Below are 123413 nucleotides of genomic sequence, written 5' to 3'. Positions count from 1 at the left end.
CACTGTACGGACGGTCATCAGCACAGCGGGGGCTCCACTTACCTGTAATATAGGGGCACTGTACGGACGGTCATCAGCACAGCGGGGGCTCCACTTACCTGTAATATAGGGGCACTGTACGGACGGTCATCAGCACAGCGGGGGCTCCACTTACCTGTAATATAGGGGCACTGTACGGACGGTCATCAGCACAGCGGGGGCTCCACTTACCTGTAATATAGGGGCACTGTACGGACGGTCATCAGCACAGCGGGGCTCCACTTACCTGTAATATAGGGGCACTGTACGGACGGTCATCAGCACAGCGGGGACTCCACTTACCTGTAATATAGGGGCACTGTACGGACGGTCATCAGCACAGCGGGGGCTCCACTTACCTGTAATATAGGGGCACTGTACGGACGGTCATCAGCACAGCGGGGGCTCCACTTACCTGTAATATAGGGGCACTGTACGGACGGTCATCAGCACAGCGGGGGCTCCACTTACCTGTAATATAGGGGCACTGTACGGACGGTCATCAGCACAGCGGGGGCTCCACTTACCTGTAATATAGGGGCACTGTACGGACGGTCATCAGCACAGCGGGGGCTCCACTTACCTGTAATATAGGGGCACTGTACGGACGGTCATCAGCACAGCGGGGGCTCCACTTACCTGTAATATAGGGGCACTGTACGGACGGTCATCAGCACAGCGGGGGCTCCACTTACCTGTAATATAGGGGCACTGTACGGACGGTCATCAGCACAGCGGGGGCTCCACTTACCTGTAATATAGGGGCACTGTACGGACGGTCATCAGCACAGCGGGGGCTCCACTTACCTGTAATATAGGGGCACTGTACGGACGGTCATCAGCACAGCGGGGGCTCCACTTACCTGTAATATAGGGGCACTGTACGGACGGTCATCAGCACAGCGGGGGCTCCACTTACCTGTAATATAGGGGCACTGTACGGACGGTCATCAGCACAGCGGGGGCTCCACTTACCTGTAATATAGGGGCACTGTACGGACGGTCATCAGCACAGCGGGGGCTCCACTTACCTGTAATATAGGGGCACTGTACGGACGGTCATCAGCACAGCGGGGGCTCCACTTACCTGTAATATAGGGGCACTGTACGGACGGTCATCAGCACAGCGGGGGCTCCACTTACCTGTAATATAGGGGCACTGTACGGACGGTCATCAGCACAGCGGGGGCTCCACTTACCTGTAATATAGGGGCACTGTACGGACGGTCATCAGCACAGCGGGGGCTCCACTTACCTGTAATATAGGGGCACTGTACGGACGGTCATCAGCACAGCGGGGGCTCCACTTACCTGTAATATAGGGGCACTGTACGGACGGTCATCAGCACAGCGGGGGCTCCACTTACCTGTAATATAGGGGCACTGTACGGACGGTCATCAGCACAGCGGGGGCTCCACTTACCTGTAATATAGGGGCACTGTACGGACGGTCATCAGCACAGCGGGGGCTCCACTTACCTGTAATATAGGGGCACTGTACGGACGGTCATCAGCACAGCGGGGGCTCCACTTACCTGTAATATAGGGGCACTGTACGGACGGTCATCAGCACAGCGGGGGCTCCACTTACCTGTAATATAGGGGCACTGTACGGACGGTCATCAGCACAGCGGGGGCTCCACTTACCTGTAATATAGGGAGCACTGTACGGACGGTCATCAGCACAGCGGGGGCTCCACTTACCTGTAATATAGGGGCACTGTACGGACGGTCATCAGCACAGCGGGGGCTCCACTTACCTGTAATATAGGGGCACTGTACGGACGGTCATCAGCACAGCGGGGGCTCCACTTACCTGTAATATAGGGGCACTGTACGGACGGTCATCAGCACAGCGGGGGCTCCACTTACCTGTAATATAGGGGCACTGTACGGACGGTCATCAGCACAGCGGGGGCTCCACTTACCTGTAATATAGGGGCACTGTACGGACGGTCATCAGCACAGCGGGGGCTCCACTTACCTGTAATATAGGGGCACTGTACGGACGGCCATCAGCACAGCGGGGGCTCCACTTACCTGTAATATAGGGGCACTGTACGGACGGTCATCAGCACAGCGGGGGCTCCACTTACCTGTAATATAGGGGCACTGTACGGACGGTCATCAGCACAGCGGGGGCTCCACTTACCTGTAATATAGGGGCACTGTACGGACGGTCATCAGCACAGCGGGGGCTCCACTTACCTGTAATATAGGGGCACTGTACGGACGGTCATCAGCACAGCGGGGGCTCCACTTACCTGTAATATAGGGGCACTGTACGGACGGTCATCAGCACAGCGGGGGCTCCACTTACCTGTAATATAGGGGCACTGTACGGACGGTCATCAGCACAGCGGGGGCTCCACTTACCTGTAATATAGGGGCACTGTACGGACGGTCATCAGCACAGCGGGGGCTCCACTTACCTGTAATATAGGGGCACTGTACGGACGGTCATCAGCACAGCGGGGGCTCCACTTACCTGTAATATAGGGGCACTGTACGGACGGTCATCAGCACAGCGGGGGCTCCACTTACCTGTAATATAGGGGCACTGTACGGACGGTCATCAGCACAGCGGGGGCTCCACTTACCTGTAATATAGGGGCACTGTACGGACGGTCATCAGCACAGCGGGGGCTCCACTTACCTGTAATATAGGGGCACTGTACGGACGGTCATCAGCACAGCGGGGGCTCCACTTACCTGTAATATAGGGGCACTGTACGGACGGTCATCAGCACAGCGGGGGCTCCACTTACCTGTAATATAGGGGCACTGTACGGACGGTCATCAGCACAGCGGGGGCTCCACTTACCTGTAATATAGGGGCACTGTACGGACGGTCATCAGCACAGCGGGGGCTCCACTTACCTGTAATATAGGGGCACTGTACGGACGGTCATCAGCACAGCGGGGGCTCCACTTACCTGTAATATAGGGGCACTGTACGGACGGTCATCAGCACAGCGGGGGCTCCACTTACCTGTAATACAGGAGCACTGTACGGACGGTCATCAGCACAGCGGGGGCTCCACTTACCTGTAATATAGGGGCACTGTACGGACGGTCATCAGCACAGCGGGGGCTCCACTTACCTGTAATATAGGAGCACTGTACGGACGGTCATCAGCACAGCGGGGGCTCCACTTACCTGTAATATAGGGGCACTGTACGGACGGTCATCAGCACAGCGGGGGCTCCACTTACCTGTAATATAGGGGCACTGTACGGACGGTCATCAGCACAGCGGGGGCTCCACTTACCTGTAATATAGGGGCACTGTACGGACGGTCATCAGCACAGCGGGGACTCCACTTACCTGTAATATAGGGGCACTGTACGGACGGTCATCAGCACAGCGGGGGCTCCACTTACCTGTAATATAGGGGCACTGTACGGACGGTCATCAGCACAGCGGGGGACTCCACTTACCTGTAATATAGGAGCACTGTACGGACGGTCATCAGCACAGCGGGGACTCCACTTACCTGTAATATAGGGGCACTGTACGGACGGCCATCAGCACAGCGGGGGCTCCACTTACCTGTAATATAGGGGCACTGTACGGACGGTCATCAGCACAGCGGGGGCTCCACTTACCTGTAATATAGGGGCACTGTACGGACGGCCATCAGCACAGCGGGGGCTCCACTTACCTGTAATATAGGGGCACTGTACGGACGGCCATCAGCACAGCGGGGACTCCACTTACCTGTAATATAGGGGCACTGTACGGACGGTCATCAGCACAGTGGGGGCTCCACTTACCTGTAATATAGGGGCACTGTACGGACGGTCATCAGCACAGCGGGGGCTCCACTTACCTGTAATATAGGGGCACTGTACGGACGGTCATCAGCACAGCGGGGGCTCCACTTACCTGTAATATAGGGGCACTGTACGGACGGTCATCAGCACAGCGGGGACTCCACTTACCTGTAATATAGGGGCACTGTACGGACGGCCATCAGCACAGCGGGGACTCCACTTACCTGTAATATAGGGGCACTGTACGGACGGCCATCAGCACAGCGGGGACTCCACTTACCTGTAATATAGGGGCACTGTACGGACGGCCATCAGCACAGCGGGGGCTCCACTTACCTGTAATATAGGGGCAGTGTACGGACGGTCATCAGCACAGCGGGGACTCCACTTACCTGTAATATAGGGGCACTGTACGGACGGCCATCAGCACAGCGGGGGCTCCACTTACCTGTAATATAGGGGCACTGTACGGACGGCCATCAGCACAGCGGGGGCTCCACTTACCTGTAATATAGGGGCACTGTACGGACGGCCATCAGCACAGCGGGGGCTCCACTTACCTGTAATATAGGGGCACTGTACGGACGGCATCAGCACAGCGGGGACTCCACTTACCTGTAATATAGGGGCACTGTACGGACGGCCATCAGCACAGCGGGGGCTCCACTTACCTGTAATATAGGGGCAGTGTACGGACGGTCATCAGCACAGCGGGGACTCCACTTACCTGTAATATAGGGGCACTGTACGGACGGTCATCAGCACAGTGGGGACTTCCACTTGCGTCTGATTCTGTCACATCTGCAAAACTGACATTTTTCCCAGCAAGTGGGGTGTGATCTTTGGGATCTTGTTGGGGTCAGGGATAAATGTTCTGTAATTCCTCTGAAGAGACAAGATCTCATGGAAAATGATCTCTAATAAACCTCATTCCCTATTCTAAAATATACTGTATATATAGTACATGTGCGGATGAAGCCCTTAGTTTCCCTGCGCTCTCTATAAAGACATCATAACCCCAGACATTACATATGTGACTGATATCAGCCCCTCTTATAACGCTCCAGTGCTGATATAACCTCCAGACATTACATATGTGACTGATATCAGCCCCTCTTACAACGCTCCAGTGCTGATATAACCTCCAGACATTACATATGTGACTGATATCAGCCCCTCTTATAATGCTCCAGTGCTGATATAACCTCCAGACATTACATATGTGACTGATATCAGCCCCTCTTATAACGCTCCAGTGCTGATATAACCCCAGACATTACACATGTGACTGATATCAGCTCCTCTTATAACGCTCCAGTGCTGATATAACCCCAGACATTACACATGTGACTGATATCAGCCCCTCTTATAACGCTCCAGTGCTGATATAACCCCAGACATTACATATGTGACTGATATCAGCCCCTCTTATAACGCTCCAGTGCTGATATAACCCCAGACATTACACATGTGACTGATATCAGCCCCTCTTATAACGCTCCAGTGCTGATATAACCCCAGACATTACATATGTGACTGATATCAGCCCCTCTTATAACGCTCCAGTGCTGATATAACCCCAGACATTACATATGTGACTGATATCAGCCCCTCTTATAACGCTCCAGTGCTGATATAACCCCAGACATTACACATGTGACTGATATCAGCCCCTCTTATAACGCTCCAGTGCTGATATAACCCCAGACATTACACATGTGACTGATATCAGCCCCTCTTATAACGCTTCAGTGCTGATATAACCCCAGACATTACACATGTGACTGATATCAGCCCCTCTTATAACGCTCCAGTGCTGATATAACCCCAGACATTACACATGTGACTGATATCAGCCCCTCTTATAACGCTCCAGTGCTGATATAACCCCAGACATTACATATGTGACTGATATCAGCTCCTCTTATAACGCTCCAGTGCTGATATAACCCCAGACATTACATATGTGACTGATATCAGCCCCTCTTATAACGCTCCAGTGCTGATATAACCCCAGACATTACATATGTGACTGATATCAGCTCCTCTTATAACGCTCCAGTGCTGATATAACCCCAGACATTACATATGTGACTGATATCAGCCCCTCTTATAACGCTCCAGTGCTGATATAACCCCAGACATTACATATGTGACTGATATCAGCCCCTCTTATAACGCTCCAGTGCTGATATAACCCCAGACATTACATATGTGACTGATATCAGCTCCTCTTATAACGCTCCAGTGCTGATATAACCCCAGACATTACATATGTGACTGATATCAGCCCCTCTTATAACGCTCCAGTGCTGATATAACCCCAGACATTACATATGTGACTGATATCAGCTCCTCTTATAACGCTCCAGTGCTGATATAACCCCAGACATTACATATGTGACTGATATCAGCCCCTCTTATAACGCTCCAGTGCTGATATAACCCCAGACATTACATATGTGACTGATATCAGCTCCTCTTATAACGCTCCAGTGCTGATATAACCCCAGACATTACATATGTGACTGATATCAGCCCCTCTTATAATGCTCCAGTGCTGATATAACCCCAGACATTACATATGTGACTGATATCAGCCCCTCTTATAACGCTCCAGTGCTGATATAACCCCAGACATTACATATGTGACTGATATCAGCTCCTCTTATAACGCTCCAGTGCTGATATAACCTCCAGATATTACATATGTGACTGATATCAGCCCCTCTTATAATGCTCCAGTGCTGATATAACCCCATACATTACATATGTGACTGATATCAGCCCCTCTTATAACGCTCCAGTGCTGATATAACCCCAGACATTACATATGTGACTGATATCAGCTCCTCTTATAACGCTCCAGTGCTGATATAACCCCAGACATTACATATGTGACTGATATCAGCCCCTCTTATAACGCTCCAGTGCCGATATAACCTCCAGACATTACATATGTGACTGATATCAGCCCTCTTATAATGCTCCAGTGCCGATATAACCCCAGACATTACACATGTGACTGATATCAGCCCCTCTTATAACGCTCCAGTGCTGATATAACCTCCAGACATTACATATGTGACTGATATCAGCCCCTCTTATAATGCTCCAGTGCTGATATAACCTCCAGACATTACATATGTGACTGATATCAGCCCCTCTTATAACGCTCCAGTGCTGATATAACCTCCAGACATTACACATGTGACTGATATCAGCCCCTCTTATAACGCTCCAGTGCTGATATAACCCCAGACATTACATATGTGACTGATATCAGCCCCTCTTATAACGCTCCAGTGCTGATATAACCCCAGACATTACATATGTGACTGATATCAACCTCTCTTACAATTCTTAGAGTCATTGTCTTGTTGGAAGGTGAACCTTCGGCCAAGTCTGAGGTCCAGAGCATCTGGAGGAGGTTTTCTTCCAGGATCTCTCTATACTTGGCCGCATTCATCTTTCCTTCAATTGCAGGAAGTCGTCCTGTCCCTGCCCCCATAGCATGATGCTGCCACCACCATGTCTCACTGTGGGGATTGTATTGGGCAGGTGATGAAGCAGGGCCTGGTTTTCTCCACACATACCGCTTAGAATTATCACCAGAAAGTTCTATCTTTGTCTAAATCAGAGCAGAGAATCTTATTTCTCATAGTCTGAGAGTTCTTCATGGTTTTTTTTTGCAAACTCTATGCGGCTCTCATTTGTCTTGCACTGAGGAGAGGCATCTGTTGGGCAACTCTGCCATAAAGGCCGGACTGCTGGAGGCTGCAGTGATAGGTGACCTTATGGAACTTTATCCCATCTCCCTACTGCATCTCTGGAGCTCAGCCGCAGTGATCTTGGGGATCTTCTTTACCTCTCTCACCAAGGCTCTTCTCCCACGATTGCTCAGTTTGGCTGGACGGCCGGCTCTAGGCAGAGTTCTGCTGGTCCCAAACTTCTTCCATTTAATTATGGAGGCCACTGTGCTCTTAGGAACCTTGAGTAGTGCAGAAATTCTTTTGTAACCTTGGCCAGATCTGTGCCTTGCCACAATTCTGCCTCTGAGCTCCTTGAGCAGTTCCTTTGACCTCATGATCCTCATTTGGTGTGACATGCAGTGTGAGCTGTGAGGTCTTATATACACAGGTGTGCGCCTTTCCAAATCACGTCCTATCAGTGTAATTACACACAGCCGGACCCCAATGAAGGAGGAGAACCATCTCAAGGAGGATCACAAGGAAATGGACAGCATGGGACTTACATATGAGTGTCTGAGCAAAGGGGCTGAATACTTATCACCATGTGTTATACTGAGCAAAGGGGCTGAATACTTATCACCATGTGATATACTGAGCAAAGGGGCTGAATACTTATCACCATGTGTTATACTGAGCAAAGGGGCTGAATACTTATGACCATGAGATATACTGAGCAAAGGGGCTGAATACTTATCACCATGTGTTATACTGAGCAAAGGGGCTGAATACTTATCACCATGTGTTATTCTGAGCAAAGGGGCTGAATACTTATCACCATGTGTTATACTGAGGAAAGGGGCTGAATACTTATCACCATGTGTTATACTGAGGAAAAGGGGCTGAATACTTATGACCATGTGAGATTTCAGTTTTTCTTGTTTAATAAATTTGCAAAAATGTCTACATTTCTGTTTTTTTCTGTCGGGATGGGGGATGGGGGATGGGGGAGAGTGTACATTACTGAAAATTTACCAAATGGTTGCAATGAAACAAAGAGTGAAAAACTGTAAAGGGGTGTGAATACTTTCCATATCCATTGTGTATGTGACTGATCTCAGCCCTCTTATAACGCTCCAGCGCTGCTATAACCTGGTATACACTGTGACTACACTAGGGTTGCTGTCCCTTTAAGAGATTGGCAGTTGGCTGCTGCTATCAGTTGGTGTGGCAGGTGAGTCCGGCGCTGCGCGTTCCTACCTGGGGCAGTCACAGACACAACAAGAGCAGAGAGCGCCATGAACGGAGGCGGCGGCGGCATGTGGAGACAAGTGCTGGAGAGCGGCAGGTGAGGCCCCCCAAACCCACCCACAGTCAGGGGAGGCCCCGGGGTGTCCACACAGGAGAGCAGGGAGGAGGCAGCAATGTCCTCCAGATCTGCAGAGATCAGTGGTGTAATAATCTGCAGGATATAGCACTATGTATCTGTCAGGAGGTGGAGGAGCGATGCTCTGCAGATCTGCAGAGATCAGTGGTGTAATAATCAGCAGGATATAGCACTGTGTATCTGTCAGGAGGTGGAGGAGCGATGCTCTGCAGATCTGTAGAGGGCAGTGGTGTAATAATCTGCAGGATATAGCACTATGTATCTGTCAGGAGGTGGAGGAGCGATGCTCTGCAGATCTGTAGAGGGCAGTGGTGTAATAATCAGCAGGATATAGCACTGTGTATCTGTCAGGAGGTGGAGGAGCGATGCTCTGCAGATCTGTAGAGGGCAGTGGTGTAATAATCTGCAGGATATAGCACTGTGTATCTGTCAGGAGGTGGAGGAGCGATGCTCTGCAGTACTGTAGAGGTCAGTGGTGTAATTATCTGCATGATATAGCACTATGTATCTGTCAGGAGGTGGAGGAGCGATGCTCTGCAGATCTGTAGAGGGCAGTGGTGTAATAATCTGCAGGATATAGCACTGTGTATCTGTCAGGAGGTGGAGGAGCGATGCTCTGCAGATCTGTAGAGGGCAGTGGTGTAATTATCTGCATGATATATCACTGTGTATCTGTCAGGAGGTGGAGGAGCGATGCTCTGCAGATCTGTAGAGGGCAGTGGTGTAATAATCTGCAGGATATAGCACTGTGTATCTGTCAGGAGGTGGAGGAGCGATGCTCTGCAGATCTGTAGAGGTCAGTGGTGTAATTATCTGCATGATATAGCACTATGTATCTGTCAGGAGGTGGAGGAGCGATGCTCTGCAGATCTGTAGAGGGCAGTGGTGTAATAATCTGCAGGATATAGCACTGTGTATCTGTCAGGAGGTGGAGGAGCGATGCTCTGCAGATCTGTAGAGGTCAGTGGTGTAATTATCTGCATGATATAGCACTATGTATCTGTCAGGAGGTGGAGGAGCGATGCTCTGCAGATCTGTAGAGGGCAGTGGTGTAATAATCTGCAGGATATAGCACTGTGTATCTGTCAGGAGGTGGAGGAGCGATGCTCTGCAGATCTGTAGAGGGCAGTGGTGTAATAATCTGCAGGATATATCACTATGTATCTGTCAGGAGGTGGAGGAGCGATGCTCTGCAGAGAGGTCAGTGGTGTAATAATCTGTAGGATATCACTATGTATCTGTCAGGAGGTGGAGGAGCGATGCTCTGCAGATCTGCAGAGATCAGTGGTGTAATAATCAGCAGGATATAGCACTGTGTATCTGTCAGGAGGTGGAGGAGCGATGCTCTGCAGATCTGTAGAGGGCAGTGGTGTAATAATCTGCAGGATATAGCACTGTGTATCTGTCAGGAGGTGGAGGAGCGATGCTCTGCAGTACTGTAGAGGTCAGTGGTGTAATTATCTGCATGATATAGCACTATGTATCTGTCAGGAGGTGGAGGAGCGATGCTCTGCAGATCTGTAGAGGGCAGTGGTGTAATAATCTGCAGGATATAGCACTGTGTATCTGTCAGGAGGTGGAGGAGCGATGCTCTGCAGATCTGTAGAGGTCAGTGGTGTAATTATCTGCATGATATAGCACTATGTATCTGTCAGGAGGTGGAGGAGCGATGCTCTGCAGATCTGTAGAGGGCAGTGGTGTAATAATCTGCAGGATATAGCACTGTGTATCTGTCAGGAGGTGGAGGAGCGATGCTCTGCAGATCTGCAGAGGTCAGTGGTGTAATAATCTGCAGGATATATCACTATGTATCTGTCAGGAGGTGGAGGAGCGATGCTCTGCAGATCTGTAGAGGTCAGTGGTGTAATTATCTGCAGGATATAGCACTGTGTATCTGTCAGGAGGTGGAGGAGCGATGCTCTGCAGATCTGTAGAGGGCAGTGGTGTAATAATCTGCAGGATATATCACTATGTATCTGTCAGGAGGTGGAGGAGCGATGCTCTGCAGATCTGTAGAGGGCAGTGGTGTAATAGTCTGCAGGATATATCACTATGTATCTGTCAGGAGGTGGAGGAGCGATGCTCTGCAGATCTGTAGAGGGCAGTGGTGTAATAATCTGCAGGATATAGCACTGTGTATCTGTCAGGAGGTGGAGGAGCGATGCTCTGCAGATCTGTAGAGGGCAGTGGTGTAATAGTCTGCAGGATATATCACTATGTATCTGTCAGGAGGTGGAGGAGCGATGCTCTGCAGATCTGTAGAGGTCAGTGGTGTAATAATCTGCAGGATATAGCACTATGTATCTGTCAGGAGGTGGAGGAGCGATGCTCTGCAGATCTGTAGAGGTCAGTGGTGTAATTATCTGCAGGATATAGCACTGTGTATCTGTCAGGAGGTGGAGGAGCGATGCTCTGCAGTACTGTAGAGGTCAGTGGTGTAATAATCTGCAGGATATAGCACTATGTATCTGTCAGGAGGTGGAGGAGTGATGGTCTGCAGATCTGTAGAGGTCAGTGGTGTAATATAATCTGCAGGATATATCACTATGTATCTGTCAGGAGGTGGAGGAGCGATGCTCTGCAGATCTGCAGAGGTCAGTGGTGTAATATAATCTGCAGGATATATCACTATGTATCTGTCAGGAGGTGGAGGAGTGATGGTCTGCAGATCTGCAGAGGTCAGTGGTGTAATATAATCTGCAGGATATAGCACTATGTATCTGTCAGGAGGTGGAGGAGCGATGCTCTGCAGATCTGTAGAGGTCAGTGGTGTAATAATCTGCAGGATATAGCACTATGTATCTGTCAGGAGGTGGAGGAGTGATGGTCTGCAGATCTGCAGAGGTCAGTGGTGTAATAATCAGCAGGATATATCACTATGTATCTGTCAGGAGGTGGAGGAGCGATGCTCTGCAGATCTGTAGAGGTCAGTGGTGTAATAATCTGCAGGATATAGCACTGTGTATCTGTCAGGAGGTGGAGGAGCGATGCTCTGCAGATCTGTAGAGGTCAGTGGTGTAATTATCTGCATGATATAGCACTATGTATCTGTCAGGAGGTGGAGGAGCGATGCTCTGCAGATCTGTAGAGGGCAGTGGTGTAATAATCTGCAGGATATAGCACTGTGTATCTGTCAGGAGGTGGAGGAGCGATGCTCTGCAGATCTGCAGAGGTCAGTGGTGTAATAATCTGCAGGATATATCACTATGTATCTGTCAGGAGGTGGAGGAGCGATGCTCTGCAGATCTGTAGAGGTCAGTGGTGTAATTATCTGCAGGATATAGCACTGTGTATCTGTCAGGAGGTGGAGGAGCGATGCTCTGCAGATCTGTAGAGGGCAGTGGTGTAATAATCTGCAGGATATATCACTATGTATCTGTCAGGAGGTGGAGGAGCGATGCTCTGCAGTACTGTAGAGGTCAGTGGTGTAATAATCTGCAGGATATAGCACTATGTATCTGTCAGGAGGTGGAGGAGCGATGCTCTGCAGATCTGTAGACGGCAGTGGTGTAATAGTCTGCAGGATATATCACTATGTATCTGTCAGGAGGTGGAGGAGCGATGCTCTGCAGATCTGTAGAGGGCAGTGGTGTAATAATCTGCAGGATATAGCACTATGTATCTGTCAGGAGGTGGAGGAGCGATGCTCTGCAGATCTGTAGAGGGCAGTGGTGTAATAGTCTGCAGGATATATCACTATGTATCTGTCAGGAGGTGGAGGAGCGATGCTCTGCAGATCTGTAGAGGGCAGTGGTGTAATAGTCTGCAGGATATAGCACTATGTATCTGTCAGGAGGTGGAGGAGCGATGCTCTGCAGATCTGTAGAGGGCAGTGGTGTAATAGTCTGCAGGATATATCACTATGTATCTGTCAGGAGGTGGAGGAGCGATGCTCTGCAGATCTGTAGAGGTCAGTGGTGTAATTATCTGCAGGATATAGCACTGTGTATCTGTCAGGAGGTGGAGGAGCGATGCTCTGCAGATCTGTAGACGGCAGTGGTGTAATAATCTGCAGGATATAGCACTATGTATCTGTCAGGAGGTGGAGGAGCGATGCTCTGCAGATCTGTAGAGGGCAGTGGTGTAATAGTCTGCAGGATATATCACTATGTATCTGTCAGGAGGTGGAGGAGCGATGCTCTGCAGATCTGTAGAGGGCAGTGGTGTAATAATCTGCAGGATATTGCAGGATATAGCACTATGTATCTGTCAGGAGGTGGAGGAGCGATGCTCTGCAGATCTGTAGAGGTCAGTGGTGTAATTATCTGCAGGATATAGCACTGTGTATCTGTCAGGAGGTGGAGGAGTGATGGTCTGCAGATCTGTAGAGGTCAGTGGTGTAATAATCTGCAGGATATATCACTATGTATCTGTCAGGAGGTGGAGGAGCGATGCTCTGCAGATCTGTAGAGGGCAGTGGTGTAATAATCTGCAGGATATATCACTGTATCTGTCAGGAGGTGGAGGAGCGATGCTCTGCAGAGAGGTCAGTGGTGTAATAATCTGTAGGATATCACTATGTATCTGTCAGGAGGTGGAGGAGCGATGCTCTGCAGATCTGTAGAGGGCAGTGGTGTAATAATCTGCAGGATATAGCACTGTGTATCTGTCAGGAGGTGGAGGAGCGATGCTCTGCAGATCTGTAGAGGTCAGTGGTGTAATAATCTGCAGGATATAGCACTGTGTATCTGTCAGGAGGTGGAGGAGCGATGCTCTGCAGATCTGTAGAGGGCAGTGGTGTAATATAATCTGCTGGATATAGCACTATGTATCTGTCAGGAGGTGGAGGAGCGATGCTCTGCAGATCTGTAGAGGGCAGTGGTGTAATAATCTGCAGGATATAGCACTGTGTATCTGTCAGGAGGTGGAGGAGCGATGCTCTGCAGATCTGCAGAGGTCAGTGGTGTAATAATCTGCAGGATATATCACTATGTATCTGTCAGGAGGTGGAGGAGCGATGCTCTGCAGATCTGTAGAGGTCAGTGGTGTAATTATCTGCAGGATATAGCACTGTGTATGTGTCAGGAGGTGGAGGAGCGATGCTCTGCAGATCTGTAGAGGGCAGTGGTGTAATAATCTGCAGGATATATCACTATGTATCTGTCAGGAGGTGGAGGAGCGATGCTCTGCAGTACTGTAGAGGTCAGTGGTGTAATAATCTGCAGGATATAGCACTATGTATCTGTCAGGAGGTGGAGGAGCGATGCTCTGCAGATCTGTAGACGGCAGTGGTGTAATAGTCTGCAGGATATATCACTATGTATCTGTCAGGAGGTGGAGGAGCGATGCTCTGCAGATCTGTAGAGGGCAGTGGTGTAATAATCTGCAGGATATAGCACTATGTATCTGTCAGGAGGTGGAGGAGCGATGCTCTGCAGATCTGTAGAGGGCAGTGGTGTAATAGTCTGCAGGATATAGCACTATGTATCTGTCAGGAGGTGGAGGAGCGATGCTCTGCAGATCTGTAGAGGGCAGTGGTGTAATAATCTGCAGGATATAGCACTATGTATCTGTCAGGAGGTGGAGGAGCGATGCTCTGCAGATCTGTAGAGGGCAGTGGTGTAATAGTCTGCAGGATATATCACTATGTATCTGTCAGGAGGTGGAGGAGCGATGCTCTGCAGATCTGTAGAGGTCAGTGGTGTAATTATCTGCAGGATATATCACTGTGTATCTGTCAGGAGGTGGAGGAGGCGATGCTCTGCAGATCTGTAGAGGGCAGTGGTGTAATAATCTGCAGGATATATCACTGTGTATCTGTCAGGAGGTGGAGGAGCGATGCTCTGCAGATCTGTAGAGGGCAGTGGTGTAATTATCTGCAGGATATAGCACTGTGTATCTGTCAGGAGGTGGAGGAGCGATGCTCTGCAGATCTGTAGAGGGCAGTGGTGTAATAATCTGCAGGATATAGCACTATGTATCTGTCAGGAGGTGGAGGAGCGATGCTCTGCAGATCTGTAGAGGGCAGTGGTGTAATTATCTGCAGGATATAGCACTATGTATCTGTCAGGAGGTGGAGGAGCGATGCTCTGCAGATCTGTAGAGGGCAGTGGTGTAATTATCTGCAGGATATAGCACTGTGTATCTGTCAGGAGGTGGAGGAGCGATGCTCTGCAGATCTGTAGAGGGCAGTGGTGTAATAATCTGCAGGATATATCACTATGTATCTGTCAGGAGGTGGAGGAGCGATGCTCTGCAGATCTGTAGAGGTCAGAGGTGTAATTATCTGCAGGATATATCACTGTGTATCTGTCTGGGGGTGGAGGAGCGATGCTCTGCAGACTCTGTATGATCCGTATCTTCTCTCTTGCCCCGAGGTCGGTGTTGCGGGACCACTGGCCACACAGTGCGCTGCTTCCAGTCGGGGTCGGCGGCGCCATACTTTGCTGGATGTTATGTGGGCGCAGAAAAAAGACCATAGAGATGGGGGACGGGTGGTGGGGAGCGGGGGTGAGACCCCAGAAGAACGAGGACTCCAGTGTGAGACCCTTCCGCATCGAAGGGGGGCCGGCATGCTCTGTATATACCCAACACTGCACACAGCTGGAGGCTTGTTACACTGTATCAGTCTGATAATCCTCTGTGGTATAAATATCCACAACCCCAGATTGTAAGAAGGGGAGACGGCTACATTGTAACAAACCCTCAGCTGTGTTTGTGGGGTGAAGTAAGGACAGGGTTTCATTAGATGCCCTTTTGCTCCGCCCCTTCTCCTTTGCCCCTACCCTTTTTCCCTACTCTCTTTGGCCCCCCCCCGCCTCCTGCTCTTTGGCCCCCCCCGCCTCCTGCTCTTTGGCCCCCCCCCGCCTCCTGCTCTTTGGCCCCCCCCCTCGCCTCCTGCTCTTTGGCCCCCCCCCCCTCGCCTCCTGCTCTTTGGCCCCCCCCCCTCGCCTCCTGCTCTTTGGCCCCCCCCCTCGCCTCCTGCTCTTTGGCCCCCCCCCCCTCGCCTCCTGCTCTTTGGCCCCCCCCCCTCGCCTCCTGCTCTTTGGCCCCCCCCCCTCGCCTCCTGCTCTTTGGCCCCCCCCCCCCTCGCCTCCTGCTCTTTGGCCCCTCCCCCCTCGCCTCCTGCTCTTTGGCCCCTCCCCCCTCGCCTCCTGCTCTTTGGCCCCTCCCCCCTCGCCTCCTGCTCTTTGGCCCCTCCCCCCTCGCCTCCTGCTCTTTGGCCCCTCCCCCCTCGCCTCCTGCTCTTTGGCCCCTCCCCCCTCGCCTCCTGCTCTTTGGCCCCTCCCCCCTCGCCTCCTGCTCTTTGGCCCCTCCCCCCTCGCCTCCTGCTCTTTGGCCCCTCCCCCCTCGCCTCCTGCTCTTTGGCCCCTCCCCCCTCGCCTCCTGCTCTTTGGCCCCTCCCCCCTCGCCTCCTGCTCTTTGGCCCCTCCCCCCTCGCCTCCTGCTCTTTGGCCCCTCCCCCCTCGCCTCCTGCTCTTTGGCCCCTCCCCCCTCGCCTCCTGCTCTTTGGCCCCTCCCCCCTCGCCTCCTGCTCTTTGGCCCCTCCCCCCTCGCCTCCTGCTCTTTGGCCCCTCCCCCCTCGCCTCCTGCTCTTTGGCCCCTCCCCCCTCGCCTCCTGCTCTTTGGCCCCTCCCCCCTCGCCTCCTGCTCTTTGGCCCCTCCCCCCTCGCCTCCTGCTCTTTGGCCCCTCCCCCCTCGCCTCCTGCTCTTTGGCCCCTCCCCCCCTCGCCTCCTGCTCTTTGGCCCCTCCCCCCTCGCCTCCTGCTCTTTGCCCCTCCCCCCTCGCCTCCTGCTCTTTGGCCCCTCCCCCCTCGCCTCCTGCTCTTTGGCCCCTCCCCCCTCGCCTCCTGCTCTTTGGCCCCTCCCCCCTCGCCTCCTGCTCTTTGGCCCCTCCCCCCTCGCCTCCTGCTCTTTGGCCCCTCCCCCTCGCCTCCTGCTCTTTGGCCCCTCCCCCCTCGCCTCCTGCTCTTTGGCCCCTCCCCCCTCGCCTCCTGCTCTTTGGCCCCTCCCCCCTCGCCTCCTGCTCTTTGGCCCCTCCCCCCTCGCCTCCTGCTCTTTGGCCCCTCCCCCCTCGCCTCCTGCTCTTTGGCCCCTCCCCCCTCGCCTCCTGCTCTTTGGCCCCCCCCCGCCTCCTGCTCTTTGGCCCCCCCCCCCCCCGCCTCCTGCTCTTTGGCCCCCCCCCCCCCCGCCTCCTGCTCTTTTGCCCCCCCCCCCCCGCCTCCTGCTCTTTTGCCCCCCCCGCCTCCTGCTCTTTTGCCCCCCCCCCGCCTCCTGCTCTTTTGCCCCCCCCCGCCTCCTGCTCTTTTGCCCCCCCCCGCCTCCTGCTCTTTTGCCCCCCCCCGCCTCCTGCTCTTTTGCCCCCCCCCGCCTCCTGCTCTTTTGCCCCCCCGCCTCCTGCTCTTTTGCCCCCCCCGCCTCCTGCTCTTTTGCCCCCCCGCCTCCTGCTCTTTTGCCCCCCCGCCTCCTGCTCTTTTGCCCCCCCCCGCCTCCTGCTCTTTTGCCCCCCCTCCGCCTCCTGCTCTTTTGCTCCCCCCCGCCTCCTGCTCTTTTGCCCCCCCACCGCCTCCTGCTCTTTTGCCCCCCCACCGCCTCCTGCTCTTTTGCCCCCCCCACCGCCTCCTGCTCTTTTGCCCCCCCCACCGCCTCCTGCTCTTTTGCCCCCCCCCACCGCCTCCTGCTCTTTTGCCCCCCCCCACCGCCTCCTGCTCTTTGCTTCACCCCCCCATCCCCTCCTGCTCTTTGCTTCACCCCCCCATCCCCCGCTGTTGTGAGTACGTTTTCCAGTTTGGGGCTCCCTCTTGTGGTCAGTGCTGGCGGTGCAGTTGACTTGTGGAATGAGAGCCACACCTGTAGAGGACTGGCAATCGGGGTCAGATTGGGACTATATAACTGAGCAGTTTTCTCCTGTTACTTGCCGGTGGTCAATGTCTCCTGTGTATTAAGGACATTCTGTAACCAGCCCTGCTCTCTACCAGAACTCCTCTCATATAAGTGGTACTCTTTGTACCTCTGTTTATTGTTTCCACTTTATTGTACTTTTTCTGTTTTGATACTAATGCTTGTTTCCTATTTTGCCTGTGTGGAGTTCCTGGTGGACTTGGATCATTCCCTGTTGGGAGTGTCTGTATACTTAGCTCCATCATTCTGCAATGTATTGTGTTTTGTCATGCTTGGTATTAAATTCATTCCCTCATCTATATTAGTGTTTTTGGATCCCAGTAACATCAGAGTGCTGATATAGTGGGGGAGAGGCCTTGTGGTCTCAGGGTTTTTCCCATGTCAGGCGTGCTGAGATTTATTAGGGTTTTTACGGCTGCAGACAGTTGCTCTTTCCTATAAAGATAGTTTGGGCCTCCTCTTTGCTGAATCTGTTTTCTAGCTTTGTATTGTGTTTTCCTATATCACCGTAGTCTTTACATGTGGGGGGCTACCTATATCTTTGGGGATTGCTCCGAGGCAGATTAGCTTTTCTTATATTTCTCTCTGTGAGAATATTTACTTCTCCGGCTTTGTCGAGACAACCAGGTCATCGTAGGCTCGTCTCACGGCTACTTCTAATTCTGTGTCAGGATTAGGTCTGCAGTCCATTAAGGTTCCAGCCACTCTGGTTACTTTTTGGGTTTCCGCATTTTTTGATCCTCCTCGGTCACTGAATCATAACACCCCTCCTCTTGCTCTTTGCCCCCCTCCTCCTCTTGCTCTTTGCCCCCACCCTCCTCCTCTTGCTCTTTTCCCCCACCCTCCTCCTCTTGCTCTTTTCCCCCACCCTCCTCCTCTTGCTCTTTGCCCCCACCCTCCTCCTCTTGCTCTTTGCCCCCACCCTCCTCCTCTTGCTCTTTGCCCCCACCCTCCTCCTCTTGCTCTTTGCCCCCACCCTCCTCCTCTTGCTCTTTTCCCCCACCCTCCTCCTCTTGCTCTTTGCCCCCACCCTCCTCCTCTTGCTCTTTGCCCCCACCCTCCTCCTCTTGCTCTTTGCCCCCACCCTCCTCCTCTTGCTCTTTGCCCCCACCCTCCTCCTCTTGCTCTTTGCCCCCACCCTCCTCCTCTTGCTCTTTGCCCCCACCCTCCTCCTCTTGCTCTTTGCCCCCACCCTCCTCCTCTTGCTCTTTGCCCCCACCCTCCTCCTCTTGCTCTTTGCCCCCACCCTCCTCCTCTTGCTCTTTGCCCCCACCCTCCTCCTCTTGCTCTTTGCCCCCCCCTCCTCCTCTTGCTCTTTGCCCCCCCTCCTCCTCTTGCTCTTTGCCCCCCCTCCTCCTCTTGCTCTTTGCCCCCCCTCCTCTTCTTGCTCTTTGCCCCCCCTCCTCCTCTTGCTCTTTGCCCCCCTCCTCCTCTTGCTCTTTGCCCCCCTCCTCCTCTTGCTCTTTGCCCCCCTCCTCCTCTTGCTCTTTGCCCCCCCTCCTCCTCTTGCTCTTTGCACCCCCCTCCTCCTCTTGGTCTTTGCCCCCCCCTCCTCCTCTTGGTCTTTGCCCCCCCCTCCTCCTCTTGGTCTTTGCCCCCCCCTCCTCCTCTTGCTCTTTGCCCCCCCCTCCTCCTCTTGCTCTTTGCCCCCCCCTCCTCCTCTTGCTCTTTGCCCCCCCTCCTCCTCTTGCTCTTTGCCCCCCCCCCCCTCCTCCTCTTGCTCTTTGCCCCCCTCCTCCTCTTGCTCTTTGCCCCCCCCTCCTCCTCTTGCTCTTTGCCCCCCCCTCCTCCTCCTCTTGCTCTTTGCCCCCCCTCCTCCTCCTCTTGCTCTTTGCCCCCCCTCCTCCTCCTCTTGCTCTTTGCCCCCCCCTCCTCCTCCTCTTGCTCTTTGCCCCCCCCTCCTCCTCCTCTTGCTCTTTGCCCCCCCCTCCTCCTCCTCTTGCTCTTTGCCCCCCCCCTCCTCCTCCTCTTGCTCTTTGCCCCCCCTCCTCCTCCTCTTGCTCTTTGCCCCCCCTCCTCCTCCTCTTGCTCTTTGCCCCCCCCTCCTCCTCTTGCTCTTTGCCCCCTCCTCCTCCTCTTGCTCTTTGCCCCCCTCCTCCTCCTCTTGCTCTTTGCCCCCCTCCTCCTCCTCTTGCTCTTTGCCCCCCTCCTCCTCCTCTTGCTCTTTGCCCCCTCCTCCTCCTCTTGCTCTTTGCCCCCCTCCTCCTCCTCTTGCTCTTTGCCCCCCCCCTCCTCCTCTTGCTCTTTGCCCCCCTCCTCCTCCTCTTGCTCTTTGCCCCCCCCCTCCTCCTCTTGCTCTTTGCCCCCCCCCCTCCTCCTCTTGCTCTTTGCCCCCCCCCCCTCCTCCTCTTGCTCTTTGCCCCCCCCTCCTCCTCTTGCTCTTTGCCCCCCCCTCCTCCTCTTGCTCTTTGCCCCCCCCCCTCCTCCTCTTGCTCTTTGCCCCCTCCTCCTCCTCTTGCTCTTTGCCCCCCCTCCTCCTCTTGCTCTTTGCCCCCCTCCTCCTCCTCTTGCTCTTTGCCCCCCTCCTCCTCCTCTTGCTCTTTGCCCCCCTCCTCCTCCTCTTGCTCTTTGCCCCCCTCCTCCTCTTCTTGCTCTTTGCCCCCCTCCTCCTCTTCTTGCTCTTTGCCCCCCTCCTCCTCCTCTTGCTCTTTGCCCCCCTCCTCCTCCTCTTGCTCTTTGCCCCCCCCCCCTCCTCCTCTTGCTCTTTGCCCCCCCCCCTCCTCCTCTTGCTCTTTGCCCCCCCCCCCCCTCCTCCTCTTGCTCTTTGCCCCCCCCCCCCCTCCTCCTCTTGCTCTTTGCCCCCCCCTCCTCCTCTTGCTCTTTGCCCCCCCCTCCTCCTCTTGCTCTTTGCCCCCCCCCTCCTCCTCTTGCTCTTTGGCCCCCCGCCTCCTGCTCTTCTCTCGTACTGATTTGACTCTCGTGTGGCCTCCAGGATCTCCATCACCGTCTGGATCAGACCCGCTACGTCTTCCCACTGGAGGATTCCCAGTTCCATTATGGGTTTAAAGGGACAGAGCTCCAGTTTGTCGTTTCTTACTGGAGGAACACGTTCAATTGGGCCAAGCAGGTGGAGATCATCAACAAATACCCGCACTACAAGACCAGGATCGAGGGTGAGCGAGGACCAGGAATGGTGACTGTGACGACATGGACTCTCATGGGTTAAAGTTTCTTAAAATTCAGCCAGACAGGATGATAGATTGTTTATAGATGGGGGATAAGTCCCTCATTGTTTTTACAAGACTTTTGTTGACTCATGTAATTGTGTTGGCCACTGAAAGCCAGACGTATTGTTTCTCCAGACTCTTCCAGTAATCATTGTATTGTAGTTGTGTATTGCTAATGTGATTACCTTAGTAGCCATTGTTCAGTCTGTGCATTCCAGACTACATGTATATCCTCAGTATTTCTGTAGACATCATTTGGATGAACATTGTCCATGCAGCTTGAGATTCATCCAATGGGAGAGGCGATCTTGTCCAACCAATCGATGAGGACGCAGTGTAACCAAGTGGAAGGCTGTGGCTATAAAAGGGATTTCTTTAAGCCACCAGGTTGTTGAAGGTTGATGGATGCTGATGGATCCAGTCTAAGCTCTTAGGAGCTGACTAGAGGATCAGGATATCTTATGGCTTCAATCTAGGGACTCCGGTTCCGGTTGGAGACCATATCCACAGCCTAGGGATTTCGACTCCGGCTGCCAGGATTGTATCATCATACCAGGACTACCTAAGGAGGACACTCAGGTTGGGACAATAGTCACCTGTTACAGACTTTGCAGACCTCCTCACACACCTTCCTAAATCTGGCGCTATTCCAGTCACGGTGGGTGCCCGCCGAAAGCGGGGTGCTGCTGGATTAGAGTAAGCGGCCCTGGAAGCTAGGAGGCCCGGACATTCTAATCCCTGGTGAGCCAGCGGAAGGGGGAGACTCTGTTGCCTGTTACATTTGTGTGTTTTGCTGGTTGTGTTATGTTCCGTTAATTGTTTGGGGATCCAATAAAGTCTAATTATTGTGGTTCCCTCACCCTGTGTTGTCTGAGTAGTGTTACGCCCACGGTTAGGGAGGCCGGCGTTCAGTTGGGATGAGCCCTGAGCCACGCTGTCTTTCTAAAGGCGGCGGGTTTTAGTGGACGAGAGCACCCACTGAGCCCCGTGTCTCCACAATTGGTGGCAGCGGTGGGATACTACTCAGCCTGGTTTACCCAGGGGAGCTGCAGCGGACTGGTGTTCGTGGACACCGTCCAGGGCTCAACAACCAGGGAGGCACATAAGCATACCTAGCAGGCCATAGGGGAGGCATTCAGGTTTTGGACGCTGCCATGTCCAACCCCACCAGCTCAGCCATGGGACAAGGACAAGAGAGGAGTTACGACCGCTGCAGTAAATGGATGCTACAGGATCTGTGCCAGAGGCGAAAGATTATCTACTGGAATGCTGAAACTCGGTCAGACTTGATCCAGAAATTAGTCCGTTGGGATGCCCAGAATGATGCAGAGGCGATGAGGATCCCGCCGATATTGACCCAGAGGATTTAAGCTATGTGCCACATCATGGATCTAGTGACAATCGGGAATCAACTTTGTCCAAAATGCCCCAAGCCACAGCGTTGTTGGATGCATTGGGGCCTAGATCCTCAAGAGAAGAGAGTTCTTGGGTTCTGGAATATGTTTATGGGATTCCAGCTGCCGTACTGCTAACACTAGCCGGTCGAGAAGGATGGTCCCGCTACCCAGCAGAAGCTGCAACAAAACAAAGAGGCTGCATGCTTGGAGTCCGTCTGCCAGTCCAACCAGTCAACATATGCCGAGATGAACCAACGAGACCTGAGGAATGCTACTCCCAAGAAACACCAATAGTTGAGGAAGTGGTTTATCCAGTCCACACCCTACGGCAGGCCGGACACCGTACACCAGCCAACCTCCATCCCCACATCCAGACAGTCAAGGTCGGTGATATACAGGCTCAGGGACTTCGAGACATTGGATCTTCCATCACTCTGGTAAGCCCAGTTATTGTTTCTCCAGAAGACCCTGTACCAGATTCCCAATTATCCATCTCCCTGGCTGAGGGCCAGCGCTCAGACGTCCCTCTGGCATGTGTGCAGTTGGACCTAAGGACCGACCAGGGAGAGGTCGAGGTGGAGCTTGTGGACAGCCTCCCCACACCTGGTATTTTGGGGACCAACCAGGAAGTGATTGATGTGGGGATTGTGACCAGCCTCCCCATACCTGACATTGTGGAGACTGACCAGAGCAAGGCTGATGTGTTGCTTATGGACACCGTCCCCACACCAGTTATTTCGGGAAAGGACCAGGGAGAGGTTGATGTGGGACTTGTGAACAATCTCCCTATACCTGTCATTGTGGAGACTGACCAGAGCAAGGCTGGTGTGGAGCTTATGGACACCGTCCCCACACCAGTTACTTTGGGGTCTGACCAGGAAGAGGTCCATATGGAGTTTATGGACAGCCTCCCCACACCTGTTGTTTCGGGGACTAGCCAGGAGGAAGTTGAAGTGGGGTTCATAGATGGCCCCACCAAGCCTGTTGTTTCGGATACCACTCAAAGGGAAGTGAAAGTGGGGCTTGTGAATTACCTGCTCACACCAGTCATTTTGGAGAATGACCTAGGACAAGGACTATCCAGTCAGTTTGAAGAAGCCATCACCCACCTCCGAGCCAAGCAGGACCCTGATGTGGATCTTTCTAACATCTTTTCCAGGGATGGTTTGCATTCCCGGTCTCCAACATCCACTTCTGAGCCAAGAACCGTGAGTAAGCCTAACCACACTGTGGCTATTGACTGGGGGAAGATTGATAGTAAGAAATGTATGCAAGCCCAACTCATGGACCCCACCTTAGTGCTTGTCCACAATATGGCTGCTCAACTTGGGGGAGGTAATCAGGGCGAGCCTCTGTTGCTGACCTCACCATTAAAAAGGACAGTGCCGTCAAGAGGAGAAGGATGATCGGAAGCCTATCATGTCTGGCTAATATTAAGAAGGGGGAGGAATGTGACGACATGGACTCTCATGGGATAAAGTTTCTTAAAATTCAGCCAGACAGCATGATAGATTGTCTTTAGATGGGGGATAAGTCCCTCATTGTTTTTACAAGACTCTTGTTGACTCATGTAATTGTGTTGGCCACTGAAAGCTAGACGTATTGTTCTCCAGACTCTTCCAGTAATCAATGTAATGTAGTTGTGTATTGCTAATGTGATTACCTTTAGTAGCCATTATCTAGTCGGTGACTTCCAGACTACATGTATACCCCCAGTCTTTCTGTAGACATCATTTGGATGAACATTGTCCATGCAGCTTGAGATTCATCCAATGGGAGAGGCGATCTTGTCCAACCAATCGATGAGGACGCAGTGTATCCAAGTGGAAGGCTGTGGCTATAAAAGGGATTTCTTTAAGCCACCAGGTTGTTGAAGGTTGATGGATGCTGATGGATCCAGTCTAAGCTCTTAGGAGCTGACTAGAGGATCAGGATATCTTATGGCTTCAATCTAGGGACTCCGGTTCCGGTTGGAGACCATATCCACAGTCTAGGGATTTCGACTCCGGCTGCCAGAATTGTATCATCATACCAGGACTACCTAAGGTGGACACTCAGGTTGGGACAGTTCAGTCACCTGTTACAGACTTTGCAGACCTCAGCCAGCTTCCTAAATCTGGAGTTATTCCAGTCACTGTGGGTGCCCGCCGAAAGCGGGGTGCTGCTGGATTGGAGTAAGTGGCCCTGGCATGGACATTCTAAATCCCTGGTGAGCAGCGGAAGGGTGAGACTCTGTTGCCTGTTACATTCTGTGGTTTTGCTGGTTATGTGTTATGTGCCGTTAATTGTTTGTGGATCCAATAAAGTCTAATTATTGTGGTTCCCTCACCCTGTGTTGTCTGAGCAGTGTTACGCCCACGGTTAAGGAGGCCGGCGTTCAGTTGGGATGAGCCCTGAGCCATGCTGTCTTTCTAAAGGCGGCGGGTTTTAGCGGACGAGAGCACCCACTGAGCCCCGTGTCTCCACAGGAGAGCACCCACTGAGCCCCTGTGTCTCCACAGGAGAGCACCCACTGACCCCCGTGACTCCACAGTGACATTACACTATATTATCACCAGTATATCCTGTAACGCCGGATCTCATCTATACTCGCTAACACTGAGCTCACAGCACCAAGAATGACGAGGAGGAGGAAGGAGATCACCGGGCGGCGGAGACGTCACTGATCTGCAAACGGGGAAACATGGAATCACTATCACAACCTCTGGAGTCTGAGCCTCGTGCAGAAATCCCGGCACCTCTGGCCTCAGCTGCCGTCACTGAGGTCTGAGGAACATTCTGCTTCTGAATGTACAAATCATTGGGGTCCGCTGCTGGCACTGCCTGTGTAATCACTGACCAATGATGTCTTCGGAGACGCTGCGGCGGACAGGACCGGAGACGCTGCGGCTGCGGCGGACCGGACCGGAGACGCTGCGGCGGACCGGACCGGAGACGCTGCGGCTGACCGGACCGGAGACGCTGCGGCGGACCGGACCGGAGACGCTGTGGCTACATTCCCATTGCACTGACAGCTCAACATGACATTGATTTGTGGTGGATCCAGCGCTGCGTCCATTTCTCCAAGTGTCACAGGAGCCTTTTTTTTCCACATTATAACCCCAGATTGCATGTTCCTTGCACTACTGTGAGCCGCCTTCGTAGCTTATATGTGCCCCTGTGGCTGCAGCATCTCCGGTCTTGTCTCCCCTGGCTGCAGCATCTCCGGTCTTGTCTCCCCTGGCTGCAGCGTCTCTGGCCTTGTCTCCCCTGGCTGCAGCATCTCCGGTCTTGTCTCCCCTGGCTGCAGCATCTCCGGTCTTGTCTCCCCTGGCTGCAGCGTCTCCGATCTTGTCTCCCCTGGCTGCAGCGTCTCCGGTCTTGTCTCCCCTGGCTGCAGCGTCTCCGGTCTTGTCTCCCCTGGCTGCAGAGTCTCCGGTCTTGTCTCCCCTGGCTGCAGCGTCTCCGGTCTTGTCTCCCCTGGCTGCAGCGTCTCCGGTCTTGTCTCCCCTGGCTGCAGGGTCTCCGGTCTTGTCTCCCCTGGCTGCAGCGTCTCCGGTCTTGTCTCCCCTGGCTGCAGCGTCTCCGGTCTTGTCTCTCCTGGCTGCAGCATCTCCGGTCTTGTCTCTCCTGGCTGCAGCGTCTCCGGTCTTGTCTCCACTGGCTGCAGCGTCTCCGGTCTTGTCTCTCCTGGCTGCAGCGTCTCCGGTCTTGTCTCTCCTGGCTGCAGCGTCTCCGGTCTTGTCTCTCCTGGCTGCAGCGTCTCCGGTCTTGTCTCTCCTGGCTGCAGCGTCTCCGGTCTTGTCTCTCCTGGCTGCAGCGTCTCTGGACTTGTCTCCATCCAGCACATAGGGGACATCATTAGTCGGTGATTACAGCGGTTGTTCCTGATGATTTGTGCATTTCGGGCAGAACCTTCCTCAGACGACCAGTAATAACCTCAGTGATGGCGGCTGAGGCCGGAGGTGATTTCTACAGGTCAGTGATGTCTCCATCGCTCTCCTTTTGTGGTCTTCCGTTACAATGGTGAGGAGGGTATTACATCGCAGTGTATTATATCACACTGGCTCCATATATCACACTGTACATTATATCACACTGGCTCCATATATCACACTGTACATTATATCACACTGGCTCCATATATCACACTGTACATTATATCACACCGGCTCCGTATATCACACTGTACATTATATCACACCGGCTCCGTATATCACACTGGCTCCATATATCACACTGTACATTATATCACACCGGCTCCGTATATCACACTGTACATTATATCACACCGGCTCCGTATATCACACTGGCTCCGTATATCACACTGTACATTATATCACACTGGCTCCATATATCACACTGTACATTATATCACACTGGCTCCATATATCACACTGTACATTATATCACACCGGCTCCGTATATCACACTGTACATTATATCACACCGGCTCCGTATATCACACTGGCTCCATATATCACACTGTACATTATATCACACCGGCTCCGTATATCACACTGTACATTATATCACACCGGCTCCGTATATCACACTGGCTCCGTATATCACACTGTACATTATATCACACTGGCTCCATATATCACACTGTACATGATATCACACTGGCTCCATATATCACACTGGCTCCATATATCACACTGGCTCCATATATCACACTGTACATTATATCACACTGGCTCCATATATCACACTGGCTCCATATATCACACTGTACATTATATCACACTGGCTCCATATATCACACTGTACATTATATCACACTGGCTCCGTATATCACACTGTACATTATATCACACTGGCTCCATATATCACACTGTACATTATATCACACTGGCTCCATATATCACACTGGCTCTGTATATCACACTGTACAATATATCACACTGTACATTATATCACACTGTACATTATATCACACTGTACATTATATCACACTGGCTCCATATATCACACTGTACATTATATCACACTGGCTCCATATATCACACTGTACATTATATCACACTGGCTCCATATATCACACTGTACATTATATCACACTGGCTCCATATATCACACTGTACATTATATCACACCGGCTCCGTATATCACACTGTACATTATATCACACCGGCTCCGTATATCACACTGGCTCCATATATCACACTGTACATTATATCACACCGGCTCCGTATATCACACTGTACATTATATCACACTGGCTCCATATATCACACTGTACATTATATCACACTGGCTCCATATATCACACTGGCTCTGTATATCACACTGTACAATATATCACACTGTACATTATATCACACTGTACATTATATCACACTGTACATTATATCACACTGGCTCCATATATCACACTGTACATTATATCACACTGGCTCCATATATCACACTGTACATTATATCACACCGGCTCCATATATCACACTGGCTCCGTATATCACACTGTACATTATATCACACCGGCTCCGTATATCACACTGTACATTATATCACACTGGCTCCGTATATCACACTGTACATTATATCACACCGGCTCCATATATCACACTGTACATTATATCACACCGGCTCCATATATCACACTGTACAATATATCACACTGTACAATATATCACACTGTACAATATATCACACTGTACAATATATCACACCGGCTCCGTATATCACACTGTACAATATATCACACCGGCTCCGTATATCACACTGTACAATATATCACACCGGCTCTGTATATCACACTGTACATGATATCACACTGGCTCTGTATATCACACTGGCTCTGTATATCACACTGGCTCTGTATATCACACTGGCTCCGTATATCACACCGGCTCCGTATATCACACTGTACATTATATCACACTGGCTCCGTATATCACACTGGCTCCGTATATCACACCGGCTCCGTATATCACACTGTACATTATATCACACTGGCTCCGTATATCACACTGGCTCCATATATCACACTGTACATTATATCACACTGGCTCCGTATATCACACTGGCTCTGTATATCACACCGGCTCCGTATATCACACTGTACATTATATCACACTGGCTCCGTATATCACACTGGCTCGGTATATCACACTGTACAGTATATTTGGACCCCCGATGATTACAGGGGTCCTCAATCTTAGGGCGTCTTGCTGACCTTCCCTCATCGTGGCTTTGCAGCTTCCCCCATATGAGGATGCGTTGTTAACCCTTCGTGCACTCGTTCCTTTAGGTCTGGACGTCCACTTTATCCATGTGAAGCCCCCAAACCTTAAACCAGGACAGAAGGCCATCCCCCTGCTCATGGTGCATGGCTGGCCCGGCTCCTTCTATGAATTCTACCGTATCCTCCCTCTGCTGACAGACCCCGGGAAGCACGGACTGGACCCCAATATCACATTCGAGGTCATCTGTCCCTCCATCCCTGGGTACGGCTTCTCTGAAGCTCCACACAAGAAAGGTAAGCGGGGGAGGGGAAAGGGGCGGAGTAATGCCAGTGACCACTCCCCCCACCTGCCAGGATCTGGAGAGGTCTGGTCAGCAGATACGTCGCCCTGCCATATTGTACCATACTACAGGGTATATCACACAGGTATATCACCCCATATCTGACCCTCTGATGATCAGCGTCATGTGGGCGGGGCTTCATTTCCCACAACCCCCCTCTTCTCCTCAGGCTCCTGGTGGTCACCCTCGGCTGCCCTCTGCAGTGTGCGGGGGTTTCTGATCCTTCCATTCTGCCTCTTTTTTTACATAAATCCCCCTGTGTCCTCTATAGTCTTTTTATTGCCTTTAGCAACCAATCACCGCACAGCTTTCATTTTACCACAGCTGTTTTAGAAATGAAAGCTGCGCTGTGATTGGTTGCTATGGGAGACAGGCAGTTTCTCTTTCAGATATCGGCAGGAGGCGGCCATTGTTGTGACTACGGCCAGAAATATTCATACTTCTGATAGGAAAGCCACGAGTTCTGCAGCGTCCATCACACAGAGCTGCGTGGTCCTCCAGTGACACGTGGCCATGTCCTCCCTGTGCATGAGGATGTGTGTGACGTGGCCATGTCCTCCCTGTGTGTGAGGAGGTGTGTGACGTGGCCATGTCCTCCCTGTGTGTGAGGAGGTGTGTGACGTGGCCATGTCCTCCCTGTGTGTGAGGAGGTGTGTGACGTGGCCATGTCCTCCCTGTGTGTGAGGAGGTGTGTGACGTGGCCATGTCCTCCCTGTGTGTGAGGAGGTGTGTGACGTGGCCATGTCCTCCCTGTGTGTGAGGAGGTGTGTGACGTGGCCATGTCCTCCCTGTGTGTGAGGAGGTGTGTGACGTGGCCATGTCCTCCCTGTGTGTGAGGAGGTGTGTGACGTGGCCATGGCCTCCCTGTGTGTGAGGATGTGTGTGACGTGGCCATGGCCTCCCTGTGTGTGAGGATGTGTGTGACGTGGCCATGTCCTCCCTGTGTGTGAGGATGTGTGTGACGTGGCCATGTCCTCCGTGTGTGAGGATGTGTGTGACGTGGCCATGGCGGTCACATGTGCGCTGTATCCCCACTCTTCGAGGATAACTGTTATGTATTGAGCATGTGCAGCCTGATGAGGTAATGGAGCAGTGTATGATACGGTTCTATGATATTTACGCTGTGTTTTCTCCGCAGGCTTTGACTTTGTGGCGGCCGCCCGCGTCTTCTATAAGCTGGGTATAGGTGGTGGGGGGTGCACATACTTTTCTCGGTGCAGTGTGTTATATGCTGTGTTTTCTCCCCAGGATTTGACTTTGTGGCGGCCGCCCGCGTCTTCTATAAGCTGGGTATAGGTGGGGGTGGGGGGGTGCACATACTTTTTCTCGGTGCAGTGTGTTATATGCTGTGGTTTCTCCCCAGGCTTTGACTTTGTGGCGGCCGCCCGCGTCTTCTATAAGCTGGGTATAGGTGGTGGGGGGTGCACATACTTTTCTCGGTGCAGTGTGTTATACGCTGTGTTTTCTCCCCAGGCTTTGACTTTTGTGGCGGCCGCCCGCGTCTTCTATAAGCTGGGTATAGGTGGTGGGGGGTGCACATACTTTTTCTCGGTGTAGTGTGTTATACGCTGTGTTTTCTCCCCAGGCTTTGACTTTTGTGGCGGCCGCCCGCGTCTTCTATAAGCTGGGTATAGGTGGTGGGGGGGTGCACATACTTTTCTCGGTGCAGTGTGTTATACGCTGTGTTTTCTCCCCAGGCTTTGACTTTTGTGGCGGCCGCCCGCGTCTTCTATAAGCTGGGTATAGGTGGTGGGGGGTGCACATACTTTTTCTCGGTGCAGTGTGTTATACGCTGTGTTTTCTCCGCAGGCTTTGACTTTGTGGCGGCCGCCCGCGTCTTCTATAAGCTGGGTATAGGTGGTGGGGGGTGCACATACTTTTTCTCGGTGCAGTGTGTTATACGCTGTGTTTTCTCCCCAGGCTTTGACTTTTGTGGCGGCCACCCGCGTCTTCTATAAGCTGGGTATAGGTGGGGGTGGGGGGGTGCACATACTTTTTCTCGGTGCAGTGTGTTATATGCTGTGGTTTCTCCCCAGGCTTTGACTTTGTGGCGGCCGCCCGCGTCTTCTATAAGCTGGGTATAGGTGGTGGGGGGTGCACATACTTTTCTCGGTGCAGTGTGTTATACGCTGTGTTTTCTCCCCAGGCTTTGACTTTTGTGGCGGCCGCCCGCGTCTTCTATAAGCTGGGTATAGGTGGTGGGGGGTGCACATACTTTTCTCGGTGCAGTGTGTTATACGCTGTGTTTTCTCCCCAGGCTTTGACTTTTGTGGCGGCCGCCCGCGTCTTCTATAAGCTGGGTATAGGTGGTGGGGGGTGCACATACTTTTTCTCGGTGCAGTGTGTTATACGCTGTGTTTTCTCCGCAGGCTTTGACTTTTTGGCGGCCGCCCGCGTCTTCTATAAGCTGGGTATAGGTGGTGGGGGGTGCACATACTTTTTCTCGGTGCAGTGTGTTATACGCTGTGTTTTCTCCCCAGGCTTTGACTTTTGTGGCGGCCACCCGCGTCTTCTATAAGCTGGGTATAGGTGGGGGTGGGGGGGTGCACATACTTTTTCTCGGTGCAGTGTGTTATATGCTGTGGTTTCTCCCCAGGCTTTGACTTTTGTGGCGGCCGCCCGCGTCTTCTATAAGCTGGGTATAGGTGGGGGTGGGGGGGTGCACATACTTTTTCTCGGTGCAGTGTGTTATATGCTGTGGTTTCTCCCCAGGCTTTGACTTTGTGGCGGCCGCCCGCGTCTTCTATAAGCTGGGTATAGGTGGGGGTGGGGGGGTGCACATACTTTTTCTCGGTGCAGTGTGTTATATGCTGTGGTTTCTCCCCAGGCTTTGACTTTGTGGCGGTCGCCCGCGTCTTCTATAAGCTGGGTATAGGTGGTGGGGGGGGTGCACATACTTTTCTCGGTGCAGTGTGTTATACGCTGTGTTTTCTCCGCAGGCTTTGACTTTGTGGCGGCCGCCCGTGTCTTCTATAAGCTGGGTATAGGTGGTGGGGGGGTGCACATACTTTTCTCGGTGCAGTGTGTTATATGCTGTGTTTTCTCCCCAGGCTTTGACTTTGTGGCGGCCGCCCGCGTCTTCTATAAGCTGGATATAGCTGGTGGGGGGTGCACATACTTTTCTCGGTGCAGTGTGTTATATGCTGTGGTTTCTCCCCAGGCTTTGACTTTGTGGCGGCCGCCCGCGTCTTCTATAAGCTGGGTATAGGTGGGGGTGGGGGGGTGCACATACTTTTCTCGGTGCAGTGTGTTATACGCTGTGTTTTCTCCCCAGGCTTTGACTTTGTGGCGGCCGCCCGCGTCTTCTATAAGCTGGATATAGGTGGTGGGGGGTGCACATACTTTTCTCGGTGCAGTGTGTTATACGCTGTGTTTTCTCCCCAGGATTTGACTTTGTGGCGGCCGCCCGCGTCTTCTATAAGCTGGATATAGGTGGTGGGGGGTGCACATACTTTTCTCGGTGCAGTGTGTTATACGCTGTGTTTTCTCCCCAGGCTTTGACTTTGTGGCGGCCGCCCGCGTCTTCTATAAGCTGGGTATAGGTGGTGGGGGGTGCACATACTTTTCTCGGTGCAGTGTGTTATACGCTGTGTTTTCTCCCCAGGCTTTGACTTTGTGGCGGCCGCCCGCGTCTTCTATAAGCTGGGTATAGGTGGTGGGGGGTGCACATACTTTTCTCGGTGCAGTGTGTTATATGCTGTGTTTTCTCCCCAGGATTTGACTTTGTGGCGGCCGCCTGCGTCTTCTATAAGCTGGATATAGCTGGTGGGGGGTGCACATACTTTTCTCGGTGCAGTGTGTTATATGCTGTGTTTTCTCCCCAGGCTTTGACTTTGTGGCGGCCGCCTGCGTCTTCTATAAGCTGGATATAGCTGGTGGGGGGTGCACATACTTTTCTCGGTGCAGTGTGTTATACGCTGTGTTTTCTCCCCAGGCTTTGACTTTGTGGCGGCCGCCCGCGTCTTCTATAAGCTGGGTATAGGTGGTGGGGGGGTGCACATACTTTTCTCGGTGCAGTGTGTTATATGCTGTGTTTTCTCCCCAGGCTTTGACTTTGTGGCGGTCGCCTGCGTCTTCTATAAGCTGGGTATAGGTGGTGGGGGGGTGCACATACTTTTCTCGGTGCAGTGTGTTATATGCTGTGTTTTCTCCCCAGGCTTTGACTTTGTGGCGGCCGCCCGCGTCTTCTGTAAGCTGGATATAGCTGGTGGGGGGTGCACATACTTTTCTCGGTGCAGTGTGTTATATGCTGTGTTTTCTCCCCAGGATGTGACTTTGTGGCGGCCGCCCGCGTCTTCTGTAAGCTGGATATAGCTGGTGGGGGGTGCACATACTTTTCTCAGTGCAGTGTGTTATACGCTGTGTTTTCTCCCCAGGCTTTGACTTTGTGGCGGCCGCCCGCGTCTTCTGTAAGCTGGATATAGGTGGTGGGGGGGTGCACATACTTTTCTCGGTGCAGTGTGTTATATGCTGTGTTTTCTCCCCAGGCTTTGACTTTGTGGCGGCCGCCCGCGTCTTCTATAAGCTGGGTATAGGTGGTGGGGGGGTGCACATACTTTTCTCGGTGCAGTGTGTTATATGCTGTGTTTTCTCCGCAGGCTTTGACTTTGTGGCGGCCGCCCGCGTCTTCTATAAGCTGATGCTCAGACTGGGGTTCACAGACTTTTACCTGCAGGGCGGAGACTGGGGCAGCCTGATCACCACCGCGCTGGCACAGATGAAGCCCGAGTAAGTCTCCAGCAGATGGCGGCCATAGCTCTACTGTTTGGTGTCACGGGGGGTGGCTGGGAGTTGTAGTACCTCACAGTCCAGGAAAGCTCGCTGTATGGCGGTGTATGGCGGTGGGCTCTCCTGTTGCCCCTCGGTTCTTGTTCTTGAGGGTCTTACTCCATCTCTCGGTTCCTCAGGTCGGTGAAGGGTCTCCATTTGAATATGTATATTATAACTAAGGGGGGACTGAAGATGCTCCTGTGCCTGCTCCTCGGCCGCCATCTTCCCTGGCTGGTGGGCTTCACAGCAGAGGACGTCCGGCGAGTCTACCCGTACATCGAGAAGTCGGGGTACGATATCATGCGGGAGTCGGGATACCTCCATATCCAATCTACTAAACCGGACACAGTGGGTAAGTGTAACGCCGCCGGATACAGCTGAGGACAATGGCTGCACACATGGCTGATAGCATGGCACATTGTAACAAACCTTCAGCTGTGTCTGCAGCACCGGCATGTAGGATTACGTAGAGACTAGAGGGTCCTTTTACATCAGGGGTCTCCCAACCTGCGGCTCTCCAACTGCTACAAAACTGCAGCTCCTTGGTGTTTTTGGCTTGCTGGGAGTTGTAGTTCTGCAGGCTGGACACCACTGTAGACCTCCTGAGCACCATGTATGAGCGGCTGACGTTCTCCTCCATCCCCCCCAGGCTCTGCTCTGCACGACTCCCCTGCGGGGCTGGCCGCCTACATCCTGGAGAAGTTCTCTACTTGGACCAATCCGGAGTTCAGAAAACTGGAGGACGGAGGCCTGCAGAGGTCAGTCATTAAAGGGGCCACGTCCAACACGTCCGGGCTGGGGCGGACACACCATAGATGCAACCTGTGCAGCCGCACACAGGGGCCCGAAGGGGACACATCCAACATGTCCGGGGTCACTCAGGGCCGGGGCGGTCACACCATAGATGCAACCTGCACAGCCGCACACAGGGGCCCAAAGGGGACACATCCAACATGTCTGGGGTCACTCAGGGCCGGGGCGGTCACACAATAGTGCAACCTGTGCAGCCGCACACAGGGGCCCAAAGGGGACACATCCAACATGTCCGGGGTCACTCACGGCTGGGGCGGACACACCATAGATGCAACCTGTGCAGCCGCACACAGGGGCCCGAAGGGGACACATCCAACATGTCCGGGGTCACTCAGGGCCGGGGCGGTCACACAATAGTGCAACCTGTGCAGCCGCACCCACACACAGGGGCCCAAAGGGGACACATCCACCACGTCCGGGCTCACTCACGGCTGGGGTGGACACACCATAGCTGCAACCTGTGCAGCCGCACCCACACACAGGGGCCCGTAGAGGCCACATCCACCTTCAAAGCAGGCGGGATTGTGCATAAGGCGGCACTCACAGACTGCAGCGAGCCCGTATACACCACACACACGGGGGTCTCGCCTGTCTGTGTCTGCTTCCGCAGTTAGATATGCATTCTCCATATTGGCCACTAGATGTCAGCACAGCCCGCCCAGGAAGCAGTCTTCATTTACAGCCTGCTGAAAACTAAGATGTATTATCAGTGGTAGGAGGAAAGATGGCGGCCCGTGATATTCCTCCTGAGACCGCGCCAATGTATATAAGAACAGGCGAATAACCGCATTGTCCCGCTTGTATGACAGGAAATACTCCATGGACAATCTTCTCACCAATGTGATGATCTACTGGGTCACCGGATCCATTACATCCTCCATGAGGTTCTACAAGGAGAACTTCACCCGAGACTTCCAAACATCTCCGTCAGCGAGGTAAATTACCGAAGAACATATAACTGTGTGTCAGAAATTACCCAGGTTATACCGGCTGTACATATATAATTATATACAGGAGATGCCCGGGTTATACCGGCTGTACATATATAATTATATACAGGAGATGCCCGGGTTATACCAGCTGTACATATATCATTATATACAGGAGATGCCCAGGTTATACCGGCTGTACATATATAATTATATACAGGAGATGCCCAGGTTATACCAGCTGTACATATATAATTATATACAGGAGATGCCCAGGTTATACGAGCTGTACATATATAATTATATACAGGAGATGCCCAGGTTATACCGGCTGTACATATATGATTATATACAGGAGATGCCCAGGTTATACCGGCTGTACATGTATAATTATATACAGGAGGGGCCCAGGTTATACCGGCTGTACATATATAATTATATACAGGAGATGTCCAGGTTATACCGGCTGTACATATATAATTATATACAGGAGATGCCCAGGTTATACCAGCTGTACATATATAATTATATACAGGAGATGCCCAGGTTATACCGGCTGTACATGTATAATTATATACAGGAGGGGCCCAGGTTATACCGGCTGTACATATATAATTATATACAGGAGATGTCCAGGTTATACCGGCTGTACATATATAATTATATACAGGAGATGCCCAGGTTATAGCGGCTGTACATATATAATTATATACAGGAGGGGCCCGGGTTATACCGGCTGTACATATATAATTATATACAGGAGATGCCCAGGTTATACCGGCTGTACATATATAATTATATACAGGAGATGTCCAGGTTATACCAGCTGTACATATATAATTATATACAGGAGATGCCCAGGTTATACCGGCTGTACATATATAATTATATACAGGAGGGGCCCGGGTTATACCGGCTGTACATATATAATTATATACAGGAGGGGCCCAGGTTATACCGGCTGTACATATATAATTATATACAGGAGATGCCCAGGTTATACCAGCTGTACATATATAATTATATACAGGAGATGCCCGGGTTATACCGGCTGTACATATATAATTATATACAGGAGATGCCCAGGTTATACCGGCTGTACATATATAATTATATACAGGAGATGCCCAGGTTATACCGGCTGTACATATATAATTATATACAGGAGATGTCCAGGTTATACCGGCTGTACATATATAATTATATACAGGAGATGCCCAGGTTATACCGGCTGTACATATATAATTATATACAGGAGATGCCCAGGTTATACCAGCTGTACATATATAATTATATACAGGAGGTGCCAAGGTTATACCGGCTGTACATATATAATTATATACAGGAGATGCCCGGGTTATAGCGGCTTTACAAGTAATCTCTGTCTGTATTTCAGGACCCCCGTGTACGTGCCCACCGGTCTTGCGGCTTTCCCCTGTGAGGTGTCTCACGCCCCCCGTGTTCTGGCTACGGATAAGTATAGGAACCTTGTGACTTACACCTTCATGCCGCGTGGAGGACATTTTGCCGCCTTCGAGGAGCCTGAACTTCTCGCCCGGGACATCCAGAAGTTTGTATCCGCGGTGGAGAAGAAGTAGCCCCCCGCGCTCCACTCTCGGGGGGCTTCGCACATTCCAGGCGTCTGTTAATAAAGTTTCATCACCGGTGATTGCTCTGAGTTCTGTGCCGCGCGCAGTGCGTTATCCTGCAGCTCCGGGGCCCCAAGCTACAATATGTCATTTATACGGGGGTCTGCTCAGGGGGGGCTCACGCTCTTCAGCTCCTCAGGTGTCACTTTTTCTAAGCTGTTGATAATAATACCGCCACATAAAGCTGAAATACTATGATATACTAGGCTTATAATAATAAAATAAAACTGCCATACAGTGTCCAACTAATATTTGACAAACAGCCAACATAATATCGCCAAGAAGTGTCCCATAATGTACATTATTATATCTTATGTATCTCTGTATACAGGGAGCTCCCCCTAGTGGTGGCTGCAGACAGGATCTTATCATGTATCTATGTATACAGGGAGCTCCCCCTAGTGGTGGCTGCAGACAGGACCTTATCATGTATCTCTGTATACAGGGAGCTCCCCCTAGTGGTGGCTGCAGACAGGATCTTATCATGTATCTCTGTATACAGGGAGCTCCCCCTAGTGGTGGCTGCAGACAGGACCTTATCATGTATCTCTGTATACAGGGAGCTCCCCCTAGTGGTGGCTGCAGACAGGATCTTATCATGTATCTCTGTATACAGGGAGCTCCCCCTAGTGGTGACTGCAGACAGGATCTTATCATGTATCTCTGTATACAGGGAGCTCCCCCTAGTGGTGGCTGCAGACAGGACCTTATCATGTATCTCTGTATACAGGGAGCTCCCCCTAGTGGTGGCTGCAGACAGGATCTTATCATGTATCTCTGTATACAGGGAGCTCCCCCTAGTGGTGGCTGCAGACAGGACCTTATCATGTATCTCTGTATACAGGGAGCTCCCCCTAGTGGTGGCTGCAGACAGGATCTTATCATGTATCTCTGTATACAGGGAGCTCCCCCTAGTGGTGGCTGCAGACAGGACCTTATCATGTATCTCTGTATACAGGGAGCTCCCCCTAGTGGTGGCTGCAGACAGGATCTTATCATGTATCTCTGTATACAGGAAGCTCCCTCTAGTGGTGGCTGCAGACAGGATCTTATCATGTATCTCTGTATACAGGGAGCTCCCCCTAGTGGTGACTGCAGACAGGATCTTATCATGTATCTCTGTATACAGGGAGCTCCCCCTAGTGGTGGCTGCAGACAGGATCTTATCATGTATCTCTGTATACAGGGAGCTCCCCCTAGTGGTGGCTGCAGACAGGATCTTATCATGTATCTCTGTATACAGGAAGCTCCCTCTAGTGGTGGCTGCAGACAGGATCTTATCATGTATCTCTGTATACAGGGAGCTCCCCCTAGTGGTGACTGCAGACAGGATCTTATCATGTATCTCTGTATACAGGGAGCTCCCCCTAGTGGTGGCTGCAGACAGGATCTTATCATGTATCTCTGTATACAGGGAGCTCCCCCTAGTGGTGGCTGCAGACAGGATCTTATCATGTATCTCTGTATACAGGGAGCTCCCCCTAGTGGTGGCTGCAGACAGGATCTTATCATGTATCTCTGTATACAGGGAGCTCCCCCTAGTGGTGGCTGCAGACAGGATCTTATCATGTATCTCTGTATACAGGGAGCTCCCCCTAGTGGTGGCTGCAGACAGGACCTTATCATGTATCTCTGTATACAGGGAGCTCCCCCTAGTGGTGGCTGCAGACAGGATCTTATCATGTATCTCTGTATACAGGGAGCTCCCCCTAGTGGTGGCTGCAGACAGGACCTTATCATGTATCTCTGTGTACAGGGAGCTCCCCCTAGTGGTGGCTGCAGACAGGATCTTATCATGTATCTCTGTATACAGGAAGCTCCCCCTAGTGGTGGCTGCAGACAGGATCTTATCATGTATCTCTGTATACAGGGAGCTCCCCCTAGTGGTGACTGCAGACAGGATCTTATCATGTATCTCTGTATACAGGGAGCTCCCCCTAGTGGTGGCTGCAGACAGGATCTTATCATGTATCTCTGTATACAGGGAGCTCCCCCTAGTGGTGGCTGCAGACAGGATCTTATCATGTATCTCTGTATACAGGGAGCTCCCCCTAGTGGTGACTGCAGACAGGATCTTATCATGTATCTCTGTATACAGGGAGCTCCCCCTAGTGGTGACTGCAGACAGGATCTTATCATGTATCTCTGTATACAGGGCGCTCCCCCTAGTGGTGGCTGCAGACAGGATCTTATCATGTATCTCTGTATACAGGGGGCTCCCCCTAGTGGTGACTGCAGACAGGATCTTATCATGTATCTCTGTATACAGGGAGCTCCCCCTAGTGGTGACTGCAGACAGGATCTTATCATGTATCTCTGTATACAGGGAGCTCCCCCTAGTGGTGGCTGCAGACAGGATCTTATCATGTATCTCTGTATACAGGGAGCTCCCCCTGGTGGTGGCTGCAGACAGGATCTTATCATGTATCTCTGTATACAGGGAGCTCCCCCTAGTGGTGTCTGCAGACAGGATCTTATCATGTATCTCTGTATACAGGGAGCTCCCCCTAGTGGTGGCTGCAGACAGGATCTTATCATGTATCTCTGTATACAGGGAGCTCCCCCTAGTGGTGACTGCAGACAGGATCTTATCATGTATCTCTGTGTACAGGGAGCTCCCCCTAGTGGTGGCTGCAGACAGGATCTTATCATGTATCTCTGTATACAGGGAGCTCCCCCTAGTGGTGACTGCAGACAGGATCTTATCATGTATCTCTGTATACAGGGAGATCCCCCTAGTGGTGGCTGCAGACAGGATCTTATCATGTATCTCTGTATACAGGGAGCTCCCCCTAGTGGTGACTGCAGACAGGATCTTATCATATATCTCTGTGTACAGGGAGCTCCCCCTAGTGGTGGCTGCAGACAGGATCTTATCATGTATCTCTGTATACAGGGAACTCCCCCTAGTGGTGACTGCAGACTGGATCTTATGTATCTCTATATATAGGGAGCTCCCCCTAGTGGTGACTGCAGACAGGATCTTATCATGTATCTCTGTATACAGGGAGCTCCCCCTAGTGGTGACTGCAGACTGGATCTTATGTATCTCTATATATAGGGAGCTCCCCCTAGTGGTGGCTGCAGACAGGATCTTATCATGTATCTCTGTGTACAGGGAGCTCCCCCTAGTGGTGGCTGCAGACAGGATCTTATCATGTATCTCTGTATACAGGGAGCTCCCCCTAGTGGTGGCTGCAGACAGGATCTTATCATGTATCTCTGTATACAGGGAGCTCCCCCTAGTGGTGGCTGCAGACAGGAGCTTATCATGTATCTCTGTATACAGGGAACTCCCCCTAGTGGTGACTGCAGACTGGATCTTATGTATCTCTATATATAGGGAGCTCCCCCTAGTGGTGACTGCAGACAGGATCTTATCATGTATCTCTGTATACAGGGAGCTCCCCCTAGTGGTGACTGCAGACAGGATCTTATCATGGTTCTCTGTATACAGGGAGCTCCCCCTAGTGGTGACTGCAGACAGGATCTTATCATGTATCTCTGTATACAGGGAGCTCCCCCTAGTGGTGGCTGCAGACAGGATCTTATCATGTATCTCTGTATACAGGGAGCTCCCCCTAGTGGTGACTGCAGACAGGATCTTATCATGTATCTCTGTATACAGGGAGCTCCCCCTAGTGGTGACTGCAGACAGGATCTTATCATGTATCTCTGTATACAGGGAGCTCTCCCTAGTGGTGGCTGCAGACAGGATCTTATCATGTATCTCTTTATACAGGGAGCTCCCTCTAGTGGTGACTGCAGACAGGATCTTATCATGTATCTCTGTATACAGGGGGCTCCCTCTAGTGGTGACTGCAGACAGGATCTTATCATGTATCTCTGTATACAGGGAGCTCCCCCTAGTGGTGGCTGCAGACAGGATCTTATCATGTATCTCTGTATACAGGGAGCCCGCGGGGAGCTGGAAGAAGGCCAGGGTGCAGGGCGCAGGGTTGCGGTGCGGTGCCTGACTGCACTGGTGTACTCACTCTGACACAAGATAACGGAGTCTCTGGTAAACCAAACGGCAGGATGGACGGGGCCCAAAGCCGGCTGCGGTGTTCTCCCTGGACAGGTTGGTGATGGCTGTCGTTTCCCTGCACCTGTGTTGTGTTGTGAATGACTCCAATGCCTGGGCACCGGTAGTCCACTCCCCGGCGTGTAAAGTGCCGTAGGAGCCCGTTTGCCCGCAGGTGCTGGCCCTTTGGATCTCTTGGCTTTGGCGGTGGTACTTAGTCGAATTTACTGATTGCGAATTTACTATCAGGGCGTCTTCTAGCCAAGTCGGGGTCTGAGTACCCTGCCTGGTGCTTGGCTCCAATCGGCTCCCCAGTTCGGTACCGGCGGGCCACCACTCGACCCCGGTCCTACAGCTCCACCGACCGTGCGCCAACTCCTGCAGACGGCCACCACCGTCTGCTGACCTTTCTGGAGGGGCCTGGGCTCCTACCCAGTCACCTAGACAGTCCATGGCAGGCCTGGTGTGTGGTGTTATGTCTGTGTCTACCTGCCTAGTCCAGGGTGTCATATTCCCCCTTGGTTTAACGCAGACCGTCCGCGGGCTGCCCGTCCATCACCGGTTTTATTTTTTTTTCTGAAAAGATATAACAATTGAAAAACAAACATTCAAACAAGTACTTTTTCATTTCATCCCTTACGGGAGGCACATTACTTGAACTGTTACAAACGGGAACATCTTTATTTATAACTGGGTACGGGTCCATGTCCTTCCGCTTTCCCACCCAAGCAACCTAGCCCTGATGCTGCCCTTAAGAAGTGGGCAGCACCCCTTTTCCCCAGTCCGGAAACAGGAACCTGGCCAGGCTACCCAAGCGGGAACGGATACGGTGCTTCGCACCCGGCAGTCACTCAGAGGCCCCGCGTCCAGGGGACCTCTGACCCGAAGGATGGTCACCGGTTCTGCCGGTGACTGGACCCCAGCCTGCTCTGCCGCTGGTCCCTCCTCCAACCAGCCTCTCCGGAGACTGGCAGTTGCTGGAAGGGCAATTGAGGGCATTATTTACAAGCCCAATAGTTATTGGGTGGCTTGCTAGTTCTCAGCCTTGTCTTTGGGGGGGGATAGGGACAACATCAGTCCCAACGGGGACGGGCGCTTCAGCAGCTGGTTCCGCTGCCATGAAACAAAACAACTGTAGGGTCCCAACGGGGACTAAATCTTTCTTGTGAAGCTTCGCTGCCGGCACAGCCTCCTCCTGCAACTTTCCCACAGTCCACCACCGGGCAGCACAAGCCCCCAATGCCACCCGCACTCACGGGCGACACTGTACCACAGGACTCCATTTTCAGCCGCCGGCGGTGCGGGTACGACTGCTCCTCCGACCGGATTCCTTAACTTTGGGGGTTAACAGGGACATCAACAGGGTCCCAACGGGGACTTGAACATGGAAGCCGGGAACCGCTACCTTTCAACACTCTTCTCTTTAAACAGCGATTTCGTGGCGCAGCTGCCGTAGCTGCCGCTCCCAGTATGGAGCATCTTCAATCTGCTCTGGGTCAGCTTGTATGGGGGATGGCCCAGCTGGAACCCCTCCGTGCTGGATACGACCGGCACCTTCGGTAACATGAGGGACCCCGCTGTGACGTGGCCTGTTCTGCCGCTTGGCAGCTACATCCCCGTCGTGCCTCAGCCGAGGCTAGGTGTCTGGGAGCGGTCATCGAGACTTGCGGTGCTGGCTTCGGGTGGAAGGTCGCCTCCGTTGCGGCCGGGCGGACTGCCGGGGCCGTCGTCATCTCCGTCGCAGCCGGGATGGAAGCCGGGACGGGTGCCAGGGCGGTGACAAAGGTAAGGCCCGGGGGCCCCAGGTCTGGGCCCTCTCCCTCAGACGCTGCGGGCTCGGCTACCAGTGACAGGGGTAACGGGTCGGTTGGGGTGGTGGCCACGGGCATGGGTAGTGAGGAAGGTGGCGTGGTGGACGGCAGCAGGCCGGGCCCCTCAGCCGTATCGGCCGTTCCCTTGGGGACATAGGGGCGTGGGTCGCTTATCCGCTCCTCTGGAACCACCTCCACTTCGTATGCCCGAATGGTTGCGACCAGGCCCTTCTTCTCCGACGTCCACTCCGCCATCACGGAGTGGACCATGGCCTGGAGCTCCTGGCACATCTTGCTGCTGGATCCAGGAACATGTTGCGGCAGAGTCCTGGCGTCCCTGCACGCTGCAGCGCTAGTTACATGCCACCATTCTTCACCCGCTTCTTCCCGCTTCTCCCCTCTTGGTCTTTCTACAGCACTTCTCTCTTTGGGGGCGGGGCTTCGCTTTCGCGCCTTCACTGCTCGGGGAAGACGACTCGAGCGGGAAACTTTCGCGCCCAAGATGGCGGATATTCAAATTTTTCAGCGAGACGCCGCTGACGGGAACCACAAGGCACACTTCTACCGGTAAGTAGACTGGTTCTATCCTGTTCGTGACACCAGCAGAGTCGATGTGTACCGCCCCGCGGCCTCGGCTGCGGCTGCCGAGCCGCTCGGGTCTGGGCTCGTGTGTCAGTGGCTTGAGCGCCTCCGGACCCGGGGGTCATGTCTCTCTGGAAGGATGTAGTGGCGGTGCACGCAGGGGTTTGGGGTGGTTGTTTGGTAAAGTTCGTGACACCACCCACGGGTTGTGGTGATCGCAGGATGGACACCACCGCTGCCGTTGACTAGGCCTCCCGGTGACGGTGTTATGCAGCTTGGTGTTAACCCCTCAGTGGGCAGGGGTGATGGTCCCGGGGGCCCGTGGGGAGGAAGAAGGCCGGGGTGCAGGGTTGCGGTGTAGTGCGGTGCGGTGCCTGACGGCACTGGTGTACTCACTCTGACACAAGATAACGGAGTCTCTGGTAAACCAAACGGCAGGATGGACGGGGCCCACAGCCGGCTGCGGTGTTCTCCCTGGACAGGTTGGTGGCGGCTGTCGTTTCCCTGCACCTGAGTTGTGTTGTGAATGACTCCAATGCGTGGGCACCGGTAGTCCACTCCCCGGCGTGTAAAGGGCCGTAGGAGCCCGTTTGCCCGCAGGCGCTGGCCCTTTGGTTCTCTTGTCTTTGGCGGTGGCACTTATCCGGGATGGTTGGGCTGTTGCCGTCAATTGGGACTTGGGTGGGAATGAACCCCTGAGGTCCAGACCGCAATCAGTAAATTCGACTATCAGGGCAGCTTCTAGCCAAGTCGGGGTCTGAGTAGCCTGCCCGGTGCTTGGCTCCAATCGGCTCCCCGGTTCGGTACCGGCGGGCCACCGCCCGACCCTGGTCCTACGGCTCCACCGACCGTGCGCTAACTCCTGCAGATGGCCACCACCGTCTGCTGACTTTGCTGGAGGTGCCTGGGCTGCGACCCAGACACCTAAACAGTCCGTGGCAGGCCTGGTCCCAGGTCTGCCCCTGACTTCTCTCCTCTGCACTCACTGACTCCTGACTGACTGCTCGTTTTTCCTGCCTCCAGGCCTGTGAACTCCTTGGTGGGTGGAGTCAACCGCCTGGCTCCGCCCCACCTGGTGTGGACATCAGCCCCTGGAGGGTGGCAACAAGGGTTTGTGTTTGACTGTTGTCACCTGTCCGGGGAAGCGGTGTGTGTGGTGTTGTGTCTGTGACTACCTGGCTAGTCCAGGGCGCCACATATCTACCTACTTCTTGAATATAATGGAGGAATGACAATGCATAATTTGGGAGAGGAGATTATTTGTGTAAATCCAGATTATTGCAGCACTTGGCGTCTGTTGCATGATGTGGTTGCGGTCCCTGTTCTTACAGGAGCAGACTCGGTGGTCTCTTTGCACGTGGATGACTCCTGCTCTCTGATGTTTGCGGAGAGGAGGGGCAGAGGCGGTGTGTTCTGCTATTACCTTACATGTGACAGGACAAAGGGCATCCACAGACGGACGGCAGCGCGGAGGCCACAATGTGGAGGCAGCTCCTGGAGGACGGCAGGTGAGGGTGGGGGGCAGCAGGTGCACCCTTCTTCTGTCCTCTGTCTGACCCCAGCGTATATAGACATGCAATAGTTTACTAACATGATCACACACGCACGGATGAGGTTGGTGTCGCCCGCTCGAAGATTTCTGCTGGTACCAGTTCCGCCCTTGTACACAGCGGGGCCAGCGCCAGGGTCTCCAGTGACTGATACAATGAAAGCAAATGGAAAGCAACAGCCACAAAAAGGGTAGACGCCGCAAACAGTCACCAAGGCAAAGGGCGAAAAAAGACCCCGCTCCATGAAGCCCCTCCAGACGCAGCCCCTCCAGACGAAGTCCCTCCAGACGAAGCCCCTCCAGACGCAGCCCTTCCAGACGAAGCCCCTCCAGACGAAGTCCCTCCAGACGAAGCCCCTCCAGACGCAGCCCTTCCAGACGAAGCCCCTCCAGACGAAGCCCCTCCAGACGAAGCCCATCCAGACGAAGCCCCTCCAGACGAAGCCCCTCCAGACGCAGACCCTCCAGACGCAGCCCCTATAGACGAAGCCCACCCAGACGCAGCCCCTCCAGACGCAGCCCCTCCAGACGCAGCCCCTCCAGACGAAGCCCCTCCAGACGCAGCCCCTCCAGACGAAGCCCCTCCAGACGAAGCCCATCCAGACGAAGCCCCTCCAGACGAAGCCCCTCCAGACGAAGCCCCTCCAGACGCAGCCCACCCAGACGAAGCCCCTCCAGACGAAGCGCACCCAGACGAAGCCCCTCCAGACGAAGCCCCTCCAGACGAAGCCCATCCATTCAGCTTTTATTAATTTGTATTGATACAAAATGTAATTGGGCGAAATTAAAAAACGGTTAAAAAAGTGATAGAATTTTAGACTAAATGGCAACAATGAAACAAGTAATATAACTCTGCCCAGCAGGGGGCGATGCAACAATGAACATGGAATTACCGACCAATAAAGTACAAAAACAATTAACTGTCTGCTTTATTGGTGGTGCAGCCCCTGCCCCGTACAACGTCCGGCCCCTGCCCCGTACAACGTGCGGCCCCTGCCCCGTACAACGTGCGGCCCCTGACCCGTACAACGTGCGGCCCCTGACCCGTACAACGTGCGGCCCCTGCCCCGTACAACGTGCGGCCCCTGACCCGTACAACGTGCGGCCCCTGCCCCGTACAACGTCCGGCCCCTGCCCCGTACAACGTCCGGCCCCTGCCCCGTACAACGTGCGGCCCCTGACCCGTACAACGTGCGGCCCCTGACCCGGTACAACGTCCGGCCCCTGCCCCGGTACAACGTCCGGCCCCTGCCCCGGTACAACGTCCGGCCCCTGCCCCGGTACAACGTCCGGCCCCTGCCCCGGTACAACGTCCGGCCCCTGCCCGGTACAATGTCCGGCCCCTGCCCGGTACAATGTCCCAGCTTGATGGGTGGTCTGTTCTGGTTTTATACATTAAGTCAATATTTGTTTTTGTACTTTATATGTCTGCATTCTGTAATTCATTATTGTATCGCCACCTGCTGGTCATAACCTTGTGTTGCAATTTAGTCTAATTTATTTATATGTACGGTGTTTTGGGGTTTTTTTTTCAAGATTTTTCTCCTTTTTGTCATTAATACACAAACTGGACCAAAAATGTGATGTTTGTCCAGAGGATAAAAAGATAAATATGAGCCGTGAAGAGGTTCAGGGCTTATCCACAAGACGGCACCGCGAGCGCCTTGTATAGTCCGTGTTACAGCTGTATACCTCATCTGAGTGCCATCTCCTGAGACAAATTAACAGTGTCTGGGAATCCGGTAATGAGGCTGTGATCTCAGGAGCGAAGAGCCGTGGTCAGGAGCGAAGAGCCGTGGTCAGGAGCGAAGAGCCGTGGTCAGGAGCGAAGAGCCGTGGTCAGGAGCGAAGAGCCGTGGTCAGGAGCGAAGAATCAACGTCATGAGTGAAGACGACCTATAGTCAGGAAGTAATGGCCATCGTCAGGAACAAACAGCCATGGTCAGGAAGGAAGAGCCATCATCGAGGAGGAAGAGCCATCGTCATCAGGAAGGAAGAACCATTGCTAGGAAGAATTGGCCTTCGTCGGAAAGAAAACGCTATCGTTGGAAAGGAAGAGATATTGTCGGGGAGCAAGAGTCATCGTCAGGAAGGAAGAACCATCTTCAAAAAGGAAGATGCATCGTCAGGAACATAGAGCCATCGTGAGGAAGGAAGAGTCATCGTGAGGAAGGAAGAGTCATCATCAGGAAGGAAGAGTCATCGTCAGGAAGGAAGAGTCATCGTCAGGAAGGAAGAACCATCTTCGGAAAGGAAGATGCATCGTCAGGAAGGAAGAGTCATCGTCAGGAAGGAAGAGTCATCGTCAGGAAGGAAGAACCATCTTCAAAAAGGAAGATGCATCGTCAGGAACATAGAGCCATCGTGAGGAAGGAAGAGTCATCGTGAGGAAGGAAGAGTCATCGTCAGGAAGGAAGAGTCATCGTCAGGAAGGAAGAGTCATCGTCAGGAAGGAAGAGTCATCATCAGGAAGGAAGAGTCATCATCAGGAAGGAACAACCATCTTCGGAAAGGAAGATGCATCGTCAGGAAGGAAGAGTCATCGTCAGGAAGGAAGAGTCATCGTCAGGAAGGAAGAACCATCTTCGGAAAGGAAGATGCATCGTCAGGAAGGAAGAGTCATCGTCAGGAAGGAAGAGTCATCGTCAGGAAGGAAGAGTCATCGTCAGGAAGGAAGAGTCATCGTCAGGAAGGAAGAGTCATCGTCATCAGGAAGGAAGAACCATTGCTAGGAAGAATTGGCCTTCGTCGGAAAGAAAACGCTATCGTTGGAAAGGAAGAGATATTGTCGGGGAGCAAGAGTCACCGTCAGGAAGGAAGAACCATCTTCAAAAAGGAAGATGCATCGTCAGGAACATAGAGCCATCGTGAGGAAGGAAGAGTCATCGTGAGGAAGGAAGAGTCATCGTCAGGAAGGAAGAGTCATCGTCAGGAAGGAAGAGTCATCGTCAGGAAGGAAGAGTCATCATCAGGAAGGAAGAGTCATCGTCAGGAAGGAAGAGTCATCGTCAGGAAGGAAGAACCATCTTCGGAAAGGAAGATGCATCGTCAGGAAGGAAGAGTCATCGTCAGGAAGGAAGAGTCATCGTCAGGAAGGAAGAACCATCTTCAAAAAGGAAGATGCATCGTCAGGAACATAGAGCCATCGTGAGGAAGGAAGAGTCATCGTGAGGAAGGAAGAGTCATCGTCAGGAAGGAAGAGTCATCGTCAGGAAGGAAGAGTCATCGTCAGGAAGGAAGAGTCATCATCAGGAAGGAAGAGTCATCGTCAGGAAGGAAGAGTCATCGTCAGGAAGGAAGAACCATCTTCGGAAAGGAAGATGCATCGTCAGGAAGGAAGAGTCATCGTCAGGAAGGAAGAGTCATCGTCAGGAAGGAAGAGTCATCATCAGGAAGGAAGAGTCATCGTCAGGAAGGAAGAGTCATCGTCAGGAAGGAAGAGTCATCGTCAGGAAGGAAGAGTCATCGTCAGGAAGGAACAACCATCTTCGGAAAGGAAAAGTCATCGTCAGGAACATAGAGCCATCATCAGGAAGGAAGAGTCACCGTCAGGAAGGAAGAGTCACCGTCAGGGAGGAAGAGTCATCGTCAGGAAGGAAGAGTCATCGTCAGGAACATAGAGCCATCATCAGGAAGGAAGAGCCATCGTCAGGAAGGAAGAGCCATCGTCAGGAAGGAATAGTCATCGTCAGGAAGGAAGAGTCATCGTCAGGAAGGAAGAGTCATCGTCAGGAAGGAAGAGTCATCGTCAGGAACATAGAGCCATCATCAGGAAGGAAGAGTCATCGTCAGGAAGGAAGAGTCATCGTCAGGAAGGAAGAGTCATCATCAGGAAGGAAGAGCCATCGTCAGGAACATAGAGCCATCATCAGCAAGGAAGAGTTATCATCAGGAAGGAAGAGTCATCATCAGGAAGGAAGAGTCATCGTCAGGAAGGAAGAGTCATCGTCAGGAACATAGAGCCATCATCAGGAAGGAAGAGTCATCGTCAGGAAGGAAGAGTCATCGTCAGGAACATAGAGCCATCATCAGGAAGGAAGAGTCATCGTCAGGAAGGAAGAGTCATCGTCAGGAAGGAAGAGCCATCGTCAGGAAGGAAGAGCCATCATCAGGAACATAGAGCCATCATCAGGAAGGAAGAGCCATCATCAGGAACATAGAGCCATCGTCAGGAAGGAAGAGTCATCATCAGGAAGGAAGAGTCATCGTCAGGAAGGAAGAGTCATCGTCAGGAACATAGAGCCATCATCAGGAAGGAAGAGTCATCGTCAGGAAGGAAGAGCCGTCGTCGGGAAGGAAGAGCCGTCGTCGGGAAGGAAGAGCCGTCGTCGGGAACATAGAGCCATCGTCGGGAACATAGAGCCATCATCAGGAAGGAAGAGTCATCGTCGGGAAGGAAGAGCCGTCGTCGGGAAGGAAGAGCCGTCGTCGGGAAGGAAGAGCCGTCGTCGGGAAGGAAGAGCCGTCGTCGGGAAGGAAGTTGTAACACGACGCGCACTCAGCGGAGAGACCGCAGCTTGCTGACTGTTTCCAAGAAATAAGTCACTGTTTTCTAGACTAAACAAACCCAGCAGAGAATAGTGCTGAATTCATCCCCCGGAGAGTATGAGGAGGAGCGGACACAACCCGGAGCCTACGTCTGATAGAAGCATTAATATTTAACAGCTGGAAGAAATATTCCCAAAGTCTCGTTACCCGTCATTACCTGAGAAAGGCGCAGAGTATGAAGAATTCTGCAAGATCTACAGATAATGTTCAGTACTTGAATCACATAATATCTTATACTCCAGTCACCTCCAGAGCTGCAGTCACTATTCTGCTGTTACATCATGTCTTTTCCTCCAGTCACCTCCAGAGCTGCACTCACTATTCTGCTGTCACATCATGTCTTTTCCTCCAGTCACCTCCAGAGCTGCACTCACTATTCTGCTGTCACATCATGTCTTTTCCTCCAGTCACCTCCAGAGCTGCACTCACTATTCTGCTGTTACATCATGTCTTTTCCTCCAGTCACCTCCAGAGCTGCACTCACTATTCTGCTGTTACATCATGTCTTTTCCTCCAGTCACCTCCAGAGCTGCACTCACTATTCTGCTGTTACATCATGTCTTTTCCTCCAGTCACCTCCAGAGCTGCACTCACTATTCTGCTGTTACATCATGTCTTTTCCTCCAGTCACCTCCAGAGCTGCACTCACTATTCTGCTGTTACATCATGTCTTTTCCTCCAGTCACCTCCAGAGCTGCACTCACTATTCTGCTGTCACATCATGTCTTTTCCTCCAGTCACCTCCAGAGCTGCACTCACTATTCTGCTGTTACATCATGTCTTTTCCTCCAGTCACCTCAAGAGATGCACTCACTATTCTGCTGTTACATCATGTCTTATCCTCCAGTCTCCTCCAGAGCTGCACTCACTATTCTGCTGTTACATCATGTCTTTTCCTCCAGTCACCTCCAGAACTGCACTCACTATTCTGCTGTTACATCATGTCTTTTCCTCCAGTCACCTCCAGAGCTGCACTCACTATTCTGCTGTTACATCATGTCTTTTCCTTCAGTCACCTCCAGAGCTGCACTCACTATTCTGCTGTTACATCATGTCTTTTCCTCCAGTCACCTCCAGAGCTGCACTCACTATTCTGCTGTTACATCATGTCTTATCCTCCAGTCATCTCCAGAGCTGCACTCACTATTCTGCTGTTACATCATGTCTTTTCCGCCAGTCACCTCCAGAGCTGCACTCACTATTCTGCTGTTACATCATGTCTTTTCCTCCAGTCACCTCAAGAGCTGCAGTCACTATTTTGGTGTTACATCATATCTTATCTTCCAGTCAACTCCAGAGCTGCAGTCACTATTCTGTTGTTACATTGTGTGTTATCCTCCAGTCACCTCCAGAGCTGCAGTCACTATTCTGTTGTTACATTGTGTGTTATCCTCCAGTCACCTCCAGAGCTGCAGTCACTATTCTGTTGTTACATTGTGTGTTATCCTCCAGTCACCTCCAGAGCTGCGGTCACCATTCTGCTGTTACATCATATCTTATCCTTCAGTCCCCTCCAGAGCTGCACTCATTATTCTGCTGTTAAATCGTCTTATCCTCCAGTCACCTCCAGAGCTGCAGTTACTATTCTGCTGTTGCATCATGTGTTTTCCTCCAATCACCTCCAGAGTTGCACTCACTATTCTGCTGTTACATCATATCTTATCCTCCAGTCCCCTCCAGAGCTGCACTCATTATTCTGCTGTTACATCATGTCTTTTCCTCCAGTCACCTCCAGAGCTGCGGTCACTATTCTGTTGATACATTGTGTATTATCCTCCAGTCACCTCCAGAGCTGCAGTCACTATTCCGCTGTTATATTGTGTCTTATCCTTCAGTCACCTTCAGAGCTGTATTCCCTTAGTCCATCTTGCTCAATATGCTGGTCCTCTGCAGGTCCGCTTTCCATGACCACTGGCCCCGAAGCCTCCTGGTCCCCATTGCTGTCGGTTTGGGGGGAGCTCTTATATGTTGGAAGCTGCATGGGCGGAAGATAAAGACCCTTGAGCTGGGAGAAGGCTGGTGGGGTCCGGGAGAGAAGCCGCTCACCCACGGGGAGGACACCCGCCTTCGCCCCTTCGTCATCGACGCCTCCGATGCTGATATTGAGGTATTGCATTAAGTAGGGATCGACTCCCCCATAAGTCCCTAATTTTCCCCACAAAACATTCACATTGATGTAACATTAATATATAGCTGAGATCTGAGAGATAAATATAGGGGTCCCGAACCCCGAAAAATAATATCCGCCACATGTGAGGGGCCACAGCTATGTACTGTACAGATCATCAGGGGCTGGACGCTGCAACTCCCACCAATGAGGAGACTACGAGACAAGGCGGGAAGAGGGAGGGGGATGGAGCTGCAACTCCCACCAATGAGGAGACTACGAGACAAGGCGGGAAGAGGGAGGGAGAAGGAGCTGTAACTCCCACCAATGAGGAGACTACGAGACAGGGCGGGAAGAGGGAGGGGGAGAGAGCTGCAACTCCCACCAATGAGGAGACTACGAGACGGGGCGGGAAGAGGGAGGGGGATGGAGCTGCAACTCCCACCAATGAGGAGACTACGAGACAAGGCGGGAAGAGGGAGGGGGAAGGAGCTGCACTCCCACCAATGAGGCGACTACGAGACGGGGCGGGAAGAGGGAGGGGGATGGAGCTGCAACTCCCACCAATGAGGAGACTACTGGGCGGGAAGAGGGAGGGGGATGGAGCTGCAACTCCCACCAATGAGGAGACTATGAGACAAGGCGGGAAGAGGAAGGGGGATGGAGCTGCAACTCCCACCAATGAGGAGACTACTGGGCAGGAAGAGTGAGGGGGAAGGAGCTGCAACTCCCACCAATGAGGAGACTACGAGACAAGGCGGGAAGAGGGAGGGGGAAGGAGCTGCAACTCCCACCAATGAGGAGACTACGAGACAAGGCGGGAAGAGGGAGGGGGATGGAGCTGCAACTCCCACCAATGAGGAGACTACGAGATGGGGCAGGGAGGGGGATGGACCTGCAACTCTCACCAATGAGGAGACTACGGGGCGGGAAGAGGGAGGGGGATGGAGCTGCAACTCCCACCAATGAGGAGACTACGAGATGGGGCAGAAAGAGGGAGGGGGATGGAGCTGCAACTCACGCCTACGAGGAGACTACAAGACTGGGCAGGAAGAGGAAGGGGGATAGAGCTGTAACTCCCGCCAATGTCGAGACTACGAGACGGGGCGGGAAGAGGGAGGGGGATGGAGCTGCAACTCCCGCCAATGAGGAGACTACGAAATGGGGCAGAAAGAGGGAGGGGGATAGAGCTGCAACTCCCACCAATGAGGAGACTACTGGGCAGGAAGAGGGAGGGGGATGGAGCTGCAACTCCCACCAATGAGGAGACTACGAGACAAGGCGGGAAGAGGGAGGGGGATGGAGCTGTAACTCCCACCAATGAGGAGACTACGAGACAAGGCGGGAAGAGGGAGGGGGATGGAGCTGCAACTCCCACCAATGAGGAGACTACGAGACAAGGCGGGAAGAGGGAGGGGGATGGAGCTGTAACTCCCACCAATGAGGAGACTACGAGACAAGGCGGGAAGAGGGAGGGGGATGGAGCTGCAACTCCCACCAATGAGGAGACTACTGGGCGGGAAGAGGGAGGGGGATGGAGCTGCAACTCCCACCAATGAGGAGACTACGAGACAAGGCGGGAAGAGGAAGGGGGATAGAGCTGTAACTACCGCCAATGTTGAGACTACGAGACGGGGCGGGAAGAGGGAGGGGGATGGAGCTGCAACTCCCGCCAATGAGGAGACTACGAGATGGGGCAGAAAGACGGAGGGGGATGGAGCTGCAACTCCCACCAATGAGGAGACTACGAGACGGGGCAGGAAGAGGGAGGGGGATGGAGCTGCAACGCCCGACTATGAGGAGACTACGAGACGGGGCGGGAAGAGGAAGGGGGATGGAGCTGCAACCCCCGCCAATTAGGAGACTACGAGATGGGGCAGAAAGAGGGAGGGGGATGGAGCTGCAACTCCCACCAATGAGGAGACTACGAGACGGGGCAGAAAGAGGGAGGGGGATGGATCTGCAATGCCCGACTATGAGGAGACTACAAGACGGGGCGGGAAGAGGGAGGGGGATGGAGCTGCATGCAGATGATGAGACCGATGTAGGGATCATATGTGTGAAAGAATGTGAGGGATGCAGGTAAAGATCTCATGTAGAGATCTGTTGGAATCATACGAATGGATGAATTTAGCAACCTGTAAGGATCAGACAAATGAGAACGATCTAGGGATCTATAGTGATCAGATCATTGAGAAGCATGTAGATCCCTAGTGCAGCAATATGTAGGGATCAGATGAATAAGGCGGGTGTGGAGATGGACAGGGAGGAGATGGATGTAGAGAAATCGTGTTTCAGTAGGATCAGATGACCGAGATGGATGAATGGCCGTAGGGATCACATAAATGGGATGGATGTGAAGATCTACAGATGAGTGAGATGGATGTAGGGATCAAATTCATAAATAAAAGTCAAGAATCTTCATTCTGATTGACCCATGATCTCACTGGGGTGTCTCTCCAGGATCTTCACAGACGTTTGGACGGCACCCGCTTCTTCTCTCCTCTAGAAGACTCCAGATTCTACTACGGGTTCAATGCTTCACATCTGAGGACGGTGATCTCTTACTGGAGGAACAAATATGACTGGAGCAAGCAAGTGCAGATCCTCAATAAATTCCCTCACTACAAGACGACCATAGAAGGTAGAGGAGATGTCAGGTGGTGGTCTCTCAGGCTGGTACCTCAGAGTGGGATCTCCTGATAGGACCTCATGGTGGAACCTCAGCATGAGACATCAGGATGCGACATCAATGAGGATCCTCAGGCTGGAAACTCAGGGTTGGACCTCATTGTGGGACCTCAGTTGGGGAACTCAGGGTTAGACCTCGGTGGGATCTCTGGCTACAAATTACAGGGAGGGATCTCAGGCTGGGATCTCAGGAAGAGACTTCAGGATGGGATCTCTCGTTGGTAACATAAACATAGACATAAGTCTGAGACCTCAAGTTGGGATCTCAGTCTAGGGTCTCATCCTTAGATCTCAGGGTGGGACCTCAGCCTTGGATATAGTAGTACCTCAGAATGGGACCAAATAAAAATTGAGACACTTAGCACATAAAAAATGCATCAGTTTAAGGAAATCTTCTATTAGCAGGCTATAAAATTGTAGGCTGTTTAGCCCAAGTAGAGGTATTTAGGCAGGGACCCAGCATAAGAGATACACCTTGACGCTGGCTGCTGGGCTCACATAAAACTGGCCCATTTTATGCGCTGTCTCAATTTTTACATTTATTTCCATAGCAATAATGCACGTCCAACCTTCTATATTCAATATTTGGATGCCCTAGCATTTAAGAGTGCAACTGTATATTTGTTAGAGTATTTTTCATGCTCAGTTTGGACCTGTTCACATTTGTCTCTTAGGAAGAGCCATCAGTTTTTTCATTTTAGATTATTGGATCTCCGGGTAGACCTCAGAGTGAGACCTTAGGCTGGTATCTCAGGGTGGGACCTCAGGCTGGCACCTCAGTATGAGAAATCAGAATGGGACCTATAAGTGGTGTTTTATGCTGGGACCTCAGGGTGGAAACTCAGGCTGGGACTTCGGAGTAGGACGTCAAACTGGGACCTCAGGATGGAATCTTAGGCTTGGATCTAGGGATGAAACTTCAAAGTGGGACCTCAAGGTGGAACCTCAGGGTAATACCTGAGGATTTGATCATAGAACTAGAACGGGGCCTCAGGCTGGGACTACAGGGTGAGACCTCAGGGTGGTATTTCAGGGTGGTATTTCAGGCTGCGACGTCAATGTGGGATCTCAGGCTTGGATCTCAGGGTGAGACTTCAGAGTGAGACCTCAGGCTAATATCTCAGAGTGGGATCTCAGGTGGGACCACAGGCTGGGATCTCGGTGTGAGAAATGAGGATGGAATTTCGGGATGGGACCTCAGGCTGGGACCTCAGTGTAAGACTTCAGGGTGTGACCTGAGGCTGGGACTTCAGGCTAGGACTTGAGAATGGTACCTTAGGCTGCGATCTCAGGGTGGGACCTCAGGATAAGACCTCAGGTTGGCATCCCAAGGCCTTAGGGCGGGGCCATAGGCTGGGACTTCACGGTGGGTCAGGGTGGGATCTCGGGCTGGGTCCTCAGAATAAGACTTCAGGGTGGGACCTCAGGATGAGGGTCAGGGTGGGATCTCAGGATGTAATCTCAAGATGAGACCTCAGGGTGGGACTTCAGTGATGTACAAACATATGTGGTGTCAACTGCTCCTTACCCCATAGGTTTGGATATACATTTCATCCATGTGAAGCCATCACATCTGAGCCCCGGACAGAAAGTCTATCCTCTCCTCATGGTCCATGGTTGGCCAGGCTCCTTTTACGAGTTCTATCACATTCTCCCACTGTTGACGGATCCCGGGAATCACGGTTTAGATCAAAACATTGCCTTTGAGGTCATCTGTCCATCCATCCCGGGATACGGCTTCTCTGAGGCCCCATCTAAGCAGGGTGAGGACTGGACATCAAGGCTGAAGTCCTGACCATCTAAGAATAGAAGAACAGCTTGAAATGTAACCCTGTCTTCTCTTATCTAGGATTCAGTGCCTTTGCTGCTGCTCGAATCTTCTACAAGTTGATGCTGAGACTTGGATTCAGTGAGTTTTACCTCCAGGGTGGAGACTGGGGCAGTAGAATCACCACCCTTCTATCTCAGATGAAGCCGCAGTAAGTGTCCGGTGGGATGAGGATGTCCCCATACGTTATATGAGTCTGCCCTATTGTACTCCATCAATGTCCAATGTCTTGCTCTCCCCGCAGGTCAGTAAAAGGTCTCCACCTAAACTTTGTGATGCTTCCGACCGGAGGACTTGGGAGACTGAAATCTCTGGTGATTGGTCGATATGCGCCATGGTTGGTGGGGCTGACGAGAGAAGATGCCAGGCGTGTGTATCCGTACATGGAGAAGAACGTGTTCAGGATCATGCGAGAGACCGGATACCTGCACATCCAGGCCACCAAACCGGACACCATCGGTGAGGAGCAGCCAGTATGGCCATTATTAATCATGGTGGACCATTGTCCATGACCTCCGCTACAGAGGTGGTCACACACTCAGGAGCACCGCTCCCCGGATCACCGTTCTCTGCTTGATTACAGCCAGCAGATAGGTCCACGCCGTCCCCCATATCTATCTCTGCTCTGTGCAATGGGTAAATGGGAAAGTTCTGCCTGCTTTTATCATTTCCGTGTCTTTTCAGTGAGTGCAGGGCTCAGGAGCGGTAACAGGCCGTGTAATAGCCGGGAATAAGGAGAAGTGGCGCCTGATAAGCGGCATCGGATTCATGGTTGTGTAAAATCATGTATCACACACTTCACTACGTGTCGATGCATGACTGATTTATGGGAAACCGAGCGATCCCCTCCAGTGTCACTAACCTCACTAACCCCTTGTCTCACAGGCTCCGCTCTGAATGACTCCCCTGCTGGACTCGCTGCCTACATCCTGGAGAAGTTCTCTACATGGACGGACTACTCTCATAGGGACCTGGAGGATGGCGGACTGGACAGGTAACACATTACATGTGGTGACGGTCCTGGGGCTGTATTCATTACTGGAACCATCATTAGTACACGAATACGAAACCAAAATCATCATCAGTACCTGAATACATCACCAGAACCATCATTCCTGTCTGGAAATGCCGATATAGAAGTTACAACCAGGGCCGGGAATAAGAATTCTCGTGTATCAGGAATGGCACCCGCCCCCACATAATCTCTCAACCCCATGTAAAGGAATGGGACAGAGACTAAGGTAACAGGAACCCAAATGCCCCCCCATGCAGTGGGTCAGGTAACAAGCTCTGATGACCACTTCCACTAGAATAGTTACCTGTTTCACCAAAAAGAACCAACAGAAGTAAAAACAGTGATGTACATTAGGGGGTGAGGATCAACAGGGAGAGTGTTTTCATAGTTATATATAGAATCATTCATTGCTTACAGACCATTTACATGATACCAGGGAATAATAGCGATATTCATCCCTGCCATCCTATATTTCAAGTCTCAAACCCAAGGACACTTATGGAAACTAATATTATTTGTCTATAGTGGGGGTCGATCGGTTTCAATTAAGGTGTGCAGATACCCAAACTGAAGCTAAACAGACTCCCTTATAAAGGGATACGTACAATGGTTTTTATATTCGTCATGCAACAAATACAGTTTGCAACAAAATGATGGTGGTTCTGGAGCCATATTCCTGTTTGGATATTGGTTCTACTGATGTATTCATGTACTGATGGTGTGTCTGGTAACGTATTCATGTACTGATTGTGATTCTGGTCTCATATCCCTGTACTGATGGTGGTTCTGGTCTCATATGCCTGTACTGATGGTGGTTCTGGTCTCATATCCCTGTACTGATGGTGTTTCTGGTCTCATATCCCTGTACTGGTGGTGGTTGTGGTCTCATATCCCTGTACTGATGGTGAATGTGGTGACATCGTCATGTGGTGATGGTTGTTCAGGTGCTATATTCATGTACAATTTATTGATGGCTCTGGTGATGTATTCACATAGTGATGATGGTTCTGGTGCTGTATTCATTACCGGAACCATAAACAGTACATGAATACTCTAACGCTCACCACTGAGGATGGCGGCGAGTGGGAGTGGACCCACTGGACCACAGGTGGAACCCAGGCTTACCCTTTCGTGGGAGAGGCTTAACTAAGCACCCGGCCATGAGGCGGAATGCCAGGTGCCACTCCCAGAGCAGTAACCGGGATTGTGGCAGCTGAGCGAACCAGTGTGGCAGCAGGACCGAGGTCAGGTAACAGACAGAACCAGCAGGATTGGCACAGGCAGGATGAGCACAAGCAGGATGGGCACAGGCAGGATAGGCAGGATAGCCACAGGCAGAATAAACGGGGCTGGCAGGACACAGTCTGGATGGGGAACAGGCAGGATGGGTTCAGGCAGGTGCAGAACTTCTTGCACAGGTCATCAGGCTCAGGTCACCAAGCAAGGGACATCAGGCACAGGACATCGGGTCCGGGGGCAGCCAGGACAGAACATCCGGGAGAACTCCGGTCATCAGGGTCCATAAATATGTGTTATTAAAATGCCTTCTGCATTAAAATATTTGTCCATATTATGACCTAAATAAGCCTCCTATGGTATATGACCTCCACACTGTCTGCACTTATGAGCTACACCCATCACACTGTCTGCCCCTATGAACCACAGCCTATACGATGGATATCCTCCAGAGCTGCAGTCACTATTCTTCTGTTACATCACATTTTATCTTCCAGTCGCCTCCAGAGCTGCAGTCACTATTCTTCTGTTACATCACATTTTATCTTCCAGTCGCCTCCAGAGCTGGTCACTATCCTGCTGTTACATCGTGTCTTATCCTCCAGCCACCTCCAGAGCTGCAGTCACTATTCTGCTGTCACATCGTGTCTTATCCACCAGTCACCTCCAGAGCTGCACTCACTATTCTGCTGTCACATAGTGTCTTATCCACCACACCAGTCACCTCCAGAGCTGCACTCACTATTCTGCTGTCACATCGTGTCTTATCCACCACACCAGTCACCTCCAGAGCTGCAGTCACTATTCTGCTGTCACATAGTGTCTTATCCACCAGTCACCTCCAGAGCTGCACTCACTATTCTGCTGTCACATAGTGTCTTATCCACCAGTCACCTCCAGAGATGCAGTCACTATCCTGCTGTCACATCGTGTCTTGTCCACCAGTCACCTCCAGAGCTGCAGTCACTATCCTGCTGTCACATCGTGTCTTGTCCACCAGTCACCTCCAGAGCTGTGGTCACTATTCTGCTGTTACATCATGTCTTATCCACCAGTCACCTCCAGAACTGCAGTCACTATCCTGCTGTCACATCGTGTCTTATCCACCAGTCACCTCCAGAGCTGCAGTCACTATTCTGCTGTTACATCATGTCTTATCCTCCAGTCACCTCCAGAGCTGCAGTCACTATTCTGCTGTTACATCATGTCTTATCCACCAGTCACCTCCAGAGCTGCAGTCACTATTCTGCTGTCACATCGTGTCTTATCCACCACACCAGTCACCTCCAGAGCTGCAGTCACTATTCTGCTGTCACATAGTGTCTTATCCACCAGTCACCTCCAGAGCTGCGGTCACTATTCTGCTGTTACATCATGTCTTATCCTGCAGTCACCTCCAGAGCTGCACTCACTATTCTGCTGTTACATCGTGTCTTATCCACCAGTCCCCTCCAGAGCTGTGGTCACTATTTTGCAGTCTGGACTGGTTGCTGTTGACTGATCCATGTTTTCTCTTTCTCTCAGGAAATTCTCCCTGGATGATCTCCTCACTAACGTCATGATCTACTGGATTACTGGATCGATCACGTCCTCCATGAGATTCTACAAGGAGAACTTCACCAGAGACTATAACCGCACCCCGGACACTCGGTAAGGCGGGATGGGACAAAGCACAGTGCTTGGAGGATGACGGGGGTGCGAGCGCCGCTGATCAGGGAGGATGGGGTCACTGCATATTGATAGACTCCACTATAGACATTCACTTTCTGCGGGGCCCGGGGGGCTGAACCCTCTACTCCACTGGGTCCAGGCCACTGCAGTAGGGGGAGACTGTGGAGGGCACTGAGAGGGCACTGCGGGGGAGACTGTGGAGGGCACTGAGAGGGCACTGCGGGGGAGACTGTGGAGGGCACTGAGAGAGCACTGCGGGGGAGACTGTGGAGGGCACTGAGAGGGCACTGTGGGGGAGACTGTGGAGGACACTGAGAGGGCACTGCGGAGGAGACTGTGGAGGGCACTGAGAGGGCACTGCGGGGGAGACTGTGGAGGGCACTGAGAGGGCACTGCGGGGGAGACTGTGGAGGGCACTGAGAGGGCACTGTGGGGGAGACTGTGGAGGACACTGAGAGGGCACTGCGGGGGAGACTGTGGAGGGCACTGAGAGGGCACTGCGGGGGAGACTGTGGAGGGCACTGAGAGGGCACTGCGGGGGAGACTGTGGAGGGCACTGAGAGGGCACTGTGGGGGAGACTGTGGAGGACACTGAGAGGGCACTGCGGGGGAGACTGTGGAGGGCACTGAGGGAACTGCTAGGGAGACTGTGGAGGGCACTGAGAGGGCACTGCGGGGGAGACTGTGGAGGGCACTGAGGGCACTGATGGGGAGACTGTGGAGGGCACTGAGAGGGCACTGCGAGGGAGACTGTGGAGGGCACTGAGAGGGCACTGCGGGGGAGACTGTGGAGGGCACTGAGAGGGCACTGCGGGGGAGACTGTGGAGGGCACTGAGAGGGCACTGCGGGGGAGACTGTGGAGGGCATTGAGAGGGCACTGCGGGGGAGACTGTGGAGGGCACTGAGAGGGCACTGCGGGGGAGACTGTGGAGGGCACTGAGAGGGCACTGCTGGGGAGACTGTGGAGGGCACTGAAAGGGCACTGCGGGGGAGACTGTGGAGGGCACTGAGAGGGCACTGCGGGGGAGACTGTGGAGGGCACTGAGAGGGCACTGCGGGGGAGACTGTGGAGGGCACTGAGAGGGCACTGCTGGGGAGACTGTGGAGGGCACTGCGGGGGAGACTGTGGAGGGCAATGAGAGGGCACTGTGGGGGAGACTGTGGTGGGCACTGAGAGGGCACTGCTGGGGAGACTGTGGAGGGCACTGAGAGGGCACTGCTGGGGAGACTGTGGAGGGCACTGAGAGGGCACTGCGGGGGAGACTGTGGAGGGCACTGAGAGGGAACTGCGGGGGAGACTGTGGAAAGCACTGAGAGGGCACTGCGGGGGAGACTGTGGAGGGCACTGAGACGGCACTGCGGGGGAGACTGTGGAATGCACTGAGAGGGCACCGCAGGGGAGACTGTGGAGGGCACTGAAACAGTACTGTGTGGGAGACTGTGGAGGGCAGTGCAGGGGAGACTGTGGAGGGCACTGCAGGAGAGACTGTGGAGGGCACTGAGAGGGCACTGCAGGGGAGACTGTGGAGGGCACTGAAACAGCACTGTGGGAAGACTGTGGAGGGCAGTGCAGGGGAGACTGTGGAGGGCAGTGCAGGGAAGACTGTGGAGGGCACTGCGGGGGAGACTGGAGGGCACTGAGAGGGCACTGCAGGGGAGACTGTGGAGGGCACTGCAGGGGAGACTGTGGAGGGCACTGAGAGGGCACTGCAGGGGAGACTGTGGAGGGCACTGAGAGGGCACTGCGGGGGGAGACTGTGGAGGGCACTGAGAGGGCACTGCGGGGGAGACTGTGGAGGCCACTGAGGGCATTGCAGGGGAGACTGTGGAGGGCACTGAGAGGGCACTGCGGGGGAGACTGTGGAGGGCACTGAGAGGGCATTGCAGGGGAGACTGTGGAGGGCACTGAGAGGGCACTGCGAGGGAGACTGTGGAGGGCACTGAGAGGGCACTGCGGTGGAGACTGTGGAGGGCACTGAGAGGGCACTGCAAGGGAGACTGTAGAGGGCACTGCAGGGGAGACTGTGGAGGGCACGGAGAGGGCACTGCGGGGGAGACTGTGGAGGGCACTTAGAGGGCACTGCAGAGGAGACTGTGGAGGGCACTGAGAGGGCATTGCAGGGGAGACTGTGGAGGGCACTGTAGGGGAGACTGTGGAGGGCACCACAGGGGAGACTGTGGAGGGCACTGAAACAGTACTGTGGGGGAGACTGTGGAGGGCAGTGCAGGGGAGACTGTGGAGGGCACTAAAACAGCATTGTGGGGGAGATTGTGGAGGGCAGTGCAGGGGGGACTGTGAAGGGCACTGAGAGGGCATTGCAGGGGAGACTGTGGAGGACACTGCAGGGGAGACTGTGGAGGGCACTGAAACAGCACTGTGGGGAGACTGTGGAGGGCAGTGCAGGGGAGACTGTGGAGGGCACTGCGGGGGAGACTGTGGAGGGCACTGAGAGGGCACTGCGGGGGAGACTGTGGAGGGCACTGAGAGGGCACTGCGGGGGAGACTGTGGAGGGCACTGAGAGGGCACTGCAGGGGAGACTGTGGAGGGCACTGAGAGGGAGCTGCAGGGGAGACTGTGTCGGGCACTGCGGGGGAGACTGTGGAGGGCACTGAGAGGGCACTGCGGGGGAGACTGTGGAGGGCACTGAGAGGGCACTGCGGGGGAGACTGTGGAGGGCACTGAGAGGGCACTGCGGGGGAGACTGTGGAGGGAACTGAGAGGGCACTGCAGGGGAGACTGTGGAGGGCACTGAGAGAGAACTGCAGGGGAGACTGTGGCGGGCACTGCAGGTGAGACTGTGGAGGGCACTGAGAGGGCACTGCAGGGGAGACTGTGGAGGGCACTGAGATGGCACTGTAGGGGAGCCTGTGGAGGGCACTGAAGGGGAGACAGTGGAGGGCACTGCAAGGGAGACTGTGGAGGGCACTGCAGGGGAGACTGTGGAGGGCACTGAGAGGGCACTGCAGGGGAGACTGTGGAGGGCACTGAGAGGGCACTGCAGGGGAGACTATGGAGGGCACTGAGAGGGCACTGCAGGGGAGACTGTGGAGGGCACTGAGAGGGCACTGCGGGGGAGACTGTGGAGGGCACTGAGAGGGCACTGCGGGGGAGACTGTGGAGGGCACTGAGAGGGCATTGCAGGGGAGACTGTGGAGGGCACTGAGAGGGGACTGCGGGGGAGACTGTGGAGGGCACTGAGAGGGCATTGCAGGGGAGACTGTGGAGGGCACTGAGAGGGCACTGCGAGGGAGACTGTGGAGGGCACTGAGAGGGCACTGCGGGGGAGACTGTGGAGGGCACTGAGAGGGCACTGCAGGGGAGACTGTGGAGGGCACTGAGAGGGCACTGCAGGGGAGACTGTGGAGGGCACTGAGAGGGCACTGCGGGGGAGACTGTGGAGGGCACTGAGAGGGCACTGCAGAGGAGACTGTGGAGGGCACTGAGAGGGCATTGCAGGGGAGACTGTGGAGGGCACTGCAGGGGAGACTGTGGAGGGCACTGAGAGGGCACTGCAGGGGAGACTGTGGAGGGCACTGAGAGGGCACTGCGGGGGAGACTGTGGAGGGCACTGAGAGGGCACTGCAGAGGAGACTGTGGAGGGCACTGAGAGGGCATTGCAGGGGAGACTGTGGAGGGCACTGTAGGGGAGACTGTGGAGGGCAACGCAGGGGAGACTGTAAAGGGCACTGAAACAGTACTGTGGGGGAGACTGTGGAGGGCACTGAAACAGCACTGTGGGGAGACTGTGGAGGGCAGTGCAGGGGAGACTGTGGAGGGCACTGCGGGGGAGACTGTGGAGGGCACTGAGGGGGCACTGCAGGGGAGACTGTGGAGGGCACTGAGAGAGAACTGCAGGGGAGACTGTGTAGGGCACTGCGGGGGAGACTGTGGAGGGCACTGAGAGGGCACTGCGGGGGAGACTGTGGAGGGCACTGAGAGGGCACTGCAGGGGAGACTGTGGAGGGCACTGAGAGGGAACTGCAGGGGAGACTGTGGCGGGCACTGCGGGGGAGACTGTGGAGGGCACTGAGAGGGAACTGCGGGGGAGACTGTGGAGGGCACTGAGAGGGCACTGCGGGGGAGACTGTGGAGGGCACTGAGAGGGCACTGCGGGGGAGACTGTGGAGGGCACTGAGAGGGCATTGCAGGGGAGACTGTGGATGGCACTGAGAGGGCACTGCAGGGGAGACTGTGGAGGGCACTGAGAGAGAACTGCAGGGGAGACTGTGGCGGGCACTGAGAGGGCACTGCAGGGGAGACTGTGGAGGGCACTGAGAGGGCACTGCAGGGGAGACTGTGGATGGCACTGAGAGGGCACTGCAGGGGAGACTGTGGAGGGCACTGAGATGGCAATGCAGGGGAGCCTGTGGAGGGCACCGCAGGGGAGACAGTGGAGGGCACTGCAAGGGAGACTGTGGAGGGCACTGCAGGGGAGACTGTGGAGGGCACTGCAGGGGAGACTGTGGAGGGCACTGCAGGGGAGACTGTGGAGGGCACAGAGATGGCACTGCAGGGGAGCCTGTGGAGGGCACTGCAGGGGAGACAGTGGAGGGCACTGCAAGGGAGACTGTGGAGGGCACTGCAGGGGAGACTGTGGAGGGCACTGAAACGGCACTGTGGGGGAGACTGTGGAGGTCACTGTAGGGGAGACTGTAAAGGGCACTGAGAGTGCACTGAGGGGGACACTGTGGAGGGCACTGAGAGGGCACTGCGGGGGAAGACTGTGGAGGGCACTCACAGGACACTGCAGGCGAGACTGTGGAGGGCACTGAGATGGCAATGCAGGGGAGACTGTGGAGGGCACTGCAGGGGAGACAGTGGAGGGCACTGCACGGGCGACTGTGGAGGGCACTGAGAGGGCACTGCAGGGGAGACTGTGGAGGGCACAGAGAGGGCACTGCGGGGGAGACTGTGGAGGACACTGCAGGGGAGACTGTAGAGGGCACTGAAACATCACTGTGGGGAGACTGTGGAGGGCAGTGCAGGGGAGACTGTGGAGGGCACTAAGAGGGCACTGCGGGGGAGACTGTGGAGGGCACTGAGAGGGCACTGCTGGGGAGACTGTGGAGGGCACTGAGATGGCACTGCAGGGGAGCCTGTGGAGGGCACTGCAGGGGAGACAGTGGAGGGCACTGCAAGGGAGACTGTGGAGTGTACTGCAGGGGAGACTGTGGAGGGCACTGAGAGGGCACTGCAGGGGAGACTGTGGAGGGCACAGAGATGTCACTGCAGGGGAGCCTGTGGAGGGCACTGCAGGGGAGACAGTGGAGGGCACTGCAAGGGAGACTGTGGGGGGCACTGCAGGGGAGACTGTGGAGGGCACTGAAACGGCACTGTGGGGGAGACTGTGGAGGTCACTGTAGGGGAGACTGTAAAGGGCACTGAGAGTGCACTGAGGGGGACACTGTGGAGGGCACTGAGAGGGCACTGCGAGGGAGACTGTGGAGGGCACTGAGAGGGCACTGCAGGGGAGACTGTGGAGGGCACTGAGAGGGCACTGCAGGGGAGACTGTGGAGGGCACTGAGATGGCACTGTAGGGGAGCCTGTGGAGGGCACTGAAGGGGAGACAGTGGAGGGCACTGCAGGGGAGACTGTGGAGGGCACTGAAACAGTACTGTGGGGGAGACTGTGGAGGGCACTGAAACAGTACTGTGGGGGAGATTGTGGAGGGCAGTGCAGGGGAGACTGTGAAGGGCACTGAGAGGGCATTGCAGGGGAGAGTGTGGAGGGCACTGAGAGGGCACTGCGGGGGAGACTGTGGAGGGCACTGAGAGGGAGACTGTGGAGGGCACTGAGAGGGCACTGTGGGGGAGACTGTGGAGGGCACTGAGAGGGCACTGCGGGGGAGACTGGAGGGAACTGAGAGGGCACTGCAGGGGAGACTGTGGAGGGCACTGAGAGGGAACTGCAGGGGAGACTGTGGCGGGCACTGCAGGGGAGACTGTGGAGTGCACTGAGAGGGCACTGCAGGGGAGACTGTGGAGGGCACTGCAGGGGAGACTGTGGAGGGCACTGAGAGGGCACTGCAGGGGAGACTGTGGAGGGCACTGAGATGGCACTGCAGGGGGAGACTGTGGAGGGCACTCACAGGACACTGCAGGCGAGACTGTGGAGGGCATTGCAGGGGAGACTGTGGAGGGCACTGCAGGAGAGACTGTGGAGGGCACTGAGAGGTCATTGCAGGGGAGACTGTGGAGGGCAGTGCAGGGGAGACTGTGGAGGGCACTGCGGGGGAGACTGTGGAGGGCAGTACAGGGGAGACTGTGAAGGGCACTGAGAGGGTATTGCAGGGGATACTGTGGAGGACACTGCAGGGGAGACTGTGGAGGGCACTGAAACAGCACTGTGGGGAGACTGTGGAGGGCAGTGCAGGGGAGAATGTGGAGGGCACTGCGGGGGAGACTGTGGAGGGCACTGAGAGGGCACTGCAGGGTAGACTGTGGAGGCCACTGAGAGGGCACTGCAGGGGAGACTGTGGAGGGCACTGAGAGGGCACTGCGGGGGAGACTGTGGAGGGCACTGAGAGGGCACTGCTGGGGGACTGTGGAGGGCACTGAGAGGGCACTGCGCGGGAGACTGTGGAGGGCACTGAGAGGGCACTGCGGGGGAGACTGTGGAGGGCACTGAGAGGGCACTGCAGGGGAGACTGTGGAGGGCACTGAGAGGGCACTGCGGGGGAGACTGTGGAGGGCACTGAGAGGGCATTGCAGGGGAGACTGTGGAGGGCACTGAGAGGGCACTGCGAGGGAGACTGTGGAGGGCACTGAGAGGGCACTGCGGTGGAGACTGTGGAGGGCACTGAGAGGGCACTGCAAGGGAGACTGTAGAGGGCACTGCAGGGGAGACTGTGGAGGGCACGGAGAGGGCACTGCGGGGGAGACTGTGGAGGGCACTTAGAGGGCACTGCAGAGGAGACTGTGGAGGGCACTGAGAGGGCATTGCAGGGGAGACTGTGGAGGGCACTGTAGGGGAGACTGTGGAGGGCACCACAGGGGAGACTGTGGAGGGCACTGAAACAGTACTGTGGGGGAGACTGTGGAGGGCAGTGCAGGGGAGACTGTGGAGGGCACTAAAACAGCATTGTGGGGGAGATTGTGGAGGGCAGTGCAGGGGGGACTGTGAAGGGCACTGAGAGGGCATTGCAGGGGAGACTGTGGAGGACACTGCAGGGGAGACTGTGGAGGGCACTGAAACAGCACTGTGGGGAGACTGTGGAGGGCAGTGCAGGGGAGACTGAGGAGGGCACTGCGGGGGAGACTGTGGAGGGCACTGAGAGGGCACTGCGGGGGAGACTGTGGAGGGCACTGAGAGGGCACTGCGGGGGAGACTGTGGAGGGCACTGAGAGGGCACTGCAGGGGAGACTGTGGAGGGCACTGAGAGGGAGCTGCAGGGGAGACTGTGTCGGGCACTGCGGGGGAGACTGTGGAGGGCACTGAGAGGGCACTGCGGGGGAGACTGTGGAGGGCACTGAGAGGGCACTGCGGGGGAGACTGTGGAGGGCACTGAGAGGGCACTGCGGGGGAGACTGTGGAGGGAACTGAGAGGGCACTGCAGGGGAGACTGTGGAGGGCACTGAGAGAGAACTGCAGGGGAGACTGTGGCGGGCACTGCAGGTGAGACTGTGGAGGGCACTGAGAGGGCACTGCAGGGGAGACTGTGGAGGGCACTGAGATGGCACTGTAGGGGAGCCTGTGGAGGGCACTGAAGGGGAGACAGTGGAGGGCACTGCAAGGGAGACTGTGGAGGGCACTGCAGGGGAGACTGTGGAGGGCACTGAGAGGGCACTGCAGGGGAGACTGTGGAGGGCACTGCAGGGGAGACTATGGAGGGCACTGAGAGGGCACTGCAGGGGAGACTGTGGAGGGCACTGAGAGGGCACTGCGGGGGAGACTGTGGAGGGCACTGAGAGGGCACTGCGGGGGAGACTGTGGAGGGCACTGAGAGGGCATTGCAGGGGAGACTGTGGAGGGCACTGAGAGGGGACTGCGGGGGAGACTGTGGAGGGCACTGAGAGGGCATTGCAGGGGAGACTGTGGAGGGCACTGAGAGGGCACTGCGAGGGAGACTGTGGAGGGCACTGAGAGGGCACTGCAGGGGAGACTGTGGAGGGCACTGAGAGGGCACTGCAGGGGAGACTGTGGAGGGCACTGAGAGGGCACTGCGGGGGAGACTGTGGAGGGCACTGAGAGGGCACTGCAGAGGAGACTGTGGAGGGCACTGAGAGGGCATTGCAGGGGAGACTGTGGAGGGCACTGCAGGGGAGACTGTGGAGGGCACTGAGAGGGCACTGCAGGGGACACTGTGGAGGGCACTGAGAGAGCACTGCGGGGGAGACTGTGGAGGGCACTGAGAGGGCACTGCAGAGGAGACTGTGGAGGGCACTGAGAGGGCATTGCAGGGGAGACTGTGGAGGGCACTGTAGGGGAGACTGTGGAGGGCACCGCAGGGGAGACTGTAAAGGGCACTGAAACAGTACTGTGGGGGAGACTGTGGAGGGCACTGAAACAGCACTGTGGGGAGACTGTGGAGGGCAGTGCAGGGGAGACTGTGGAAGGCACTGCGGGGGAGACTGTGGAGGGCACTGAGGGGGCACTGCGGGGGAGACTGTGGAGGGCACTGAGAGGGCACTGCAGGGGAGACTGTGGAGAGCACTGAGAGGGCACTGCGGGAAAGACTGTGGAGGGCACTGAGAGGGCACTGCGGGGGAGACTGTGGAGAGCACTGAGAGGGCACTGCAGGGGAGACTGTGGAGGGCACTGAGAGAGAACTGCAGGGGAGACTGTGTAGGGCACTGCGGGGGAGACTGTGGAGGGCACTGAGAGGGCACTGCGGGGGAGACTGTGGAGGGCACTGAGAGGGCACTGCAGGGGAGACTGTGGAGGGCACTGAGAGGGAACTGCAGGGGAGACTGTGGCGGGCACTGCGGGGGAGACTGTGGAGGGCACTGAGAGGGAACTGCGGGGGAGACTGTGGAGGGCACTGAGAGGGCACTGCGGGGGAGACTGTGGAGGGCACTGAGAGGGCACTGCGGGGGAGACTGTGGAGGGCACTGAGAGGGCATTGCAGGGGAGACTGTGGATGGCACTGAGAGGGCACTGCAGGGGAGACTGTGGAGGGCACTGAGAGAGAACTGCAGGGGAGACTGTGGCGGGCACTGAGAGGGCACTGCAGGGGAGACTGTGGAGGGCACTGAGAGGGCACTGCAGGGGAGACTGTGGATGGCACTGAGAGGGCACTGCAGGGAAGACTGTGGAGGGCACTGAGATGGCAATGCAGGGGAGCCTGTGGAGGGCACCGCAGGGGAGACAGTGGAGGGCACTGCAAGGGAGACTGTGGAGGGCACTGCAGGGGAGACTGTGGAGGGCACTGCAGGGGAGACTGTGGAGGGCACTGCAGGGGAGACTGTGGAGGGCACAGAGATGGCACTGCAGGGGAGCCTGTGGAGGGCACTGCAGGGGAGACAGTGGAGGGCACTGCAAGGGAGACTGTGGAGGGCACTGCAGGGGAGACTGTGGAGGGCACTGAAACGGCACTGTGGGGGAGACTGTGGAGGTCACTGTAGGGGAGACTGTAAAGGGCACTGAGAGTGCACTGAGGGGGACACTGTGGAGGGCACTGAGAGGGCACTGCGGGGGAAGACTGTGGAGGGCACTCACAGGACACTGCAGGCGAGACTGTGGAGGGCACTGAGATGGCAATGCAGGGGAGACTGTGGAGGGCACTGCAGGGGAGACAGTGGAGGGCACTGCACGGGCGACTGTGGAGGGCACTGAGAGGGCACTGCAGGGGAGACTGTGGAGGGCACAGAGAGGGCACTGCGGGGGAGACTGTGGAGGACACTGCAGGGGAGACTGTGGAGGGCACTGAAACAGCACTGTGGGGAGACTGTGGAGGGCAGTGCAGGGGAGACTGTGGAGGGCACTGCAGGGGCGACTGTGGAGGGCACTGAGAGGGCACTGCGGGGGAGACTGTGGAGGGCACTAAGAGGGCACTGCGGGGGAGACTGTGGAGGGCACTGAGAGGGCACTGCTGGGGAGACTGTGGAGGGCACTGAGATGGCACTGCAGGGGAGCCTGTGGAGGGCACTGCAGGGGAGACAGTGGAGGGCACTGCAAGGGAGACTGTGGAGTGTACTGCAGGGGAGACTGTGGAGGGCACTGAGAGGGCACTGCAGGGGAGACTGTGGAGGGCACAGAGATGTCACTGCAGGGGAGCCTGTGGAGGGCACTGCAGGGGAGACAGTGGAGGGCACTGCAAGGGAGACTGTGGGGGGCACTGCAGGGGAGACTGTGGAGGGCACTGAAACGGCACTGTGGGGGAGACTGTGGAGGTCACTGTAGGGGAGACTGTAAAGGGCACTGAGAGTGCACTGAGGGGGACACTGTGGAGGGCACTGAGAGGGCACTGCGAGGGAGACTGTGGAGGGCACTGAGAGGGCACTGCAGGGGAGACTGTGGAGGGCACTGAGAGGGCACTGCAGGGGAGACTGTGGAGGGCACTGAGATGGCACTATAGGGGAGCCTGTGGAGGACACTGAAGGGGAGACAGTGGAGGGCACTGCAGGGGAGACTGTGGAGGGCACTGAAACAGTACTGTGGGGGAGACTGTGGAGGGCACTGAAACAGTACTGTGGGGGAGATTGTGGAGGGCAGTGCAGGGGAGACTGTGAAGGGCACTGAGAGGGCATTGCAGGGGAGAGTGTGGAGGGCACTGAGAGGGCACTGCGGGGGAGACTGTGGAGGGCACTGAGAGGGAGACTGTGGAGGGCACTGAGAGGGCACTGTGGGGGAGACTGTGGAGGGCACTGAGAGGGCACTGCGGGGGAGACTGGAGGGAACTGAGAGGGCACTGCAGGGGAGACTGTGGAGGGCACTGAGAGGGAACTGCAGGGGAGACTGTGGCGGGCACTGCAGGGGAGACTGTGGAGTGCACTGAGAGGGCACTGCAGGGGAGACTGTGGAGGGCACTGCAGGGGAGACTGTGGAGGGCACTGAGAGGGCACTGCAGGGGAGACTGTGGAGGGCACTGAGATGGCACTGCAGGGGGAGACTGTGGAGGGCACTCATAGGACACTGCAGGCGAGACTGTGGAGGGCATTGCAGGGGAGACTGTGGAGGGCACTGCAGGAGAGACTGTGGAGGGCACTGAGAGGGCATTGCAGGGGAGACTGTGGAGGACACTGCAGGGGAGACTGTGGAGGGCACTGAAACAGCACTGTGGGGAGACTGTGGAGGGCAGTGCAGGGGAGACTGTGGAGGGCAGTGCAGGGGAGACTGTGGAGGGCACTGCGGGGGAGACTGTGGAGGGCAGTGCAGGGGAGACTGTGAAGGGCACTGAGAGGGTATTGCAGGGGAGACTGTGGAGGACACTGCAGGGGAGACTGTGGAGGGCACTGCAAGGGAGACTGTGGAGGGCACTGCAGGGGAGACTGTGAAGGGCACTGAAACGGCACTGTGGGGGAGACTGTGGAGGTCACTGCAGGGGAGACAGTGGAGGGCACTGCAAGGGAGACTGTGGAGGGCACTGCAGGGGAGACTGTGAAGGGCACTGAAACGGCACTGTGGGGGGAGACTGTGGAGGTCACTGCAGGGGAGACTGTGGAGGGTACTGTAGGGGAGACTGTAAAGGGCACTGAGAGGGCACTGCAGGGGAGACTGTGGAGGGCACTGAGAGGGCACTGCGGGGGGAGACTGTGGAGGGCACTCACAGGACACTGCAGGCGAGACTGTGGAGGGCATTGCAGGGGAGACTGTGGAGGGCACTGCAGGGGAGACTGTGGAGGGCACTGCAGGAGAGACTGTGGAGGGCACTGAGAGGGCATTGCAGGGGAGACTGTGGAGGACACTGCAGGGGAGACTGTGGAGGGCACTGAAACAGCACTGTGGGGAGACTGTGGAGGGCAGTGCAGGGGAGACTGTGGAGGGCACTGCGGGGGAGACTGTGGAGGGCAGTACAGGGGAGACTGTGAAGGGCACTGAGAGGGTATTGCAGGGGATACTGTGGAGGACACTGCAGGGGAGACTGTGGAGGGCACTGAAACAGCACTGTGGGGAGACTGTGGAGGGCAGTGCAGGGGAGAATGTGGAGGGCACTGCGGGGGAGACTGTGGAGGGCACTGAGAGGGCACTGCAGGGTAGACTGTGGAGGCCACTGAGAGGGCACTGCAGGGGAGACTGTGGAGGGCACTGAGAGGGCACTGCGGGGGAGACTGTGGAGGGCACTGAGAGGGCACTGCTGGGGGACTGTGGAGGGCACTGAGAGGGCACTGCGCGGGAGACTGTGGAGGGCACTGAGAGGGCACTGCGGGGGAGACTGTGGAGGGCGCTGAGAGGGCACTGCAGGGGAGACTGTGGAGGGCACTGAGAGGGCACTGCAGGGGAGACTGTGGAGGGCACTGAAACAGTACTGTGGGGGAGACTGTGGAGGGCAGTGCAGGGGAGACTGTGGAGGGCACTGCAGGAGAGACTGTGGAGGGCACTGAGAGGGCACTGCAGGGGAGACTGTGAAGGGCACTGAGAGGGCATTGCAGGGGAGACTGTGGAGGGCACTGCAGGGTAGACTGTGGAGGGCACTGAGAGGGCACTGCAGGGGAGACTGTGGAGGGCACTGAGAGGGCACTGCGAGGGAGACTGTGGAGGGCACTGAGAGGGCACTGCGGGGGAGACTGTGGAGGACACTGCAGGGGAGACTGGAGGGCACTGAAACAGCACTGTGGGGAGACTGTGGAGGGCACTGAGAGGGCACTGCGGGGGAGAATGTGGAGGGCACTGAGAGGGCACTGCGGGGGAGACTGTGGAGGGCACTGAGAGGGCACTGCAGGGGAGACTGTGGAGGGCACTGAGAGGGAACTGCAGGGGAGACTGTGGAGGGCACTGAGAGGGCACTGCGGGGGAGACTTTGGATGGCACTGAGAGGGCACTGCAGGGGAGACTGTGGAGGGCTCTGCAGGGGAGACAGTGGAGGGCACTGCAAGGGAGACTGTAGAGGTCAATGCAGGGGAGACTGTGGAGGGCACTGAGAGGGCACTGCGGGGGAGACTGTGGAGGGCACTGAGAGGGCTCTGCAGGGGAGACTGTGGAGGGCACTGAGAGGGAACTGCAGGGGAGACTGTGGAGGGCACTGAGAGGGCACTGCGGGGGAGACTGTGGATGGCACTGAGAGGGCACTGCGGGGGAGACTGTGGAGGGCACTGCAGGGGAGACTGTGGAGGGCACTGCAGGGGAGACAGTGGAGGGCACTGCAAGGGAGACTGTGGAGGGCAATGCAGGGGAGACTGTGGAGGGCACTGAGAGGGCACTGCGGGGGAGACTGTGGAGGGCACTGAGAGGGCACTGCGGGGGAGACTGTGGAGGGCACTGAGAGGGCACTGCGGGGGAGACTGTGGAGGGCACTGAGAGGGCACTGCGGGAGAGACTGTGGAGGGCACTGAGAGGGAACTGCAGGGGAGACTGTGGAGGGCACTGAGAGGGCACTGCAGGGGAGACTGTTGAGGGCACTGCAGGGGAGACTGTGGAGGGCACTGAGAGGGCACTGCAGGGGAGACTGTGGAGGGCACTGAGATGGCACTGCAAGGGAGACTGTGGAGGTCACTGCAGGGAAGACTGTGGAGGGCACTGCAGGGAAGACTGTGGAGGGCACTGCAGGGAAAATTGTGGAGGGCACAGCAGGGAAGACTGTGGAGGGCACTGCAGGGAAGACTGTGGAGGGCACTGTAGAGGAGACTGTGGAGGGCCCTGAGAGGGCACTGCGGGGGAGACTGTGGAGGGCACTGTAGGGGAGACTGTGAAGGTCGCAGAGAGGGCACTGCGGGGGAGACTGTGGAGGGCACTGCAGGGGAGACTGTAAAGGGCACTGCAGGGGAGACTGTGGAGGGCACTGCAGGGGAGACTGTGGAGGGTACTGCAGGGGAGACTGTGGAGGGCACTGCATTGAAGACTGTGGAGGGCACTGCAGGTGAGACTGTGGAGGGCACTGCAGGGGAGACAGTGGAGGGCACTACATGGGAGACTGTGGAGGACACTGCAGGGAGGGCATTGCAGAGGAGACTGTGGAGAGCACTGCATTGATGTCAAAGCAGGAGAGACTGTGGAGGGCACTGCAGGGGAGACTGTGGAGGGCACTGCATGGGAGACTGTGGAGGACACTGCAGGGAGCGCATTGCAGGGGAGACTGTGGAGAGCACTGCATAGATGGCAATGCAGGAAAGACTGTGGAGGGCACTGCGGGGGAGACTGTGGAGAGCTCTGCAGGGGAGATTGTGGAGGGCACTGCGGGGGAGACTGTGGAGGGTACTGTAGGGGAGACTGTGGAGGGTACTGTAGGGGAGACTGTGGAGGGCACTACAGGGGAGACTGTGGAGGGCACTGCAGGAGAGACTGTGGGGGGCACTGAGAGGGCATTGCAGGGGAGACTGTGAAGGGCACTGAGAGGGCACTGCGGGGGAGACTGTGGAGGGCACTGAGAGGGCACTGCGGGGGAGACTGTGGAGGGCACTGAGAGGGCACTGCGGGGGAGACTGTGGAGGCCACTGAGAGGGCATTGCAGGGGAGACTGTGGAGGGCACTGAGAGGGCACTGCGGGGGAGACTGTGGAGGGCACTGCAGGGGAGACAGTGGAGGGCACTACATGGGAGACTGTGGAGGGCACTGCAGGGGAGACAGTGGAGGGCACTACATGGGAGACTGTTGTGGACACTGCAGGGAGGGCATTGCAGGGGAGACTGTGGAGAGCATTGCAGGGGAGACTGTGGAGGACACTGCAGGGTGCGCATTGCAGGGGAGACTGTGGAGAGCACTGCATGGATGGCAATGCAGGAAAGACTGTGGAGAGCACTGCAGGGGAGATTGTGGAGAGTACTGTAGGGGAGACTGTGGACGGCACTGCAGGGAAGACTGTGGAGGGCACTGCAGGGGAGACTGTTGAGGGCACTGAGAGGACACTGCAGGGGAGACTGTGGAGGGCACTGCAGGGGAGACTGTGGAGGGCACTGCAGGGGAGACTGTGGATGGCACTGCAGGGAAGACTGTGGAGGGCACTGAGAGGGCACTGCGGGGGAGACTGTGTAGGGCACTGAGAGGGCACTGCGGGGGAGACTGTGGAGGGCACTGTAGGGGAGACTGTAAAGGACACTGCAGGGTAGACTGTGGAGGGCACTGCAGGGGAGACTGTAAAGGGCACTGCAGGGGAGACTGTGGAGGGCACTGCAGGGGAGACTGTGGAGGGCACTGTAGGGGAGACTGTGGAGGGCACTGCAGGGGGGAGACTGTGGAGGGCACTGCAGCCAAGATTGTGGAGGGCACTGCATGGAAGATTGTGGAGGACACTGCAGGGAGGGCATTGCAGGGGAGACTGTGGAGAGCACTGCATGGATGGCAATGCAGGAGAGACTGTGGAGGGCACTGCGGGGGACACTGTGGGGAGCACTGCACGGGAGACTGTGGAGGGTACTGTAAGGGAGACTGTGGAGGGCACTGAGAGGGCACTGCGGGGGAGACTGTAAAGGGCACTGATAGGGCACTGCGGGGGAGACTGTAAAGGGCACTGCAGGGGAGACTGTGGAGGTCACTGCAGGGGAGACTGTGGAGGGCACTGCAGGGAAGACTGTGGAGGGCACTGCATGGGAGACTGTGGAGGGCACTGTAGAGGAGCCTTTTGAGGGCACTGTAGGGGAGCCTGTGGAGGGCCCTGAGAGGGCACTGCGGGGGAGACTGTGGAGGGCACTGCAGGGGAGACTGTGGAGGACACTGCAGGGAGGGCATTGCAGGGGAGACTGTGGAGAGCACTGCATGGATGGCAATGCAGGAAAGACTGGAGGGCACTGCAGGGGAGACCGTGGAGAGCACTGCAGGGGAGATTGTGGAGGGCACTGCGGGGGAGACTGTGGAGGGTACTGTAGGGGAGACTGTGGAGGGTACTGTAGGGGAGACTGTGGAGAGCACTGCAGGGGAGATTGTGGAGGGCACTGCGGGGGAGACTGTGGAGGGTACTGTAGGGGAGACTGTGGAGGGCACTGCAGGGGAGACTGTGGAGGGCACTGCAGGGGACACTGTGGAGGGCACTGAGAGGGCACTGCGGGGGAGACTGTGGAGGGCACTGCAGGGAAGACTGTGGAGGGCACTGTAGGGGAGACTGTGGAGGGCACAGAGAGGGCACTGCGGGGGAGACTGTGGAGGGCACTGTAGGGGAGACTGTAAAGGACACTTCAGGGGAGACTGTGGAGGGCACTGCAGGGGAGACAGTGGAGGGCACTGAGAGGGCACTGCGGGGGAGACTGTGGAGGACACTGCAGGGGAGGCTCTAAAGGGCACTGCAGGGGAGACTGTGGAGGGCACTGAGAGGGCACTGCAGGGGAGACAGTGGAGGGCACTGAGAGGGCACTGCGGGGGAGACTGTGGAGGGCACTGAGAGGGCACTGCGGGGGAGACTGTGGAGGGCACTGAGAGGGCACTGCGGTGGAGACTGTGGAGGGCACTGCGGGGGAGACTGTGGAGGGCACTGAGAGGGCACTGCAGGGGAGACTGTGGAGGGAACTGAGAGGGAACTGCAGGGGAGACTGTGGCGGGCACTGAAGGGGAGACTGTGGAGGGCACTGAGAGGGCACTGCAGGGGAGACTGTGGAAGGCACTGCAGGGGAGACTGTGGAGGGTACTGAGAGGGCACTGCGGGGAGACTGTGGAGGGCACTGAGATGGCACTGCAGGGGAGACTGTGGAGGTCACTGCAGGGTAGACTGTGGAGGGCACTGCAGGGAAGACTGTGGAGGGCACTGCATGGGAGACTGTGGAGGGCACTGTAGGGGAGACTGTGGAGGGCCCTGAGAGGGCACTGCGGGGGAGACTGTGGAGGGCACTGCAGGGGAGACTGTAAAGGGCACTGCAGGGGAGACTGTGGAGGGCACTGCAGGGGAGACTGTGGAGGGTACTGCAGGGGAGACTGTGGAGGGCACTGCAGGGAAGACTGTGGAGGCCACTGCAGGGGAGACTGTGGAGGGCACTGAGAGAGCACTGCAGGAGAGACAGTGGAGGGCACTACATGGGAGACTGTGGAGGACACTGCAGGGAGGGCATTGCAGGGGAGACTGTGGAGAGCACTGCAGGGGAGACTGTGGAGGACACTGCAGGGAGCGCATTGCAGGGGAGACTGTGGAGAGCACTGCATAGATGGCAATGCAGGAAAGACTGTGGAGAGCACTGCAGGGGAGATTGTGGAGGGCACTGCGGGGGAGACTGTGGAGAGTACTGTAGGGGAGACTGTGGACGGCACTGCAGGGAAGACTGTGGAGGGCACTGCAGGGGAGACTGTGGATGGCACTGAGAGGGCACTGCAGGGGAGACTGTGGAGGGCACTGCAGGGGAGACTGTGGAGGGCACTGCAGGGGAGACTGTGGACGGCACTGCAGGGAAGACTGTGGAGGGCACTGCAGTGGAGACTGTGGAGGGCACTGAGAGGGCACTGCGGGGGAGACTGTGGAGGGCACTGTAGGGGAGACTGTAAAGGACACTGCAGGGTAGACTGTGGAGGGCACTGCAGGGGAGACAGTGGAAGCCACTTCAGGGGAGACTGTGGAGGGCTCTGCAGGGTAGACTATGGAGGGCACTGAGAGGGCACTGCGGGGGAGACTGTGGAGGACACTGCAGGGGAGACTGTAAAGGGCATTGCAGGGAAGACTGTGGAGGGCACTGCAGGGGAGACTGTGGAGGGCACTGCAGGGGAGACTGTGGAGGGCACTGTAGGGGAGACTGTGGAGGGCACTGCAGGGGGGAGACTGTGGAGGGCACTGCAGCCAAGATTGTGGAGGGCACTGCATGGAAGAATGTGGAGGACACTGCAGGGAGGGCATTGCAGGGGAGACTGTGGAGAGCACTGCATGGATGGCAATGCAGGAGAGACTGTGGAGGGCACTGCGGGGGACACTGTGGGGAGCACTGCAGGGGAGACTGTGGAGGGTAGTGTAAGGGAGACTGTGGAGGGCACTGAGAGGGCACTGCGGGGGAGACTGTAAAGGGCACTGATAGGGCACTGCGGGGGTGACTGTAAAGGGCACTGCAGGGGAGACTGTGGAGGTCACTGCAGGGGAGACTGTGGAGGTCACTGCAGGGGAGACTGTGGAGGGCACTGCAGGGAAGACTGTGGAGGGCACTGCATGGGAGACTGTGGAGGGCACTGTAGAGGAGCCTTTTGAGGGCACTGTAAAGGAGCCTGTGGAGGGCCCTGAGAGGGCACTGCGGGGGAGACTGTGGAGGGCACTGCAGGGGAGACTGTGGAGGACACTGCAGGGAGGGCATTGCAGGGGAGACTGTGGAGAGCACTGCATGGATGGCAATGCAGGAAAGACTGGAGGCCACTGCGGGGGAGACTGTGGAGAGCACTGCAGGGGAGATTGTGGAGGGCACTGCGGGGGAGACTGTGGAGGGTACTGTAGGGGAGACTGTGGAGGGTACTCTAGGGGAGACTGTGGAGAGCACTGCAGGGGAGATTGTGGAGGGCACTGCGGGGGAGACTGTGGAGGGCACTGCAGGGGAGACTGTGGAGGGTACTGTAGGGGAGACTGGAGGGCACTGCAGGGGAGACTGTGGAGGGTACTGCAGGGAGACTGTGGAAGGCACTGCAGGGGAGACTGTGGAGGGCACTGCAGGGGACACTGTGGAGGGCACTGAGAGGGCACTGCGGGGGAGACTGTGGAGGGCACTGCAGGGAAGACTGTGGAGGGCACTGTAGGGGAGAATGTGGAGGGCACTGTAGGGGAGACTGTGGAGGGCACTGTAGGGGAGACTGTGGAGGGCACAGAGAGGGCACTGCGGGGGAGACTGTGGAGGGCACTGTAGGGGAGACTGTAAAGGACACTGCAGGGGAGACTGTGGAGGGCACTGCAGGGGAGACAGTGGAGGGCACTGAGAGGGCACTGCGGGGGAGACTGTGGAGGACACTGCAGGGGAGGCTCTAAAGGGCACTGCAGGGGAGACTGGAGGGCACTGAGAGGGCACTGCAGGGGAGACAGTGGAGGGCACTGCAGGGGAGACAGTGGAGGGCACTGCAGGGGAGACAGTGGAGGGCACTGCAGGGGAGACTGTGGAGGGCACTGCAGGGGAGACTGTGGAGGGCACTGCAGGGGAGACTGTGGAGGGCACTGTAGAGGAGACTGTGGAGGGCACAGAGAGGGCACTGCGGAGGAGACTGTGGAGGGCACTGTAGGGGAGACTGTAAAGGACACTGCAGGGGAGACTGTGGAGGGCACTGCAGGGGAGACAGTGGAGGGCACTGAGAGGGCACTGCGGGGGAGACTGTGGAGGACACTGCAGGGGAGGCTCTAAAGGGCACTGCAGGGGAGACTGTGGAGGGCACTGAGAGGGCACTGCAGGGGAGACAGTGGAGGGCACTGCAGGGGAGACAGTGGAGGGCACTGCAGGGGAGACTGTGGAGGGCACTGCAGGGGAGACTGTGGAGGGCACTGCAGGGGAGACTGTGGAGGGCACTGCAGGGGAGACTGTGGAGGGCACTGCAGGGAAGACTGTGGAGGGCACTGCATGGGAGACTGTGGAGGGCACTGTAGAGGAGCCTTTTACGGGCACTGTAAAGGAGCCTGTGGAGGGCCCTGAGAGGGCACTGCGGGGGAGACTGTGGAGGGCACTGCAGGGGAGACTGTGGAGGACACTGCAGGGAGGGCGTTGCAGGGGAGACTGTGGAGAGCACTGCATGGATGGCAATGCAGGAAAGACTGGAGGCCACTGCGGGGGAGACTGTGGAGAGCACTGCAGGGGAGATTGTGGAGGGCACTGCGGGGGAGACTGTGGAGGGTACTGTAGGGGAGACTGTGGAGGGTACTCTAGGGGAGACTGTGGAGAGCACTGCAGGGGAGATTGTGGAGGGCACTGCGGGGGAGACTGTGGAGGGCACTGCAGGGGAGACTGTGGAGGGTACTGTAGGGGAGACTGTGGAGGGCACTGCAGGGGAGACTGTGGAGGGTACTGCAGGGAGACTGTGGAAGGCACTGCAGGGGAGACTGTGGAGGGCACTGCAGGGGACACTGTGGAGGGCACTGAGAGGGCACTGCGGGGGAGACTGTGGAGGGCACTGTAGGGAAGACTGTGGAGGGCACTGTAGGGGAGACTGTGGAGGGCACTGTAGGGGAGACTGTGGAGGGCACTGTAGGGGAGACTGTGGAGGGCACAGAGAGGGCACTGCGGGGGAGACTGTGGAGGGCACTGTAGGGGAGACTGTAAAGGACACTGCAGGGGAGACTGTGGAGGGCACTGCAGGGGAGACAGTGGAGGGCACTGAGAGGGCACTGCGGGGGAGACTGTGGAGGACACTGCAGGGGAGGCTCTAAAGGGCACTGCAGGGGAGACTGTGGAGGGCACTGAGAGGGCACTGCAGGGGAGACAGTGGAGGGCACTGCAGGGGAGACAGTGGAGGGCACTGCAGGGGAGACTGTGGAGGGCACAGAGAGGGCACTGCGGAGGAGACTGTGGAGGGCACTGTAGGGGAGACTGTAAAGGACACTGCAGGGGAGACTGTGGAGGGCACTGCAGGGGAGACAGTGGAGGGCACTGAGAGGGCACTGCGGGGGAGACTGTGGAGGACACTGCAGGGGAGGCTCTAAAGGGCACTGCAGGGGAGACTGTGGAGGGCACTGAGAGGGCACTGCAGGGGAGACAGTGGAGAGCACTGCAGGGGAGACAGTGGAGGGCACTGCAGGGGAGACTGTGGAGGGCACTGCAGGGGAGACTGTGGAGGGCACTGCAGGGGAGACTGTGGAGGGCACTGCAGTGGAGACTGTGGAGGGCACTGAAGGGGAGACTGTGGAAGGCACTGCAGGGGAGACTGTGGAGGGCACTGCAGGGGAGACTGTGGAGGGCACTGAAGGGGAGACTGTGGAGGGCACTGCAGTCAAGATTGTGGAGGGCACTGCATGGGAGATTGTGGAGGACACTGTGGGGGAGACTGTGGAGGGCACTGCGGGGGAGACTTTGGGGAGCACTGCAGGGGAGACTCTGGAGGGTACTGTAAGGGAGACTGTGGAGGGCACTGAGAGGGCACTGCGGGGGAGACTGTAAAGGGCACTGAGAGGGCACTGCGGGGGAGACTGTAAAGGGCACTACAAGGGAGACTGTGGAGGTCACTGCAGGGGAGACTGTGGAGGTCACTACAGGGGAGACAGTGGAGGGCACTGCATGGGAGACTGGAGGGCACTGCAGGGGAGACAGTGGAGGGCACTGCATGGGAGACTGTGGAGGGCACTGCAGGGGAGACAGTGGAGGGCACTGCAGGGGAGACTGTGGAGGGCACTGCGGGGGAGACTGTAAAGGGCACTGCAGGGGAGACTGTGGAGGTCACTGCAGGGGAGACAGTGGAGGGCACTGCAGGGGAGACTGTGGAGGGCACTGCAGGGGAGACTGTGGAGGGCACTGCAGGGGAGACTGTGGAGGGCACTGCAGGGGAGACTGTGGAGGGCACTGCAGGGAAGACTGTGGAGGGCACTGCATGGGAGACTGTGGAGGGCACAGTAGAGGAGCCTTTTGAGGGCACTGTAAAGGAGCCTGTGGAGGGCCCTGAGAGGGCACTGCGGGGGAGACTGTGGAGGGCACTGCAGGGGAGACTGTGGAGGACACTGCAGGGAGGGCATTGCAGGGGAGACTGTGGAGAAGAGCACTGCATGGATGGCAATGCAGGAAAGACTGGAGGCCACTGCGGGGGAGACTGTGGAGAGCACTGAAGGGGAGATTGTGGAGGGCACTGCGGGGGAGACTGTGGAGGGTACTGTAGGGGAGACTGTGGAGGGTACTCTAGGGGAGACTGTGGAGAGCACTGCAGGGGAGATTGTGGAGGGCACTGCGGGGGAGACTGTGGAGGGCACTGCAGGGGAGACTGTGGAGGGTACTGTAGGGGAGACTGTGGAGGGCACTGCAGGGGAGACTGTGGAGGGTACTGCAGGGAGACTGTGGAAGGCACTGCAGGGGAGACTGGAGGGCACTGCAGGGGACACTGTGGAGGGCACTGAGAGGGCACTGCGGGGGAGACTGTGAAGGGCACTGTAGGGAAGACTGTGGAGGGCACTGTAGGGGAGACTGTGGAGGGCACTGTAGGGGAGACTGTGGAGGGCACTGTAGGGGAGACTGTGGAGGGCACAGAGAGGGCACTGCGGGGGAGACTGTGGAGGGCACTGTAGGGGAGACTGTAAAGGACACTGCAGGGGAGACTGTGGAGGGCACTGCAGGGGAGACAGTGGAGGGCACTGAGAGGGCACTGCGGGGGAGACTGTGGAGGACACTGCAGGGGAGGCTCTAAAGGGCACTGCAGGGGAGACTGTGGAGGGCACTGAGAGGGCACTGCAGGGGAGACAGTGGAGGGCACTGCAGGGGAGACAGTGGAGGGCACTGCAGGGGAGACAGTGGAGGGCACTGCAGGGGAGACTGTGGAGGGCACTGCAGGGGAGACTGTGGAGGGCACTGCAGGGGAGACTGTGGAGGGCACTGTAGAGGAGACTGTGGAGGGCACAGAGAGGGCACTGCGGAGGAGACTGTGGAGGGCACTGTAGGGGAGACTGTAAAGGACACTGCAGGGGAGACTGTGGAGGGCACTGCAGGGGAGACAGTGGAGGGCACTGAGAGGGCACTGCGGGGGAGACTGTGGAGGACACTGCAGGGGAGGCTCTAAAGGGCACTGCAGGGGAGACTGTGGAGGGCACTGAGAGGGCACTGCAGGGGAGACAGTGGAGGGCACTGCAGGGGAGACAGTGGAGGGCACTGTAGGGGAGACTGTGGAGGGCACTGCAGGGGAGACTGTGGAGGGCACTGCAGGGGAGACTGTGGAGGGCACTGCAGGGGAGACTGTGGAGGGCACTGCAGGGGAGACTGTGGAGGGCACTGCAGGGGAGACTGTGGAGGGCACTGAAGGGGAGACTGTGGAAGGCACTGCAGGGGAGACTGTGGAGGGCACTGCAGGGGAGACTGTGGAGGGCACTGAAGGGGAGACTGTGGAGGGCACTGCAGTCAAGATTGTGGAGGGCACTGCATGGGAGATTGTGGAGGACACTGCGGGGGAGACTGTGGAGGGCACTGCGGGGGAGACTTTGGGGAGCACTGCAGGGGAGACTCTGGAGGGTACTGTAAGGGAGACTGTGGAGGGCACTGAGAGGGCACTGCGGGGGAGACTGTAAAGGGCACTGAGAGGGCACTGCGGGGGGGACTGTAAAGGGCACTACAAGGGAGACTGTGGAGGTCACTGCAGGGGAGACTGTGGAGGTCACTACAGGGGAGACAGTGGAGGGCACTGCATGGGAGACTGGAGGGCACTGCAGGGGAGACAGTGGAGGGCACTGCATGGGAGACTGTGGAGGGCACTGCAGGGGAGACAGTGGAGGGCACTGCAGGGGAGACTGTGGAGGGCACTGCGGGGGAGACTGTAAAGGGCACTGCAGGGGAGACTGTGGAGGTCACTGCAGGGGAGACAGTGGAGGGCACTGCATGGGAGACTGGAGGGCACTGCAGGGGAGACAGTGGAGGGCACTGCATGGGAGACTGTGGAGGGCACTGCAGGGGAGACAGTGGAGGGCACTGCAGGGGAGACTGTGGAGGGCACTGCGGGGGAGACTGTAAAGGGCACTGCAGGGGAGACTGTGGAGGTCACTGCAGGGGAGACTGTGGAGGTCACTGCAGGGGAGACTGTGGAGGTCACTGCAGGGGAGACTGTGGAGGTCACTGCAGGGGAGACTGTGGAGGGCACTGAAGGGGAGACTGTGGAGGGCACTGAAGGGGAGACTGTGGAGGGCACTGCAGGGGAGACTGTGGAGGGCACTGCAGGGGAGACTGTGGAGGGCACTGCAGTCAAGATTGTGGAGGGCACTAAATGGGAGATTGTGGAGGACACTGCAGGGAGGGCATTGCAGGGGAGACTGTGGAGGGCACTGCGGGGGAGACTGTGGGGAGCACTGCAGGGGAGACTGTGGAGGGTACTGTAAGGGAGACTGTGGAGGGCACTGAGAGGGCACTGCGGGGGAGACTGTAAAGGGCACTGAGAGGGCACTGCGGGGGAGACTGTGGAGGGCTCTGCAGGGGAGAATGTTGAGGGCACTGCAGGGGAGACTGTGGAGGGCACTGAAGGGGAGACTGTGGAGGGCACTGCAGGGGAGACTGTGGAGGGCACTGCAAGGGAGACTGTGGAGGGCACTGCAAGGGAGACTGTGGAGGGCACTGCAGGGGAGACTGTGGAGGGCACTGCAGGGGAGACTGTGGAGGGCACTGAAGGGGAGACTGTGGAGGGCACTGCAGTCAAGATTGTGGAGGGCACTGCATGGGAGATTGTGGAGGACACTGCAGGGAGGGCATTGCAGGGGAGACTGTGGAGGGCACTGCGGGGGAGACTGTGGAGGGCACTGCGGGGGAGACTGTGGAGGGCACTGTAGGGGAGACTGTAAAGGACACTGCAGGGGAGACTGTGGAGGGCACTGCAGGGGAGACAGTGGAGGGCACTGAGAGGGCACTGCGGGGGAGACTGTGGAGGGCACTGCAGGGGAGACTGTGGAGGGCACTGCAGGGGAGACTGTGGAGGGCACTGCAGTGGAGACTGTGGAGGGCACTGCAGGGGAGACTGTGGAGGACACTGCAGGGGAGACTGTGGAGGGCACTGCAGGGGAGACTGTGGAGGGCACTGAAGGAGAGACTGTGGAGGGCACTGAAGGGGAGACTGTGGAGGGCACTGCAGGGGAGACTGTGGAGGGCACAGCAGGGGAGACTGTGGAGGGCACTGCAGGGGAGATTGTGGAGGGCACTGCAGGGGAGATTGTGGAGGGCACTGCAGGGGAGACTGTGGAGGGCACTGCAGGGGAGACTGTGGAGGGCACTGCAGGGGAGACTGTGGAGGGCACTGCAGGGGAGACTGTGGAGGGCACTGCAGGGGAGCCTGTGGAGGGCACTGCAGGGGAGACAGTGGAGGGCACAGCAGGGGAGACTGTGGAGGGCACAGCGGGGGAGACTGTGGAGGGCACAGCGGGGGAGACTGTGGAGGGCACTGCGGGGGAGACAGTGGAGGGCACTGCGGGGGAGACTGTGGAGGGCACTGCGGGGGAGACTGTGGAGGGCACTGCGGGGGAGACTGTGGAGGGCACTGCGGGGGAGACTGTGGAGGGCACTGCGGGGGAGACTGTGGAGGGCACTGCGGGGGAGACTGTGGAGGGCACTGCGGGGGAGACAGTGGAGGGCACTGCGGGGGAGACTGTGGAGGACACTGCGGGGGAGACTGTGGAGGGCACTGCGGGGGAGACTGTGGAGGGCACTGCGGGGGAGACAGTGGAGGGCATTGCGGGGGAGACTGTGGAGGACACTGCGGGGGAGACTGTGGAGGGCACTGCGGGGGAGACTGTGGAGGGCACTGCGGGGGAGACAGTGGAGGGCATTGCGGGGGAGACTGTGGAGGACACTGCGGGGGAGACTGTGGAGGGCACTGCGGGGGAGACTGTGGAGGGCACTGCGGGGGAGACTGTGGAGGGCACTGCGGGGGAGACAGTGGAGGGCATTGCGGGGGAGACTGTGGAGGGCACTGCAGGGGAGACAGGGGAGGGCACTGCAGGGGAGACTGTGGAGGGCACTATGACGCAGATCCTGGGGTCTCCCTGTGCGGACACATGGGACGCTATGTAACGTGCTGACTCCTATTTCAGGATCGGGGTGTATGTACCCACCGGCATTGCGGCGTTCCCCTGTGAGATGGCGCACGCGCCCCGGGTCTGGGCCAAGCAGAAGTTCTACAACATCGTGTCCTACAGCTACATGCCGCGTGGGGGGCACTTTCCCGCCTTCGAGGAACCAGAACTTCTCGCTCGCGACATCCAGAACTTTGTCTGTAAGGTGGAGAAGTTGTAAAGGAAGAAAGAAAGTGATCAGTTGCCGAAAAGTGAAGAGCGAGCGGTGACCGCATCCCCCCGTACGCAATGACCGGACCCCCATGCACTCTGGGACCTTCTGCATCCAGAGCCTCCTGGTTCCTGAATAGATAAATCACAATGAGGAATAAAGTGAGCGCTCCAATCTTGCACAGCAGTTTGTTCAGTGGTGTCATCTGTAGTGTCATGTGTAGTGTCATGTGTGGTGTCATGTGTAGTGTCATGTGTGGTGTCATGTGTGGTGTCATGTGTGCTGTCTTTTCATGTGTGGTGTCATGTGTGGTGTCATGTGTGGTGTCATGTGTGCTGTCATGTGTGCTGTCATTTCATGTGTGCTGTCATGTGTGGTGTCATGTGTAGTGTCATGTGTAGTGTCATGTGTGGTGTCATGTGTGGTGTCATGTGTGCTGTCATGTGTGCTGTCATGTGTGCTGTCATGTGTGCTGTCATGTGTGCTGTCATTTCATGTGTGGTGTCATGTGTGGTGTCATGTGTGGTGTCATGTGTGGTGTCATGTGTGCTGTCATTTCATGTGTGCTGTCATGTGTGGTGTCATGTGTAGTGTCATGTGTAGTGTCATGTGTGGTGTCATGTGTGGTGTCATGTGTGGTGTCATGTGTGCTGTCATGTGTGCTGTCATGTGTGCCGTCATGTGTAGTGTCATGTGTAGTGTCATGTGTAGTGTCATGTGTGGTGTCATGTGTGGTGTCATGTGTGGTGTCATGTGTGCTGTCATGTGTGCTGTCATGTGTGCTGTCATGTGTGGTGTCATGTGTAGTGTCATGTGTGGTGTCATGTGTAGTGTCATGTGTGGTGTCATGTGTGGTGTCATGTGTGCTGTCATGTGTGGTGTCATGTGTGGTGTCATGTGTGCTGTCATGTGTGCTGTCATGTGTGGTGTCATGTGTGCTGTCATGTGTGGTGTCATGTGTAGTGTCATGTGTGGTGTCATGTGTGCTGTCATGTGTGGTGTCATGTGTAGTGTCATGTGTGGTGTCATGTGTGCTGTCATGTGTGCTGTCATGTGTGGTGTCATGTGTGCTGTCATGTGTGGTGTCATGTGTAGTGTCATGTGTGGTGTCATGTGTGCCGTCATGTGTAGTGTCATGTGTGCTGTCATGTGTAGTGTCATGTGTGGTGTCATGTGTAGTGTCATGTGTGGTGTCATGTGTGGTGTCATGTGTGCTGTCATGTGTGCTGTCATGTGTGCTGTCATGTGTGGTGTCATGTGTAGTGTCATGTGTAGTGTCATGTGTGCTGTCATGTGTGCTGTCATGTGTGGTGTCATGTGTGGTGTCATGTGTGCTGTCATGTGTGGTGTCATGTGTGGTGTCGTGTGTAGTGTCATGTGTGGTGTCATGTGTAGTGTCATGTGTAGTGTCATGTGTGCTGTCATGTGTAGTGTCATGTGTGCCGTCATGTGTAGTGTCATGTGTGGTGTCATGTGTGGTGTCATGTGTGCTGTCATGTGTGGTGTCATGTGTGCTGTCATGTGTGCTGTCATGTGTAGTGTCATGTGTGGTGTCATGTGTGCTGTCATGTGTGGTGTCATGTGTGCTGTCATGTGTGGTGTCATGTGTAGTGTCATGTGTGCTGTCATTTCATGTGTGGTGTCATGTGTAGTGTCATGTGTAGTGTCATGTGTGCTGTCATTTCATGTGTGGTGTCATGTGTGGTGTCATGTGTAGTGTCATGTGTGCTGTCATGTGTAGTGTCATGTGTGCTGTCATTTCATGTGTGGTGTCATGTGTGGTGTCATGTGTGGTGTCATGTGTGGTGTCATGTGTAGTGTCATGTGTGGTGTCATGTGTGCTGTCATTTCATGTGTGGTGTCATTTGTAGTGTCATGTGTAGTGTCATGTGTGGTGTCATGTGTGCTGTCATTTCATGTGTGGTGTCATTTGTAGTGTCATGTGTGGTGTCATGTGTGGTGTCATGTGTGATGTCATGTGTGGTGTCATGTGTGGTGTCATGTGTAATGTCATGTGTGGTGTCATGTGTGCCGTCATGTGTGGTGTCATGTGTGGTGTCATGCGTGCCATCATGTGTAGTGTCATGTGTGCTGTCATTTCATGTGTGGTGTCATGTGTAATGTCACGTGTGGTGTCACGTGTGGTGTCACGTGTGGTGTCACGTGTGATGTCACGTGTGGTGTCACGTGTGGTGTCATGTGTAATGTCATGTGTGGTGTCACGTGTGGTGTCATGTGTGGTGTCATGTGTGGTATCATGTGTGGTATCATGTGTGGTGTCGTGTGTGGTGTCGTGTGTGGTGTCGTGTGTGGTGTCGTGTGTGCCGTCATGTGTGCCGTCATGTGTGTTGTCATGTGTGGTGTCATGTGTGTTGTCATGTGTGGTGTCATGTGTGTTGTCATGTGTGGTGTCGTGTGTGGTGTCGTGTGTGCCGTCGTGTGTGCCATCGTGTGTGCCGTCATGTGTGGTGTCGTGTGTGGTGTCGTGTGTGGTGTTATGTGTGCTGTCATTTCATGTGTGTTGTCATGTGTGTTGTCATGTGTGGTGTCGTGTGTGGTGTCGTGTGTGGTGTCGTGTGTGGTGTCATGTGTGGTGTCATGTGTGGTGTCATGTGTGATGTCATGTGTGGTGTCATGTGTGGTGTCATGTGTGGTGTCGTGTGTGGTGTCGTGTGTGGTGTCGTGTGTGCCGTCATGTGTGCCGTCATGTGTGTTGTCGTGTGGTGTCATGTGTGTTGTCATGTGTGGTGTCATGTGTGTTGTCATGTGTGGTGTCGTGTGTGGTGTCGTGTGTGCCGTCATGTGTGGTGTCGTGTGTGGTGTCGTGTGTGTTGTCGTGTGTGGTGTCGTGTGTGGTGTCGTGTGTGCCGTCATGTGTGCCGTCATGTGTGTTGTCATGTGTGGTGTCATGTGTGTTGTCATGTGTGGTGTCATGTGTGTTGTCATGTGTGGTGTCGTGTGTGGTGTCGTGTGTGCCGTCATGTGTGGTGTCGTGTGTGGTGTCGTGTGTGGTGTCGTGTGTGGTGTCATGTGTGCTGTCATTTCATGTGTGGTGTCATGTGTGTTGTCATGTGTGGTGTCGTGTGTGGTGTCGTGTGTGGTGTCATGTGTGGTGTCATGTGTGGTGTCATGTGTGGTGTCATGTGTGGTGTCATGTGTGTTGTCATGTGTGGTGTCGTGTGTGGTGTCGTGTGTGGTGTCATGTGTGGTGTCATGTGTGTTGTCGTGTGTGGTGTCGTGTGTGGTGTCGTGTGTGGTGTCGTGTGTGGTGTCATGTGTGCTGTCATTTCATGTGTGGTGTCATGTGTGGTGTCATGTGTGTTGTCGTGTGTGGTGTCGTGTGTGGTGTCGTGTGTGGTGTCATGTGTGGTGTCATGTGTGGTGTCATGTGTGGTGTCATGTGTGCTGTCATGTGTGGTGTCATGTGTGGTGTCATGTGTGGTGTCGTGTGTGGTGTCGTGTGTGTTGTCGTGTGTGGTGTCGTGTGTGGTGTCGTGTGTGGTGTCATGTGTGGTGTCATGTGTGTTGTCGTGTGTGGTGTCGTGTGTGGTGTCGTGTGTGGTGTCGTGTGTGGTGTCATGTGTGCTGTCATTTCATGTGTGGTGTCATGTGTGGTGTCATGTGTGTTGTCATGTGTGGTGTCATGTGTGGTGTCGTGTGTGGTGTCATGTGTGTTGTCATGTGTGGTGTCGTGTGTGGTGTCGTGTGTGGTGTCATGTGTGGTGTCATGTGTGCTGTCATGTGTGGTGTCATGTGTGGTGTCATGTGTGGTGTCATGTGTGTTGTCATGTGTGGTGTCGTGTGTGGTGTCGTGTGTGGTGTCATGTGTGGTGTCATGTGTGGTGTCATGTGTGTTGTCGTGTGTGGTGTCGTGTGTGGTGTCGTGTGTGGTGTCGTGTGTGGTGTCATGTGTGCTGTCATTTCATGTGTGTTGTCATGTGTGGTGTCATGTGTGGTGTCGTGTGTGGTGTCATGTGTGGTGTCATGTGTGGTGTCATGTGTGATGTCATGTGTGGTGTCATGTGTGCCGTCATGTATGCCGTCATGTGTGATGTCATGCGTGGTGTCATGCGTGATGTCATGTGTGCCGTCGTGTGTGGTGTCGTGTGTGGTGTCGTGTGTGCCGTCGTGCGTGGTGTCATGTGTGGTATCTGTGGAGACACAGGGGTCAGTGGGTGCTCTCCTGTGGAGACGCGGGGCTCAGTGGGTGCTCTCCTGTGGAGACACGGGCGTCAGTGGGTGCTCTCCTGTGGAGACACGGGGGTCAGTGGGTGCTCTCCTGTGGAGACACGGGGGTCAGTGGGTGCTCTCCTGTGGAGACACGGGGGTCAGTGGGTGCTCTCGTCCGCTAAAACCCGCCGCCTTTAGAAAGACAGCGTGGCTCAGGGCTCATCCCACCTGAACGCCGGCCTCCCTAACCGTGGGCGTAACACTACTCAGACAATACAGGGTGAGGGAACCACAATAATTAGACTTTATTGGATCCCAAACAATTAACAGCACATAACACATAACCAGCAAAACACACAAATGTAACAGGCAACAGAGTCTCCCCCTTCCGCTGCTCACCAGGGATTTAGAATGTCCATGCCTCAGAGCTTCCAGGGCCACTTACTCCAATCCAGCAGCACCTCGCTTTTGGCGAGCACCCACCGAGAAAGGAATAGCGCCAGATTTAGAAAGCTGTTTGAGGTCTGCAAAGTCTGTTCCAGGTGACTGAACTGTCCCAACCTGAGTGTCCTCCTTAGGTAGTCCTGGTATGATGATACAATCCTGGCAGCCGGAGTCGAAATCCCTAGGCTGTGGATATGGTTTCCAACCGGAACCGGAATCCCTAGATTGAAGCCATAAGATATCCTGATCCTCTAGTCAGCTCCTGAGAGCTTAGACTAGATCCATCAGCATCCATCAACAACCTGGTGGCTTAAAGAAATCCCTTTTATAGCCACAGCCTTCCACTTGGATACACTGCATCCTCATCGGATTGGTTTGACAAGATCGCCTCTCCCATTGGATGAATCTCAAGCTGCATGGATAATGTTCATCCAAATGATGTCTACAGAAAGACTGAGGGTATACATGTAGTCTGGAATGCATAGACTAGACAATGGCTACTAAGGTAATTACATTAGCAATACACAACTACAATACAATGGTTACTGGAAAAGTCTGGAGAACAATACGTCTGGCTTTCAGTGGCCAACACAATTACATGAGTCAACAAGAGTCTTGTAGAAACAATGAGGGACTTATCCCCCATCTATAAACAATCTATCATCCTGTCTGGCTGAATTTTAAGAAACTTTAACCCATGAGAGTCCATGTCGTTACATTCCTCCCCCTTCTTAATATTAGCCAGACATGATAGGCTTCCGATCATCCTTCTCCTCTTGACGGCATTGTCCTTTTTAATGGTGAGGTCAGCAGCAGAGGCTCGCATCTATACACCTCCCCCTGATTACCTCCCCCAAGTTGAGCAGCCATATTGCGGACAAGCACTAAGGTGGGGTCCATGAGTTGGGCCTGCAGAAATCTCCCACTATCAATCCTCCCCCAGTCAATAGCCACAGTGTGGTTAGGCTATGTGCGCACGTTGCGCAAATACATGCAGTTACGCTGCGCTTTGTAGCACAGCGTAACTGCATGCGTCCTGCGTCCCCTGCACAGTCTATGGAGATTGTGCAGGGGCCGTGCGCACGTGGCGTTTTAGAGCGCAGCGCTTCGGCTACTGCCGAAGCGCTGCGTAAAAAGAAGTGACATGTCACTTCTTTCCTGCGCTTTGCCGGCAGCTCCTGCTCTGTCTATGGCAGGAGCTGCAGGCAGAGCGCATGGAATCGGCTTTCACTACGGACATTTCTGCAGCGATTAAAAGCGCACATAGCCTAAGGCTTACTCACGGTTCTTGGCTCAGAAGTGGATGCTGGAGACCGGGAATGTAAACCATCCCTGGAAAAGATGTTAGAAAGATCCACATCAGGGTCCTGCTTGGCTCGGAGGTGGGTGATGGCTGCTTCAAACTGACTGGATAGTCCTTGTCCTAGGTCATTCTCCAAAATGACTGGTGTGAGCAGGTAATTCACAAGCCCCACTTTCACTTCCCTTTGCGTAGTATCCGAAACAACAGGCTTGGTGGGGCCATCTATGAACCCCACTTCAACTTCCTCCTGGCTAGTCCCCGAAACAACAGGTGTGGGGAGGCTGTCCATAAACTCCATATGGACCTCTTCCTGGTCAGACCCCAAACTAACTGGTGTGGGGACGGTGACCATAAGCTCCACATCAGCCTTGCTCTGATCAGTCTCCACAAACTCCACCTCGACCTCTCCCTGGTCGGTCCTTAGGTCCAGCTGCACACATACTAGAGGGATGTCTGAGCGCTGGGCCTCAGCCAGGGAGATGGATAATTGGGAATCTGGTACAGGGTCTTCTGGGGAAACAATAACTGGGCTTACCAGGGTAATGGAGGAACCAGTGTCTCATAGTCCCTGGCTCTTGACCGGCTGAGCTGGCAGATGGGCTCCAAGCATGCGGCCTCGGTTTTGGAGACAATCTTTATCTATATGTTCATGGCGCCCACATGTATAACAGCGCCATAGATTGGGCGAGTCACAGGCCCTGTTGTAGTCCTTTGTTTTGGTGCAGCTTCTGCTGGGTAGCGGGACCAGCGGGACCATCCTTCTCGAGCGGCTGGTGTTAGCAGTGCGGCAGCTGGAATCCCATAAACATATTCCAGAACCCAAGCCCTCTCTTCTCTTGAGGATCTAGGCCCCAATGCATCCAACAACGCTGTGGCTTGGGCCATTTTGGACAAAGTTGATTCCCGATTGTCACTAGATCCATGATGTGGCACATAGTTTAAATCCTCTGGGTCAATATCAGCGGGATCCTCATCGTCCTCTGCATCATTCTGGGCATCCCAACGGACTAATTTCTGGATCAAGTCTGACCGAGTCTCAGCGTTCCAGTAGATAATCTTTCGCCTCTGGCACAGATCCTGTAGCATCCATTTACTGCAGCGGTCGTAACTCCTCTCTTGTCCTTGTCCCATGGCTGAGCTGGTGGGGTTGGACATGGCAGCGTCCGAAACCTGAATGCCTCCCCTATGGCCTGCTGGGTATGCTTATGTGCCTCCCTGGTTGTTGAGCCCTGGACGGTGTCCACGAACACCAGTCCTCTGCAGCTCCCCTGGGTAAACCAGGCTGAGTAGTATCCCACCGCTGCCACCAATTGTGGAGACACAGGGCTCAGTGGGTGCTCTCGTCCACTAAAACCCGCCGCCACCAGGTGGTTGTTGATGGATGCTGATGGATCCAGTCTAAGCTCTCAGGAGCTGACTAGAGGATCAGGATACCTTCTGGCTTCAATCTAGGGACTCCGGTTCCGGTTGGAGACCATATCCACAGCCTAGGGATTTCGACTCCGGCTGCCAGGATTGTAACATCATACCAGGACTACCTAAGGAGGACACTCAGGTTGGGACAGTTCAGTCACCTGTTACAGACTTTGCAGACCTCACACAGATTCCTAAATCTGGCATTATTCCATTCTCAGTGGGTGCCCACCGAAAGCGGGGTGCTGCTGGTTTGGAGTAAATAGCCCTGGAAGCTCTGAGGCACGGACATTCTAATCCCTGGTGAGCAGTGGAAGGGGGAGACTCTGTTGCCTGTTACATTTGTGTGTTTTGCTGGTTATGTGTTATGTGCCGTTAATTGTTTGGGGATCCAATAAAGTCTAATTATTGTGGTTCCCTCACCCTGTGTTGTCTGAGTAGTGTTACGCCCATGGTAAAGGAGGCCGGCGTTCAGTTGGGATGAGCCCTGAGCCACGCTGTCTTTCTAAAGGCGGCGGGTTTTAGTGGATGAGAGCACCCACTGACCCCCGCGTCTCCACAGTGGTTATATTTCCCCCTCTGTAAATCGACCGTGCAGCTCTGGAGCATAAACTGCAGCCATGAGACGGTGCGGACACTGCTGCAATATCCAGAACGTCCACTGGGCGTCACTGTTGCTCCATGAATGTCCTCTGGGTATATGCATGTGCCGGGGTAACTCCTCCAGGAAAAGCATGGCTGCCAAATAATGGTGAGACCGATCCCGATACAGATTCCACAGGACGAGCGGCGGGAAACACTCTGCCTCTGTCTGATCTACGAAGTGTTTCAATTCCCCACCGTTTCCAGCATCTCTGTGTGTGTCAGTGACTGGGAACGTTCATAGTAATGTCCAGACACTGATTCCCGTCCATACGCTTATTCCTGTCCGGACGCTGATTCCCGTCCATACGCTTATTCCTGTCCGGAGGCTGATTCCCGTCCATACGCTTATTCCTGTCCGGAGGCTGATTCCTGTCCAGACACTGATTCCTGTCTGGATGCTGATTCCTGTCCAGAGGCTGATTCCTGTCCAGAGGCCGATTCCTGTCCAGACGCCGATTCCTGACCAGACACTGATTCCTGTCCAGAGGCTGATTCCTGTCCAGAGGCTGATTCCTGTCCAGAGGCCGATTCCTGTCCAGACGCCGATTCCTGTCCAGAGGCTGATTCCTGTCCAGACGCCGATTCCTGTCCAGAGGCCGATTCCTGTCCAGACGCCGATTCCTGTCCAGACGCTTATTTCTGTCCAGACACTGATTCCTGTCCAGACACTGATTCCTGTCCAGAGGCTGATTTCTGTCCAGAGGCTGATTCCTGTCCAGACACTGATTTCTGTCCAGACACTGATTTCTGTCCAGACACTGATTCCTGTCCAGACGCCGATTCCTTTCCAGACACTGATTCCTATCCAGACACTGATTCCTGTCCAGACACTGATTCCTGTCCAGACACTGATTCCTGTCCGGAAACTGATTCCTGTCCAGACACTGATTTCTGTCCAGACACTGATTCCTGTCCAGAGGCTGATTCCTGTCCAGAGGCTGATTCCTGTCCAGACACTGATTTCTGTCCAGACACTGATTTCTGTCCAGACACTGATTCCTGTCCAGACGCCGATTCCTTTCCAGACACTGATTCCTATCCAGACACTGATTCCTGTCCAGACACTGATTCCTGTCCAGACACTGATTCCTGTCCGGAAACTGATTCCTGTCCAGACACTGATTTCTGTCCAGACACTGATTCCTGTCCAGACACTGATTTCTGTCCAGACACTGATTCCTGTCCAGACACTGATTTCTGTCCAGACACTGATTCCTGTCCGGAAACTGATTCCTGTCCAGACACTGATTCCTGTCCAGACACTGATTCCTGTCCGGAAACTGATTCCTGTCCAGACACTGATTTCTGTCCAGACACTGATTCCTGTCCAGACACTGATTTCTGTCCAGACACTGATTCCTGTCTGGATGCTGATTCCCGTCCATACGCTTATTCCTGTCTGGATGCTGATTCCTGTCCAGAGGCTGATTCCTGTCCAGACGCGCTGATTCCTGTCCAGACACTGATTTCTGTCCAGACACTGATTCCTGTCCAGACACTGATTTCTGTCCAGACACTGATTCCTGTCTGGATGCTGATTCCCGTCCATACGCTTATTCCTGTCTGGAGGCTGATTCCTGTCCAGAGGCCGATTCCTGTCCAGAGGCTGATTCCTGTCCAGACGCCGATTCCTGTCCAGACGCCGATTCCTGTCCAGACGCTGATTTCTGTCCAGACACTGATTCCTGTCCAGACACTGATTCCTGTCCAGACACTGATTCCTGTCCAGAGGCTGATTCCTGTCCAGAGGCTGATTCCTGTCCAGACGCCGATTCCTGTCCAGACACTGATTTCTGTCCAGACACTGATTCCTGTCCGGAAACTGATTCCTGTCCAGACGCCGATTCCTGTCCAGACGCCGATTCCTTTCCAGACACTGATTTCTGTCCAGACACTGATTTCTGTCCAGACACTGATTCCTGTCCAGACACTGATTTCTGTCCAGACACTGATTCCTGTCCAGACACTGATTCCTGTCCAGACACTGATTCCTGTCCAGACACTGATTCCTGTCCAGACACTGATTCCTGTCCAGACACTGATTCCTGTATAGACACTGATTCCTGTCCAGACACTGATTCCTGTCCAGACACTGATTCCTGTCCAGACACTGATTTCTGTCCAGACACTGATTCCTGTCCAGACACTGATTCCTGTCCAGACACTGATTCCTATCCAGACACTGATTCCTGTCCAGACACTGATTCCTGTCCAGACACTGATTTCTGTCCAGACACTGATTCCTGTCCAGACACTGATTTCTGTCCAGACACTGATTCCTGTCCGGAAACTGATTCCTGTCCAGACACTGATTCCTGTCCAGACACTGATTCCTGTCTGGAAACTGATTCCTGTCCAGACACTGATTCCTGTCCGGAGGCTGATTCCTGTCCGGAGGCTGATTCCTGTCCAGAGGCTGATTCCTGTCCGGAGGCTGATTCCTGTCCAGACACTGATTCCTGTCCGGAAACTGATTCCTGTCCAGATGCTGATTCCTGTCCGGACACTGATTCCTGTCCGGAGGCTGATTCCTGTCCAGACACTGATTCCTGTCCGGAGGCTGATTCCTGTCCAGACACTGATTCCTGTCCGGAGGCTGATTCCTGTCCGGGGGCTGATTCCAGTCCAGACACTGATTCCTGTCCAGATGCTGATTCCCATCCAGACGCTGATTCCTGTCCGGATCTTACACTTCTCACTGATTGTTACTAGTGATGGGCGGACCTGGACTGGAAAATTAAAAAAAAAGAAAGAAAATAAGAAAGAGGCGAGCTCTTCATACTTACCAAGGCTCCGTCGCGGCTGTGCACTGCTCCAGTGGCCTCTGTTTCACTTCCTGGGACACTCATTAGGCTCATCCATATGCACTGCTTTCCCCGCCCACCACCATCCTGGCATCTGTGATTGGTTGCAGTCAGACACGCCCCCAGCCTGTGACAGCGTCTGTAACCAATCACAGGCGCTGTCTGTGGGTCAGTATCGTGGTATAAAAATAAAGACAATAATAGGCGCAGGGTCCCCCATATTATGATGCCAGCACAGATAAAGCCCCGGTTACAGGCTGCAGCTCCCAGCCGTGCGCTTATCTTGGCTGTGTATCAAAATAGGAGGAACCGCATGTATTTTGTTTTTTAATTATTTAAATCACTAATTTATAAAACCAGCATGCGGTCCCCCCTATTTTGATACCCAGCCAAGATAAAGTCCGACACCTGGGGGCTGGTATTCTCAGCTTGGGGAATCCTATAGTTATTTAGACCCCCCCCAGGCTAAGCATAGCAGCCAACAGGCACCCCGGAATTGTCGCATCCATTAGATGCAACAAGCCCGGCGCTGTACCCGGCTCTTCCAGATTACCCTGGTGCGGTGGCAATTGGTGTAATAGGGGTTAATGATAGCGCACAACTGTCATCAAGCTCAGGATTAGTGATTAGTAGAGGGGGGTCTTTGAGACCCTCCCATCACTAATCCTATAAGTAAAGAGAAATAAACACAAACACAGAAAAAAAATCCTTTATTTAAAATAAAATATAGCACACACTTTCCCCTCTTTATTAACCCCAAAAAGACCCTTGAAGTTCTGCCATAATCCATACGACGTCCCACAATGGTCCTGGCTCTGCTACATCCGAGCCTGGAGAGACCGAAATCGGGAAGAGCCGGGTAAAGCGCCGGGTTTCTCGCATCTAATGGTTGCGACAATTCCACGGCGGCTGTAGGCTGCTATTCTTAGCCTGGGGGGTCCAAATAACCATGGTACTCCCCAGGCTGAGAATACCAGCCCCCAGCTCTTGGACTTTATCATGGCTGGGTATTAAAAAGTGGGGATCTGGAGATAAGTATGGCCCTGTTCACTGACAGCAAGCAGAAGTCTCGTATATGGGAAATATTCAAGTCTATTAGAAAGTTGCAAAACTTCTTCAGCTCGTGATGATTAGGTGCAGAAACATGGATGTGGCTTGTCTATAATCATGTTTCCATCTATAAATCCAGTGCAAAAGACCTGTGTATCCCACAGTACTGGCCAGATTTCAGGATCCTGAGGTTTGATTCCTATAGGTCTTGGGGTCCAGCTCTCGTAAGTCATGAGGTCCAGCTCTCGTAGGTCATGAGATCCAGCTTTAGTAGGCCCTGAGATTCAGCACTCGTAGGCCAGGAGGTTCGGGTATCTTAGGCCCTGATGTCCAGCTCTTGTAGGCCCTGAAGTCCAGTTCTCATAGTTCCTGAGGTCCAGCTCTTATAGGCCCTGAGTTCCGGCTCTCATAGGCCCTGAGTTCCGGCTCTCATAGGCCCTGAGTTCCGGCTCTCATAGGCCCTGAGTTCCGGCTCTCATAGGCCCTGAGTTCCGGCTCTCATAGGCCCTGAGGTCCAGCTCTTATAGGCCCTCCCTGAGTTCCGCACTCATAGGCCCTGAGTGTCGGCTCTCATAGGCCCTGAGGTCCAGCTCTAATAGGCTCTGAGGTCCGACTCTCATAGGCGAGTAGGCCTGGCTATCATAGGCCCTGAGGTCCGGCTCTCCTAGGCCCTGAGGTCCATCTCTCATAGGCCCTGAGGTCCGATTCTCATAGGCCAGGAGGTCTGGCTATCATAGGCCAGGAGGTCTGGCTATCATAGGCCCTGAAGTCCGGCTCTCGTAGGCCCTGAGGTCCGACTCTCATAGGCTAGGAGGCCTAGCTATCATAGGCCCTGAGGTCTGGCTCTCGTAGGCAGATCTCTCGTAGGCACTGAGGTCTGACTCTCATAGGCCCAGATGTACAGCTCTCATAGACCTTAAGGTCCGGATCCCTTATGTCCTGGAGTCTGGCTTTCATAAGTCCTAAGGTCCGGCTGACTTCGGTCCTCAGGTCCAGCTCTCGTGGTTCCTAATTTCCAGCTCTCGTAGGACATGAGATCCAGCTTTAGTAGGCCCTGAGATTCAGCACTCGTAGGCCAGGAGGTTCGGGTATCTTAGGCCCTGATGTCCAGCTCTTATAGGCCCTCCCTGAGTTTCGCACTCATAGGCCCTGAGTTCCGGCTCTCATAGGCCCTGAGGTCCAGCTCTAATAGGCTCTGAGGTCCGACTCTCATAGGCGAGTAGGCCTGGCTATCATAGGCCCTGAGGTCCGGCTCTCCTAGGCCCTGAGGTCCATCTCTCATAGGCCCTGAGGTCCGATTCTCATAGGCCAGGAGGTCTGGCTATCATAGGCCAGGAGGTCTGGCTATCATAGGCCCTGAAGTCCGGCTCTCGTAGGCCCTGAGGTCCGACTCTCATAGGCTAGGAGGCCTAGCTATCATAGGCCCTGAGGTCTGGCTCTCGTAGGCAGATCTCTCGTAGGCACTGAGGTCTGACTCTCATAGGCCCAGATGTACGGCTCTTATAGACCTTAAGGTCCGGATCCCTTATGTCCTGGAGTCTGGCTTTCATAAGTCCTAAGGTCCGGCTGACTTCGGTCCTCAGGTCCAGCTCTCGTGGTTCCTAATTTCCAGCTCTCGTAGGACCTGATGTCCGGCTCTCGTAGGCCCTAAAGTCCAGCTCTCGTAAGTCATGAGGTCCGACTTTGGTGGGTTCTGATCTTCGGTTCTTGTGGGTCCTGAGTTCCAGCTCTCATGGGTCATACGTTTCGGCTCCCTTGGCATCTGAGGTCCGGCTCTTGTAGGACCTGAGGTCCAGAACTCGAAGGCCCTGATGTCCTGCTCTCATAGATCCTGATGTCTGGCTCTCATAGATCCTGATGTCTGGCTCTCGTAGGCCCTGATGTCCAGCTCTTGTAGGCCCTGATGTCCGGCTGTCGTGGGCTCTGAGGTCCAGGTCTCGTAGGCCCTGATGTCCAGCTCTTGTAGGCCCTGATGTCTAGCTCTTGTAGGCCCTGATGTCTAGCTCTTGTAGGCCCTGATGCCCGACTGTCGTAGGCTCTGAGGTCCAGGTCTCGTAGGCCCTGATGTCTGGCTCTCGTAGGCCTTAAGGTTCAGCTCTCTTGGGTCCTGAGGTCTGGCTTTCGTAAGTCCTAAGGTCCAGCTATCATGGGTCATAAGGTCCGGCTCTCATGGGTTCTAAGGTCCAGCTAGCTCTCATAGGGCCTGAAGTTCAGCTCTCATAGGCCCTGACGTCCAGCTCTCGTAGGTCATGAGGTCCAAATCTTGTGGGTTCTGAGCTTCAGTTCTTGTGAGTCCTGAGGTCTAGCTTTTGTGGGTCATGAGGTCTGACTCCCTTGGCAACTTATGTCCAGCTCTCGTAGGTCATGAGGTCCGACTCTCACGGTTCCTAAGATCCGGTTCTCGTGGTTCCTGAGGTCCGACTCTCTTGGGTCCTGAGGTCAAGCTATCGTGGATCCTGGTGTCTAGCTCTTGTTGGTCTTGGAATCTGACTCTCGTGGATGCTGAGGTCTGACTTTCTTGGGTCCTGAGGTCTGGCTCTCATGGGTTCTGAAGGTAATGCTTCCATGTAATGAGGTCCAGCTCTCATGGTTCCTGAGGTCCAGTTGTTTCGGGTCCTAAACTCCAGTTATCGTGGATTCTGAGGCCCAGTTCTCATACTACATAATGTATATAACTAGATATAATAATAGGGAACATCTAGGGGTAAATATTTTTACATGGGACTGCCTGTCCTGGACGCTGCGGGGAACCGCAATGAGTTTCCGTTGCTTGCTGTGCTCGAGGCTGCTGGAGGAGCAGATATCGCTTTTGGCCGATAGAGTGAGAAACGCAGCGAGATCCAAACCTTTATTATTCCAGGACGCTGCGACGTTCCGGGCGTTTCTTATCACAGGCGGAATAAAGGGTCTGCTCTGTTTATAATTCATGTTCTTGGCGAAGTGACCGGAGAAACAGAACATCTGCCGGCAGCGCATTATTCTACTCCACTCACCTCCAGAGCTGCACTCACTACTCTGCTGTTACATCAGGTCTTATCCTCCAGTCGCCTCCAGAGCTGCAGTCACTATTCTGCTGTTACATCATGTCTTATCCTCCACTCACCTCCAGAGCTGCACTCACTACTCTGCTGTTACATCATGTCTTATCCTCCAGTCACCTCCAGAGCTGCAGTCACTATTCTACTGTTACATTGTGTCTTATCCTCCAGTCACCGCCAAAGCTGCGGTCACTATTCTAGAGGTGACTTGAGATCAGACATGATGTAACAGCAGAATAGTGACTGCAGCTCTGGAGGTGACTGGAGGATAAGACATCAGCAGAATAGTGACTGCAGCTCTGGAGGTGACTGGAGGATAAGACATCAGCAGAATAGTGACTGCAGCTCTGGAGGTCACTGGAGGATAAGACATCAGCAGAATAGTGACTGCAGCTCTGGAGGTGACTGGAGGATAAGACATCAGCAGAATAGTGAGTGCAGCTCTGGAGCACAAAAGAGGCCGAGCGCAGCACAAGTGACAAAATGCAAAGTACACATTACTCATCAAACACACACTAAGGAGAAAGAGAGGACGAGCCCAAATCAGACCACACCGGAGGATTGGATAAGGGGGGTCTGCACAGTGATGTGACTGGTTGTCAGGAGATAGTGACTGGTTGTCAGGAGATGGTGACTGGTTGTCAGGAGATGGTGACTGGTTGTCAGGGTCTGGTTGTCAGGAGATAGTGACTGGGTGTCAGGAGATAGTGACTGGTTGTCAGGAGATGGTGACTGGTTGTCAGGATATAGTGACTGGTTGTCAGGAGATAGTGACTGGTTGTCAGGAGATGGTGACTGGTTGTCAGGAGATGGTGACTGGTTGTCAGGATATAGTGACTGGTTGTCAGGAGATGGTGACTGGTTGTCAGGAGATGGTGACTGGTTGTCAGGATATAGTGACTGGTTGTCAGGATATAGTGACTGGTTGTCAGGAGATAGTGACTGGTTGTCAGGAGATAGTGACTGGGTGTCAGGAGATAGTGACTGGTTGTCAGGAGATGGTGACTGGGTGTCAGGATATAGTGACTGGTTGTCAGGAGATGGTGACTGGTTGTCAGGAGATAGTGACTGGTTGTCAGGAGATGGTGACTGGGTGTCAGGATATAGTGACTGGTTGTCAGGATATAGTGACTGGTTGTCAGGAGATGGTGACTGGTTGTCAGGATATAGTGACTGGTTGTCAGGAGATGGTGACTGGTTGTCAGGAGATAGTGACTGGTTGTCAGGAGATGGTGACTGGTTGTCAGGAGATAGTGACTGGTTGTCAGGAGATAGTGACTGGTTGTCAGGATATAGTGACTGGTTGTCAGGATATAGTGACTGGTTGTCAGGAGATAGTGACTGGTTGTCAGGAGATGGTGACTGGTTGTCAGGATATAGTGACTGGTTGTCAGGAGATGGTGACTGGTTGTCAGGAGATGGTGACTGGTTGTCAGGAGATGGTGACTGGTTGTCAGGATATAGTGACTGGTTGTCAGGAGATGGTGACTGGTTGTCAGGAGATGGTGACTGGTTGTCAGGAGATGGTGACTGGTTGTCAGGAGATAGTGACTGGTTGTCAGGATATAGTGACTGGTTGTCAGGAGATGGTGACTGGTTGTCAGGAGATATTGACTGGTTGTCAGGATATAGTGTCTGGTTGTCAGGAGATGGTGACTGGTTGTCAGGATATAGTGACTGGTTGTCAGGAGATGGTGACTGGTTGTCAGGAGATGGTGACTGGGTATCAGGAGATAGTGACTGGTTGTCAGGAGATGGTGACTGGTTGTCAGGAGATGGTGACTGGTTGTCAGGAGATGGTGACTGGTTGTCAGAATATAGTGACTGGTTGTCAGAAGATGGTGACTGGTTGTCAGGAGATGGTGACTGGTTGTCAGGAGATGGTGACTGGTTGTCAGGATATAGTGACTGGTTATCAGCAGATGGTGACTGGTTGTCAGGGGATAGTGACTGGTTGTCAGGGTCTGGTGACTGGTTGTCAGGATATAGTGACTGGTTGTCAGGAGATGGTGACTGGTTGTCAGGATATAGTGACTGGTTGTCAGGATATAGTGACTGGTTGTCAGGATATAGTGACTGGTTGTCAGGAGATGGTGACTGGTTGTCAGGAGATGGTGACTGGTTGTCAGGAGATGGTGACTGGTTGTCAGGATATAGTGACTGGTTGTCAGGATATAGTGACTGGTTGTCAGGATATAGTGACTGGTTGTCAGGAGATAGTGACTGGTTGTCAGGAGATGGTGACTGGTTGTCAGGAGATGGTGACTGGTTGTCAGGAGATGGTGACTGGTTGTCAGGATATAGTGACTGGTTGTCAGGATATAGTGACTGGTTGTCAGGAGATGGTGACTGGTTGTCAGGATATAGTGACTGGTTGTCAGGATATAGTGACTGGTTGTCAGGATATAGTGACTGGTTGTCAGGAGATAGTGACTGGTTGTCAGGAGATGGTGACTGGTTGTCAGGAGATGGTGACTGGTTGTCAGGAGATGGTGACTGGTTGTCAGGAGATGGTGACTGGTTGTCAGGATATAGTGACTGGTTGTCAGGATATAGTGACTGGTTGTCAGGATATAGTGACTGGTTGTCAGGAGATGGTGACTGGTTGTCAGGATATAGTGACTGGTTGTCAGGATATAGTGACTGGTTGTCAGGATATAGTGACTGGTTGTCAGGAGATAGTGACTGGTTGTCAGGAGATGGTGACTGGTTGTCAGGAGATGGTGACTGGTTGTCAGGAGATGGTGACTGGTTGTCAGGAGATGGTGACTGGTTGTCAGGATATAGTGACTGGTTGTCAGGATATAGTGACTGGTTGTCAGGAGATGGTGACTGGTTGTCAGGATATAGTGACTGGTTGTCAGGATATAGTGACTGGTTGTCAGGATATAGTGACTGGTTGTCAGGAGATAGTGACTGGTTGTCAGGAGATGGTGACTGGTTGTCAGGAGATGGTGACTGGTTGTCAGGAGATGGTGACTGGTTGTCAGGATATAGTGACTGGTTGTCAGGATATAGTGACTGGTTGTCAGGAGATGGTGACTGGTTGTCAGGATATAGTGACTGGTTGTCAGGATATAGTGACTGGTTGTCAGGAGATAGTGACTGGTTGTCAGGAGATGGTGACTGGTTGTCAGGAGATGGTGACTGGTTGTCAGGAGATGGTGACTGGTTGTCAGGAGATGGTGACTGGTTGTCAGGATATAGTGACTGGTTGTCAGGAGATGGTGACTGGTTGTCAGGATATAGTGACTGGTTGTCAGGATATAGTGACTGGTTGTCAGGAGATGGTGACTGGGTATCAGGATATAGTGACTGGTTGTCAGGATATAGTGACTGGTTGTCAGGAGATAGTGACTGGTTGTCAGGAGATAGTGACTGGTTGTCAGGATATAGTGACTGGTTGTCAGGGTCTGGTGACTGGTTGTCAGGATATAGTGACTGGTTGTCAGGAGATGGTGACTGGTTGTCAGGATATAGTGACTGGTTGTCAGGATATAGTGACTGGTTGTCAGGGTCTGGTGACTGGTTGTCAGGAGATGGTGACTGGTTGTCAGGAGATAGTGACTGGTTGTCAGGATATAGTGACTGGTTGTCAGGAGATGGTGACTGGTTGTCAGGAGATGGTGACTGGTTGTCAGGATACAGTGACTGGTTGTCAGGAGATGGTGACTGGTTGTCAGGAGATGGTGACTGGTTGTCAGGATATAGTGACTGGTTGTCAGGAGATGGTGACTGGTTGTCAGGATATAGTGACTGGTTGTCAGGATATAGTGACTGGTTGTCAGGAGATGGTGACTGGTTGTCAGGATATAGTGACTGGTTGTCAGGAGATGGTGACTGGTTGTCAGGATATAGTGACTGGTTGTCAGGAGATGGTGACTGGTTGTCAGGAGATGGTGACTGGTTGTCAGGAGATGGTGACTGGTTGTCAGGATATAGTGACTGGTTGTCAGGATATAGTGACTGGTTGTCAGGAGATGGTGACTGGTTGTCAGGATATAGTGACTGGTTGTCAGGATATAGTGACTGGTTGTCAGGATATAGTGACTGGTTGTCAGGAGATGGTGACTGGTTGTCAGGAGATGGTGACTGGTTGTCAGGATATAGTGACTGGTTGTCAGGAGATGGTGACTGGTTGTCAGGATATAGTGACTGGTTGTCAGGATATAGTGACTGGTTGTCAGGATATAGTGACTGGTTGTCAGGAGATGGTGACTGGGTATCAGGATATAGTGACTGGTTGTCAGGATATAGTGACTGGTTGTCAGGAGATAGTGACTGGTTGTCAGGAGATAGTGACTGGTTGTCAGGATATAGTGACTGGTTGTCAGGGTCTGGTGACTGGTTGTCAGGATATAGTGACTGGTTGTCAGGAGATGGTGACTGGTTGTCAGGATATAGTGACTGGTTGTCAGGATATAGTGACTGGTTGTCAGGGTCTGGTGACTGGTTGTCAGGAGATGGTGACTGGTTGTCAGGAGATAGTGACTGGTTGTCAGGATATAGTGACTGGTTGTCAGGAGATGGTGACTGGTTGTCAGGAGATGGTGACTGGTTGTCAGGATACAGTGACTGGTTGTCAGGAGATGGTGACTGGTTGTCAGGAGATGGTGACTGGTTGTCAGGATATAGTGACTGGTTGTCAGGAGATGGTGACTGGTTGTCAGGAGATGGTGACTGGTTGTCAGGAGATGGTGACTGGTTGTCAGGAGATGGTGACTGGTTGTCAGGAGATAGTGACTGGTTGTCAGGAGATAGTGACTGGTTGTCAGGAGATGGTGACTGGTTGTCAGGATATAGTGACTGGTTATCAGGAGATGGTGACTGGGTGTCAGGATATAGTGACTGGTTGTCAGGATATAGTGACTGGGTGTCAGGATATAGTGACTGGTTGTCAGGAGATGGTGACTGGTTGTCAGGATATAGTGACTGGTTGTCAGGAGATAGTGACTGGTTGTCAGGATATAGTGACTGGTTGTCAGGAGATAGTGACTGGTTGTCAGGAGATAGTGACTGGGTGTCAGGATATAGTGACTGGGTGTCAGGATATAGTGACTGGTTGTCAGGATATAGTGACTGGTTGTCAGGAGATAGTGACTGGTTGTCAGGAGATGGTGACTGGTTGTCAGGATATAGTGACTGGTTGTCAGGAGATAGTGACTGGGTGTCAGGAGATAGTGACTGGTTGTCAGGAGATAGTGACTGGGTGTCAGGAGATAGTGACTGGTTGTCAGGAGATAGTGACTGGTTGTCAGGATATAGTGACTGGTTGTCAGGAGATGGTGACTGGGTGTCAGGATATAGTGACTGGGTGTCAGGATATAGTGACTGGTTGTCAGGATATAGTGACTGGTTGTCAGGAGATGGTGACTGGTTGTCAGGATATAGTGACTGGTTGTCAGGATATAGTGACTGGTTGTCAGGAGAAAGTGACTGGTTGTCAGGAGATGGTGACTGGTTGTCAGGATATAGTGACTGGTTGTCAGGAGATGGTGACTGGTTGTCAGGATATAGTGACTGGGTGTCAGGAGATAGTGACTGGTTGTCAGGATATAGTGACTGGTTGTCAGGAGATGGTGACTGGTTGTCAGGAGATAGTGACTGGTTGTCAGGAGATGGTGACTGGTTGTCAGGATATAGTGACTGGTTGTCAGGAGATGGTGACTGGTTGTCAGGATATAGTGACTGGTTGTCAGGATATAGTGACTGGTTGTCAGGAGATAGTGACTGGTTGTCAGGATATAGTGACTGGTTGTCAGGAGATAGTGACTGGTTGTCAGGATATAGTGACTGGTTGTCAGGAGATAGTGACTGGTTGTCAGGAGATGGTGACTGGGTGTCAGGATATAGTGACTGGTTGTCAGGAGATGGTGACTGGTTGTCAGGATATAGTGACTGGTTGTCAGGAGATAGTGACTGGTTGTCAGGAGATAGTGACTGGTTGTCAGGATATAGTGACTGGTTGTCAGGAGATAGTGACTGGGTGTCAGGATATAGTGACTGGTTGTCAGGAGATAGTAACTGGTTGTCAGGATATAGTGACTGGTTGTCAGGAGATAGTGACTGGGTGTCAGGATATAGTGACTGGTTGTCAGGAGATAGTGACTGGTTGTCAGGAGATGGTGACTGGGTGTCAGGATATAGTGACTGGTTGTCAGGAGATGGTGACTGGTTGTCAGGATATAGTGACTGGTTGTCAGGAGATAGTGACTGGTTGTCAGGAGATGGTGACTGGTTGTCAGGATATAGTGACTGGTTGTCAGGAGATAGTGACTGGTTGTCAGGAGATGGTGACTGGGTGTCAGGATATAGTGACTGGTTGTCAGGAGATAGTGACTGGTTGTCAGGATATAGTGACTGGGTGTCAGGAGATAGTGACTGGTTGTCAGGAGATAGTGACTGGTTGTCAGGATATAGTGAATGGGTGTCAGGAGATAGTGACTGGTTGTCAGGAGATAGTGACTGGTTGTCAGGATATAGTGACTGGTTGTCAGGAGATAGTGACTGGGTGTCAGGAGATAGTGACTGGTTGTCAGGATATAGTGACTGGTTGTCAGGATATAGTGACTGGTTGTCAGGATATAGTGACTGGTTATCAGGAGATAGTGACTGGTTGTCAGGATATAGTGACTGGTTGTCAGGATATAGTGACTGGTTGTCAGGAGATAGTGACTGGTTGTCAGGAGATAGTGACTGGTTGTCAGGATATAGTGACTGGTTGTCAGGAGATAGTGACTGGTTGTCAGGATATAGTGACTGGTTGTCAGGAGATAGTGACTGGTTATCAGCAGATGGTGACTGGTTGTCAGGAGATGGTGACTGGTTGTCAGGATATAGTGACTGGGTGTCAGGAGATAGTGACTGGTTGTCAGGAGATAGTGACTGGTTGTCAGGATATAGTGACTGGGTGTCAGGAGATAGTGACTGGTTGTCAGGAGATAGTGACTGGTTGTCAGGATATAGTGACTGGGTGTCAGGAGATAGTGACTGGTTGTCAGGAGATGGTGACTGGTTGTCAGGATATAGTGACTGGTTGTCAGGAGATAGTGACTGGTTGTCAGGAGATAGTGACTGGGTGTCAGGAGATAGTGACTGGTTGTCAGGAGATGGTGACTGGGTGTCAGGATATAGTGACTGGTTGTCAGGAGATAGTGACTGGGTGTCAGGATATAGTGACTGGGTGTCAGGATATAGTGACTGGTTGTCAGGATATAGTGACTGGTTGTCAGGAGATGGTGACTGGTTGTCAGGATATAGTGACTGGTTGTCAGGATATAGTGACTGGTTGTCAGGAGATAGTGACTGGTTGTCAGGATATAGTGACTGGTTGTCAGGAGATAGTGACTGGTTGTCAGGAGATGGTGACTGGTTGTCAGGATATAGTGACTGGTTGTCAGCAGATGGTGACTGGTTGTCAGGATATAGTGACTGGTTGTCAGGAGATAGTGACTGGTTGTCAGGAGATGGTGACTGGTTGTCAGGATATAGTGACTGGTTGTCAGGAGATAGTGACTGGTTGTCAGGAGATGGTGACTGGTTGTCAGGAGATGGTGACTGGTTGTCAGGATATAGTGACTGGTTGTCAGGAGATAGTGACTGGTTGTCAGGAGATAGTGACTGGTTGTCAGGAGATGATGACTGGTTGTCAGGAGATGGTGACTGGTTGTCAGGAGATAGTGACTGGTTGTCAGGAGATGGTGACTGGTTGTCAGGAGATGGTGACTGGTTGTCAGGATATAGTGACTGGTTGTCAGGAGATGGTGACTGGTTGTCAGGAGATGGTGACTGGTTGTCAGGATATAGTGACTGGTTGTCAGGAGATGGTGACTGGTTGTCAGGAGATGGTGACTGGTTGTCAGGATATAGTGACTGGTTGTCAGGAGATAGTGACTGGTTGTCAGGAGATGGTGACTGGTTGTCAGGAGATGGTGACTGGTTGTCAGGATATAGTGACTGGTTGTCAGGAGATAGTGACTGGTTGTCAGGATATAGTGACTGGTTGTCAGGAGATGGTGACTGGTTGTCAGGAGATGGTGACTGGTTGTCAGGAGATAGTGACTGGTTGTCAGGAGATGGTGACTGGTTGTCAGGAGATAGTGACTGGTTGTCAGGAGAGAGTGACTGGTTGTCAGGAGATAGCGACTGGTTGTCAGGAGAGAGTGACTGGTTGTCAGGAGATGGTGACTGGTTGTCAGGAGATGGTGACTGGTTGTCAGGATATAGTGACTGGTTGTCAGGAGTTAGTGACTGGTTGTCAGGAGATAGTGACTGGTTGTCAGGAGATGGTGACTGGTTGTCAAGAGATGGTGACTGGTTGTCAGGAGATGGTGACTGGTTGTCAGGAGATAGTGACTGGTTGTCAGGAGATGGTGACTGGTTGTCAGGAGATGGTGACTGGTTGTCAGGAGGTCAGGAGATAGTGACTGGTTGTCAGGAGTTAGTGACTGGTTGTCAGGAGATGGTGACTGGTTGTCAGGAGATGGTGACTGGGTGTCAGGAGATAGTGACTGGTTGTCAGGAGATGGTGACTGGTTGTCAGGATATAGTGACTGGTTGTCAGGATATAGTGACTGGTTGTCAGGAGATGGTGACTGGTTGTCAGGAGATAGTGACTGGTTGTCAGGAGTTAGTGACTGGTTGTCAGGAGATGGTGACTGGTTGTCAGGAGATGGTGACTGGTTGTCAGGAGATGGTGACTGGTTGTCAGGATATAGTGACTGGTTGTCAGGATATAGTGACTGGTTGTCAGGAGATAGTGACTGGTTGTCAGGAGATAGTGACTGGTTGTCAGGAGATGGTGACTGGTTGTCAGGAGATGGTGACTGGTTGTCAGGGTCTGGTTGTCAGGATATAGTGACTGGGTGTCAGGAGATGGTGACTGGTTGTCAGGAGATGGTGACTGGTTGTCAGGGTCTGGTTGTCAGGAGATAGTGACTGGTTGTCAGGAGATGGTGACTGGTTGTCAGGAGATGGTGACTGGTTGTCAGGAGGTCAGGAGATAGTGACTGGTTGTCAGGAGTTAGTGACTGGTTGTCAGGAGATGGTGACTGGTTGTCAGGAGATGGTGACTGGGTGTCAGGAGATAGTGACTGGTTGTCAGGAGATGGTGACTGGTTGTCAGGATATAGTGACTGGTTGTCAGGATATAGTGACTGGTTGTCAGGAGATGGTGACTGGTTGTCAGGAGATAGTGACTGGTTGTCAGGAGTTAGTGACTGGTTGTCAGGAGATGGTGACTGGTTATCAGGAGATAGTGACTGGTTGTCAGGAGTTAGTGACTGGGTGTCAGGAGATGGTGACTGGTTGTCAGGATATAGTGACTGGTTGTCAGGAGATAGTGACTGGTTGTCAGGAGATGGTGACTGGTTGTCAGGAGATGGTGACTGGTTGTCAGGAGATGGTGACTGGTTGTCAGGAGATAGTGACTGGTTGTCAGGAGATAGTGACTGGTTGTCAGGAGATGGTGACTGGTTGTCAGGAGATAGTGACTGGTTGTCAGGAGATGGTGACTGGTTGTCAGGAGATGGTGACTGGTTGTCAGGAGATAGTGACTGGTTGTCAGGAGATGGTGACTGGTTGTCAGGATATAGTGACTGGTTGTCAGGAGATAGTGACTGGTTGTCAGGAGATAGTGACTGGTTGTCAGGATATAGTGACTGGTTGTCAGGAGATGGTGACTGGTTGTCAGGAGATGGTGACTGGTTGTCAGGAGATAGTGACTGGTTGTCAGGAGATGGTGACTGGTTGTCAGGATATAGTGACTGGTTGTCAGGATATAGTGACTGGTTGTCAGGAGATAGTGACTGGTTGTCAGGAGATAGTGACTGGTTGTCAGGAGATGGTGACTGGTTGTCAGGAGATGGTGACTGGTTGTCAGGGTCTGGTTGTCAGGATATAGTGACTGGGTGTCAGGAGATGGTGACTGGTTGTCAGGAGATGGTGACTGGTTGTCAGGGTCTGGTTGTCAGGATAAAGTGACTGGTTGTCAGGAGATGGTGACTGGTTGTCAGGAGATGGTGACTGGTTGTCAGGAGATAGTGACTGGTTGTCAGGAGATGGTGACTGGTTGTCAGGAGATGGTGACTGGTTGTCAGGAGATGGTGACTGGTTGTCAGGAGATGGTGACTGGGTGTCAGGAGATGGTGACTGGTTGTCAGGAGATGGTGACTGGTTGTCAGGAGATAGTGACTGGTTGTCAGGAGATGGTGACTGGTTGTCAGGAGATAGTGACTGGTTGTCAGGAGATGGTGACTGGTTGTCAGGAGATGGTGACTGGTTGTCAGGAGATGGTGACTGGTTGTCAGGAGATAGTGACTGGTTGTCAGGAGATGGTGACTGGTTGTCAGGAGATGGTGACTGGTTGTCAGGAGATAGTGACTGGTTGTCAGGAGATGGTGACTGGTTGTCAGGAGATGGTGACTGGTTGTCAGGAGATGGTGACTGGTTGTCAGGATATAGTGACTGGTTGTCAGGATATAGTGACTGGTTGTCAGGAGATGGTGACTGGTTGTCAGGAGATAGTGACTGGTTGTCAGGAGATAGTGACTGGTTGTCAGGAGATAGTGACTGGTTGTCAGGAGAGAGTGACTGGTTGTCAGGAGATGGTGACTGGTTGTCAGGAGAGAGTGACTGGTTGTCAGGAGATGGTGACTGGTTGTCAGGAGATGGTGACTGGTTGTCAGGAGATAGTGACTGGTTGTCAGGAGAGAGTGACTGGTTGTCAGGAGATGGTGACTGGATGTCAGGAGATGGTGACTGGTTGTCAGGGTCTGGTTGTCAGGTGACGTCAGACATCATGGACTTTGTAGGGTCAGATTTAGACTGTCGGGGGCGGGACCATCTCATCGCCCCGTCCAATCAGCGATGAAAGGATGACGTCATCTGTGGGCGGTCCGGAAGCCTGTTGTCGAATGAGGTAACTTCCTGGATACAGACGCGTTGCTGTGGAGACCGGAGCATTTCCTGGTTACTGTTTCCAGGGAGACAGGCGCCGCAGAGATGGACGCGGAGAGGCTGCCGGTGTCGGTGGAGCTGGTGTCCGGCTGCGGCCTGAGCCCGGAGCAGAGCGCGGCGCTGGGCACCTCCCTGCGGCTGCTGCGGAGAGACATGCGGCTGTCCCGGGCCGTGCTCTGGGGCAAGATCCTGGGGGTCCGGGGGGACTATTACATCGCACAAGGCGCGGAGGAAAGCGACCAGCTGCGGGGGCGGAGGACGTTCTACAGGTGAGAGGGGCCCTGAAGGCGAGGGGACACAGGGGCCCCAAACTGAGGAGACACTGGGGCCCCAAACTGAGCGAACACTGGGGGCCCAAACTGAGGAGACACGGGCGCCCCAAACTGAGGAGACACGGGGGCCCCGAAACCGAGGAGACACGGGGGCCCCAAACTGAGGAGACACAGGGGCCCCAAACTGAGCGAACACTGGGGCCCCGAAACCGAGGAGACACGGGGGCCCCAAACTGAGGAGACACAGGGGCCCCGAAACCGAGGAGACACGGGGGCCCCAAACTGAGGAGACACGGGGGCCCCAAACTGAGGAGACACGGGGGCCCCGAAACCGAGGAGACACGGGGGCCCCAAACTGAGGAGACACGGGGGCCCCGAAACCGAGGAGACACGGGGGCCCCAAACTGAGGAGACACGGGGGCCCCGAAACTGAGGAGACACGGGGGCCCCAAACTGAGGAGACACGGGGGCCCCAAACCGAGGAGACACGGGGGCCCCAAACTGAGGAGACACTGGGGCCCCAAACTGAGGAGACACGGGGGCCCCGAAACCGAGGAGACACGGGGGCCCAAACTGAGGAGACACTGGGGCCCCAAACTGAGGAGACACGGGGGCCCCGAAACCGAGGAGACACTGGGGCCCCAAACTGAGGAGACACGGGGGCCCCGAAACCGAGGAGACACGGGGGCCCCAAACTGAGGGGACACGGGGGGCCCAAACTGAGGAGACACGGGCGCCCCAAACTGAGGAGACACGGGGGCCCCGAAACCGAGGAGACACGGGGGCCCCAAACTGAGGAGACACGGGGGCCCCGAAACCGAGGAGACACGGGGGCCCCAAACTGAGGGGACACGGGGGGCCCAAACTGAGGAGACACGGGCGCCCCAAACTGAGGAGACACGGGGGCCCCGAAACCGAGGAGACACGGGGGCCCCAAACTGAGGGGACACGGGGGGCCCAAACTGAGGGGACACGGGGGGCCCAAACTGAGGGGACACGGGGGGCCCAAACTGAGGGGACACGGGGGGCCCCAAACTGAGGAGACACGGGGGCCCCGAAACCGAGGAGACACGGGGGCCCCAAACTGAGGGGACACGGGGGCCCCAAACTGAGGGGACACGGGGGGCCCAAACTGAGGGGACACGGGGGGCCCCAAACTGAGGGGACAGTGACACGGGGGCCCCAAACTGAGGAGACACGGGGGCCCCAAACCGAGGAGACACGGGGACCCCAAACCGAGGAGACACGGGGGCCCCAAACCGAGGAGACACGGGGGCCCCAAACCGAGGAGACACGGGGGCCCAAACTGAGGGGACACGGGGGCCCCAAACTGAGGAGACACGGGGGCCCCAAACTGAGGAGACACGGGGGCCCCAAACTGAGGAGACACGGGGGCCCCAAACTGAGGGGACACGGGGGGCCCAAACTGAGGGGACACGGGGGCCCCAAACTGAGGAGACACGGGGGCCCCAAACTGAGGGGAAACAGGGGCCCCGAAACCGAGGAGACACGGGGGCCCCAAACTGAGGGGACACAGGGGCCCCAAACTGAGGAGACACGGGGGCCCCAAACTGAGGGGACAGTGACACGGGTGCCCCACAACCGAGGAGACACGGGGGCCCCAAACTGAGGGGATATGGGGGCCCCAAACTGAGGAGACACGGGGGCCCCAAACTGAGGGGATATGGGGGCCCCAAACTGAGGGGAAACGGGGGCCCCAAAACCGAGGAGACACGGGGGGCCCAAACTGAGGGAACACAGGGGCCCCAAACTGAGGGGACAGTGACACGGGTGCCCCACAACCGAGGAGACATGGGGGCCCCAAACTGAGGGGATATGGGGGCCCCAAACTGAGGGGACAGTGACACAGGGGCCCCACAACCGAGGAGACACGGGGGCCCCAAACCGAGGAGACACAGGGGCCCCAAACTGAGGGAACGAGGGGGCTCCAAACTGAGGAGACACGGGGGCCCTGAAACCGAGGAGACACGGGGGGCCCAAACTGAGGAGACACGGGGGCCCTGAAACCGAGGAGACACGGGGGGCCCAAACTGAGGAGACACGGGGGCTCCAAACTGAGGAGACACGTGGGCCCCAAACTGAAGAGACACGTGGGCCCCAAACTGAAGAGACACGGGGGCCCCAAACTGAGGAGACACGGGGGGCCCAAACTGAGGAGACACGGGGGCTCCAAACTGAGGAGACACGGGGGCCCTGAAACCGAGGACACACGGGGGGCCCAAACTGAGGGGACACGGGGGCCCTGAAACCGAGGAGACACGGGGGGCCCAAACTGAGGGGACACGGGGGCCCCAAACTGAGGTGACACAGGGGCCCCAAACTGAGGTGACACAGGGGCCCCAAACTGAGGTGACACAGGGGCCCCAAACTGAGGTGACACAGGGGCCCCAAACTGAGGGGACACGGGGGCCCTGAAACCGAGGAGACACGGAAGGCCCAAACTGAGGGGACACGGGGGCCCCAAACTGAAGGGACACGGGGGCCCCAAACTGAGGGGACACGGGGGCCCCAAACTGAGGGGAAAAGGGGGCCCCGAAACCGAGGAGACACGGGGGCCCCAAACTGAGGGGACAGTGACACAGGGGCCCCACAACCGAGGAGACACGGGTGCCCCAAACTGAGGAGACACGGGGGCCCCACAACTGAGGAGACACGGGGACCCCAAACTGAGGGGACACGGGGGCCCCAAACTGAGGAGACACGGGGGCCCCAAACTGAGGGGACACGGGGGCCCCAAACTGAGGGGACACGGGGGCCCCAAACTGAGGAGACACGGGGGCCCCAAACTGAGGAGACACGGGGGCCCCAAACTGAGGAGACACGGGGACCCCAAACTGAGGAGACACGGGGACCCCAAACTGAGGAGACACGGGGACCCCAAACTGAGGAGACACGGGGACCCCAAACTGAGCGAACACAGGGGCCCCAAACTGAGGGGACACAGGGACCCCAAACTGAGGGGACACAGGGGCCCCAAACTGAGGGGACACGGGGACCCCAAACTGAGGAGACACGGGGACCCCAAACTGAGGAGACACGGGGACCCCAAACTGAGGAGACACGGGGACCCCAAACTGAGGAGACACAGGGACCCCAAACTGAGCGAACACAGGGGCCCCAAACTGAGGGGACACAGGGACCCCAAACTGAGGGGACACAGGGGCCCCAAACTGAGGGGACACAGGGGCCCCAAACTGAGGGGACACAGGGATTGTGGAGACACGGGGCTCAGTGGGTGCTCTCCTGTGGAGACACAGGGTCAGTGGGTGCTCTCCTGTGGAGACCCGGGGGTCAGTGGGTGCTCTCCTGTGGAGACCCGGGGGTCAGTGGGTGTTCTCCTGTGGAGACCCGGGGGTCAGTGGGTGTTCTCCTGTGGAGACCCGGGGGTCAGTGGGTGTTCTCCTGTGGAGACCCGGGGGTCAGTGGGTGCTCTCCTGTGGAGACACGGGGTCAGTGGGTGCTCTCCTGTGGAGACACGGGGGTCAGTGGGTGCTCTCCTGTGGAGACACGGGGGTCAGTGGGTGCTCTCCTGTGGAGACACGAGGGTCAGTGGGTGTTCTCCTGTGGAGACCCGGGGGTCAGTGGGTGCTCTCCTGTGGAGACACGGGGGTCAGTGGGTGCTCTCCTGTGGAGACACGGGGGTCAGTGGGTGCTCTCCTGTGGAGACACGGGGGTCAGTGGGTGCTCTCCTGTAGAGACACGGGGGTCAGTGGGTGCTCTCCTGTAGAGACACGGGGGTCAGTGGGTGCTCTCCTGTAGAGACACGGGGGTCAGTGGGTGCTCTCCTGTAGAGACACGGGGGTCAGTGGGTGCTCTCCTGTGGAGACACGGGGGTCAGTGGGTGCTCTCCTGTAGAGACACGGGGGTCAGTGGGTGCTCTCCTGTGGAGACACGGGGGTCTGTGGGTGCTCTCCTGTGGAGACCCGGGGGTCAGTGGGTGCTCTCCTGTGGAGACCCGGGGGTCAGTGGGTGCTCTCCTGTGGAGACCCGGGGGTCAGTGGGTGCTCTCCTGTGGAGACCCGGGGGTCAGTGGGTGCTCTCCTGTGGAGACCCGGGGGTCAGTGGGTGCTCTCCTGTGGAGACCCGGGGGTCAGTGGGTGCTCTCCTGTGGAGACCCGGGGGTCAGTGGGTGCTCTCCTGTGGAGACCCGGGGGTCAGTGGGTGCTCTCCTGTGGAGACCCGGGGGTCAGTGGGTGCTCTCCTGTGGAGACACGGGGGTCAGTGGGTGCTCTCCTGTGGAGACACGGGGGTCAGTGGGTGCTCTCCTGTGGAGACACGGGGGTCAGTGGGTGCTCTCCTGTGGAGACACGGGGGTCAGTGGGTGCTCTCCTGTGGAGACACGGGGCTCAGTGGGTGCTCTCCTGTGGAGACACGGGGCTCAGTGGGTGCTCTTGTCCGCTGGCCCGGCCACCTTTAGAAAGACAGCGTGGCTCAGGGCTCATCCCAACTGAACGCCGGCCTCCCTAACCGTGGGCGTAACACTACTCAGACAACACAGGGTGAGGGAATCACAATAGTAACACTTTATTGGATCCCCAAACAATTAACGGCACATGACACATAACCAGCAAAACCACAGAATGTAACCGGCAACAGAGTCTCCCCCTTCCGCTGCTCACCAGGGATTAGAAGGTCCTTGCATCGGGGTTTCCAGGGCCAGCTACTCCGAGAAAAGAATAGTAGCAAGCGTAGGAAGCTGAGGTCTGCAAAGTCTGTAGTCAGGTGACCAAATTTTCCCAACCTGGGTTTCCTCCTTAAGTAGTCTCTGGTATTATGATATAATCCTGGCAGCCGGAGTCGAAATCCCTAGACTGTGGTTATGGTCTCCAATTGGAATCGGAGTCCCTAGATTGAAGCCTTGTAGCCAAGTGATCCTCTAGTCGGAGGCAAAGTCCCTAGACCGAGTCCACAAGGCATCCTGGTTCTGATCCCCTAGCCAGCTCCTAAAGGCCCCTTTACACACTGAGACTTTCTAGGGATTATGCTGCACAGCGGGAAACAAAGGATCAAAGAATGGTCCTGAGAGATGTGTAGCGATCACAACTTCACAGCAGGGGCCGGGTACTGATGCGTCTCACACACTGCAATGTCGCTGGGGAGGTCGCTGTAACGTCACAAAACCGGTGACGTTACAGCGATGTCGTTTGCGATGTTGCAGTGTTTAAAGGGGCCTTAAGAGCTTAGACTGGATCATGCAACATCCATCAACAACCTGGTGACTCCAAGAAGTCCCCTTTTATAGCCATAGCCTTCCCTTAGGATATACTGAGCCCTTATCGGATTGGTTGTACAAGGTTGCTTCTCTTATTGGATGAATTTCAAGCGATATTCAAATATCCAGAGACAAGGGTGGGACAGGTAAGTTACATCACATCTAGCAATTCACTTAGTAATACAATGGGAAGTTCGCATAATTGAGTTATCTGGGTGTCTGGCCTTCAGTGGCCAAAACAATTACACCAGTCAACCAAAACTTCAATACTAAACTCCCAAGAGTCTTGTAGAACAATGAGGGCTTATCCCCCATCTAAAAACAAACTGTCTGAATCATGTCTGGCTGAATATTAAGAAAGTTAACCCATGCTAGGCATTGAAAGTCCATGTCGTCACACAGGGGCCCCGAAACCAAGGGGACACAGGGGCCCCAAAACTGTAAGGGCTCCAAATGTGAGGAGACGAGGGGGCCCAAAACTGAGGAAACGAACGAGGGGACCCGAAACTGAGGGGACACAGGGGCCCCAAAACTGTAAGGGCTCCAAATGTGAGGAGACGAGGGGGCCCAAAACTGAGGAAACGAACAAGGGGACCCGAAACTGAGGGGACAAACGAGAGGGCCCGAAACTGAAGCGATGATCGAAGGGGCCCGAAGCTGAGGCGACGAACGAGGGGGCCCGAAGCTGAGGGGGCCCGAAACTGAGGAAACAAGGAGCCCTCAAAATCAAGGAGACTCTAAATGTAAGGGGTTGTGTATGCATGACCCCAAAACTGAGAAAACATGGTGGCCCCCATACTGAGGGGATGGGGGGTGCACAGTAATTTGGGGTGCTGATGTGTCTCCCCATTTCTTGCAGCCTGAATTGTCTGGATTGGTGCCTTCTTTCCCCGCCCACCGATGACATCATCAGAGAGGCGCAGCTCATTAAGGGGCGTTTCATCGGAGACCCCGCCCATGAGTATGAGCTCACAGTCCACAGGAAGGCGGGGGAGGGGACGGAGGTGCAGGAGGAGGACGTGACGGTAACGCTGCAGTTTCGGGGTGCTTCTATAGGGGGCGTCTGTGGAGACGTCTGATGTTTTCTGTTCCTCAGAATCACATTAAGGAGGAGACCCGTCTGATCGGCACCATCGCACTGATCGATCGAGAGGCCGCGGTCGCCCCCCGGGGGGCCTTCACCAAGACTCCGCTGGGACAGGTCCACGTGAACCACAGCTTCCGCGGTAAGCAGAGCGCTGCTCGGTGCATGGACCCCGCAGATTATTGCCGTCACGTGACGTTCTGCAGAGCGTTGCCTCTCTCAGATCGCTCCACACTGTCCCCAGTATAGGCGAGCACACGTGATACTCCCGGGTGGTGGGGCCTGAGTGCGGTGTATTATGCCACCCATGTGGCGACGTGTGTCCTTCAGTAGTGGAGCTTCATCAGTCGGGGAGATGAGGCGCCTGTGTTGGGGGGAGATGAGGCGCCTGTGTTGGGGGGAGATGAGGCGCCTGTGTTGGGGGGAGATGAGGCTCCTGTGGTGGGGGAGATGAGGCGCCTGTGGTGGGGGGGTGATGAGGCGCCTGTGGTGGGGGGTGATGAGGCGCCTGTGGTGGGGGGTGATGAGGCGCCTGTGGTGGGGGAGATGAGGCTCCTGTGGTGGGGGGGTGATGAGGCGCCTGTGGTGGGGGAGATGAGGCGCCTGTGGTGGGGGAGATGAGGCGCCTGTGGTGGGGGGTGATGAGGCGCCTGTGGTGGGGGAGATGAGGCTCCTGTGGTGGGGGGAGATGAGGCTCCTGTGGTGGGGGAGATGAGGCTCCTGTGGTGGGGGAGATGAGGCGCCTGTGGTGGGGGGTGATGAGGCGCCTGTGGTGGGGGGTGATGAGGCGCCTGTGGTGGGGGGTGATGAGGTGCCTGTGGTGGGGGGTGATGAGGTGCCTGTGGTGGGGGGTGATGAGGCGCCTGTGGTGGGGGGTGATGAGGCGCCTGTGGTGGGGGAGATGAGGCTCCTGTGGTGGGGGGGGTGATGAGGCGCCTGTGGTGGGGGAGATGAGGCGCCTGTGGTGGGGGAGATGAGGCGCCTGTGGTGGGGGGTGATGAGGCGCCTGTGGTGGGGGAGATGAGGCTCCTGTGGTGGGGGGAGATGAGGCTCCTGTGGTGGGGAGATGAGGCTCCTGTGGTGGGGGAGATGAGGCTCCTGTGGTGGGGGAGATGAGGCGCCTGTGGTGGGGGGTGATGAGGCGCCTGTGGTGGGGGGGTGATGAGGCGCCTGTGTTGGGGGGAGATGAGGCGCCTGTGGTGGGGGGTGATGAGGCGCCTGTGGTGGGGGAGATGAGGCGCCTGTGGTGGGGGGGAGATGAGACGCCTGTGGTGCTGGAGATGAGGCGCCTGTGGTGCTGGAGATGAGGCGCCTGTGGTGGGGGTGATGAGGCTCCTGTGGTGGGGGAGATGAGGCGCCTGTGGTGGGGGGAGATGAGGCGCCTGTGGTGCTGGAGATGAGGCGCCTGTGGTGGGGGTGATGAGGCTCCTGTGGTGCTGGAGATGAGGCGCCTGTGGTGGGGGTGATGAGGCTCCTGTGGTGGGGGTGATGAGGCTCCTGTGGTGGGGGAGATGAGGCGCCTGTGGTGGGGGAGATGAGGCGCCTGTGGTGGGGGGTGATGAGGCGCCTGTGGTGGGGGGAGATGAGGCGCCTGTGTTGGGGGGAGATTAGGCTCCTGTGGTGGGGGAGATTAGGCTCCTGTGGTGGGGGGGAGATTAGGCTCCTGTGGTGGGGGGTGATGAGGCGCCTGTGGTGGGGGGTGATGAGGCGCCTGTGGTGGGGGAGATGAGGCTCCTGTGGTGGGGGGGTGATGAGGCGCCTGTGGTGGGGGTGATGAGGCGCCTGTGGTGGGGGGTGATGAGGCGCCTGTGGTGGGGGGGTGATGAGGCGCCTGTGGTGGGGGAGATGAGGCTCCTGTGGTGGGGGGAGATGAGGCTCCCGTGGTGGGGGAGATGAGGCTCCTGTGGTGGGGGAGATGAGGCGCCTGTGGTGGGGGGGTGATGAGGCGCCTGTGGTGGGGGGTGATGAGGCGCCTGTGGTGGGGGGAGATGAGGCGCCTGTGGTGGGGGGAGATGAGGCGCCTGTGGTGCTGGAGATGAGGCGCCTGTGGTGGGGGTGATGAGGCTCCTGTGGTGGGGGAGATGAGGCGCCTGTGGTGGGGGGAGATGAGGCGCCTGTGGTGCTGGAGATGAGGCGCCTGTGGTGGGGGTGATGAGGCGCTGTGGTGGGGGTGATGAGGCTCCTGTGGTGGGGGAGATGAGGCGCCTGTGGTGGGGGTGATGAGGCGCCTGTGGTGGGGGTGATGAGGCGCCTGTGGTGGGGGAGATGAGGCGCCTGTGGTGGGGGTGATGAGGCGCCTGTGGTGGGGGGAGATGAGGCGCCTGTGGTGGGGGGAGATGAGGCGCCTGTGGTGCTGGAGATGAGGCGCCTGTGGTGGGGGGTGATGAGGCGCCTGTGGTGGGGGGTGATGAGGCGCCTGTGGTGGGGGGGTGATGAGGCGCCTGTGGTGGGGGGTGATGAGGCGCCTGTGGTGGGGGTGATGAGGCGCCTGTGGTGGGGGAGATGAGGCGCCTGTGGTGGGGGTGATGAGGCGCCTGTGGTGGGGGGAGATGAGGCGCCTGTGGTGGGGGGAGATGAGGCGCCTGTGGTGGGGGGAGATGAGGCGCCTGTGGTGGGGGAGATGAGGCGCCTGTGGTGGGGGGAGATGAGGCGCCTGTGGTGCTGGAGATGAGGCGCCTGTGGTGGGGGTGATGAGGCGCCTGTGGTGGGGGTGATGAGGCTCCTGTGGTGGGGGAGATGAGGCGCCTGTGGTGGGGGTGATGAGGCGCCTGTGGTGGGGGTGATGAGGCGCCTGTGGTGGGGGAGATGAGGCGCCTGTGGTGGGGTGATGAGGCGCCTGTGGTGGGGGGAGATGAGGCGCCTGTGGTGGGGGGAGATGAGGCGCCTGTGGTGCTGGAGATGAGGCGCCTGTGGTGCTGGAGATGAGGCGCCTGTGGTGGGGGGTGATGAGGCGCCTGTGGTGGGGGGTGATGAGGCGCCTGTGGTGGGTGGGGTGATGAGGCGCCTGTGGTGGGGGGTGATGAGGCGCCTGTGGTGGGGGGTGATGAGGCGCCTGTGGTGGGGGAGATGAGGCGCCTGTGGTGGGGGTGATGAGGCGCCTGTGTGGGGGGGAGATGAGGCGCCTGTGGTGGGGGAGATGAGGCGCCTGTGGTGGGGGGAGATGAGGCGCCTGTGTGGGGGGTGATGAGGCGCCTGTGGTGGGGGGTGATGAGGCGCCTGTGGTGGGGGGTGATGAGGCGCCTGTGGTGGGGGGGAGATGAGGCGCCTGTGGTGGGGGAGATGAGGCGCCTGTGGTGGGCAGAGCATGGACGCCCGATCTTCCCCCGTGCAGTATCTATGGTCCCTCACCGTCCTCTCTGCAGAGCGTTGCGATAGGCCCCATCATCAGACACACGACCCCCTGTGCCCTTTGACCTCTGACCTCCTGGTCCTGTCCCTCCAGGTCTTACAGTCAGCGAGGCCAAAAAGCTGAGCTCCTTCTTCCACTTCACCCCCACGCTGACCCCCAAGAAGAAGTCTCTGCTGGAGGCGGCCGACCAGGACCCGGCCCTCGACTTCCTGGACTCTCTACAACATGATGTCCCTAAAGGTGAGTGATGGTCCCAGGGGTAGTATAGCCCCGAAACGGCCTGGAGCGCGGTGCATAGCCGAACACATCATGTATATACACCCCTGCAAGGATGCAAAAGCAGCACAGAGTATTTCAGGAATGCGATGCACTGACTGTGATATGCAATGCTTCAGTGTAAGAATCCCGCTGTGATAGGACGGTGACGCCTGATCCGAGGGTCCAGGAGAAGGTTCCGGTGTCAGGACATGAGCGACCCTCATGTACAGAGCGAGGCATCTGCAGAATACGGGACCCCGAACCCCTGTGTGTGAGGCATCTGCAGACTATGGGACCCCGGGCCCCTCTGTGTGAGGCATCTGCAGACTATGGGACCCCGGGCTCCTCTGTGTGAGGCATCTGCAGAATACGGGACCTCGGGCCCCTCTGTGTGAGGCATCTGCAGACTATGGGACCCCGGGCCCCTCTGTGTAAGGCATCTGCAGACTATGGGACCCCGGGCCCCTCTGTGTGTGACATCTGCAGAATACAGGCTCCTCTGTGGACGGAGGCTGGAATCCCGCAGCGATCAGGCAGTGGTGACATCGTGTTCTGCTCCGCGCCCCAAACCTTCTCACTTGCTTAGCTGACATTGGCGCGGGGATGGTCTCTAGGCTTTGGCGCGGGGATGGTCTCTAGGCTTTGGCGCGGGGATGGTTTCTAGGCTTTGGCGCGGGGATGGTTTTCTAGGCTTTGGCGCGGGGATGGTTTCTAGGCTTTGGCGCGGGGATGGTTTCTAGGCTTTGGCGCGGGGATGGTTTCTAGGCTTTGGCGCGGGGATGGTCTCTAGGCTTTGGCGCGGGATGGTTTCTAGGCTTTGGCGCGGGGATGGTTTCTAGGCTTTGGCGCGGGGATGGTCTCTAGGCTTTGGCGCGGGGATGGTCTCTAGGCTTTGGCGCGGGGATGGTCTCTAGGCTTTGGCGCGGGGATGGTCTAGGCTTTGGCGGGGATGGTTTCTAGGCTTTGGCGCGGGGATGGTTTCTAGGCTTTGGCGCGGGGATGGTTTCTAGGCTTTGGCGCGGGGATGGTTTCTAGACTTTGGCGCGGGGATGGTCTCTAGGCTTTGGCGCGGGGATGGTTTCTAGGCTTTGGCGCGGGGATGGTTTCTAGGCTTTGGCGCGGGGATGGTTTCTAGGCTTTGGCGCGGGGATGGTTTCTCTAGGCTTTGGCGCGGGGATGGTCTCTAGGCTTTGGAGCGGGGATGGTCTCTAGGCTTTGGCGCGGGGATGGTTTCTAGGCTTTGGCGCGGGATGGTTTCTAGGCTTTGGCGCGGGGATGGTTTCTAGGCTTTGGCGCGGGGATGGTTTCTAGGCTTTGGCGCGGGGATGGTTTCTAGGCTTTGGCGCGGGGATGGTTTCTAGGCTTTGGCGCGGGGATGGTCTCTAGCCTTTGGCGCGGGGATGGTCTCTAGCTTTGGCGCGGGGATGGTTTCTAGGCTTTGGCGCGGGGATGGTTTCTAGGCTTTGATATGGGTTTCGGTGGCTGTAGAAGGAAACTCGAGCGCTTTCTCCCTGCACTTGTCACTGGTGATGAC

The 123413-nt window shown here is 55.3% G+C and overlaps 3 protein-coding genes across 3 annotated transcripts in view; all 3 read left to right on the top strand.

Annotated features, from left to right (window-relative positions):
• The first annotated feature begins 8727 nt into the window (after positions 1-8727).
• On the top strand, positions 8728-36967 carry LOC142294855 (epoxide hydrolase 1-like). The gene is made up of 9 exons (XM_075337909.1): positions 8728-8832; positions 15189-15390; positions 20645-20825; positions 28512-28739; positions 33385-33514; positions 33694-33908; positions 34206-34314; positions 35179-35304; positions 36695-36967. The coding sequence occupies exons 1-9, from the start codon at positions 8783-8785 to the stop codon at positions 36894-36896; spliced, it is 1443 nt and encodes a 480-aa protein (XP_075194024.1). The 5' UTR covers positions 8728-8782; the 3' UTR covers positions 36897-36967.
• A 7811-nt stretch (positions 36968-44778) lies between these two features.
• Positions 44779-86040, top strand: LOC142294854 (epoxide hydrolase 1-like). Its single transcript, XM_075337908.1, has 9 exons — positions 44779-44872; positions 51355-51568; positions 54032-54212; positions 55795-56022; positions 56109-56238; positions 56332-56546; positions 56973-57081; positions 59863-59988; positions 85668-86040. Exons 1-9 carry the CDS (start codon positions 44844-44846, stop codon positions 85867-85869), a joined length of 1434 nt encoding a protein of 477 aa, XP_075194023.1. The 5' UTR covers positions 44779-44843; the 3' UTR covers positions 85870-86040.
• Positions 86041-111650: 25610 nt separating this feature from the next.
• The window catches only part of RSPH9 (radial spoke head component 9), a 12910-nt gene continuing 1147 nt past the window's right edge, over positions 111651-123413 (top strand). Inside the window, exons 1-4 of the mRNA XM_075338920.1 lie at positions 111651-111952; positions 118048-118213; positions 118285-118414; positions 121715-121861. Coding sequence (XP_075195035.1) covers positions 111729-111952; positions 118048-118213; positions 118285-118414; positions 121715-121861 — 667 coding nt within the window. The 5' untranslated portion in view covers positions 111651-111728. The remainder of the gene's footprint in view (positions 111953-118047; positions 118214-118284; positions 118415-121714; positions 121862-123413) is intronic.

This window comes from Anomaloglossus baeobatrachus, chromosome 3 (assembly GCF_048569485.1).
Source record: "Anomaloglossus baeobatrachus isolate aAnoBae1 chromosome 3, aAnoBae1.hap1, whole genome shotgun sequence".
NCBI classification, from domain to species: Eukaryota; Metazoa; Chordata; class Amphibia; order Anura; family Aromobatidae; genus Anomaloglossus; species Anomaloglossus baeobatrachus.
This window is presented reverse-complemented; position numbering and strand designations above follow the sequence as displayed.

What these genes read in the sequence shown, in the direction of transcription:
- LOC142294854 (XM_075337908.1), top strand. Translation starts at nt 44,844, where the DNA reads ATGTGGAGGCAGCTCCTGGAGGACGGCAG. An exon ending in CAGCTCCTGGAGGACGGCAG is followed by an intron (nt 44,873 to 51,354) that starts GTGAGGGTGGGG and finishes GGTCCTCTGCAG; the next exon opens with GTCCGCTTTCCATGACCACT. An exon ending in AACCGCACCCCGGACACTCG is followed by an intron (nt 59,989 to 85,667) that starts GTAAGGCGGGAT and finishes CTCCTATTTCAG; the next exon opens with GATCGGGGTGTATGTACCCA.
- LOC142294855 (XM_075337909.1), top strand. Translation starts at nt 8,783, where the DNA reads ATGAACGGAGGCGGCGGCGGCATGTGGAGACAAGTGCTGGAGAGCGGC. An exon ending in CAAGTGCTGGAGAGCGGCAG is followed by an intron (nt 8,833 to 15,188) that starts GTGAGGCCCCCC and finishes TCTTGCCCCGAG; the next exon opens with GTCGGTGTTGCGGGACCACT. An exon ending in CTGGCACAGATGAAGCCCGA is followed by an intron (nt 33,515 to 33,693) that starts GTAAGTCTCCAG and finishes TCGGTTCCTCAG; the next exon opens with GTCGGTGAAGGGTCTCCATT.